Raw genomic sequence first — 144179 nt, 5'->3', positions numbered from 1 at the left:
AGGTCGCTGGCTTGAGCAAGGGGTTACTCAGTCTGCTGAAGGCCCACGGTCAAGGCACATATGAGAAAGCAATCAATGAACAACTAAGGTGTCACAACGAAAAACTAATGATTGATGCTTCTCATCTCTCACTGTTCCTGTCTGTCTGTCCCTATCTATCCCTCTCTCTGATTCTCTCTCTCTCTCTGTCTCTGTAAAAAAAAAAAAAAGAAGAAGAAGAAGAAGAACAGGTGCAGGGGGTGGGGAACATGTCAGCCGACTCCCTGGCGCTGGTAGGACCGGCTCAGAGGCACAACGCTCAGTGAGGAGTTAGTTCTCTGTGACAGGGCTGACGCCGGTCCTCTGGGAGACTGCCTGAGCTCTTGGTCTCTTTTTTTTTTTTTTTTTTTAAGATTTCATTTATTCATTTTAGAGAGAAGAGACAGAGAGAGATAGACAGAGAGAGAGAAAGGGGGAGGAGCAGGAAACATCAACTCCCATATGTACCTTGACTAGGCAAGCCCGGGGTTTTGAACCAGCGACCTCAGCATTCCAAGTTGACGCTTTATCCACTGTGCCACCACAGGTCAGGCCGAGGTCTCGGTCTTGTTCGGCCTCCTCCTCCACCCCTGACAATTCTCTGTGCCGGGACCTTTCTTAAAGAGTCACTGACAAACAAGTCCTCACTTCTGGGTCAGCTTCTGGAGAGCGTCACTTAAAGCAGGTGCATTTGAGCAGAGCCCAGCTGCCTGACGAACCCCATAACAGGAGTTAGGGAATGAGGTTCTGGGCAGAGTGATTAGCAGGATCAAGGGTACAAGACGGGAAAGACTCTGGGACAAAAAGGCCAATGTCCCCCTCTGCGGCTAGCTGTGAGGGTGGCGATGGGGTGGCAACCTTTGTAGGTGCCATTATGTGGGAGAAGACAGAGCTGGCAGGGGGTAGAGCAAAGCTCCAGAGTTTCCTTTGTCTTTGCTTCTGAGATAAGCGTTTGGGAGCTCAGGCTGGACTGGGGTGGGTAGGCGAGCGGAGTCTCTCCAGGTCTCGGTCTGTAGGGCAGCGCCCCGGGGCACGTCTGCTTCTGTTAACACAGAACTGTTTACTGAGCACCTGCTCAGTGTCTGCAGGATTCTGGGGTCTAGACCGAAATAGATGGCGAGACTTGGGCTCTGCAGGAGCTCCCACCCTAGCGGAGGGTCAGTTACAACAGGGAACGGACTGTTAAGAGATCCACCGGCTCTCGGACCCCAGGGTGTGGGATTCAGAGGCGGGGTGGCCAACTACCTGATTTGAAGAAGTTGAAGAAACTTCTCTCTTCCATGAGGAGGTGGTAGCTGTGTTGAATCTCCAGTGGGCATTTTAGGGCCAGAGTAAAGGGGTCGGGTAGATGAGAAGGCATCGGGGATACAGCAAACAGCCCAACACTAAGCAAGAGCACAGCTGTTCAGAGAATGAGTCCAGAGGGACCCCAATATTTCGCGTGTGGGTGACTTGGTGGTGGTGCTCAAAGAGGCACCGGGGTGGACATCTGTCCGTGCTAACGGGTTTGACTTATAGCAGTTAGGATACAGTGAGTCGGTGGATCTGAAATAAGAAGAAGGTTGGGATCAGTTCTTTTCCCTAAGCTGTCCATTGGCAACAATGGGGACAAAGAGGGTCAGCCCCAGTGCCACCAGCACACGCCAAGAACTCTTCCTGCACTCTGTCAGCTGGGCCGGAGACCCTAGACCAGGGCAGTCCACCTTTTCATACCTGCCGCCCACTTCTGTATCTCTGTTAGTAGTAAAATTTTCTAATCGTCCACCAGTTCCACAGTAATGGTGATTTATAAAGTAGGGAAGTAACTTTATAAAATTTATAAAGCAGAGTGACAGCAAGTTAAAGCATATAATAATAATTACTTACCAAGTACTTTATGTCAGATTTTCGCTAAGCTTGGCAGAATAAATCTTTATCAAACAACTTACTATAGTTAAATCTATCTTTTTATTTATACTTTGGTTGCTCCGCTACCGCCCGCCATGACAGCTGGAGCGCCCCCTAGTGGGCGATAGGGACCAGGTTGACGACCACTGCCCTAGACGGTGCCGGTTCTGAGTTGTAAAATGTGCATTCCTGTGTGCTGGCATTTCCAGGCGAGCGTGCCAACAGCGTGTCCCCTGAAGGCATCTGTGAAGTTTATTGGTACGTCTTCTAATTGGGTAAATTGCCCCGTGTGACGGACACGTGGGCTCACGCTGTGCTTTTTTTTTTTTTTTTGCTGCTGCGCCTCTGCTATTTATTTCTTTGGATAACTGTCTGGCAGAATTTATAATTAACATACAATTAAATACAAAAAGCAATCAACCCAGGAAGATGCCTCCTATAATTTGTTGCAATCTCGCCTGGGCCCGGCACGTCCCTTGTGCTGTTTGATAATTCAAGCCTGGTTAGTGCGACATTCAATTACGAGCAGTCTCAATGCTGAAAGAGTACCTGGACCCAACGCGGGATCAAGCCGATTAGGGCCGCCATGTTTCCTGCGCAGCCCACAGAAACGGGGCCTCCGCAGGTGGCGAAGTACACACACCACCCGACCGACAGAGGTCCCGGGCAGTCCCTCCTGGAGCCAGCGTGGCCGGGCACCACTGCAAATGATCAGGGAAGCTTTTGATCTCAGCTCTGTTTTTTTTTGTTTTGTTTTGTTTGTTTGTTTTTTGTTTGCTGTTGAAACATTTGTTTGGGAGAGAAACACTGAATTTCCAGACCAGGTTAATGCAACAAATGCAGTTTCCCGGGCAACACTGATCGTGTGGTGAAAGGCAGCCCAGGAGCCCCGTTTGCTGAAGGTGGTTCTGTGCTGAGCACCTTGTGAAGAGGGGCGCTGAGTCTCCTGGTAATCCCGCCCCTGGCTCCAGAGTCTTCGCCCCAGACTTGAACCCCAATGACTCAGGGAGTTCACTAGAAACTTCTTGTGGTGGATGGGTCAGGAAGAAACGAAGTTTTTTTGTTTTGTTTTGTTGTTGTTTTTTTTCAGATAGAGGCAGAGAGGCCTGACCTTTGGTGGCGCAGTGGATAAAGCGTCGACCTGGAAATGCTGAGGTCGCCGGTTCAAAACCCTGGGCTTGCCTGGTCAAGGCACATATGGGAGTTGATGCTTCCAGCTCCTCCCCCCCTCCTTCCTCTCTGTGTCTCTCTCCTCTTTCTCTATTTCTCTGTCTCTCTCTCTCTCCTCTCTAAAAATGAATAAATAAAATAAAAAATAAATAAATAAATAAAAAGATAGAGGCAGAGAGAGAGAGAGACAGGAACATTGAGCTGCTCCTGTATGTGGCCTGACTGGAAAATCAAACTGGCAACCTCCACGCTCTGTGACGGTGCTTCTAGGAAGAGCTCTCCAGCCAGGGATTAATTTTCATTGATTTTTAGAGAGAGAGACAGAGAGAAGAAGGGAGAGAGAGGGGAGAGGGAAGGGAAGCATTCACTTGTTGTTCCACTTAGTCGTGCATTCTTTGCTTGCTTCCCGAATGTGTCCTGACAGGGGATTGAAGCCGCAACTCTGTCCTTTCAAGATGACACTCTTAACCGACTGAGCTAACTGTCCAGGGCCAGAAAGAGGTCTTCTGTTCTGGTGAATGACATGCAGGGTGAGGAAAGACATATTCACTCTTACAACATAATTTGATGCTTTCTGAACTATACAGAGAAATTACTTGTACACAAACAGAAGAAAGCAAAATTGGTCACGCTCTACCCATCCTGCAGGACCAGCAGGAGACAGATCCTATACTCCTCAGGTCAGAGTTCACTGAGGTACAGAGGGCCCCTCTGTATGACTTCAGGCCCAAGAGGAGTTTAAGCAAAGAATTTCTTGAGGTTCCCATGATGGTCAAGTTTATCAGTGACTCATGGCTGAGAGGAGAATGAGAAGTATACCATTGCACCTCATGTCCTTGCAGAAGAAGGTTGTCAATCAATTCACTGTTCATCAAAACACACATCAATTTTCTCTTTATTGAGCAACTACTGTGTGCCTGGCATGGTAATGGTTGCTGAGGTATACTGGTAGGCAAATTGAGATTTCTGCCTCAGTTACCATCTATAGGGAGATAGTTAATAAGTAATAAACAATGGTAACAGGAAAGGAGTGTTAACAAATAAAAAAATAAAGCAGGTACAGGGGATAAAAATGATATTGGGGATGAGGATAAGGTTCCCAGGGCAGATGGGATAGGTTGACATAGGATGATTAAGGTTGACACTTGAAGAAGTAATTGTGGAGCTGAACAAACCCTCAGTGAAGAGACAAGAAAGCTCCATAGAGAGAGGCTCTGAGAGGGATGCTCCCACCTGCCGGCGTGGTCCGTGAGTGGCAAGGATGCCACGTGGTTCCTGGGCAGTTGGGGGGTGGCTGGACGGGGCAAGCAAGGTCCTGCCACTCCTGCTGATCCCACTGTCAGTAGGCAGTGGGCTCCCTCGTCTGTCCTCCCAATCCCTGCCCGGCGATGCCCGTTCTCCGCAATGTTTACAGGAGCGGAACAGACCCCCGGGAAAGCAAGGGACCGACAGGCTGCTGTACTGTGTGAGCTTCAGGGTTTCCAGGTCAGTAGTGTGTACTTGTCCATCTGTACGCCCTCCGGGATGCTGAGGAAGGAATTCAGTAACGATCACGCCGGCGCACGTCAATAAAGCCATTTTGCGGATGTGCAATGTTTAAAATTTAAGCCATTGAGTCCTATTACTGCAACAAGTCCTTAATGGAGGGAGCGGGGATCAATTATGAGTCAGACCCAGTTTCCCAGCAGGGCCGGGTGCTCTTCCCGATGAAGGCCGCCGTCGTCATCGTGGTGAGGAAGACTGGCATGGTATATACGATGGATATCCTTGCCAAGTGCCACCTCGACGGGCCAGAAGGAAAGAAGTACAGAAATCCGATGAAGGAAAAAGTGAACTCAGAAACACCGCCTTAAGGGCACCTGGGTTTCCACCCTGTCTCCATCACTAACTTGCTACAATTTCAGAGAAGGCGTGTCATTTTGATGCATTTCAGTTTTCTCAGTGCCCAGACGGGGAGAAATAATATCTATCTCAACGGAATTGGGGGAGAAATAAAGGGTGCTAAAAAACACATGAGCATTGCTCCTGTGGTTGGCCCAGGAGCTGAAAAGTGACATTCTCACTGTCCCTTGGGTAGAAATGGGGCCGGAGAGACCCATGACTGGGGGCTTATTTTAAGGGTCTGGAACTGAGAAGTACTCATTATTCTAGGAAGGGTAGGAGGCCAACTGTAGGAGAAATTATACGTTCACACAACAGACACCCTACGTACGCATAAGCATCACCCCAACACGGCTCAGACGACATCGAGCCTGTTGTCAGGAACCAGCGCGGACTTGTCAAGGAGAGCCAGAGGGTTGACGGGGCAGACACAGAGGTCAGGACGTGGAACTCTGCACAATGTCCCTGCTTGTTCCGTAGCCGGTGGGCAAGGATGGCAGAAGTCATGGGGCTGCCTTTTGGTCCCCGAGTGTCTGTGAATAATGCATACGTTCATTTATTCCTTTTCCTAATTTTTCTAATTGTCTCATTTTGTCTTCTTCCATTTATTCAAGAAAAGTCATTGCATGTCTATAATGTGCTGGTGATTTTTCTAGCTACTGGGGATGAAGCAAAGAATGAAGCAGGCATGGTCCCTGCTCTTACCAACCTTATGTGACCTCAAAGGAAGAGATGCTAAGCACACACACACACACACACAAAATTGAAAACTGTTATAATGAATAATGTGAAAATAAAAGGGGAAACTTTAATGGCCGACTCGGAGTGACTTTAGACAGTGTGGCGAGGGAAGCCCTCTCTCCGTCCCTTGTTTTATTTTGCAAATTTTAAAATTGCAGAGACGCTGAAGGAATAGAATGCATGTCAACCCCTCATGTGGATCCACAAACTGCTCACATTTTTGTCACACTGTCTTCTTCTTTGCTGAACCATCTCAGTTTAACTGGCAGACATCATGGCAGTTTATCCCTAAATAGTTTACCACTGAGCTTGTAGGAGCAAAGCACTTCTTCCACGTACCTCGACGACATTTATCTCAACCAGGAAACTGAGCACACCTTCAACAAGATCAGGCAGTTGTAGATTTTGGGTTTTGTAGGCCTTATGCCTTGTGGGTTAAAAACTTTTCAATGGGCCCTGGCTGGTTGGCTCAGCGGTAGAGCGTCGGCCTGGCATGCAGGGGACCTGGGTTCGATTCCCAGCCAGGGCACATAGGAGAAGCACCCATTTGCTTCTCCACATCCCCCCTCCTTCCTCTCTGTCTCTCTCTTCCCCTCCCGCAGCCAAAGCTCCATTGGAGCAAAGATGGCCCCGGGCACTGGGGATGGCTCCTTGGCCTCTGCCCCAGGCGCTAGAGTGGCTCTGGTCGCAGCAGAGCATCGCCCCCTGGTGGGCAGAGCATCGCCCCCTGGTGGGCGTGCCGGGTGGATCCCGGTCGGGCGCATGCAGGAGTCTGTCTGACTGTCTCTCCTGGTTTCCAGCTTCGGAAAAAAAAAAAAAAAAAAAAAAACCCAAAACAAAACAAAACAAAAAACAAAAAGCTTTTCAATGGAGGATATTTTTAGGTCCTTATGTAACAAAAGAAAAGGGAAAGTGCCATACATTTTAAACTGATGGAATTCAAAATGTAGTAATAATTGAGTTCCACTTGATTTTGTACTACACACAGGTCTATTCATAAGAACGATGGAATGTGGGGGCGAGAGAGGGGTAATATGCCACTCAAATGGGATTCTCCTGACCAAATCAGTTGTAAATGTTCATGCGTTACTGCAGATCTGTAGTAAGGTTTTTACATATTTCATCTTTTAAAATGGTTTTTGTAGTTTGGTACAAATGTATTTGAGCACATTCGTCATTTAGAATGTACCGATAGAATTTTATTAGGTTCTTTTCTTTTTCTATTCTAAGATTTTTGTTTATTCATTTTAGAAGAGAGAGAGGGAAGAGAGCGAGAGAGAGAGGGAGAGAGAGAAGGGGGGGAGCAGGAAGCATCAACTCCTATATGGACCTTGACCAGACACGCCCAGGGTTTTGAACCAGCGACCTCAGCGTTCCAGGTCGATGCTCTTTCCACTGCGCCACCACAAGTCAGGCTTATTAGGTTCTTGTCTCCATCTGCCTTTTGACATGCCATTACATCACAGACTAATCACTGTTGATGGAAGGTTAGGGGCAAGCTTCTCAACTGAACATCAAAATAGGTTTTCAATACAAAAGTTTGTTTGTTTGTTTTTTACACTTGCACTGAGGTTTCAAAACCACTGTTGGAACTGTAGTTAGAGCTCAAAAAAGTCTGCCTGTTGCAAATGTGCCTCTTGCCTTAGTTTCTGGTAACGGCGAAAGTTGTAAACTGGGTCAACATTGTGTGTGGTTTAAACAACATTGTCACTGAAATGACTGTCTCTCATCATCCAAGTTTTGCATGTCACTGTCACCTAGAAATTTTGTGTTGAATTTCTTTATACAACATGTTCAAGGTTACCGAAAAGTTGAATTCCTAACTTCATTCAAAGTCATCTATTAATGGTTGAGGGTGGATTCAGAAACGTTTTGACCTTGGCCTGGCACTCAAACAATGATGTTAAAGGTTTAAGCCAATGAACTGCTGTGTGAAAAATTCAGGATATTCAGCTTTTATTGCTACTCCCCCCCCCCCAAAAAAAAAATCACAAAACTGATTATAATTAAGTCCACCAAAGCAAATGAAAAGCCCGCTAAGTTTAATTTTTAGAATGGCCTTCAACCTGGCTTCATTTGATATTTATGCATGATTTGTGTTAGGCACTTTTTTTTTTTGGGCGAGACTATCATAGAATCCATGCTACGTTCTTCTTGAAATTGTTATCTAATATCGTGGAAAGTTATTTTGAGACCATGCCATGTTTCATTAAACTTTTTTATTTCGATAGCATGCACGTATTTTTATAGTTCCCTAGTTTATTCAGTGAGTTATAATTCTTTACTCTCCTTATTAGAGTGAATGCTCGTTTTTCTCCCCCGACGTGACCAACGAGCTCCCCGTCAACCTGCCTTTGCTGTCTTTGAGATGCTTCCTATCACTCTCCGGTTCCTCTTGGACTTTCTTGGTCTGACCACGGAATCAGATATTTCCCAACAAGCCTTGGTCGCTCTCTTTGGAAATGGCGATTGGAAGTCACGATCGAGGTGATAGGCTTCCTCCCAGGGACAGAGCTAACGACCCCAGGCTCTCATGGCGGATGGAGCTAAGGAACTCAGTATGTTTTTCACACACACATGTTGGCATCTATTGTTTCTGCTATTATTTAAAAGCATGACTTCAATACAGAAACCTCCAATCCCAGGACAACACCGCAGGGTTCATTCAGTTCAGCTTCCTCTCCTCTCCTTGCAGTTAGTTCCCTTCTCCGCTGAGGAGGAACCTGTCCGCCATTGTCCTCGCTTCCCGTGTGCATTCGATCAACTCTCTCGTACGTATGTGGCTGATATGACGGCCACTCGCCTTGCCTGGCACAGAGCTCGTCCCTTCCATTCAAGGAGCTTGGCCTTTGGGACGCAGTGACAAAGGCAAGCAGGGTAAAAATCGTCACACGAGCCTGGTAGAAACAATCCCACGGACGAAGGTGTAGTGGGAACTGGCAAACAAGCTCGGAAGGTGTGAAGCTTCCGGTGTCCCCAGAGCTTAGAACAAGGCACCTCACCTGGGCTCCCCGACGAGGTGTCCTGAGGAAGGGGGGTTTCCAGTGAGAGCGTAGGAGACCCCGGCTGGCTCTCAGCAAGCAGGGGGCAGCAGGGCAAGAGGAGTCTAAGGAGAGAAGCAGCCAGCTAGGGTGGAGTCTTTGATCCTACGGAGGTTGAGATCGAATTATTTTTAGAAGGTCCCTGTGGTTATTGGCCAGAAGTAAGCTTGGTAGATCTGTTTGGGAGCAATTGCAGAACTCCAGATAAAAGGTGGAGATAGCTTGGCCCAAACAGATCATGGCCATGCTCAGTGGATATTTGTTGCACGTGTGCATGTGTGCATACATGCTGAGTAGACCCATGACGCCTTCCCCTGTTCACACTACTTCCCTCTAGCGCAGGGGTCCCCAAACTATGGCCCGCGGGCCACATGCAGCCCCCTGAGGCCATTTATCCGGCCCCCGCCGCACTTCCGGAAGGGGCACCTCTTTCATTGGTGGTCAGTGAGAGGAGCACATTGACCATCTCATTAGCCAAAAGCAGGCCCATAGTTCCCATTGAAATACTGGTCAGTTTGTTGTTTTAAATTTACTTGTTTTTTATTTTAAATATTGTATTTGTTCCCGTTTTGTTTTTTTACTTTAAAATAAAATATGTGCAGTGTGCATAGGGATTTGTTCATAGTTTTTTTTTATAGTCCGGCCCTCCAACGGTCTGAGGGACAGTGAACTGGCCCCCTGTGTAAAAAGTTTGGGGACCCCTGCTCTAGCGCATTCCAACACACATCTCATGACGATGTAGGTGTCATTCCTCCATGACGTTTTCATGCCCACCCCACAGGAGCCTGGGCGGTGGAACAAACCCACGGCAGCCCCACTGGCGAGTCCACTTCCCTGCTCTGTGACAACACTCACTACACTGAATGGAAACTGTATTTCTTTGTCCAGCATTGGACTTTGTTCTCCTCAAGGTCGGAGACCACATACCCAGACCCATTCAGGCAGGGATGGGTTTCTTTTGGGGATGAAGGCTTCTTTTGTGCCTCTCATAAGGGCAGAGAGGACATTTCACTCTGTGAGGGAAATGTCACCGCTGCAGTGGAGAGGGCTTTAAAGAGCAATTATCTGGAAGCCTGTTTCTTAGCTTAGGTTCATCCTCTAACTTGTAGTGTGACCTGGGGGGTGGGGGGGATCTCTCGTTTGCTGGACTTCCGTTTTCTCACGTGTACAATAATAATAGATAACTGTTCGCATGTATGGAGCGATTCCTTTGAACCGGGCGATGGGATATTGGAAGGGCATGTTTCGTTAAAACCTCACAATAACTGTTTGAAGTAGATACAGATTTCCCTTCCTATAATAAACGATGAAGTGGAGGCAGAGAAGGATTTAATAACTTGCTCGCTGTCACATAGCCAGTGGCAGTCGAGGTAAATCCAGGCAGTCTACAACCAGAGCCAGAACTGCTAATCCCGTTTCTGTCCACAAGCCGCAGTAACAGCCTCTGAAGACCAAGTTTCTAACCTGGCATTCGGTGACGTACTGATGCTGGCGGTGGGAAGGGAACTCGGGGCAGGAGGTTAGCCAGTTGACCTCGTGTGTATGTGTGTGTGTGTGTGTGTGTGTGTGTGTGTGAACACACATATATATACATACATACATACATGGATAACCACCTTGGTTGTAAACAAAAGGTTTAGAGAATTTAAATAACTGACCAAGTCCACAGAGCAGGGAGACAGAATCCACTCTAGCTCCTTTGACTCCAAAGCTCAGTCCCCCTTATCCCTGGGGGACACACTGGATGCCTGAAACTGTGGAGAGCACTGAACCATATATACACTAGGCTTTTTCCTATACATACATACTTCTAAGAAAGCTTGGTTTATAAATGGGGCATAGTAAGAGATGAACAACTATAACTTACAATAAAATAGAACAATTATAGTTCACTGTAATAAATTTTATGTGAATGTGTTTTCTCTCTCTCTCAAAACATCTTACTGTATTGCATGTACAGGGTGGTCACAGGAGAAGGAGGGATAATTCATGTCTCAGGTGGGGCAAAGTGGGACAGCCCAGGACTTCATCATGCTACTCAGAGTGATGGGCAATTTAACACATATGCAGCCCTGGCTGCTTAGCTCAACTGGTTAAAAGTGTCGCCCCCCAACAACAAGGGTGCGGGTTCGACCCTCAGTCAGGGCACACACGGGAAACAACAAAGAATGCACAAATGAGTAGAAAACAAAAGAAGGCATCCTTTCCCACTCCCTGCTCTCTCCCTTCCTCTCTCTGTCTCTCTAAACATCAGTATAAATGAAGCCCTGGCTGGAGAGCTCGGTTGGTTGGAGCGTCGTCCCAGAGTGTGGAGGTTGCTGGTTGGGTTCCCGGTCAGGGCACAGACAGGAGCAGCTGGATGCTCCTGTCTCTCTCTCTCCCTTCCTCTCTCTGTCTCTCTAAACATCAGTATAGATGAAGCCCTGGCTGGAGAGCTCGGTTGGTTGGAGCGTCGTCCCAGAGTGTGGAGGTTGCTGGTTGGGTTCCCGGTCAGGGCACAGACAGGAGCAGCTCGATGCTCCTGTCTCTCTCTCCCCCTGCCTCTCTCAAATAATCATCATCATCATCATAATAATGCATTGTTTACATCTGGAATTTTCCGCTTACTATTTTGGATCACTGTTGACCGTGTATGGCTGGCCCAGAGAGCAGACCACAGACAGGGAGGGGCCGCGGTGTTTGCTCCACAACATTTGCTGTTTCCCACTGAGAGGTGGAAGGGGCTCTCTCTTCTTTCCTGGGTTCCCGTGGTCTGTTTTCAAACAGTAATTACCACTAATCTCAGGGTTACAAACCAGCTTGGGTTCCCAGGCCAGGCCTTTAAGAGTTCCTGCTTCATTCAGAATGTATTGGATGGTAGTGAACTCCCGAACAGTGAGAGATCAAGAAGCAAGATTGGAAAGGTCGGCGGGGGGGCGTGGGTCGGGCGGGGGGGGGGGGGGAGAGGGCTCCAGTGAGGAAGGAGACAGCAGAGCAACGCCGCCAAGGCCGTCAAGCGAGGGGTTGGGTGGGCTTCACACGATTCCCCGATGCCATCCATCTCCGCTTCCCTGCAGCAGGTAATGGATGCCCGAAGATGTGTCCCCTGGGATGTGTAACTGAGCTAAAGCACCTCGGAGACGCTCCCAGGGCTGCGCACTCAGAAACCAGAACCCGCCCAGGAACCGATGGGCACGGTTTCCTGGCAGGCGGACTCCGCGCCCTCCTCTTCCCTGACGCCGACCACGCCTGCGCGTCTCTGTGGGCTCCTGTGCACTGCGCACCGGACCCCGGACTAAGAGGTTTACTGCCGGGAGGAGGTTGATTAAGCGGAGAGCTTCGTTTGTATGGCGGTGGCATGGTAACACTTGTACGGATGGAAGAAGACCAAAGGACTGACTGCCTGGCGTCTGCCTGTCCATGTCCTTCCGCGAAGGGGACCAGGGTGAGTGCCGGCTGCAGGCAGGGAGGCTTCTGGGGCAGTTCCTTTCATCCTACCCACTGTGGTCCTTTTGAACGAGGGACTTGCCTTCACACGAATTGTCACTTATTTCTGTGGAATTCGTCCTTCCTCCTCGGGAGTCCCTGGAGGGCAGAGACCCTGCAGGTTAGTGTTTTCTCACTGTCCGGACACTGAGGGCACTTGGTGCTTGTGTGTCTGCTGAGCCCGGAGCATCACCTGTGGTCTCCACGAGGCTAGAGACTGGCTACACCTGCACGTCGTCCCTCAGCCCAGTGTCCAACCAGGTGTGGCGAATCCTGTGGGTTCTTAGACACCTGCTGAGTGAATGCACGCACGTGTGACCCTGCTGTCAGTGGGTGGGCTCCCACCACACCTTTTTAGAAGGCAGAAAGGAGGCTATGCAATGTACGCCTACCATGTGCTGAAACTATGTGAAGTGCTTAGTAGGCATCAGTTATCTTACAAGGATTTGTGTGATCATTTTCACACGAGGAAAAAAGAAGCTCAGGGTAGTGAAGTGACTTTTCCAGCTACAGAGCCGGGAGTCAGGTCCACAGGCATCTGGTGCTGACAGGGGTGCTCCTGTTTGGTCCTGTTCTCCTATGGCATCCCCTTTGTGTTCCTAACATGTTTGAAGTCCCTAAAAGTAGATTTGTATGCCCCGGGAAGACATGTAGAAGAGAACAGAGAACCCATTTTAGATCGATCAGAGGGCACAGGAATGTAGCTAAAATATAGCCAAGAAAAGAAAGAATTCACAGACATGAAGGCAAGAGGTCTCAGTTGAAGTTTGCACTTGCTAGAAAGCCAGACAAGGCAATTTAAGAGTCCCTACAGTCGGCTAGAGCATCAATTCAAGGGAAAATGGGTCACCGCTCAATTCGGCTGGGAGCAGGCACAATCTCTTGACCCATGTCATTACTTTCATAGCATAGTCTGTGCAGCGGGGAAGCAAGGAGACACTCATTCATTCATTCATTCATTCAGCATTTCCTGGGCACTCACCGAGTGGGAGATTCTATTGGGAGATGCAGAGATGCCTAAGCCATGGTCTCTCCCTGCAAGACTTTCATGGGAAAATGAAATCGAGACAATGAACAATGAGGAGTTCAGCTTTGGTAGGTGGCATGGCACCCTTGGAGACGCACTGCTAAGCTGGGTCAAATCAGTTATTGAACAACAAAGCAACAAGGTTAGATTCCCCAACCCGGCTAAGCTGATCAACATCATATACAAGAAAAAGCTTGATCTGCTACTCTGCTGTGATATGAAGGATTTTTTTTTTCCCCCAGAAAGATGTGGCCTCTTAACACTCCTGTGCAAGTGCATCTTGTCCTCATGGCACCTCTACACTCAGCTTAGTCCCAGGTCAGGGGACAGAAGAGATGCAAAATACATCTTTGTTATGTAAACGAGCATATGTATGCAGGATTATCAAATGGCATGGGAAAGAACAGCTCTTAGCCTGGCCTGTGCAACAGTTGGGGTTAGTTCACTATGTGTTCCCAGGCACACTGGGTGTCCGGGGCAGTGATGAAAATACAAGCCAGGACTCAAAAACTGTCTATCGGCACCAACCCATCAACATGGAGAGTGGAAGACACGTGGCAAACGGGGCCAGGCGAAGGTGTGCGATGCGAGCAGGTCAGATGGGGATGTCAGAGTGGAAGAAAGGTGGCAGGGAAGCCCAGCCAGCACCTGGGGGAGCCCCCACCCAAGCTCATGTGCTTGTGCAGTCACTCTCCCCGTGAGCCTTGAGATCGGTCTGTGGGGCTGTGATGACACGGTACGCCCAGCCACTGGGGTCTGGACGGGAGGTAAACATGACCGACTCTTCCCAATTTGTTTTGGAGGCCAATGTCCTTCAGGCAGATCTGTTTAAATCCCTAAAGTAAGTAAAGAAATGAGATTAAGTACCTGCTGTCTGGTCACTGCCTACCGGAGAGTTGGGTGGTCTGGCTGTGTCCGGAGGACTAGCAGGACAGTCCCCAACCTGCCTTCAGCCAGTGACCTGCCAGAGGAAACAGCAGCACTGGCACCATGAACGTGGCTTAAACCAGCCACTGACCGTTGCTAAGGAACTTCCGGTGGTGTCCAGGCACCTCCCGGCCCGCCGTCGTGAGGAGGCCGGATGCAAACCGCTTCTCCCTCTTAAAAACCTTATCAGGAGTGGGACTCTCGTCCTCGCAGGAACGATTCCAGACAGTCTCCCAATCTGTGATTTTCTCAGAGAAAAACTCCTCAAGGAAGATAGCCTGTGAGGTCTTCTGCAGGGTCCCAAACATCTGTTCGTCCCCTCTTGTGTCCCTTTATGTCCCAACACCAAGCCTTGGTGCGGCTGTGGTCTCCTTCTGTGGTCAGTCAGACCAGCGCTGCTCTGTCCTCACGGTTCAGCCTGGGAGAAGCAGTTTATTTCTCTGAGTTTCTGCTTCCCTATTGCTGAAATGGAAACAATTATGAGACCCACCAGAGAGGGCCATCGTGAGAGTTAAAAACCAGGACACCTGCACGTGTTTACACGGAGAGGACGTGGGTCACCCCTGGACCGGTGCGTCTCCTCACGTTCTAGTTCCAAGATGTGCACATTTATACGGAATATTACACTGGGATTCTAGGATATGCGTCTCCTTACCACACAGTCATTCCTTCAGATCCAGGTCAGAAGTTCCTTTATTTCAGCGGTTCTTTCCCATGCCGTTTGATAATCGTGCATACATATGCTCGTTTACATAACAAAGATGTATTTTGCATCTCTTCTGTCCCCAGACCTGAGACTAAGCTGAGTGTAGAGGTGCCATGAGGACAAGATGCACTTGACCCTCCCCTCAGGGAGCTGACCATCTGCTTCTCCCTCTGGACTTGACCGAGAACCATGCATCTGTCCCGCCATTGAGCAGCGGTGTCCGAATTGAATCCATCTGAAGACTCATGGGCAATTGCCTTTCCCTGGGGCCCCTGGGGAGTGTGGTTGAAGATCAAAGCCGGCATCTGCCCCAGTTCACTGGTATCAGTGCCTGTCCTGGGGCCCCTTCCTCCGCCTGCGTGCATCTAGGACAGCAGTGTAAGGTGTCAGGGGACAGGAGTCCGGGGACTCGGGAGGTGGGGAGGGAAAGAGAGGCATTCCATCTGCCCTCCTCGGTTCAATAGCTGGGGCGACAAAATAAACTTACAACAGGAACATTGAGGAGAAAACATAAATTTATTCGTTCTTTTTTTTTTTTACTTTTGAAGCTGGAAACAGGGAGAGACAGTCAGACAGACTCCCGCATGCGCCCGACCGGGATCCACCTGGCACGTCCACCAGGGGCGACGCTCTGCTCACCAGGGGACGATGCTCTGCCGTGACCAGAGCCACTCTAGCGCCTGGGGCAGAGGCCAAGGAGCCATCCCCAGCGCCCGGGCCATCCTTGCTCCAATGGATCCTTGGCTGCGGGAGGGGAAGAGAGAGACAGAGAGGAAGGGGGGGTGGAGAAGCAAATGGGCGCCTCTCCTATGTACCCCGGCCGGGAATCGAACCCGGGTCCCCTGCACGCCAGGCCGACGCTCTACCGCTGAGCCAACCGGCCAGGGCCTAAATTTATTCATTCTTAAGATTACATGCATAGAGCCTCCACAGGCGGAAAAAGAGCGATTACTCACAAAAGTGGTGAGATTTGAGAGTGTACACAGCATGCAAATAGGGGCCAGGAGGAGGGCTGGGGGCCACTTAGAAGAAAGACAGTGATCTTCGGGGAAGGCTGAGTGGGCCGTCACAAGAAGAGACGGGAGTGCGAGAGTTTGCGGTTATCTGTCGGGTGGGGTGTCCACATCTAGCCTCACTCCTGTGACCGGTGTCCCTCTTCCCAGCTGATGACTCTCCCAGGAAGAGGACTAAGGACCACTGAGTGCCTTGTGGAGGCTCTGTCTTCAGGGAGGTGACAGGGGTTCAAAGAAGGGGTCCCAGGACATTTGTTGTTTATCAAGTGCCTCTCAAAATAACCAATACACCGAGGCAGCAGATTTGGGGTAGCGTGTCTCAAAAGTCTTACAGGTGCCAAGAAACGTGGCTTTTATAGCCCTGAGCTCAGTAAGGTTGGAGCAGCGTTAGGCGGGCCACCCAGGGAGGAGGCCATGTTTCTGTGCAGCCGGAAAGGGGGGACCAAGACCCGCGGGGGACGGGGAAGGAGGTGCCCATCACGCCATCTCCCTCCAGCTTCCTGTCTGCCGGCCTCGCCTGGCACCCCGTGGGGCTCCCTCACTGGCACCTCACCCTGAGTTGCCCCTGCCTCGTACCAGCTAGCCCATGACCCTGCCTCAGGGCCACCTGAGCCACCCTGTCCCCTTCCGCTCCTGCCCGAGCCGTGGCTGTCACTTGCCTTATCTCGGGCGTCAACCCCTCCTGACAGGCAGCCGTCGCTTCCAATTTGTCGGGCCTTTAAAGCAAAATTGATGTGATCCTTTAAGACAGACCAATTTCATGATATATCTTTCCTCCGGCTCAGTGACTTTTAATTTCCTGTTTTGTTTATGGAGCTGCCACCGTGCCAGTCACGCGGACGAGCGGCCACAATTCTCTGGCTCCGCTTGTCCCCGTGGTGGAGCCTGTCCCCTCCCGCACAAGCTGTGACTCCCTGCTCCCAAACAGCAGGCAGATCTCACCATCTCCTCCTCTGCGGCACCATCCGTGCCCAGCACCGGTGCACCTCCCAGACGCCCTTTGTCAACCCCTCTCAACGTAAGGCCACTCCCAGGACAATGACAGTCACCCTGCTTGGAACGTATCCTCTCTGTCTGTCCTCCAGCATTGCCAGTCCTCCGTCGCCACACTCGTATACGTCTGCAGTCTCCCCAGGGCCTGCTTAGGGCGGCGTTCAAGGCCCTCGGCTGCCTGCTTTTCATCCTCATCTCTCTCTTCCCTTTGCTACCGACCTTGCTTCCTTTCACAGAATGCGCCACCATCCTACGGAGAAGGTTGGTGCAAGAAAATTGTCACACGCTGGGAGAAAGCAACCTTCATTTTAGTGTCAGCTCTGCCAGCCACTGCTAAGTGACCAAGGGCACGCTACTTCCGCTCAGGGAGCCAGGGTGCTTTTTTTTATACAAAGCTCAGGTCGGCAAACCATGGCCCGTGAGCCAGATCTGTGAACAGTTTCATGGAGGGACAGGCATGTCCATTCATTAACTCACTGTCTACGGCCACGTATGCGGGCGACCACAGAGGACGTGAGTAGTAGTCATGCCCAGGACACAGTCTGTCCCACAAAGCCTCCGATATTTATTATCTGGCTCTTTAGAGAAAAAGTGTCCCAACGCCTGATCCGTAGAATAATCTCCGATGTTTCTGTAAGCCCTACCATGTTATGTCTATAAGGAACGAACGATATTTATAATGTGTTTACAACATTTCATACAGACATACACACCAGTGAACAATCAAGCCGTTGAACCCTTTGTGTACAGCATTTGCATGCCAGGAAGCTCAGAGTGCCAGGGACGTGTCGTCTCTTTGGGTCTTCATTTTCTCTCTCTTTTGTAATGATGTGAGCACCTCCCTCTTGGAGTTGTGAGAGTTGAAGGCAGAAAGTACTTAGAGAACAGGCACCAGGCAGTTATTCGATGCATGTTACTTGTCCTTCCCTGAACGGGATGTATTTCTTATTCACGGACCTTGAGATGAGCTCCTGCCACTTGGGCATCAATACCCAATGCCACCCTGGCTTTGTGGTCCATGTGAAGACATCTGATCCCTTTGTGTTCCCCTCCCCTCCTCCCCTTCCATTACCCCGTCTTCCCAGGTGTTGCTCTGGAGGGTGTAGGATGCTAAGCGCCTTGAGACACATCCATAGGACCAGAGCCCATTGTGAAAGGACAGTAGCAACTTAGCCTCTGATCGTTTTCATTGGCTCCCAGTGCAGCTCTGGGGGGTGGGAGAGTGGCTTCCCACTGCACTTCACGAGTCAGTGGTTTGTGTAAGAGAGACTGGCCAACCCCGGGAATCGATGAAGCATCCATGAAAAGGTGCTGCTTAGGTGACGGGCGCTGGGGAGAAATGTAGCATGCTGACCCCAGCTGGTGCACCTCTGGATGTATCCTCATGTGTGTGCTGGGGGCCATGCTTCCCCGAGGCTGCTCACAGCCAATGACTGGGCTCCGTGAGGACACTAGTGCTCTGTGTGGAGTGTGGGATGCCTCCAACGGGCAGCGTGGGCTGGGAGACTCCCCACTGGCCCAGACCGGTGCTAAAGTCTGAGACTCCTCTGACCCAGCCCCCTCCCTTCTCCCTCTCTCTTCACAGGTGTCAAACCTGCATCGCAGTCTGGAGTCGCTCCCTGACCTCTCCTACTTCCCCCCTTTACCCTTCACAAGGGTTCTTACTGGTGAAGCTCTTGGTCCTGCCTTGGTGCTACTTTCTGGGGGACCTGAACTAACACAAGTAGATCAGGAATGAACCAAGAACATAAGTGAAGATGTGCAGACAGGTGACTGCATAGGTCACTGATTGGCTGGCTTAAGAATGCACATCCTCATCGGTATGTGGACGCAGGTAGTCCCTGGTCCAATGTGACGGCCCAGGGACTGAGAATGGCACCGCTGATGGGATAGAAAGAGAAGCCGGACACTTCTCCAGGAGCACTTTAGAAGACGAGCCACAAAATCAGGTGGCTGGCAGTACTCTAAATGTGAAGACTCAAATTGAATTTAACTGTGTTAAGAAATGTGTTAGGATTAAGGAGGATTGGGTTGGGAAAATTGCCTCAGGCCTATTTAAAAATGTTTTCCTCTTGATGAGCAAGAATTCTAATTCTGGAAAAGAGTCTGTTTGCCAAGCCTATTAAAGATTTGTTCCTACCACCTGAACAAATAAAAATAAATGTAGAGGTACCAAGCCAAGGTGTGAGGAGAGGAGGAGGCTTGTGCTGAATTTTTCAATGAGTAAATTGTTGAAAATTCCAAGGGTGTATAAAACTTCTTATAATCGCCAAGGGAACCCATATGGATTGAATCAGTTAGACGCTTTATGGAAATATGCCCATTTCATCATGCCCACGTACGTGGCCATTTCTAGTGCTAAGGACTGGGTACTAAATCCCATGGGGAAGGGTGTCGAAACAGAGGGCCACATTTGAGAAGCAGGCTCTCTGCTTCCTTGAGAGTTTCAAGTGTAAATATTTATCCACCAGCAAACAGTCGTCTGGAATAATCATAGTAACGAGTACATGTGAGGGTCAATATGGTTTTAAGCATCTCACACCCATTCCTTTGCTTGGGTTTAAGACGTTACACAGCTCTCCCCCCTGACTTGCACGGAGGGGACGCCATGGTGAGGAAACATTGCTGGTGGAACAGTTACTAGATCCAGGTTTTCTGATGCTAGGTTCTTGACTGGTGTCTCTGCCATATGTTTCTATACCATATGCAGGCGTATACATGCTGTGTTCACCGCAGAAAGTGTGTTCATTTGAGTCCCTAAGAAATGTCTAAGTAATTTGCATTTAATGATTGCTATTATGATGAATTTAGTCACCCTCTCTCTGTAAAGATGAGGAGGAAAACGCTTTCTGTGCATTTTCTCATTACGGGCACACAGGTCCATTTCCAGGACACGATACCTTGCACTTGGCAATGTCCACTGCAGAATCGGTGCTTCCTATTTAAGCCCCACACCCTCCCTTTGCAAGCAAAATATGTAATTCTTGGAAGAGGATGACCCCCCAAAAACCTGTGCCAGTCTGACCAACGCCCTTGAAGTTGAAGAGGGCTCCTGTCCAGGAGTCCGCTGGGCACCGAGAGCTGCGTGCTCTGCCAGCCGCCAGCGTGGGGCTGGAAGGGGGAACAGCCTCCTTCATGGAACCCAGCGGGGCTGCCGTCTGAATTCCTCGGGGGAGCTGCAGCTCTCCCGCGCCATCCGCTCTCCAAGGCTCTTCTGCGGTACGCAGGCATGTTCTCAATCCCTGCAAGCAGCAGTGGTTCCGGGAAGGGACACAGCCTGAGCGTTGGGGACATGAAAGAATGCCCATCCATCTTTCTGGGGCAACAGTGTACAGATCTGCTGGCCCCTCCCCCTGACAGCTTTTCCAAGCCCTTGTGGGGAGGGACACAGAGAAGAGAATGGGAACCGGCAAGCTATCCCCATCTGCGCGATGAAACCTCATGGAAATGGGACCGCGAAGTCCTTCCCTGTTCTCTGAATCTCCGAGGCTGGTGATGTCTGCTATTCAATCTCCAGAGGAATGTCACATGACCACAGCCGCTACGGAAAGCAAGTCACCGGAGTAAAGGCCCTTAGGTGTGTGACACGGTCTCAAAGAGCCAAAGCGATTTGTGATTGTTAAGAATGTGTGCCCCACTTCCTGTGTGGGACTGCGGAGGTGGGCGCAGGCTGACGGACGACAGCAGCAGCAACAACAGTGACTATAGTGAGGAAGCCGGTTTGTTGAGTACTTCTATTTCTTAGGCGCTGCTCTAAGGACGTGTGTACCTGGCCCACGGTAATTATTGAGTTTTCACAGGGAAACTGGGAGAAAGGAACTAAGAGTGCCTCCACAGAGCTGAAGCTGGTGCAGAGAGAGGTGAGGCTGGCCAAGGTTACGGCCAAGAGTCAGCAAAGCCAGATATCATCGAGGTCACTGGCCTTCAGAACCCTTTTCTCAATCACACCAGACAATGTGAAGGACACCAGGCCCAGGAGAAGCCCTTGCAGTGACCTTATTCTACCCTCTTACACTGAGTTGGTATCATTTCCCCAACGCCCCCTCGCACAGGCAGAATCTTCAGAAGTGAACGCATTTGAACTCTGACCCCTTTCCACAGCTGCGGAGACAGAGGCTCGCAAAGCTTCCCTGGTTCCCAGAGTTCCAGGGAGACCCGCCCCGGCGGGGAATCGAAGCCCAGCTCACGGACCGGGCTGTTGCGCCTCTTTCGTGTGTCCTCCCAAGAACAGGAACGCTCCCCTCTATGAGGACCTGCCCATCACACAGCCTTTGTGAACTAGCCTCATGTTGGAAAGACACTAGCTTTCAGGGAGACCTATGAAATTCCAAAAATACAGCACAACGAAGAGACAGTGACAAGGCAATTGGCATGGCCCTGGCAGACAAGGATGTATGTGGCATTTCACTCTCACCTACATCCTTTCAAGGAAATAAGTCACTCTCTAGGGGTCCCACAGCACAGTTTAAATTGCTAGAAATGCACGTGTTCTCATGTTAAGAGCGCGCCTCTGAGAGAACTCTTTTCGGGATTAATTGGCTCTCCTCTGCATGTTTATAGCCCTGATCATTTTGAATTGAGACCTTTGTATGCTCCATACATATAACTAGGAAGAAACGCTGACAAAACGCTCACAGAATTCTCATCTCTACCAGCTGCCAGGCAACAAGGAGAGTGTCAATAATTTGCCTATCAAGTTATTTCAAAAAGGGTTTGGAAGTTGGGGACAACCATTCTTCTCATTCAAAGAACACACCTTGATGACAGTCTTGAAACTCTAATGACAATAGAAAATACCAAGGTTTATTAAGCATTTTCTTATTACTGGACAATAATCTAAGCAACTTATATGTTTTAATTCTTGGAATTTTTATCGCAACTTTATCAGATAAATATTTTAATTGTACAGATCATACCCATGGTTCTCAAATGGACACTTTTGCCCCCCAGGGGACATTAGACCATGTCCAGACACATCTTTAGTTGTAACAAGTGGAGTTAAGGATTGGCAGGTGATGCCCAAATCAGATAGCTCAGTTGGTTGGAGCGTCATCCTGGAGTGTGGAGGTTGCCAGTTCAATCCCTGGTCTGGGCACACACAGGAACAGCTCGATGTTCCTGTCTCTCCTCTCTCCCTGCCTCTCTCTCTCTCTCTCTCTCTAAAAAAAAAAAAAAGGGGGGGGGGAGGACTGGGAGGTGCTCCTGGCATTTAACACCAAAAGCCCCAGGATGCTGTTAACCATCCCACAAACAGCACAAGAAGTCCTCAAAAACAAAGAATGATTCAGCCCCAAATATCAAGTGTTAAGTTTTGAGAAACCCTATAATGGACTGGAAAAGAAACAGAAACTCTGAGTTATTCCATCAAGATTCTAAAAATTGAATTTATAACCAAAATCTCCCCCCACCTCTCTTACTCCCCCACATAATAAGATAGCAAGGCATTGCAGACAAGTCTTACCTGAAATCCCTGACTCATTCTGTGAAGCAAGTATAATCTTGAGCTCTAACTCATGCAAAGATGTCTCCAAACAGAACATTATAAACTGATCTACTTAATGAATTATGATATGAATACCTTAAAAAAAATAAGGCACATGAAATCCAACAAATAAAGATGAATACAACCTGACCAAATTTGGTTTAGGTCAGAAATTCAAGGATGGTTCAACATTAGGAAATCTGTTAATGCATTGCATTACGTCAATAGATAACAAAAGGAATAGAAGCAGGGGCATATTTGAAATAAAAACACTTTATTTTTCACATTTGAAAAAATGAAATTTAAAAAAATTTTAAGAATATAAGGGAATTCTTTGAATTGACATCTCTTAAAATTTTTAGCAAAGAGTACATATAACGATGCCATGTAGAAACATTTAAATGAATGGGATAAGAACTCTGGATGGCACCACTTATATTTAAAAGTGGAACACTTATCTCATGTAGAAAATAGAAAAATAAACATGAATGATAAAAACTGGAAATGACAGGACTGTATACAAAGAAAATGCAGGTAAAACTACATACTATTGAAATGAACAGAATGGTGCATCTAGGTTGCTGGAAACAGGATTAGCATACAGAAATCACCAACATTGCTATACCCCGCAGTGATTAATCAGAGACTGCAGTGAAAAGAACTCGTCCACTTTAACAACAAATTCTAAGATCCTCTTCAAAAAATGTAACAAAAACTCCAATTCCTTTATAGAGAAAATTGTAAAACATTATTGAATTATATTAAAGAATGATTACTCAGTGAGGAGATATAAAATGTCATGGGTATACAATTCAATATTATTAAAAAATGTCAATTCTCCTTAATTATTCATTATTAATCCAGTACAATGTCAACAGTTTTTTTTTGTTGTTGTTGTTGTTTTTTGTATTTTTCTGAAGCTAGAAACGGGGAGAGACAGTCAGACAGACTCCCCCATGCGCCCGACCGGGATCCACCTGGCACACCCACCAGGGGGCGACGCTCTGCCCACCAGGGGGCGATGCTCTGCCCCTCCAGGGCGTTGCTCTGCCGCGTCCAGAGCCACTCTAGCGCCTGGGGCAGAGGCCAAGGAGCCATCCCCAGCGCCCGGGCCATCTTTGCTCCAATGGAGCCTTGGCTGCGGGAGGGGAAGAGAGAGACAGAGAGGAAGGGGGGGGGGTGGAGAAGCAAATGGGCGTTTCTCCTATGTGCCCTAGCCGGGAATCGAACCCGGGTCCCCCGCACACCAGGCCGACGCTCTACCACTGAGCCAACCGGCCAGGGCCCAATGTCAACAGTTTTTAATGGAAATGATAAAAACCATCACTATTATTTATATGTAGAAATTGTGGACCAAAGACATTGGCAGCAAAGGACTAGATGGGAAGAAGTGCCCTATGAGACCTAAGCTTTACAGAATCACAGTATTTAAAACAGCTGGTATTTCTAGATAAATGAATAGAAAGGAATTAATAGATATTAATTAGATAGATATTAATTAATAGATATTAATTAGATATTATAAATAGAACACAGCCCAATACCTGAGGGTCATGTGATATATGATGCAGAGGGCAATGGTCCTACCAGCAATGGGAGGAAGGCAATTAAATCCCTACCTCACTGCATAAATAAAAATCAACATGGGGGTATTTTTAAAGGGCCAACACTTTAATATTTTTAGAAGAAAATATGGGAGAAAATCTTTAAGACCTTAGGGTAAGAAATACCTATTTAAAAAAAAAATGCAAATCATAACATTTTGCCTATTTTAAAATCAAGACTTTCAGTTTAATGAAGATTAAGAGAAGAAATTGACAACACGTACAACTCGTAAATGACTAGGTTCCTGCTTTCAAGTAAAGCTCTTCCAAACCCATAAGAAAATAATTAAAAAAAAAAAAACTAATGGAGCCTGACTAGGCGATGGCGCAGTGGATAGAGCGTCAGACTGGGATGCAGAGGACTCAGGTTCGAGACCCCAGGTCGCCAGCTTGAGCGCAGGTTCATCTGGTTTGAGCAAAGCTCACCACCTTGGACCAAAGGTCGCTGGCTCGAGCAAGGGGTTACTTGGTCTGCTGTAGCCCCATGGTTAAGGCACATATGAGAAAGCAATCAATGAACAACTAAGCCTTAGTTGTTACTAAGGTGTCGCAACGGAAAGCTAATGATTGATGCTTCTCATCTCTCTCCATTCCTGTCTGTCCCTATCTATCCCTCTCTCTGACTCTCTCTCTGTCTCTGTAAAACAAACAAACAAACAAACAAAAAACTAGTAGGAACATGGGTATAAAATACAAATGGACAACATATAGAAAAAACCCTTAATCATCATTATGCCATCAGATGAACAAGATGTCTAACCTTTCTCTGCAGAGGAAAAATGCAAAAGAAACCACACTAAGAAACCACTTCACATACACACCAGACTGACGGGTATTTACAACATCCTGCTAACTCTCACTGTTGTCATCAAGTGGGGAGTGGGAAGAACCATCCACTGTTTGAAGAATGGTGGGTTCAGGCAGCTGCCTTTGAGCCTTTGTGGTAACATCATCGTGGTAACTTTGCAGATGTGCGTGGAATTGACCCAGCAGGCGTCTACCGAGATATGAACCCTAAAGAAGTTTCCAAATCTGTGCTTCCAGCCTCAGGAAAGACCCCCCCCCCCCCCCCGCTTCCCAGCGCACAGGCTTGGCACAGAAGCAGCAGAGATGTAACTTCAGAAAGACATTCAGGCCTTAGACAGTCCCTATTTCTGTCATGACCTCATGGACCAAAGAGCCAAGGGCACAGGGACACCTTCCCAGGGTCTGGTTTCCTACCACTCTAGCAGAGTGGTTCATGTCGAGCCAGTCGTGAGGGGTTGACCGGAATGACCACCATGAAGTTTTCCATCAACCTGGCTGCAAGGGAGGCACTTAGTATTCCATTTTATTTGCTTTTAGGGAAAGAAAGAAGAGTAATAGCCATTTATGCAAACCTAAGCGTGGACAATAAAATTCCTGCTAGCTATTGCCACGTCCACCGCGTGGAGCTCATCCCTGGTGTCCGGATGAGCTTTTAGCCGGGAACCCTGGGCTCAGCATTCTTCTTCCCCCAGGCAGCTCCTGCCTCCTGGCAGCTGCCTCCTGGTGATGGCCTCTGGGGTGCCAGTTACCACATGATGCATAATTATCCTGACTGTCTTTATCTCCTGGACCCCAGGGTCTTAGCCTGCCCGGCATTGTAAAGCCACTTTGAAAATGTGAATGCCTTCATTCCGGCAGGTCTGAAGTCAAGGCCACTCGTGTGACTCCTGTGTCACCAGCAGGCATGCAGGACAATCTTTAGAAATGGAATCTTGATTTTTTTTTTTTACCCCCAAAGCACCAAACATCTTTCATTCAACCCTGTGGCATACTGAAGTCAGTCATTCCCCTATCAAATTTCTTCTGGGCTTAGTGCTAAAAATACCGAGTCAATCAAAACAGAATAGAACACCCTCCCTCCCTCAACAGCCTAGTTTTGACAGGGAAATGCAGGGACTCTGTCCGCCCGTTATCTGCTGGACTTTCTCCCCCGCTGCACCTCACAGTCTATTACACTAATAAGCTCTATTGTCCGTCCTGTGACTGATGGGAGTTCCACAGCTCAGTGGCCGTTGCAGAAGAAGAACATAATGAGAGGAAACAAGGTGATCTTAATAAAGCATTTCTCGCTCTCCTGGTACATGCAGGATAATGGGCAACTTCTTGTTTATTGATCATAGAAAGAGTCAGATGGGAGCCAGTCTGGAAGAGTGGCTGGGAGGCAGGGTCTGACCACACAGGGCGCTTCCACACGCGCTGTCGCATGGAGACCCACCAGCAGCTCTTTCTGTGGCCCTGTGAGGGCAGGCGGTGGTACCTCCTCTTTCCAAGTGGGAGGCAGGTTCAGCAGCGTGAAAGGGACTTCTCCAAGGTCCGTGAAAAGGCTGAGGCCGGGTGTCAAAGAGCACAGTCTCATTTACACCCTGCATCTCTTAAATGTTCTAAGTCAGGGGTCCCCAAACTTTTTACACAGAGGGCCAGTTCACTGTCCCTCAGACTATTGGAGGGCCGGACTATAAAAAAAACTATGAACAAATCCCTATGCACACTGTACATATCTTATTTTAAAGTAAAAAAATAAAACGGGAACAAATACAATATTTAAAATAAAGAACAAGTAAATTTAAATCAACAAACTGACCAGTATTTCAATGGGAACTATGCTCCTCTCACTGACCACCAATGAAAGAAGTGCTCCTTCTGGAAGTGCGGTGGGGGCCGGATAAATGGCCTCAGGGGGCCGCATGCGGTCCGTGGGCCGTAGTTTGGGGACCCCTGTTCTAAGTCATGGTCTTTTCTGTCTCTGTTGTTCCAACTCCTAAGCTTTCCTCATCGCGACTACATGTCACCTCCTCTGAGAAGCCTTCTGGGACTGTCCCCGCAGACCAGAGTCATTTCAATTTGCACCAAAAGGTCAGCTCTGGAAATGGATGTTTCTTAACTCGTTCACCCTTCCTCTGGGAGAATGTGTCTTTGATTATTCCAATTTGGAACGAATCTCTCTTCTTTGGGAGCCCTACAGTGCTGCTCGCAAAACCCTGCTGAGACTGTTGGTGTGCACTGGAGTTGACCTTGACCTTCCTAGGAAACGTGGTATGGCTTTTTGGGTTGATAGCACAGACTCTGTGTATTTTCAGACCCCATCGGGCTTAAGCAACACAGCAGACTTCAGAGGCCACCCCTGTGGCGGGGTCTCAGTTTCCGAAGGGAAAAGAGCTCTGAGCCACCGTGACGCCACACATGTAGGGAGGGGGCCGGTAAACACTGGCTTCCTCAATGAGGTATTGATGCTGCTTATTTCCAGTGCAAAACACATTTATTTTGCAAACAGTATATAAAACCTCCTAGGTGCCGTTTTCTGTTCTAAAAACTTTACAAATATCGAATCGTTTAGCACTCCTACTATGCATTGTATTATACAGAAAACGGAGGAACGGAGAATGTAAGTAGCTTGCCCGAGGTCACAGCGTAATTTGCCCAAATGTTGGAACTGAGACTCAAACCCAGGCCATCTGACTCCTAACCAATGTGATGAAACCATGGGGCCACAGGGACGGTTGACAAAAATGAGCAGCTCTGTAGAGTTCGCCGAATGATCCACAATACACCTTTATCGATCAGTGGTGATGCTAAGCTCACAAAATGTCTAATGGAGAGGAAAAGAAGGAATAAATATTAATTGCACCTCTACTTTAGACCTGGAAATGAAGATGTTACCTCATGCACCAGCATCCACGAACAGAGAATCTGTGGTCCTCGTGCTCCAGAGGAGGAGACGAGCGTTAGAGACCAGAAGATGGACCAGCGAGTCCCCAAGGCGTCAGCAGCAGAGCCGCGAGGGTCTGAGCCCCGGGTTTGGGGGTTTGGGGTCCAGCCCCTTCCTGAGCGGGTGCTCTCCATAGCGCCCACCGTGGGATGATGCCCAAATCTTCGTCCTCCTCCTGCAGGACAGCCAATCCAGCAGCTGCCGGCTTGCTACTCGGGGCTCTCATTACAAACATCACCCCAGCAATCCGCAGGCCTATTTTCAGCCCAAGAATGTAGTTTTCCACATTTATCGCCTTCTGCCCATTTGCCATGGTTCGTATTCTTGCGCGGGGCTTCGCGATGCTCTGAGGACAATGTTTGACTCCTGCTCATTGTCCCGGCTTTCTCTGCCACTTCTCAGGCTGCTGAGGGACAGGCAGGCGCGGTGGCCAACAAAGGCGCCGTGACGTTTCTCTCCCCTTCGGAAGCGGCTGGAAAGCATTCTCCGCCACTCCCTTTGTGATCCCTCCTCCCGCCCGGCTCCGTTCATAATTAGAGAGGTAACGCCCCTCTTCCGTTTGCTTAGCATAACCAGAGAAGCATCTCTTCATCTTTTCCCCAGGTCTCTTCCTCGCCAGCAAGCATTCTGAGCTGATCAAAAGTAGTTTATTCAAGTGTCAAAAATGTTTCCAGGAGCGCTAACTTGCAGAAATTCAATGTCACGCAGGTACAATATATGTATAATCTATAGATAAGCAGAAGGAGGTTGGCAGGTGCTTTGACAAACACTGGGATTGTTGTCACACGCCCAGTTCCCATATCTATGGACTCATTCAAAGGCCAGTTTCTAGTGACCAGAGGACGGCAAAGAGGGGGGTTTGCTTTTTCTTTCTAATCTGGGACAGAATGACAAGAATGGCAATGTTCTTAGATAAACCACAAAAACAAAGTAAAAAAAAATATGTATTTTTTGTGAAAGACACCCTCATCGACTTGAAAGTTCATTTTCTTACCTTCAAAAAAAAAAAAAAAGTTTTTTACACCTGTCACTTTTCACCTCTTTCTATAAAAATGCTCTGTGGGAGAAACCCTCGAAGGGATAGTCCTATGTCACAAAATGAATCTAAAAGAAATGCATTTCAACAGGGTGTTTTCTTGGGTTCCCTCTGAGGCCGTGAGAAAGGGTGTGTCCCGAGCCCCTCCCCAGCGGCTGGGCCTCCCGCTCCTGGCCTGGTGGGTAGAAGCATAGCCGTGACTTCCTCAACCCCCTTCACCTGGCGTTATCCCGCTGGCGTGTTCGTCTTCACATTCCCCTTTTCTATAAGCTCACCAGTCATGTGAATGAAGGCCCACCCTGCTGATCTCATTGTACCCTGATGACATCTGTGAAGACCCCCGTCTCCAAATCAGGTCACGTGCTGAGGTCCTGAGGGTTAGGGCTTCAACTCTTTTTTTTTTTTTTTTTTTTTTTGTATTTTTCTGCAGTTGGAAACGGGGAGAGACAGTCAGACAGACTCCCGCATGCGCCCGACCAGGATCCACCCGGCACACCCACCAGGGGCGACGCTCTGCCCACCAGGGGGCGATGCTCTGCCCCTCCGGGGCTTCGTTCTGCTGTGACCAGAGCCACTCTAGCGCCTGAGGCAGAGGTCAAGGAGCCATCCCCAGCGCCCGGGCCATCTTTGCTCCAATGGAGCCTTGGCTGCGGGAGGGAAGAGAGAGACAGAGAGGAAGGAGAGGGGGAGGGGTGGAGAAGCAGATGGGCGCCTCTCCTGTGTGCCCTGGCCGGGAATCGAGCCCGGGTTCCCCGCACGCCAGACCGACGCTCTACCGCTGAGCCAACCAGCCAGGGTCAGGGCTTCAACTCTTTATGTGTGGGGTAGTGGGGACGGGGAGGGGAGGGGGAGGACACCATTCAATCCACAGCAACTCCCTGCTGTAACGTGACACACAGGCACCAGTCTGCGAGGCGGCCGAGGGGGCAGCGGAGAGCTACATGGGTCATAGAGTTGGACGGCCTGGGCCCACGTGCTAGCTCTGGCCCTTATCAGCTGGACATCCTGGGCAAGTGACCAACCAGCTACGGGCCTCGTTCCCATCATGTCAGGACCGACCCACCTCACACGACTGTAGTGACAATTCGATGAGACAGTACAAGTAAAGGTCTTAAAGTAGTGTCTGGCACCCAGGAAATATGCATTAAAATTTGCTTTTCTTTCCTATTACTATTGTTGACCAAATGTACCAGTCCTATGCATTTTTCTGTTTACCATGTACAATTGATTTTTTTTTCCCCTAAAATTGTGCTCTACAAAACTTTCCATGTGCCTAGTTGATTTCAAAAACACATTTCCTCTCCACACAGTTTCCGATCTGGAAAAAGCCAATTCCTTAAGAATCCATTTGGAATGATCCTCTCTCTGTGTTCACAGAGCACATCTATATGTATTGGACCCACAACCCATCTCTGTCATGGAGTTATTCCTCACTGATTTCATCTCTACTCACGGTACATACATCTGCAGACCGAACTCCATCTGCTCCCTCTCGCTCTCAGCCCAGTCCCTGACACGCACAGGGGTACACCCACACACAGACACACACGCTTCTTTTATTAACAAGGTTCTTACCTGCTGTTTAGTATTTTTATTATTATTATTATTATTATTATTATTATTATTGAGAGATGGGGAGGCAGAAAGACAGACTCCCACATGTGCTCTGACGGGGATCCGCCTGGCAAGCCCCTTACAGGGGGATGCTCTGCCCATCTTGGGGCAGCTGCTCTGTTACTTGACAACAGAGCTATTTTAGCACCTGAGGCAAGGCCATGGAGCCATCTTCAGTGCCCAAGGCCAATTTGCTGTAACCATTCGAGCCATGGCTGCAGGAAGAGAAGAGAAGAGAGAGAGAGAGAGAGAAGAGGGAGGTGGAAGGGTGGAGAAACAGATGGGTGCTCTTTTGTGTGCCCTGACTGGGAATTGAACCCAGGACCTCCACATACAGAGAGATGCTGTACCACTGAGCCAACCAGCCAGGGCCAGTTTAGTATTTAAGCCTTTGCCCATTCCATTTTCCACATTCTCACAAACTACCACATGGACTCAACCATCTGATGTTCAAAAGTCATTGTTTACACAAAAGGAGGGAGTCAACCAGTGATCGTCAGACATGTATCAGATGCTGGGCAGTGTAAAGAATATGTTTCCCTGAAGTTGTCACTTTCCTAAGGTGTCTCAGCTAGTAAGTTCCAGAGACAGAATGTGACCCCCCCTCCCCTCACCCTCCTGCTGATTTTATAATGTGCAAAGCATTTCCCCACTCTTGTCCAGTCTGGATGAAGTAAACAGCGCTCAGACCTACTGTGTTCAGGGAAACGGTAGCAGACTCTTTGCTTTTGACCTGGTCACCTTTCTTCTGCGGGTCTCACAGCTCCCAGGGGACTGGGTGTGCCTTTGGGGGCGGGTCTGGATCAATAGCCAGGGCCCCGGAATAGGGCCCGTCCGATGGGACACAGGCAAGACTTTTTAAAACTTATTTATAAACAATTTATTTATATGATTTAAAAATATGATTGGCCCAGGGTTAACAATCTGGTTTCGAGGCCGGTTGACAGCGAGAAGGATAGACACGACATGACGCAGCTGCGCTCCGCTTCCAGTTTCACTCACGCGGACTGCCTGGCCCGCACCACAGGGATTACAGGGTGCGACGGCAAAGCGGCTTTTTGAAGAATGAGATGCTGCATATTTCCTTTTCTTTTTTTATTTTTTCCCCAATCCTGCCATCCTGCCAGAGACTGCTCTAAAAATGTCCCGAGTCCTGAAATGGAAAGGGTGGGTTCTCCAAACAGCTCCAAGTGCTACAGAAGCCCCGAGCTTGTCCGTGGCCCATTCCCGCTGCTGGCACAGGCACAGCCGCCTGTACCCAAGTATTTGTCATGGGCCCAGCTGCCCTGGCTGCCGCACAAGACGCTGTGCAAACAACCAGACCAGGGAGCAGCCCGCTCTCCAAGCCCGATTGGCGCGCGCTGGGCACGCGGCCTGAGACTGGGAATCCGGCCACGCCCACCCCCTTTGGCGCCTGCGACCCCACGCAGCTCTCCACGTGCCTTCTCCTCCCTTTGCTGCCGCGTACACCTCGTGGGACCCACAGAACAGGACGTGTTATCTGGCTTTTCCACCAGGGTTCACCATTCCAACCCGGGTCCTTGGAGTTCTCTATCCTGAGTTCTTTCTAATCTAATCTACCCACTGCCTGTGCCACAGACCTTGAACTTTAACTTTTTATACATACACACACACACACACACACACACACACACACACACGCGCGCGCGCGCGCGCGCATTTAAGATGCAAATCTCAAAGTGGCAGGATTGCAAGTTTGAAAGGCATTGAAAAGCCTAAAGACAACGGCCTTATTTTACTCCTGAGAGTAGAGAACAAGGGCAGAGTGGACATTTTGGACATCTCTGACAATCCAGTATGGAGTCACGGTCAGGCATGACATCTATGTCAAGTGCGACGTCAGGTTCGAGGTCACGGGGCATAATGAGCACTCTCTTAGAAAGGGCTTGGGGCCCTGGCCGGTTGGCTCAGCGGTAGAGCGTCGGCCTGGCGTGCAGGGGACCCGGGTTCGATTCCCGGCGTGCAGGGGACCCGGGTTCGATTCCCGGCCAGGGCACATAGGAGAAGCGCCCATTTGCTTCTCCACCCCTCCCGCCTCCTTCCTTTCTGTCTCTCTCTTCCCCTCCCGCAGCCAAGGCTCCATTGGAGCAAAGATGGCCCGGGCGCTGGGAATGGCTCCTTGGCCTCTGCCCCAGGTGCTAGAGTGGCTCTGGTCGTGGCAGAGCGACGCCCCGGAGGGGCAGAGCATCGCCCCCTGGTGGGCAGAGCGTCACCCCTGGTGGGCGTGCCGGGTGGATCCCGGTCGGGCGCATGCGGGAGTCTGTCTGACTGTCTTTCCCTGTTTCCAGCTTCAGAAAAATACAAAAAAAAAGAAAAAAAGAAAGGGCTTGGAATATTCAAAACCACAGATCTGGACACTTGGATAAGGATGACTCCCTCCGGACACTGATCTGAGTGGGTCCTCTGCCCCTGGGTGGGCTATTCGACCGCCCGATGCTCGAGCTTGGCTGTACCCTGGACCGTGCTCGGAAACCTTCCGGACTCACACCCCACCACACATGTCCCTCCACATAACCGCCTGGCTTGGGATCTATGCCACCTCTCCAGGTGCGGATGCCACCAGGGACAGGGACTCCGTGCCAGACGCTGGCTCTGCTTGCTTCTATCGGGGAAGCTCCCCTTCTCTGTGTGTACCTACCCCTCAGGGTGACTCTGTGGGCGTTGCGGACATCTCCCCTATGAAACCTGACGTTGTGGAAAGACACAAAGGTGTGTGTGTGTGACACCTTCCAGGGATGCCCCCTTGCTCACGACAGTGAGAGACCTGAGCTTCTTTGAAGTGTCCAGGGAGCCCTCAGGGCAGCGCTCTGCCCAGGGGGAAGCCTGACCCCACAGGGGCTGAAGCCCAGGCTGCACATTTTTGACGTTTTCCATGAGGCTAGCTTGGGGCTAGAGCCCTCTTTTTTAGCTTTCTTTTTTTTATCTGGTCCACTTCCTCTCGTCACCAGTCTCGCTGCCCTTGAGGAAGCCTGAAGTTTTGCTCGCCCTTCGAAACGGGAAGATGCCCGGGAAGCGATGGGACAGTTGGGGATGCCGAGACATTGGAAAGAGAAGGGAAGGGATCGTGGAGTCAGGATGAGGGTCCCAGGTAAGGAATTGGCTTCCTGCTTCTCAATGCTAGGTAAAACCCCAATTCTCCAATTCAGGGTTAGAGGTGGGTTTTAAGGGTTTAGGGGTACAGGTTTGCAAATGTGCCGTTGGGACAAGCTGTAATTAGATAACCATGGAGCGTAGCAATTTATGGTGAAAAGAGACAGCAAGGATCTTCCTGGGACAGGACCCTTCACCTCTGAAAGAGTTTCGGGGCTCAAGATCGGTTATGTCGTGACCCTCTGGTTCCGTGTGTTCTGGGTGGGGGACGCGCCAGGTCGGACTCTGCTTCCAAGTGTGACTGGACGTCCGAGTTCTGTCTTCTGCACACGCTTTGGCTGCACGACTTTGGGTTTGGGTCTGTGGTCTCTGAAAAGCAACTCAGTATCGTGTGAAACAGGATCGGACCATTTGGAGGTGGTTCTTTGGTGCCCCCTCCACACGGGAAAGAGCAGGTGACCACCTGTAAACGGAGAGAGGCCCTCAGTGAGATCCCTGTCGTGCTCACACCCTGCTCCTGGATCTATGGCCGCCAGTATCGTGAGAAATATGTATTTGTCGTTTAAGTCACCCAACCGATGGTACGTCTTTTGTAGCAGTCTGAGCCGATGAAGATTCCCATTGAGGAGGCCACGCATTCTTGAGGAGGAGAGTAATTTGTATCTATTTTTTGGAATCCCTAAGCTAAATGTGACAAGTAAGTGTACTTTTTAAAATTAAATTCCTAGAAAAAGACAGATTTAGATGATGATGATGATGATGATGATGATGTTCACTGAGCAATATCAATAAATTTTCTGGGTAGAAAGTAGAATGTTGTCACTAAATTTTTAAATTTAGCACAAAATTAAAATGCTGATGATAGGAAATATGTCAAAGCTCTGCTGAGACCCATACACTCAGCTGTTGCTGATGAGGTACATGGTCCAAGGTGCTTTAGAAAGTAACACATATCAGAAAAACATACACAAGCATCCACCTTGAAGTAGCAGTCCCACATCTGAGAATTTAAATGAATAAAATTACCCAAACACCAACAGAACTGTGTATTGTAAAATGTTTATTGCAGCATCATTTATAACAGGCAAGAAAATAATACAGAAACATCCAACAATAACCCAATCATAAGTACATTGTAGCATAATGACCAAATGGAACTGGAAGTACTGATTAAATAGCTATTAAAACACGAAAAGTTTAGTTAACATGATGTGTAACAAGACAAACATATGTGTCCATTATTACTCTTGCTGTGTAAAATTATGCGTGTGTAGCAATGAAAATTGAAAGAGAACAGAGACAAATGAATGCTATATACTGTGCTTGGAAGGTAGAATTTTTCTCATTATGTTTAGAGTTGCATTAATGTTTTTATAATGATGGTTGTGTAAAAAATGGCACTGAAAATGGCTCTCATTTATTAAATGTCTATATTATGCTAAGCACTATACATATTTTGTCTTATTTAATTCTCACCACATCCTATAAGGATGGTAGTGTTATAATCCATTTTACTTGAACTTTAATTTCTTCAAATTGATAGAAATATATACTTTAAAAAGATAAAGTATTATAATTAATTATATTAAGAATAAAAGCAATCTCCTGACCCTTCAACCACTAGTCCTTTTAATATCTTATCAGTATTTTATATAATTCACCTGCATTTTTAAATCACATGATAGTATTACTTTTTATAAATTTCAGCCTTAAATATAACTTATAAGAATTCAGATACTCTTTCAAAATGTGCCTTGGAAAAGAAACATCACATTGGTAAATCCTGAGCAAGACTCATCAAGAAACATAAGACAGAACACAAATTAGCAATACCAACAATAATGAGAAGAATTATACATATTCCACAGATATTAAAATTATAAACAGACAATAATATGATGAATTATATGGTAATGTACTTGAATGTTTAGAGAAAGGAAGCAAATTTATTGAAAAAATACAGTTTACTAAAAACTGATGAATAAGTAGAAAACACTGATAGCATTATATCTATTAAGAAATTGAGTTCTTAATTAGAACCTCCTCACAGAAGAACTCCAGGCCTGGATGTCTTTGCTGGGAGGTTCTAGCTAACCCTTTTGGAAGACCTAATAGCAAGAATTCTCACCTTTCTGGGTTTTCTCTCTCTTTTTTCAAAATGCTTCCCATATGATAATCTCTCTGTTTGTTCCTGAGCTGACCTGAAATATCCCCACGGGAAACATCTACCAAAATTTATTGACAAAATTTTCATAGAAGCGGCCCCAGCCAGTTAGTTCAGTCGGTTAGAGCTTTGTGCTGAAACACGAAGGTTACGGGTTCGATCCTGGTCAGGGCACATATTAAAGGTGGCCAATGAACACACAACTAAGTTGAACAACTGAAAGCTTCTCTCTCTCTGTCTTTCTAAAAGTCAATGAATAAAAAAAGGTTACATTATTTTTCAAAAAAGCTTTATTCATAATAGCTAAAAACTAAGATCAATACAAATGTCAATCAAAAAGAGAATGTAAAAATTGTGCTCTAGTCTTATAATAGGTTCCTACACAACAATGAAAAGATCTATTGAGAAATGTAATAACATAGATGAATTTTAAAGACTGTATACTGAGCCAATGACACCAGATAGAAGACTATATACTGTTTAATACCGTTTATATGGTGTTCAAGAATAAACAACATGGATCTATAAAAATAGAATGCAGGAGACTGCTGACCTTGGGGTGGGGGTGGGGGGTAGCCACCTGGAGACCAGCCTGAGGGACCCTGTGGGACAATTGGAAATGTCTCATTCCTTGGGGGGGGAGGTAGCTTGGAGACCAGCCTGAGGGACCCTATGGGACAATGGAAATGTCTCATTCCTCGGTCTGTGTGCTGGATGCATGGGTGCATTCACATGTGAAACTCATCCACTGCACACTCCCGGGGTCTGCATTTTACTAAATGTACATTGTACATTAATTTAAACAAAACAACATTCCCCCATAAGAATGATAGATTTCTGGGCCCTGACCAGGTAGCTCAGTTGGCTAAAGCACTGTTCTGATACACCACGATCACAGATTCGATCCATGGTCAAGGGGCATATAACAATCAACCAATGAGTGCACAGATAGGTGGAACTACAAATCGATGTTTCTTTCTCTCTCTCTAAAATCAGTTAAAAAAAAAAAAAAGAAAGAATGATAGAGTTCTGGAAGAAGAGCCTCCCAAAAGAGATCACATGCTTGCTTACTCTGGGCCTCTTTTCTCTCTCATCCACCCCTTGCCTTTCCCCCTGTGGCACGGGGCACTCCCCTGACTTCCATATCTGCAGGATGCCAGCTGAGTTTTACCGGGGGGCTCCCTGTCCACAATCTGGAGGGTGGTCCACCAGAAGAGGCCTAAATAGTCTTGTTCCTCATCAACCTCCTCCCAACTCAATTGGTGCATGTGCCAGTAGCCATATCTCTAGCTCCCAACGGGCAGGCTCATTGTGGGCTCAGCTCCACCAGGCGACTCCAGCCCTGTGCCTCACCATCCCCCTAATCTGTGCGAATCTGCAGGGTGTCTTATCAACCCCTGTTGTACCTCTTACCTCTTCTAAATGTGTAACTAATTCCCTGTATCTGTGTCTCACTGTAAGTACATATACCCATTTCTCTTTTTCTATTTAGACCCTCAGATTGATGCAGATAACCACCCTGATATTTTGGTTGGAGATTGGGTGACTTTTTTATTTTTCTAAATTTTCTACATAGTCAATAGAAGGCATTACTCTATGACCAAGGAAGGGATATGTTGTAAATATTAATCTTAATAAGAAATCGCTTCATTTAATACACAGCATCTTCAAAAATGTTGGACAAATTTTTGTTGTAGAAAAATAAAGGAAAGAGAAGAAATCGTATATGTGATCTATTTATTCATGATAAACAGTAATCGGGGAACAGGCTTTCTCAATGGGCAGCCTCAGGGTGGCTTGTAGTTACAACCTGTTTGATGTACACCAGACATTGTTTCATGTGCTTCGCCTGTGCTAAGTCATCTAACACTCACAACCAACGATGAAGTTGTCTTTACTATGCCCATCTCACAGGTGGCGGCACTGAGACACCGCACGGAGCTTTTAAAGACTGTGCCCAAGACACACAGGTAGGTCTCATGGAGCTGGGATTTGAATGCAAATAGTTAAATTTAAATTTTCTCCCCCATACCCTTATAGTGTCCTAGATCTCTAGGTAAAACTTGGGGTGGCAGGAGGAGTTTGGAGGGAGAGGTATGTGTGCGAGACAGAGAGAGAGAGAGAGAGGGAGAGAGAGAGGGAGAGAGAGAGAGAGGCAGAGACACAGAGAATTGGGTCACAGTACTTGGAGAGACACGGAGAGGAGGGATTGGAGAACTGAGGAAGCTTTGGGATCTTTTGTAGGAAGTGTTCCTGCTGTGTAGTTGTTATAGCTTCCTATCTGTGTCTTCACAGGATTTTCCTAAAGACATACCTTGCTTTACAAACCTCTGCCTTTGAGACCTGTGTCTCTCCTGGTGAGTTCTCAGGCGCCACCCGGAAGACCTGCTCCATGCAGGTAGAATGCAGGAAAACTTGCACGTAATTTTTGGTCATCATAAGGGCCTCCAGGGCCATATTTCAAAATTCTTCATGTTATTACTCTCATTGCAATAACGGAGGAGAAATGGAGAGTAAAATGAGTCTGCCAGGGGGCATATTCCTCCCAACGCCATCAACCCAGGAGATCGGCGCACCACGTGTCTCCCCGTGCCGGGTTCACACAGGTGGTCAGAGCTGCCCTCACTGGGCACCTGGGGACACTTTGGAGATACTCACTCCCACCTCCATGTTACATAGAATAATTCTCCTGTTCTTAGGACTCGCAAGAGAGCAAGTCTATTAGCATATAAGAGAGGTTAATCTATAACAGCAGCGTGCATACATTTTCTGGACCTAGATTTATAGCACAAAAAAATACACATTCTTATCTTCCCTGATAATTCATGGATTATTTTAACAAAAATCAGTTGTTGTTTTTAAAAGGAAATGATAAACAAAAGCATTATTAATATGTCCAGTTCAATGTATTTTAATCTTCAATAGGTTTTTCTGAGGAAATTGTTTCCCTTTTTTTTTCCTTTCCAATTCTTTCTTTACACCCCAGGAGCCTTTCTTGCACACTTGCAAAACGCCCGAGTTCACGTACAGAACCATTAGGAGCGCAGGCCTTGGGGCCGCTTGCCAGGTAAGACTCTGCAACGCACTGGCTATTCCGCAGCCAGGAAGGGGCGTCAGGAGCCTCCGTTTCCTCGTATGTGACATGGAGAGACTAATGTGCTCCCTCTCCCAGGGCTACCTGTGGACTGAAGGAGAAAGTACCTATACACGCGTGTCATGCGTGTGCCCGCATACTCCGCACTCTGTAAATATTGTCACCGCCCTCCCTCCATCATCCGATCACTGACGGCACCCTCTGCCTGGACTTCTCTGAAATCCCTCCTCCCCTCTCTTCCCCAAACCCACAGAGTAAGCAAGGTCCCCCAAGTTACGGACACTTAAGCCTCTGATCACTTTCTGAGGTTGATATCACAGTTAAAAAAAAAACCAAAACGTTCCTTTGACATCTTTTTCCTTATCAAGTGATTTTTATTCCATTTTTTTTCCTTCTGATATTTTTATGAAATTGAGGTTTGGGGGGAATTTTTTTATTTATTTATGATACTCCTGATTCATCTAAAGTTTTACAAACATGCAGACGCTATGCCCACCCCCTGCCCTGCTCTCAACAGCTCTTAGCAAACTTAATGGCAGGTGTAAGGTCCATGGAGAGTCTTTGGAAGCTGATTAGTTATCTTGAATACCATCATTCACATGAAAACTTCACTTATTCATTTGTTTTGGATGCAGGCACTCCCACAGGAATTGAAAGATGAAAAATTTGAAAGCGCTGTGGGCAAAATGGCCGGGACACAGGGGTATTTAGAGACTAGAATGTCTGCAATGATACCTTTTTTATTTTGGAACAAAATTTTACCTTTACAGAAAGTGAGAGAAAAAAAAAAAAGCAAACAGTAATTAGAGCTTTGACTTAGATTTCATTTGCTCTTGACAAATTCTAGCACTAAATCAATGCATTCTGACCAAAATGAGCGTCCCTTGGATATTTAAAAACGAGCTGCAGACGCACAGTTCTCTGAATAGGCTTCGGATGAGGCATCCCAAACCCACGAGAGCAGCAGTGATGGTTACAGCAGACCAGGGGCCAGCGGAGGCAGGCAGTGTCTCTTGAAAGTTTGTTCACCTGTGCCACGGGTCATTTGCTGTCCAGAAATGTGATAAGCATGGAAGTCACCAAGAAAAACAAAAGAAAAATATTTTTTCTGAGCAGTCTCATAAACCAGCAACAGAGAATGATCACCCCATGTGCTTCGTGCCTGATATGCAGTCTGCAGGAAGAGGGGGCGTTAGCCCAGGCTGGGGGTGCCCAGCCGGTCTCCCGGCAGGTCGTTTCAGAGGAGAAGCTGAAAGGCTGGCGGAAGAAGGACAAGGGATGGAGGAAGGAAAGACCACAGAGACACATGTCAAAACATTAGCAAAGAAAAGCGTCATACAATAGAGAAAGCTCAGGCTATTCAGTGTTCCCGATGCTCACGTATAAGAGCTCAGAAAGGAAGCTGTCAGGGTGGATTGGAGCCAGATAGTAACGGATTGTGATGGGTCTCTTCAGTCACTGAGATCTTCTCCGGAATACGGTGGGAGGTCTTACGTGATTTTTTCAGACACAAAAATCTTCATATTGATTACTGGTGAGCTGACTGTTTTGTCAAACTCCTGATTGATAATTCTCTCCAATTTCTAATGTTTTCAAATATTTTTTGGATGAAACATAGTTTTAAGATAAACGTATTCCCCCAAATAAATTGTATGGACTCCCTGTAAAATGAGGAAATTGCCATATTTTGTTTTGTATTTTAGACTAACAGTCTTTCCAATGACCATTACTATTTTCTGTTACATGTCATCTTTCAAGAAGAAATGATCTTTGCACTATTCTGTGAATGCCTATATAACATTGTTGTAGGTTCCATTAGAAGCAGAAGTGCCACACTGCCTCATTCCTTGGGGCGTCGTTTGGCCACGCACCTGAGTGTCTGTGACTGGTTATTTAGGGTCAGCACGCACACCAGCTCTGACGCACTGGTTTCGATGGTTATTCCACACTCTAGTGCAGGGGCAGTCAACCTTTTTATACCTACAGCCCACTTTTGTATCTCTGTTAGTAGTAAAATTTTCTAACCGCCTACTGGTTCCACAGTAATGATGATTTATAAAGTAGGGAAGTAACTTTACTTTATAAAATGTATAAAGCAGAGTTACAGCAAGTTAAAACATATAATAATAATTACTTACCAAGTACTTTATGTCAGATTTTTGCTAAGTTTGGCAGAATAAATCTTTATAAGACAACTTACTATAGTTAAATCTATCTTTATATTTATACTTTGGTTGCTCCGCTACCGCCCACCATGAGAGCTGGAACGCCCACTAGTGGGCAGTAGGGACCAGGTTGACTACCACTGCTCTAGTGTATCCTTCTCTTTACATTCTCAAGGTCTTTATTTTTATTCTACTCTAAAATTATTAGGTATTCAATATGTAGGTAGTGTCATTGAATATGTTGCCTATCTTCCTTTTTTTTCCCTAAATTTTACACATACAAGTGAAAACCTGTCTAAGAAATAAAGTCTTAGGTTACATTCCTCATTTCTTCAACTCAACATCTTTTTTCAATTTTTTTTATCTTCCTCTTAGAGAAGATTATAAAATACTGGTTAGATTTTTCTTTTCTTTTTCTTTTATTCAGTGAGAGGAAGGGAGTCAGAGACAAATTCTGCATGCACCTCAACCAGGATCCACCCAGCGTGCCCACTAGGGGGTGATGCTCTGCCCATCTAGTCCATTGCTACATCGCTCAGCAACTGAGCTCTTCTTAGCACCTGAGGTGGAGGTCATGGAGCCATCCTTGGTGCCTGGAGACAACTTGTTTCATTGAGCCATGGCTTCAGGAGAAGAGGAGAAGAGAAAGGGTGGAGGGGGGAGAGGTGGAGAAGCAGATGGGCACCTCCCTTGTGTGCCCTGACCAGGAATCAAACCCGGGATGTCTACTCGCTGGCTCAACACTCTATGACTGAGCCAACAAGCAAGAGATTTATCTTTTGTGTTTTCATTAGATAACAATTTTTATTTCTTTTTGCACTTTTTTGGATATTTTTTAAAGTTCAAGACTTTCTTAAGTTCTGGATATTTCAATATTTATTTTATGGTATTATGTAAATTTTCTAATTTGCAGATGTCTTGCTCTTCAACTTAGGCCACTTTTCTTCTTTTGTGGTTTTGAAGTTTTTTTATTTTATTTTATTGGTTCCGGTGTATTTGTCAGAATACAAAGGAAAAGTCCACCTCCCATTCAGAAATAGAGGCTGGTGGTCCTGTTTGCTTAGCTCAGGAGAGCTGTTCTTAAAAAGCAGAGTGTCTCAGAGCAAAGCAGAGCTGGGACCTCAGGCACGGTTGTTAGAAACACGAGGCTCAGGGTGCGAGCCCTTTAAGAAAACGGAAGTATGAGGAACAGCCATGGAAACCGGCTGCTAGAGAGTGGCTCTTGCTGGCTGGCTGGATTTCGTCGGTGTAGTCATGGAAGAGAGGTGGCTGAAGCTTGCCCACTTTCCACAATGTCCTCCTGCCTGCTCGTGGCTGACAACCCCAGGTGGTCAATGTCCCTCCCGCGGTAGCAGGCCTCCACCTGAGTGCAGGTTCCATCGTGTCTGACAGGGCAGGCCCCGAGGGGACCGCGCGGACACTCTGCTTCGCTGTGCGTATCCCAAGCGTGAACTGTGCGTTGCAATCCCACGGCTTGTGTGTGTGTGTGTGTCTCTCTCTCTCTGTCAACGCATTTTGGGCTAGATTGGAGTGCACAGAAGACAAACATCATGCAATCTAGTAAATTACCGGATTACTGATGTCTAGTGAAGCCTCAGCCTTCTGGAGTGTGTGATATACTGAACCCATCCAGACAGAAGTTCAAACAGTGAATCTCTAACAGTGAAATTTTGGATACCACTTAGAATCATATGAGGAAGGCACTTCCTTCCTAAGGTTTCTCAGGTGACGTCATGTAGACATCTAGGTGTCCTCGACTCTTAGAATAGTTATTGGGTGGGGGCTCCAGACCGTGGAAAACTCACTCACGTGGGCTCAGCGTGAAGTTCCGTTCGAGGGACTTCCCTCCATTTTTTCAGATTATTTGTGATAACAGGTCTTCGTTTCTGAAAAACTAGTATCTGTTTTTGTAGTACGCATCTTATTCAATAAAAACCCATCTTAGGCAAGGTTCTCGCAAAAATATTACTTTGAATTGAACTTAAAAATTCAATTAAATGTTTAAATGAAGTTATAATTAAAATGTAAAATTAAATTACAGTATGAGACTGTTGAGGTCCAGCAGTTAAATGTATAAATATATAAAATCCGCTTTAGAAAATTTACAAGAATGAAATCGCCAACCTTTGTGATTCTGAGTGTTAATTTAACAAGGATCTGATTTTCTTTATTTTGTGACCCATATTCGTGTTATACATTGAGAGGGCCCCGAATGAGAACTCACAGAGAACTGGTAGCGTTTTAACCGAGGCTGAAGGCTGAACGGGGTCGTGCCATTGGAAGCAGGGCCATGAATACAGGAATGAACTGGAATTATATGTAATATAAATTTTGCAGGGAAGCTAGCTCCCATGCGGCTGTCAGATAAAAACGTCAAGCAGCTCATGCCCTAGCGAAAATATGCCAGAAAGAAGAAAAAGGGTGATCGTGAATTTCGCCCCCAACCCGGGGCTTACTGCCTGTGACGGCGGCGAAGTCGGCAGCTGGCAAGCCCACCCCTGCTCTCAGCAGCCCCTCACTCGGGAATAGATTCTGAACTGTCAGAGGCCAGCCGGCCTTGCTCTCCTGACGACAGGAACTAGTTTCTTTATCCTGGGGCCAGCCTGAGTGGAAGGCTGTAGCCTGTGCAAGGGAACGTGGGTCCTGAAATTAGAATGACCCACCCTCCTGGTTCACCCACGGTTGACAGGGTTCCCAGATGCAAAACTAACAGTGTTGGAACTGAGAGTGTCCGGATTGGCCACCAAAATGAGTTGGTCACTCTGCTAAAATACAATCCAGATTTGTGGATCCTTTATTTCCTTCCTTGCCCCTTCCTTCCTTCCTTCCTTCCTTCCTTCCTTCCTTCCTTCCTTCCTTCCTTCCTTCCTTCCTTCCTCCCTCCCTCCCTCCCTCCTCCCTCCCTCCCTCCCTTCCTCCCTTTCTCCCTTCCTCCCTTCCTTCAACTTTTTTCTTATCCATGTTCATGCCGAATGAATTTTCAGAGTACCCCAAGTTCTCTTAGCCATTGCTTAGAATGTCCAATTCAGTTGAAAGAAAACCAGACTTGATTCACTGACTCCATTCCTTGCATTTTGCCAGTTAGCTTTTATTCTTTGAGTGTTTGAAATTCTTTCCCAGTGGTGAGCGATGAGAGAGATTTTAACAACTGGGTGTTTATGAACGTGAACACACAGCCCAGTTCCCCAGGGGACGGGTGATCATGAGCTCATAGGGGACATCGGGGTCCCAGCCACTCAAATGAATCGTTTTCTATAATGATTTTCTGTTGTTCAAACTAAAGAATCTATCCGTGATATACTGAATGGCAGGGAGGGTTAAACCGTAATGTTTTAGAATTGGAAGGATGTTTGAAGATCCACTAGAAGACCGTATTTCCAACGTTTGTGGAAGATCCAACTGGGAAGGGGGGTGAGAATGTAACAGACCAGGTGGGAATCCCAGGCTTCCATTTTCCTTTCACTTAGAATAGACGATTTCATCTGGTAAATACAATAAAGTTCTCCGATAGGTGATACTTCATGGTTTCGGTTTGCTTTTCTCTGATAATTAGTGATACTGAGCACATTTTTGTATACCTGTTGGCCATCTGTATGTCTTCTTTATAGAAATATTTACTCAGGTCATTTGCAAATTTCTTACTGGATTATGTTGTTGTTGTTGTTATTGAGTTGAGTTCCTCCTATACTAGTGAAATAAGCCAGACACAGACGTACAGTACTGCATGATCTCACAGACAGGTGGAGTCTAAAAGAGTCCACCCCATGAAAGCAGAGACTAGAACATGGTTGCCAAGGGCTGAGGCACAGAGAAAATGGGGAGATGTTGGTTGAAGGGTACGAACTCTCAGTTATACGGGATGGGTAAGTTCTGGAAATCAAATGCACAACATGATGATTCTAATTCTAATATAGTTATTTCAAATATTGTATACCTGAAATTTCCTAAGAGAGTAGGTGTTAGTGTTCTCACCATATTCTCTCTCTCTCTCTCTCTCTCTCTCTCTCTCTCTCTCTCTCATACACACACACACACACACACACACACACACACACGGTAGCTCTATGAGGTGATGGATGTGTTCGTTAGCTTTATGTGGTAATTATTGCAAGTGTATGTGTATATCTGAAGAATCATATTCTACACCTTAAATGTATACAATTTTTAGTTGTTAAGTAGATCTCAAGTAAAGTTGTAACAAATTTCTGCACAATGTTTTCTTAAGTTTGGTAATAAAGCATCTGAAGAAGGACAGATAATAAATCGCCCCCACCCCCTCATAGGGCCGAGAGGCCACCCTACACTGTGGGGCTCTGGGCACATGGCTTGCACTCTGTGAGTCTCCCCTCTTCTCCCCCAACCCCATTTCCTTGGTGAGACAGAGAGTGTATAAAAGCTCCCGCTCTGAAAGTCTTACAAGAATGCCGTGTTGCCTGTGAACATGCCCTGGAAAGTGCAAGGACTTAACAATTAGAGGAAGCGCTCTGCACAGACCTCCGTGCATCTGAGGCACCCAGTCCACCCCTCTGTTTCTTCCTGGGACCTGTGCATTTTGCCAGAGCTCATCATACCCCTTGGAGTCCGAGGGGTGGGCGATGTTAGGGCACAAGATTCCCAGCCCCCTTGGAGGAAGGACCGATCGCTTCCTCCTTCATTGATCAAATGTCACCACATTTATCGTGCTGCTGAGAACAGCTCGGGCACTTTTTAACGGTGCGTGTCTCTGAAGCCTCTGACAAGTGGATTTCTGCTTCCTTCTTTCCGCCTCCTCTTACCGGCGGCCTCTGGTTAATCGGCCCCGGGGCTGAGCCAGGGGTCGGAGAGTTAGTTGGACTGCAGCTCTTTGCCCTGTTCCCAGCCCCCCTTCCAAGAACACAGCCTTCTTCTTTGCTGGTCCTCATGGGGGCTGATGGGGGAGAGGAGCAATGAGCTGCTTCTCTTTTCCTCTCAGCCTGTCCTGTGTCCCAGCCAGTGTCTGTCTCCAGCATCGTGCCACTTTGTGCCACCCACGGATTTCGTTACAGGGCCAGAAGGGGGAACTGAACCCGCTGAGAGGTGCCACAGCCCACAGCCTGCTTCCCGCCTCGCGCTGGGCGCTGTCTCTCCCCTGGGTCTGTCTGCCCCCATCACTTTCACCCTGCAGGCTCAGAAACCATTTCTGGGATAGTGGGAGAGGGCTAGTGCTTGAATTCCTGGGAAGGTGCGGAATCGGGGGCTCTGGACCCCTGTGCGTGAACCCCAGCTCTGCCTCCACCTCACTGGGACTGACTGGGACTCAGAATGGAACAGAGAATACTAATGACAACTGTCAAGAATTACGGTGAAGATTGAATTGCTGGAGACCATCTATAAAGCTCTGACGCGAGTCTATTTTATATCAGGGATCAATAAAAGCTGATTCATTCCTCCCGATAACTTACATTGAGGATTTGTGGCCAGTGTCACTGTGGCCAGCCTGTGTCCCCTTGCCTTGGCTATTTTGGTGCATGCCAACCCAGCTTCCAAGCTCAGCACCATCATGTCCTCACCCAAGGGCTCTCCCCGGGGCAGACGGGGAGACAGGGAAGGGACGCCCGCCTACCAGACCGCCCCCTGGGACCCAGGAACGAGGAGTCAGCACATACCTGCTCCCCTCCCCTGCCCTCACTCGGATAACCCTGAAGCGCTTACTTTACACGGGTTCAGAGTTTCTTAACAGATGTCAACCCCAGGTGCCCACACCCTTTGTTGCCTTCCTTTCCTGTCCTGACCCACCTGAGATCACACCGTCCAGGACACACACCTACTGCCATGTAAGTTCTTGACTTCGAAACATCTCCTCTCTACTCTTCCCGTCCCTGGCAAGTGTTCAGACTCCAGCCAGGCCACTGCTTGGTGGGTGTGCACCTGTGGTAGGACTCTGCCTCAGTGAGAAGATTGAAAACAACTTTGAAGTTGTATTAACTGTGAAAGCTACTCAACGTTCCTGTGTCGTTACTAACCTGTATTGATGACCCGTTGGTTACCTGTCTTAGTTACTTCTCCGCAGGGAATTGTGCCCCAAGGATAGTGTAATCCAGGGGGAGCCAGGCTGGCTGACAGTGGAGGAGGACGGGGTAGAGAGAGCCACGCCGGAGATGACGAGGTGGATGGAAGTGGGTGGTCAGGGGGAATGTTCCGGGCACATAGGAGGAGGGTCATTATAAACAGAAGCAGCTGAGAGTCAAGAACCAGACCAGGGCTGGAAGAGGAGGGAAGGTAAGTGGCATGGTTCCAAAAGAGCCCCAAGTGTCCCCAGCTTCCTCCCCTCCCCCTGCACCCCCCAACGTCACACCTTAAGCAGTTTATCAGAGTCGCGCACCCGTGCTGGGCAGCTGCGTGCAGGCTGGCCTCCTGGAGGACAGTCAGGGCCGACGACCCTGTGGGGAGTCAGTCAATAGGACAAGGGCACTCCTCAGTGTGTGAGCCCCCTGCCCTGGGACGCCCCCCGCCTCCCACGGCTGCCCTTCCCGTTCGTCCTGCCGGCTGCACTGGTGACTGAACGCCCTCCCCGACGCAGGCCTCACCGCTGCTTCTGGGCCAGCCCTCCCGTTGTTGGCTGACCTGCAGCAGAAAATAGGTTGCTTAACAAGCAGGCGCAGCCTTCGGGACAATGTGAGCTCTTTCTAGGCCAGCTGTACCTGGTGGGGCGGGAACAATGGCCTCCCCTTCAAAGGGAGTCCGCTGCCCTATTAGGAGTGCCATCCCTCAGATGGCGAATTAACCAGAGACCCGGGGGACCCGCTCAGAGAGCGTGTTCTGAGGGTGAGAGAGACGGGTCGGAGAGCAGTGGGAAATAGCCTTGGATGTCCTGGGAAGAGATGGTCACACAGGATGCTCGTGGAGGAGGACTGTTCAGTATTCACACAGTCCGCAGCATTGTAGTTCCTTACCACGGCGGCTGTTTAACCCACTAGGACGTTTAATCAAGTCCTTTTGAACATTTCTGGTTCTGCAGGCTCCCTTTATCCAAACAGGTCAGCTTCCCGCAGCCCCTGACCGGGCAGCCAGTGCCACAGGATGACAGCCGCGGTGCCCTGGCAGACTCCGCACCTCCCCTGACCCTGCCCCGCTGACCTTCACACCCCCCACTTCCTGACGGCTTCCCGGTCTCGGCACCTTCCAACCGGACGATGGATCAAATCCTCTATTTCTCAAAACGTCACCTGCGAGATATTCAGCACAGATGGGAGCAGAGAAGGTGAGCACCGGAGGAAACAGGCGTGGGTTTGCATCCCAGTCTGGGGCTCTGTACTGGTGCTGTGACCTTGACCTTTCTAAGCCTCAGCTGACTCAGCCCCACCATGAAGATACTAGCCCATCAGTGCTCAGTAAATATTAGCTGATGGTACTGTCATGTTATTCGTTTTTCCTCTTCTATTAATTTTTTCCTTTCCACTGAATTTATTGCAGTGACACTGGTTAACACAATAATACAGTGTTCCGGTGGACAGTTTCACAACACACCCTCTGTCCACGGTACTGGGTGTTCCCCGCCCCAAGTCAGTTCTCCCTCCATCCCAGTCATCCCACCACACCCTCCTCCCCTCCCCCACGCCCTTCCCACCAGCGGTCACCACACTGCTGTCCGTGTCCATGGGTCTTTTTCTCCTGTGTTTTACTTTTTTGTGCAATACCTCTCCCCCCTCACCCAGCCCCCCAACACTCCTCTGTGTAGCTTTTATTCTTGAATTATATGTTAAGTATTTTAAATAGAACAATAGCTATGTAAATATAGAAATATAGATATAAATATTAAATATTATACATACAGATTATTTTGTGTGACAGGGACAGAGAGACAGAGGGAGGGACTGATAGGAACAGGCAGACAAGAGGGGAGAAAGATGAGAAACATCAGTTCTCATGGCGGCACTTTAGTTGTTCATTGATTGTTTTTTTATATGTGCCTTAACCGGGGGGTTACAGCAGACAGAGTGACAACTTGCTCAAGCCAGCGACCTTGGGCTCAAGTTGGTGAGCCTTGCTCAAACCCGATGAGCCTGCGCTCAAGCTGGTGACCTCGGGGTTTCGAACCTGGGGTCCTCCGCATCACAGTCGGATGCTCTATCCACTGCGCCACTGCCGGGTCAGGCTAAATAAAGATTTCATATAGTATTATTGACTGTTATTACTACTGATAACTAATGTTATTCCTACTTTAATGTGTCTGTCATATTTATAACCATATATCTTATATAAGTGCTAAATGCTATTAAGCATGTGTAATTAATCTCACTTTACAGATGAAGAAACTTGGGTTCAGGAAGAGTCGGCCCCCTTCCTATGGTGACAATGCCAGTAGTAACAAGTGGGACAAGCATCACAGCTCTTGGCTCCAAAATCTTTCTTTTACATTCTCTTCTTCTTTCTGTCTTCTCTTTTTAAAACATAGTATTACTCCCCTCTTAGCCACATCCTCTCTTCCTCTTCATGCTAGGTGTTCATAGTTTGGAGACAGCTGCCCTCGCATCTGACATTTATAGACACGCTGGTGAAGAATAGATCGTTTCTGCATTGGATTAAACTGTAGAACACCACAGTGGAAATCAGAGCTTGGGCCTGGAGATTCACTAAATAACGAGCAGTGTCTGAGAATCCAGATCACGGGAGGCAGTCAGAGATTCTGTATCCCTCACCTGCCAAGACAGAAAGCCTCAGCCCCAGGATCCAAGGTGTGCAGCGAGCCTCTGTTCCCCGAGGCCGGGGGCTCCTCCCCAGGCACTGCTGGTATCTGGGGCCAGGTGACGCTGTGCTGTGGGGGCTGCCTTGTACCCTGCAGGGTATTCAGCTGCAGCCCTGGCCCTTCACACTTACCCTGAGTGGTGACAAAGATGCCTCCAGACACAACCAGATGTTCCCTCGGGCAACAAATTGCCCCCAGTTGAGAAAAAGTGATATAATTTCATTGGAAGAAGACCAGGAGGAAATACAAATAGAATTTGGGGTAACAGAATCTTTGGAGGGAGGGACTTGGGGAGCTTGCTTTCTTTATTTTATTTTATTTTTTTTTTAATTTATTTATTTTAGAAAGGAGATAGAGAGGAAGAGGATAGAGAGACAGAGAGAGAGAGAAGGGGGGAGGAGCAGGAAGCATCAACTCCCATAATGTGCCTTGACCAGGCAAGCCCAGGGTTTCGAACCGGTGACCTCAGCATTTCCAGGTCGATGCTTTATCCACTGCGCCACCACAGGTCAGGCCGAGCTTGCTTTCTTGACAAGGCTGCAGAAGCCGGGATTGGAAGGGTGTAGTTGAGTTCTAGTTCCGTCCCCTTCCGACTGCAGCGGATGGATCAACCCACCAGGATGAGTCAGTTCTGTCTCTGGGTCTCAGTATCCTCCATGGGGAGATAGGGAGCTATGGACCGGGTGTTTGTATCCTCCAAGTCCCTATGTTGAAACTCTAAAATGCCATGTCTCAGTGTGATGGTATTTGGAGGTGGGGTCTTGGGGGAAGTAATTATGCCTAGATACAGTCATGAGGGTGGGAGCTCATGACGGAATTTGTGCTTTTATAAGAGCATCAGAGAGCGCTCTCTCTTTCTCCACAAGGGGAGGACACAGTGAGAAGGTGGTCCCCTACAAGCCAGGAAAAGAGCTCTCACCAGAACCGGACCACGCTGGCACCCTGAGCCCTGACTTCCATCCTCCAGACCTTGAGAAAATGACTTCTTGTTGTTTGAGACACACAGTCTGTGGTGTTTTGTTACGGCAGCCGGAGTAGACAGACACACAGAGGTAATCGTATGTTTATGGCTGAGGATTGTGAAGAGAATTATTGGAAGTCTGACAACTCTCACATGGAATATAATCTTCCATTTTTATTGATAGTTACTAGTTTCAAGGAGATGTAGCAATGACCTGCTTGTGAAGTTTGGCAAGCACTGGTCCTGCAAGACCCACTGTGCTGAAGGAGTGATATCATCGTGATTAGCTCGTTACTGACATGCCACAGAAAGCTAGGAGATCCCAGAAACTGGTGAACCTTGATTAGCTCACTTACTCACTGCAGAGAGAGTTCCCAAGTCAGACTCAGAGCTCGCCCTCAGGAGGCTTACACTGGACTGAACGCACAACTGGACTTACAAGATTGAGTCAAAGCAGATACAGGGATCTTAAACAGAATAATAGACAAGTATATAAATATAGATATGAAATATTCAATATTATAAATCTAATATATAGTATGACAAAATATCACATAGTTCTTTTAAATACAGTAATTAATACATGATGATAATGATTTAATTTCATTGTTATAGACACCATTCACTTTGGGGGTAGCCATTTTCCCCACTTTACGTATCAAGGGAGGCGATAAGGGCCCGGGAACATCACATGGGTTCCCCCCTTGACACAAATAAAATAGGTAGACATAAAGTTAAGAGTCCAGGTTTTTGAGCTCCAAGCTAATGTACTTCTTTCTAACATTTAATGGTTACTTTCTTTAAAAAAAAAAAAAAAAAAAACTAAACTAAACGTGACATACAGGAAAACCAGCTATAATTCTATGACCACCGCTCTCGCAGCCGCTTCCCTGCCTGCATCACGCGCCTCCACTCCATAGCTGCTGCGACCCTCAGGGTTTTCAGAGAGAGGCTGGGGCCAGGGAGAGCTGTCAGCCTGTCCGGGGCCCCCCAGTCCGCTCCGGAGGAGGACGCATCCGCCTCTGAGCGCCGGCTCCGCCGCCGCTGCCGCAGGCCTCAACAAGCAGGCTGAGCGCCCGGCCCCCGCAGGGATGGCTCAGGTCCGGCGGGGTTCTTCCTCCTGCGATGCCCCCGCAGGCAGCTGCGATAAAGCACTAGCCCTGAGGACCCGAGCGCCATCCATCCCCTCTACGAGAAGCCCACTCTAGAGAGAGAACTAGCATTTCATACCATGAACAAGCTTTAGAACATGATCAGCGAAGAACTTGCAATTCTTCAAACTGCCTTCTGTAATAGACATTTGTAACCCCCGTTGTTTTCAGGTTGGAGAAACTGTCAAAGGTGAAGAAAGAAAAAAATACTACTCTGGGATCACGGGCTATGTTAGGAATTCTGAGGATTTTGCATATATTCATTTTATTTACTTTTCAGAACAATCCTGTGTGGCAGTCTTATTTATTTATTTTTTGTTTCACAGATGAGAATCGATCAGAGTCTGATCGGTTTTGCAAGTTGCCCAAATTTACACCACTAGTGACGGTGATGTGGAGATAAGAAAGCTGACCGCAGCTCCGGGTCCTCCTGCACAGACGTCCGTGAGGCACGGTCGTCACAGGTTGTCATTCAGTCCTGTTTGTCCCGTGGGCAGACAGCATTCCCATACTGCATGCTCAGAATCCAGGAGATGAAGAGAGATTTCCAAATTCACGCCGCAGAGCTGGTATTCAACAGCACGAATTGGAACACCGCCTCCCACAGCGTTCTGGCACACTCCAGGTGCTGACTGATAACCAAGACAAATTAAGGCCATGCCTTCTTCTATATACTACAATTTCTTTAAAAGCACACAGTTACAGTCCCAAGGCTGTGTTAGGCCAGTGATGACATGCAGACAACTCACCATTGTTATATATGGGCTACTTCATTTCTGTTTCTTAAAGTAAGATGTCATTCTTCAAAGTCACTGGTGAGAAGTCAGCGGTAAGGGAGCTTTATCTCAGTGAAATAATGCTCAGAGTCTCGGAGGTAGAATAAGCAAGCCTTCCAGGGGAGCTCAGGTGGAGGCAAATGTGACAGGTTGTACCGGCTGTCGGATACCGCATGGGATCCCATGGTCCTGCGGGTCAGAGAGTTTCCCTGCCGAGGTCAGGGTCCAATCAAACACGACTCACTTCTCAGAAGCGAAGCTGCTTTGAAGTCCCCAGGCCTCATCCCAGAAGCACCTGGGCTTTGCCTTTCATAATCTTTTCTTATTGTAAACACTGGGTCATACATAGTCCTCCATGTCTGCCTGGGCCATTTTCTCTTAGGAGCTCTTAGGAGGCTGGAGTTTCCAGATTACTTCTTCACTTGAGTATAAGTTCTATTCTTGAGACACCTCTTCCAGAGTTTTCTGAGTTGTCAAATCTTGTGCCATTAACATAAAAACAGCCTTTTTCAAACTAGACATATTGGTTTTGGTCATTGTACAAGAATTTACCATCATAACTATATATTTTTTTCCCCAAAGTGTAATTTGCAGCTTCCAAGTTGAAGCAGATTTGAAATAATAAACCCTTGGATTTTAATTTTGTCCTTGCAATTTATTGTCTGTCTAAACACTGTTATACACTAAGCACTCTAATCCTTAGCTTTCTCATCTCAAAACTTGAAGCTCTGTTCTCTATCTCGAGTGACGGTTCCTGTGATGAAGGGAGATCATTCATTCCCTCATTCCCTCGCTCATCTGTCATCTGCTCAATAAGGATGTCCTGCGTTTACCGAGTACCAAGTACTCCATCCACCGCTGGAAATAACAAAGGTTCTGGGGCTTTCACTTCTATTCCCAAGGGGCACCTCATCTATTGGGAGAGAGTTCGGCGAACAATTAGCAATGGGTGTGATGTCTTTTTTTTTTTTTTTAAACAGTGATTTTTTTATTATTATTTTTTTTAATTTATTTATTCATTTTAGAGAGGAGAGGGAGAGACAGAGAGAGAGAGAGAGGAGAGACAGAGAGAGAGAAGGGGGGAGGAGCTGGAAGCATCAACTCCCATATGTGCCTTGACCAGGCAAGCCCAGGGTTTTGAACCGGTGACCTCAGCATTTCCATGTTGATGCTTTATCCACTACGCCACCACAGGTCAGGCGGTGTGATGTCTTTTAATAGGATGTATGTGCAGAGGCTTTCGGAATGCCACGGGGTGAAGGGAGGGTGTGGCATCTATCGGGGGTTGGGTGTTGACCGCTAGAAAGGGTATAAACGAATCAGGCACCTTTCTTTTTTCCTAAGGAAGAAAAAAGATAAATCAATGATCTAATGAATGAGTAAGAGTTAGCCAAATGGGGAAGGGATTGGCCCAGGGGAACAAGAGAAGTGAGCTCTTTTTGCAGATAAATACTTAGGACAAAGTTTGAAACGCTAATTAAGTACTTCTTATTTTGAAACTCTTTGATTCTAAATAAAACAACGAAAACAGCCAATTTGACCTCAAAACCTGCTTTTAATTGCCTGTAACCGAAGCTATTACTTTTCAGTGTTTACCGCTGAGTCATCACAGCTTCCTCAGACTTAGGGAGCGGTGCTTTGAAGTGCCCAGAAGATGAGACCCTATGGGAACAGGGCTTCCAGAACATGGAGAAAGACTCATTTACACCGCCACAACATAAAGCCAGCCTGCCGCTCATCAAAGTTTCCATTCCTGTGTTCCAGAGTGCTTCATGGGAGGCTTTCCCCACTATGGGGGGTGGGGGGGGAGTAAAATATAATAGAAAAACCAGTTTTGTACGACGTTGTTAAATTGTTAACGCTCTGAAGGGCAGTTAGCGGACTGTCGTGGGTCCGCCCGCGAAGAGGAGAGAAAGGCAGAATTCCAGGCAAGGAAAGGCTGACTCGATCAAGTAATCCGATCTGTCTGTACGTGTGTTTTACACACACCTCCCACGCGTGTCGGAGGGTCGGTGATTGGGATTCGATTCTAGGTAACACGAGCGTGGGTGAAGGATGAACGTGATGCAAACACAAGCTGGGCATTTTGACTGGGTTCTGACTGTGCCCCTGGGCGGGCACGCCCTTGGGCGTCCATCGCTTTGGCCTCCTCTACGACACCTTTGATCACCAAACACAGGGCGACGGATGTGAAGTTCTTGCGGGTGGAATTCGTTCATCCAGAATGAATGTAAGCTAGTGATCAACTTCACCTTAGCAGATACCCCCCTTTCTGTTACGCTTTTCCTTGCTCTGGACCTGCGTTCACAGGGCTGGAAATAGAACAGAAGACACCCGGGGTGTGAGATGCCGCCGTCTCCATCAGCTCCGGCTGCTAAAACGAAACACCGTGGGTTGGGTGGCCTAAGGCCCATCTATTTCTCACAGTTCCGGAGGCCGGGAAGTCGGAGACCACGGCGCTGGCAGGTCTGGTGACCCGAGGGCCCACTTCCTGATCTGCGGGCAGCTGAGCCATTGCTGTGCCCTCATCCAGTGCAGAGAGAGACCTCTCTTACGACCATTCCTTTTTCTTTTTAATTTGACTAAGAAAATTAACTTTAACAGGGGGACATTGATCAATACAAGTTCATAGGTTTCAGGTAAAAGTCTCTATAGCATTTCAACTTTATTATGTTGTATACCCATCACCCAAAGTCAAATCATTTTCATCACCTTATATTTGTCCTTCTTTACACCCTTCCTCCCATCCCCTTCCCCCCTCCCACACATACCCCCCCCCCCATAATCACTCTAATTTTATCTATGTATGTCCATTTCTTTTTTTTTCTTTTTTTTTTTATCTACGTACATTTCTTATAAGGGCACTCACCCCATTCATGAGGTCTCCGCTCTTACGATCTGATTACCCCCGAAGGCCCACCTCCAAATACCATGACATTAAGGGCTCCAACGTCCGATCTTTGGGGAGACACAAATACTCAGTTCAGAGCGTCCGCCATAAATTCATGAGAATTTCCACTGTGGTTCCCTCTGGCAGACCCATCAGTCTCTTCCTTTCTGGGTGGGAACCTGATCTCAGTTTAACCAGGTGGACCTCCCCGCCTAACTCCTTCCTCTCTTCTATAAATTGCCGCGGACCAGCGCAGCTCCAAATAACGGTGCGGAATTAAGGAAACACACTTTGTCAGAACAAAACCAATGGGACCGGGAGGACTCCTCAAACTGCCTGGCAGCATCTGAGTGCCTCACAGCCCCAGTTCGCTTTATTATATAGACCTATGCAAATCAAGGACCCTGATACAAAGTTGCACATCAAAGGCTAAGACAGGAACTCTCCCAAGGTAAAAACAGGATACATTAGTGAAATTTACAAACATCTGAAACAAACAAAGAGTCAGAGGAAGGGCATGTATATTGCTTCCTGCAACCCAAGGAAGGAAGTGGAGTGGGTGCAAACACTCAGCATCAAAGCCAAATATGGAGATGGAGGGGGTAGAACTTAGCCCCCTGCCAAGCCTCGAATCTATAATGGCTTTTTGCCATTAACGGTCCACAACATATCCCCCTTTTCTTTTTAATTTGTGTGCTGAGATTTGCACTTATCTGACAGAGAAAATACAGAACAAACACAAAATTAGTATAGCCAATGCTAACAGATACCCAAAACAAGTATACTAATATATCACAGTGATTAAAGCCTTTAAGCAAACTCTTTAAGCTAATAATACAACTAGAATCTATAAAAGAGTAATATCCTTAAAGTGTTCACCAAGTCCAAGTTGGCACCAACACCATTCCAAATCTCTGCAAATGCAACCCAACCCCAGTTCAGTCCATCAAAAATTGTCACAGGAGCAGGAGTCCAGGAAAAGTCCACTTTCAGGAGAAGTCCTCATGGCACTGGAATTGCCGTCACACTTCCACACTCTGCAGTTAGCGTCAAAGTCCCAATGACCGCTGCTCCCAGCTGGCAATGACCCAGGTAGACTGGAAAAGCCATCTGGAGCACGCATAAAGACGGAGCTTCCATTTTCCTCAAACTGGAAAGATGAACCCAGGGGTCCTATACTGGAGCTTTACAGCCATGGGGTGGTGAGGAGAACCTTGGGATACACTAAGCTGGGTGGCAGAGGTAAATTTGTAAGTTGGCAAAAAAGGGAAAAAGGAGCTCTGAATTAGGAGTAGGTCCTAGCCTAAACTATGAGTGGGGCATTGAGGCAGGAGGAATAAAGGAAAGATTATATATTAACCAAAGCAGCAGAAAACAGGACTATCAATACCCACAACAGAGATCTTCGAGGGAAGAATAAAAAACCTGAATATTCAGGCAAGACCTAGTTAAATGGCCCTTGTGTAAATGAGACCAGTCTATCGGCTACTTGGAAGAAATACCCCAGGCTCATCCACAGTGTCATAGAAGGGGCCGACGGCCCTGGGCACCTTTTAGCCTTCAGTGGCAAATCCCAGTATTCTGGGCAAGGTTAGGTCACAGGTGGCTGGAGCAGGGCTGGAAGAGACTGAACCCTCCCTTAGAGGAGTGAGGGGGAAGCCTACCTTCCAGTGTGTCCCTTCTTCCTCATAGCAAAGGCATGTAAGCCTGGCAGGCTTTGGCTTAAATGACCATCCTTTCCACTATTGAAGCAGGGCCCTGATGAAGTTCCAGTTGGAGCGTTGGAGCCTCTGAGGGCGTATGCCAAGAGCTAGTATTTTACCTGATCTCCTTTGGGCTTTTTTGGCCTCTTGGTACCTTAAAAGCCATGCTCAGAAGATCTCGCTGAAGGGCTTGAGAGTCCCTATCTGCCTATATATCTGGAGCTATTCAGAAAAGAACAAAACAGTGTTATTAGCTGGAATCAAATAAAAATAAAAAAGGGGTAGTAGTTTGCAGGACGAAAATTTTGGCATCTCTTGTACATCAGCATTCAAAATAAACTGTTTGAAGTAAAAAGCGTAACAGGGTAGACCTGCAGGAGCTCCAGGACATGACTCCCCCCCCCTTCTTTTTATATTATTTACAATTGAATCACACTTTACAATATTTTGACTTCAAATATTGCAAGAAATTCTTGACTTTGTTAACTTTCAACAAAAACAGAGCTAATGCACCTTCAAACAACATTCCCACACTTATCAAAACACCCCCTTAATACCTTAAAGAGTACATATCAAAACTGAAAAATCCCAGTGTGATCTTCATTATTCTCCTATAGTAAAAAAAAATCTTTACACTTTTATTATGTAAATCTATGCTGCTTCAAGCCTTTCACTTGCAGCCTGGAGCAGCCTGGCCAAACCAGCAAGTTTTTTGGATCCAAAATGAGCGCGCTTTACTTATTCCCAACAAAATCATATCCATGTAGGGAAATGAAATTATCCCCATTTTGTTTTCAATACTACAGCCAGCACTTCCAAAACTATTATCATCATTACTTTTCATGTAAGGACTTAATTCAGGCCTTATAAACAAACACACTTAGACATTAAATAAAGACTTCACATACAATCACACAAATCAAGAGTGAAACCCGGGCTTTTAGAGATTAAACTATGGCCTGCTTGATCTTAAGTAGGGCTACCTTAATAGGAACGTAATAAGGATATATACTAAACAGAGATCTCTCTCGAAAAATCTCAAGACGGCCGTATGAGATTTCTGTTCAGCAACACCCAAATCAGGCCCTCCTTTCACCTTCTTTTCAGGCAATGGAGCAGGAAAGAAATAAAATGATCTAAAACATTAAAAAAATTAGATAATAATTGAGAAAGGGAAGAGAGCATAGTAAGTCTTATGCAATTGCTCTTGTAAAGTGAGTCTCTCATCTAGAATCATGGTGTCTCACCAGTCATTCAGGGATCCACCGAGGAGCTTCAGCAGACCTAGGAAAAACACACACATATCCTCGGCCCCATAAGAGAACAGGGTCTGGCCCTTGCCAGATTCCTGTGAGCGGGTCCCTCCATCGCACTTCAGGGAAGGCTTTCCTTGCAGGGTTCCAGAGTCTCTCTGCTGCTGAATGACCCTGTACATCAGTATTCAAAAAATTTAAAGTAAAAAGAGCATGACAAAGATTTGCAGGAATTTCCTAATACTTAAGTTGCTATTTGGCTCCTAACTGTGAACACACCTCACAATGCACTATCCAAATCAGTAAGTCTTAAGTATCTACATTCTATTCTATTTAAATTTAAATGAGCGCTCCTTACAAGTTCTAAAAACATTTTATTGGCCCTGGCCGGTTGGCTCAGTGGTAGAGCGTCGGCCTGGCGTGCGGGGGACCCGGGTTCGATTCCCAGCCAGGGCACATAGGAGAAGCGCCCATTTGCTTCTCCACCCCCACCCCCTCCTTCCTCTCTGTCTCTCTCTTCCCCTCCCGCAGCCAAGGCTCCATTGGAGCAAAGATGGCCCGGGTGCTGGGGATGGCTCCTTGGCCTCTGCCCCAGGCGCTAGAGTGGCTCTGGTCTCGGCAGAGCGACGTCCAGGAGGGGCAGAGCATCGCCCCCTGGTGGGCAGAGCATCGCCCCTGGTGGGCGTGCTGGGTGGATCCCAGTCGGGCGCATGCGGGAGTCTGTCTGACTGTCTCTCCCCGTTTCCAGCTTCAGAAAAATACAAACCCCCCCCCCAAAAAAAACAAAAACAAAAACAAAAAAAAACATTTTATTTTTTCTTAATATTAGAGCCAGCATTTCTCATTTTTGCATGCAAAAAAACTTAATTCAGGCCTTAAAAACGACACATTTTGACAACACTAAACAAAGACTAAACAGAAACAAGAATTAAACAAACCAGACAAACCTGAGAGAAACCCGGGATTTCAGAGCACATCCAGATTAGAAAGATGCCTGCCTGATATTAGCCAGGGCATTTTATGACAGAGGGACTGAAGGATGTGACTAAATAAAATCTCCCCGAGAAAATTTGCTCTCGGCAGCTGCTGGGATATTTTCCATAGTCAGATCCAACACAGGTCCCCCGCCTCAATCTCCAGGCAAAGAACAAGAAAGAAACAAAATGATAGTTCAGAAGATCATAGCCAAAACATTAAAGAAAATCAGATTAGGACAGGAAATGTTGTAACTTTCCTAATACCTAAATCTCCTATCCATTCTCAAATTCTACAGTTGCTGTAACCGGTGGCTCAGGTTGACTATGCTGAGATTTTTCTCCTACCTCAACAGCCCCTTCATGAAAGTCCAACTTCCACAGCAAATAATTACCCCCAGAGAGCCAAGCACAAGCAATCACCTTCCAGTCATTTGGGGGAAGAACCTTTGCACTAATAGTATTTAATAAACCAAGTGAAAAAGGGGCAGTAGGCCCATACTGAACACAAGCAAGTTTAAGCTCTTTCAGAGCTCTAAAACGTACAGGTTCATGTTCTCACACTAGTCTCACTGTATCATCCTGTCTTTCTATAACAGGAAAATGGGTAAAGCCATCATTTATTGTTTCCCCTACATTTCGAGCCTGGTCTATAGATTGTTGGAGAGGAGATTTCCCAGATTTTGAGCTATAGACTCTGCAATCAGCCTGATAAGGGAACGGAGGAGCAGAGGGTTGAATGTAGGAAGGAGCTGAGGGCAGTGGAGGCCCCGCGGCTAAGGCAGCCATAGCCATGGATTTTTCATCCCCCCTGTCATCCTCAGACTCCAAGTTGTCCTCATATTCACATCCCTCTGTTTCCGGCTTACCCTGATACTCTTCAGACAATGATTTGTCTTCATACGGAAACATTTTTACAAAAAGTTCCCTTATTTTTTACCCTATCTGTCCCATATTCTTTTACTCCCAACTACACTTTCCCCAAAAACTTTCTTTACTCACTGTGCGCACTTCACTTTGGGGAGTTCCGTCACCTTCCTTCAGTTTTAGTTTCCTCGTACTCATACTCAAGTCTTCTGTTCAGGCACCACTTGCCGCGGACCAGCGCGGCTCCAAATAACGGTGTGGAATTAAGGAAACACACTTTGTCAGAACAAAACCAATGGGACCGGGAGGACTCTTCAAACTGCCTGGCAGCATCTGAGTGCCTCACAGCCCCAGTTCGCTTTATTTTATAGAACTATGCAAATCAAGGACCCTGATACAAAGTTGCACATCAAAGGCTAAGACAGGAACTCTCCCAAGGCAAAAACAGGATACATTAGTGAAATTTACAAACATCTGAAACAAACAAAGAGTCAGAGGAAGGGCATGTATATTGCTTCCTGCAACCCAAGGAAGGAAGTGGAGTGGGTGCAAACACTCAGCATCAAAGCCAAATAAGGAGATGGAGGGGGTAGAACTTAGCCCCCTGCCAAGCCTCGAATCTATAATGGCTTTTTGCCATTAACGGTCCACAACAATAAATGTTAACTTCATCAGCTGTTCATCAATCCCTGACACAATGGCACATTTTTAAAAAAATATAAATTAAGTAAATAAACACATGAGGGAAATTCAAGGTCTTCTTCTGGAAGATGTCTTACCTGTCGTAGGAATTTGCTGAACTTGTTTAAGATCCTGACCTACGCTCACTGAGGTCCATAAAACAGTAATTGGAGAGCCCAGAGGCACTGACGTCGGTCCCCAGAAAGAAAGTGCAATATTGATGGGAGGAGTAAAAGGTTTTATTCTGTTGATTTGGTTTCCTGTTGTTGTTTTTTGGGGAGGAGAGTTGCAAGGTGTGCTGGGTTCTTACGCTCCTGATACCAGAAGGCACCGCCAGGCTGCATTCATTGTCCATTTGGAAGGAGCAGAAGGCTGTGGTTGGGCTCAAGGAAACGGGCAGCGTTTGGAGGCTGCAGAAGCCTGACCTTGGTCTCCAGGGCATCGTGTCCTAAACAGGGTTCCGTGAGGAAGGGAGAACAGTCCCATCTTCCCTGTGACTTTCCAGGAAAGAGGAACCTTGACGGGAGTAATCCCCAGCCCCTCCGCCGGGATCTTCTGCCCCGACGCCACTATGGTGTCCGGAAAGCACCAGAAGGGAGCCCCGAGGGGGAGGTGACAGGACTGGAGGCCTGGAAGCCATTTCACCAATCGATGACAGCGAGACACGGCTGTGACTTTCCCCTGACAGAAACGAGTTCTGCGGGACCGTCCCCAGAAGAAACCAGCGGGGGGGGGGGGGGGGGGGGGGGCTGGTGAGATGCAGGCGCGTCTTCTCATCGAGGCATCCCGCGGAATAATATATATTTTAAAACAGCGACACTCTTACGCAGGACACTCTTGAGGTCGGACAACCCGAAGTCACAAAACAACCGTTAACAAAAGTAACCCGCACTTGCCGTGCGGCCCGCCTTCGAGTCCTGCGACCCCCCCCCCCGTTCCCCACAAACATGCTGAAGATCTCAAAGTGGGGCATGTCTCAGACTCCTATTCTGTTCCCAATTACATATATACTTCACCTATGGACTCACATATATCACACCTATACCTTTCCACCCGCACACGGAAAAATGTACATTTCTTCATCCCAATAAATTCAATGTAAGAGTAAAAATCAATCAATCAAACAATAAGGTTTCATTAATGCTATTGCAACCTAAAAAAATAAAAAAGGAGGAATTATGAGTCATTTCAGTTGGGCACACACTGCCAGATTCCTGCCTGACTTTTCCAAAGCCGAAATAGCCTTATGAATTGTGTCTCTTGAAAAAGAACTCGGCAGGATTGATCAATCTCACTTGACTACAGCATTAAAAATAAAAAATAAATAATAAAAAAAAAATTCTCAGCAAACTGCCAAGTCTGTCTGAAGCCGAGGGCTCAGAGGAACCCATTTCCGAATGAATATCAGCCCTTAGCTACAGGGGTCTTTGCAGCGTCTGCAGGGACTGGCCGTGCCCAGGACAGGAACGCGGCCGGCACCAGGGACAGGGAACTTCAGGGCCAGCGCGGGCGCGCCGCTGAGCTCTGCTGCTCTGCCCCTCGGGGCCGAAGTGTTGCAGCGGGCAGCCAGACAGACTCAAGGTCTGACTGAGATGGGGGTCCCCTGACCTCTGGCAGAAGTGACACGTCAGCCCAGACAGAGGAGGCTGTCCAGCCGCAGCCTTGTCAGACGCTTGGGCAGGTAGACTACACGGGGTTCATGACAACCTCATCTCGGGGTTCATGGCAACCTCATCTCGAGCACGGCACGGTGTCGGTTCTGAATGCCACCACCTCTCTAGCTGGTGTCAAACACGGGGCGGGGTGTCGCTGGTAGGTAAGGGAATTTTAAAACCTCTGTCGCCCAGGATTCCTGAGCACTTACATCAGAACCGTGCTGCGCTGACATTGTTCTTGCTGCTCTCCAACTATGAACTCTTTTCCTACGGTGATTACTGACACTCTGCCTAACGCTATTATTATCCCCACTCGAGATGACGTGCAGGAAGGGTTAGTGATATGCCCAGGACCTCCAGGAGTCCATGAGTGGGAGAACCGAGCTTCACCCTCAAGCAGCCTGTCTCCCAGCCCCACTCTCGGGCTTGTCAGATAACGCCATAATAAGCCCGTGAGAGCCGTAGCGTGGCCCTCTAGTTAGAAATAAGAAAAACGAGTCTCAGGGAGTGCCTGTCATCTGCCCGAAGCATACCCGCTGCTTCAGAGCAAAGCGCTCTTTCCGCGGGAGAGTCTGTCTCTGGTTGGAGTTGTGGGGGCAGCAGCCGCCCGCAGAGCTGCCCAAAACTCATCCCCCGAACGCAAGGTAGGAGTTTGACGTTGGGAGAGAATTCTCCACCACTTCGGGTGGCCTGGCCCCACGTCACTCTGCCACCAGCACCAGCTGGATAATCAATTCAACTAGGTAGAGTGAACAGCCTTTTGGGAAAAGCAGGCACCGTTGAAATAAACATAATGTTTTATGTTTCTGCAGTCAATTATGCTTCTGTGAGCAGGCTTCCGTTGCAAATTTTCCACATCATTTGGTTCTCCGATACCTGGGGAGAGGAGGTGGTTGCCTTTCCAAAGAGCACGGGATTTCGACTGAGATCTGTTTAAATCCCCGTTCAGCCACTTAGCAAGACCGTGATCATAAATGAGCCGCTTAGGCCACGGGCGTCTAAGGCTCTCCTTAGGAAAATCAGGTAACTAGACAGTTCACAGAGCGGCGCGGAGGGCTGTGAGACATGAGGTACTCTCTCTCCCACAACTTCCTCCCCTCACTGAGCACCTGTCAGGCCCTCTCTGCCCCCCCGGGGCCCTCACCCCTCCTGGGTGGGCCACTAGTCTAGACAAATGGACCTCAGGGGGGTGACGTTCCGTAAGCTCAGGGTGTGGACCTCAGTGGCCTGGGACAAGAGATGTAGGGTTCTGAGATCACCAATTTTTACTCCCGAAAAACTAAGCCAACAGAAGCTTTGGATCACATTGTTGGCTTTCAGATTTTGGTTTTATGTGTCCCAGGGACTTCGAGAACATTCCCTGGGAGCCTCCCAGTTAAGACAAGGGAGTAGTAGCTTACACAGGGTCCCACACCCACCTCAGGACATTCTTCAGAAGTGATGGAGTTGTTGCTAAGGGTAAGTCAACGTACCCTGCTTGGCCTGCAACACCGTGTGTTTGTGTATTAAATGTAGCTGATTTTTACAAATAGACAGGTGTGTGTGGTTTTGTGTGTGTGTGTGTGTTTCAAATTCACATCCCCAGTTTTAAAAAAATAAATGACATCACACAAGATGCGACGAGTCATTCAGATCTGCATTTGCTTGCTAGTTGTGTGACCATAACGTTTGTGTAATCTCTATGAATTTTAACTTTCTCATCCATACGTTGGGATAATACTATGTCATAGAATGGTAAGAAGACATAAATGAGATAATCTTTTTAAAAAGGATGCCTCGGCTGATGGCTTTGCTGGATATGTGTTAATTTGTTTCTCTTCAAATTATTTTGGGGAATGAAAATACCCCCAACACTTTCTTCTCGGGGTCTGAAAATACAACCCAGGTATCGAAAGGGTTTTCTTCCAATTCATGAGAAATTATTTTAATTAGTTTTTTATGAAAGAATTGTTTGATTTCAACATTTTTATATTGAAAACATACATATAGCCCTGGCCGGTTAGCTCAGCAGTAGAGCATCAACCTGGCGTGTGAAAGTCGAGGGTTCTATTCCCAGTCAGGGCACACAGGAGAGGCGACCATCTGCCTCCTCCACTCCCTCCCTCTTTTCTCCTCCTGAAGTCATGAATTGATTTGAGTGTATCGGCGCCGGGGAATTGAGGATGCCTCTGCCTCAGGTGCTAAAAATAGCTTGGTGTGAGTATAGCCCCAGATGGGTAGAGCATCAGCCCGAGACAGGGCTTGCCAGGTGGATCTCAGTTGCGGCATGTGCAGGAGTCTGTCTATGTATCTCCCCTCCTCTCATTAAAAAAAAGAAAAAGAACAAAAGAAAACATACATATATACCATAGAATCTAATACACATTAAGGAAAAAAATCTGTATAATCACCTTTGGAAAACACTAATATATAATTAAGGTTCTATATCCCTGTTGTGCATTTCTTCATTATTAAAAACACCATTGAAACTTTTATTCATAAATTTTAAACACATAAAAGTACACTCATGCCACCATTTTTTATCTTAATGTTTATGATTTTCAAAGTCGATAAAATACCTACAGCCTTTCTCTTTAGAGCTGACTCAGGGGACATCTGCTGCACTCACAGAGCCACAAAGGGGGTGCCTGTGAGTTTCCTGAGCCCTGGGGTCTGCCGTCACCTTGCTGCATGATCCCACGGAGTGCGTAGAGAGGTGGCTGACAGCAAAGTCTGAAATTTTTCCCGCCTGCTTGAATCAGGGCAACAATTTTTTTATGTACACAGTAAACCGCTGCTTCTCAACCAAAGGCAGTGAAGAATGAGCATGAATAGCAGATACTCTTTCTAAATAAAATTAGAGGGGATGTGAAACATATTTTGAGGGAGGTGAAGACGCATCCCTTTGGGGAGTCCGTCAGGGTCCTTCCAGGTGAGACTTTTGATTCTAACAGTGCAGTCGGGTGAAGGAGCGCTGGCCCAGTTCCTGACGCTGGGCTCTGCCTCTCCGTCACTGAATGGCCCCCTTGCGCTCCCTGCTCAGGAACTGAAGCCATACTCCACTGGGATAATGGATGTGACACTGTTTAGAATACAAGAAAAGCATAATTTTCAAAATACATGGAATTACAACAGCGTCCTTAACACTTGAATCAAATTTGAGAAGCTGACTCGTTGTGAGGGCAGCTTCTGGACTGAGACATCTTGACGAGAGCCCTAACCCAAACATCCCGTGGCTCTATCGTTGAGCGATTTATCGCATTGCCCGAAGAACTGGTTTTATTCTCTTTAAAATGGGCATAAATTGGATTCTCTCAAATGAGAATCAAATGTGGTCATGCTCACAACACGCTTAGCTCAGTGTCTGGCAAAGAATTTGCCCTTAGTAAATGGTAATGGGAAGAATGAGATGAGGATGATGTCACTGGTTCACTCAAAATGTCAACACTACTGAATAAGTGGGTGTGGAATTCAGTTTTTCAGCTGCTTTAAAAAATCTGGACACCCTAATTTGGGTGTTGGGAAGGAGAGTTCAATTTCTATACACGCAAGCCAGTGGGCATCTTAGTTGACTTTTTATTTAATGCATTGGGTAAGTTATGCTCTTTGGACTGTCAGATGATATATTAACAACTGATAAATTTGTTGAAGAGCATCAGGTCAGTTTGTGTGTTGAGTGAAAGTCTCAGCCAATGATGGATGAAAACCAACAAAATGGAACTGCAAAGTGAGAAGCTCATGCTAACCACACTTTTCTATGTAAAAACCAAAGTGATGACGTCACTGGGCTTTTGCTGGTCTGTGTTCCTGAGGGCTTGTGCGGTGTCAGGAGGAAGAGCGGGATTTCGGTCGTCACAGAGTCCTCCGGGATTCTTCTGTGGCTCTAATAACCCACCTTCCAAGGCAGTTCTGAGACATTAAATAAGATATTGTATTTGAAAGGGATTCCAGATGGAAATTGTTTTTTTTCAACTGAGTGAAGAGAAACATGAGCTCCAGCATATATAGCATGTCATAGCCACACAGCAACTAAGAATGTTTGGCTCCTGATTCCCTGGGGAGTTTTTCTGGGAAAATTTCTATATATATAATATAAAATACATATTAAATTTAATATGAAAGATTAATATATAACCTTATCAAGGCCCTGGCCAGTTGGCTCAGCGGTAGAGCATCGGCCCAGTGTGTGGAAGTCCCAAGTTCGATTCCTGGTCAGGGCACACAGGAGAGGTGCCCATCTGCTTCTCCACCCCTCCCCCTCTCCTTCCTCTCTGTCTCTCTCTTCCCCTCCCATAGCCAAGGCTCCATTGGAGCAAAGTTGGCCTGGGTACTGAGGACGGCTCCATGGCCTTCGCCTCAGGTGCTAGAATGGCTCCAGTTGCATTAGAGCAACACCCCAGATGGGCAAAGCATTGCCTACTGGTCGACATGCCGGGTAGTTCCCTGTGAGGTGCATGCAGGAGTCTGTCTGACTGCCTCCCTGCTTCTAACTTTGGAAAAATACAAAAAAAAACAAAACAAAACAAATACATAACCTTATCGAATTACTGAGTGCCCTAGTAGACTCGGCATAAGGTGCTTCCTATCCCAGTTTAAAGATATTTGCAAGAAGAAGTATCACCTTAATCCCAAATGATGAGAAATATTTAGCCGGGTGGCAGTGTAGAAGAGGGGTATGAGCACACCAGAGAGCAGCATGGGAACCCCTGCGAAGGAGAGAAGCCGGACGTAGGCTGTTTGGTGAGGAAGAGCTGCGGAAGGCGGGACAGGAGAAGTACAGTGCCTTCCCTGGAGGGTAAGCTGGGTTGTTTTCTTCAACTATGGAGAGAAAGTTTCTAATCAACAGGCAGGTCCCTGTGTTATTGATGAGCGTACCATCCGCACTGTGCAATCGTCAGGCACCCAAGCTTGGCCACAGAAAGCCACTGGCAAGATTTTTGAATCAATTTTAAGAATTACTCTCCAGGAACCAAATGCATGGCAACTCTGCGTGACTCAGGGACCTGGATCCCCTCTGCCGAGGGAAGCGCAGGCTTGACCTTGCCTCTCGGACTTGCCCTCACCCTCGGACCTCGGGTCGGGTCTCTGCAGGTCACAGGCATCTCGCAGGCCTTGGGAAGAGCAGCCACCCTGCCCGTCCTCCCTCATTCCTCTCGTCACCATTTCCTGGATGCCCGCATCGCACCTCTGCTCCTGGAAGAAATAGAACAAATGGAGAAAGTGCACTTACGGGAAAGAAGTTAACCACGTCCCAGGGCCAGGGGACGGTGAGGAAGTAACGTGGAAAGAAACAGGACAAACGCCTTTGGGGAAGGGGATCCGTGAATCACAGTCACCAGGCTGAACGTGGGAAACTTCCTGTCCTTGACTTTTCTGTCCTTGGCCCAGCTGCACCAGTACACTTCTGTGTCTGGGTTGAGCTTAAGCCCAAGTTCCAGAATGATTAAGGGTGAGCTGGGAGGGGCAGGGCCAGGGGTCAGGATGTTTTAGGATAAAATATTCTCGGCTCAACCCATGGCAGAGGTTACAGAGGGAGGAGACATTGAACAGACTCAGGGGACCAGTTAACAAGTGATGGCAACTGACCAGATGAGAGATGATAAGAACCTCAGCTCAGCAACTGCAGTGAAATTCGAAGAAGAAAATCACCACGAGGTATTTAAGATGCAAAATCTATATAGTCTGCTAATTTATGATCTAGTATGAAAATAAATATGGATGTACTATATACCTGTCACTTCTTCATTGCTCAGTGTCTTTCTCTCCTACTCGGGCAAGACCTCCCATCACAAGGACGGGACCAGGGGAAAGATGGAATCCAGATTGGCAAACAGAGCATGCCCTCTTGTTGGGGTTCAGTGGGAGGCGTGGGCCCAGGTGCAGCAAGTGGAGATGTCATCGGATTTCTATAGCCACTGAAATGGTGATCTGCTTTTTCTTATGAGAAATATAGGAATGACTTAATCCCAGAGCTACCATTTGCCATGTTTTCCAAATGGAGAGCAGCAGTCAGAGAATGAAGTTGGCCCAGAAAAAATCAGAGTGAAAAAAAAAAAGAGGGGCAGGCACTTGATATTGTTTGACTACTCAGACCCAGCTATGTCAGGAGCTGTCACTGGGGTTACGCAGACCAGCACAGTCACTCCTGTTGAAAGCTTTTTGGAACTATGTTTCTATCACCTACAATCACAGGACTACTGACCTATGCAATGGAGACACTACAGATGACTCTGAAGTGCCCAGCTTGGGCATCTGGGAGAGGGCTGTGTGATCTTTGAAGACTACACGTAGAGGGGGTGTCTGTCTGGAACCTGTAGCAGTGGACGCAGCTGTCATTCATCCCATTGATCAGCCTGCTCGTCTCACTGTGGCACATGCCAGCACCCACACGTGTGTGTTACATCCCATGAGAACACTCTGTGCCCGGCACAGCCATCCGTCCACTAAATCTAATCACATTGCGCTCTCTCTCTCACTCTCGACTCCTTTCATGAGGCAAGTCCAGGGAGTTACGAACAGCCTCACTGACGTGTACATTTCAAACTGACCACCAGATATCATCAGTTAATTAAATACTAGTAGTGACAACTCAGTCACAAAACACTTCATGACTGATCACAACGTCTGACTGTGAGCTGACTCGTGCTGGGGACCCGAGGCCTTCAGCTGCCGGGGTGTAGAGACTGGCAGAAAGGGAAGAGGTGGAGTTGGGACTTGGGGCTAAGCAGGGGCTTAGTGCTGCTGCAGCTGCCGTGACCGGAGATAATTCAAGTGACAATGTGAAGTCCCTAATTCTAAGTGTAATACAAGTTGCTTTTCTCTCCCCAGTGTGTTCTATTGATTGCAGACACTATGTAATTACCTTCTGAGATACACTTTTCCCATCTCAACTCCCTCCACATGTGAAATGAACTGTAACAGACAAATTAGCTTTTCTTTCCTTTCTAGCTTCTAACATTCTTAGATTTCTTTTTTTTTTTTTTTTTCCTGATTGGATGATCCTCTTCTCCTGCTAATAGAGCCGCGTGAATAAGGATTAACGGTGTGTCCGACACAGCCAGATACAAGAATATGCAGTCTGGTGCAATAGCTGCAGGTGCCTTGGAATAGGACGGCACGGCGGAAGGGGCCCCCCGAAACCCTCCCATCTCTAATCCTTGTGCTGCCTGGTGATAACACAGAAGCAGGGGAACCGTCCCTGGTCGTCCACCCCACAGGGTTGTCCACAGTGACAGGGGTTCCCGAGCAGCTCAGCTCTTCTTTCCCGACTTCCTCTCTTTGCTACTTTAAGATTTGATTGTAATACAAAATAGGTGGTATTTTGTAGACATTGTACCTGGTTTCTAAGTCCGCCATACGTCCCACCTCCTCCGTGCCGTTTGTTTCCATCGGAGCATGAGGGCCCCACCTCAGCTTGACCCCCTCGCGTCCTTCTGAAAGCGGCCACAGCAGAGGGGTGCTCGGCCCGCACGTCTTGAATTTCCAAAGTCAACGTCACAAGGTAGACGCAGAACCTGGAATGCTTGGTCTAAAAATGTGCTTGTAGGATAAGCATCATTTGTGGAGCACCTTAAAAATCTTGTTCCAGAGAGAATAATAATACACAAGGAAAAATAAAGCATAAAATTTTTGAGTCTTAGAAAAAGTGTTCGATGCTATGTGTGACCAATGTTCGCGATGCACTTTGGGGCTCTTGTGGTGTCCAGGACTATGTGATAGACCCCCACATCCTCATTTCAGGACTGAGACTCAGCCTAGATGATCGAGGTACCTGACCTCACACTGGTAAGAAGTACCAGAGAGCAAGATTTTTTTTTTTTTTTTTTTTTTTTTTACTTTTAGCTTCCTATCCAAATCTCAGGCTCCTGGTTATAGAAAAGACATCTGCCTATTTCCACATTCTAACTCTCAGTTTATATCTTGATGGAATAGGGGGTGTCGGCTCAGTGAAGGAAGAAAGAGACTAAGAGAGAGCGCCCGAAATAAGGAGAGGGAGAGGGAGGAAAATGCTCTGCTCCTGTGCCCACCTCAGAAATGTTGTTTCAAGGCTCACAAGCATTTGACAGGTGAGTGGTGGGTTTGTAGCACAGACAAATCAATTGGAAACAACATCTTAACTAGAATGCAGGAGAAAAATAGATTTTCCCTGGCTTACTCCATCTGATGCTTTTTTTTTTTTTTTTTTTTTTTTTACATAGATGGAGAGAGGGTCGCTTCAATTCTATTATGATATTGCTTTCTGAATTTTCAATAATAAGTTTCTCCAGCGGCATCTTTGTATCTTACAAAGTTGCAAAGTTTTTCCCTATGATGGCACTCTTAGAAGAGAGTGTATAATGTAATTGCTTTGGTAACATTTCGTAGCAGCATCAAGGAAGACTTTGATGTCCCTGTGGTTTCAAAGCACAAATAATATCAACTGGGTTTTCTGGGCTTTGTTTTTCTGAGCCACATTCGTATTAATCACAAGGTGCTGACAACTTGACAAATATTCCTTTGCATGGTATTCAGCTGATATTTTAAGAGCCCCATAATATATCAAATGAAGGGAAGGGGGAAGTGCTGATAGAAATAAATTCCCTACTGTTGATAGCCAGAGCTTTAGATCTCCAAAAATTGTTCCTAGCTCCAAGGTAGCATTACTTCAAAGAGATGAAAATCATCCAAATGGCGTGGAAAAAAACTTCAGCTCTCTCTGAACGGCATTTCAACCAAGGGAAAAGAAAGGCATCTACATTATTAATCGTGATAGGCGGGGGGTCCCTCAGCAGTGTGTGAGTTTTCACAATGTGTTTGTTATTTCTTTTTGGACACAGTGCTCTGGGAAGCCCAGTTAGGTGAGGATCCTAAACTCAAAGCAGATGGCCCTCGAACTGATCGTACAGCTTTTCTTTCATAATGAATCTCAGGAATCCTATAGGGTCTCTCCTAAGGACTGTTCATACATATGAAAAGACAGATGTTTTTTTTTCCGCTACCGCTCACCAGTTCTTCGGCTGAATCCAGGAAGAGCCATTAGCGATGACTTTATTTTTAAGCAGCTGAGTTATGTGGGACTTTAGTCTCGACTAATCAATGTCAAAATACCTTTTAAGTGGAAATCGCTTTTCCTCTGGGATGGAGGGTGGAGGGCCCTGTGTTTAGGAGACCGAAGAGTTAAGTCCCCTTCCATATGTATTTTTTTATCGCTGTCCAAGACTTGGGAAGTCGACCAGGCTTCCCTTTGCAATGCTTTGTCAATGATGCAAGACGTTCACGACCCACATTCTCCATCTCATAAGCAGTGATGAGGACTCCGCACCCAGAGAAGGAGTGAGTCCTGCACTTGCGGCGGACTGTGGTTTCCAACGCTGCTCCAGGGGACAGGAACTGAGGTTCAGTCCAGAGTCTCTCACTCCCTGGCTTCCGAGTCCATCTTGATCGATATCAAAAGGCATCTGGGACAAGGCAGAATGTCACAAACTTGAGGTTGGTGGAGCCCGTGAGTCACCTGAAGAGTCCTTTAAAATGTGTTCGCCAATCTGCCAGCGACTGTAATCAGAATATCTGAGAATAGGGCTTAGAAGCTGTAGTTAAAAAAAAACCTCCCAAGTAATTTCTCATCTCCTCACATCTAAGAGAAAAAAAATAGTACTCATTTTGTCACAGCTGTTTATATTGTACTGCTCTAACTGACCCATAACCTCAGCTTTGGAAAACCTTCAGCTTGGACACTCTGAATAGTAGCCATTGTACTATTAATCACATATTTTGTGAGTGTGTGTATTAATACATATATTAATAATGTATGTCTATATGTGTATAATGGTCTTTATCAATTTTTTATCAATCCATCCATTCACAGAGACTTAATTTTTAATATTCTTTCACTGAATGTATGTCTTTAACATAGACCAGTAATAAAGCACACAGTAGACACAATTACAGAATCACACTTTAATAGGTTATTAAGAATTTACTGCTAATAATTATGAATGTCAGCTTTCTGGAAAATAGTCATCACAACATTTACAATGTTGGGGGAGCAGAAACAACTCAAATACCAGATAATTAAATGCTAAGTACAACCTGTGTCTTTCCCGCGGTAAAAGGCTATTTTCCTCATTGACAGTGATGCCTGTAAGATTTATTTTCTAATGATGAAAATACTTGCAGCCCTGGCCAACTAGCTCAGTGGATAGAGTGCCGGGCTGGCGTATGGACGTCCCAGGTTTGATTCCTGGTCGAGGCACACAGGAGAAGCGACCGTCTTCTGCTGCTGTCCACTTCCCTCCCCGCCTTCGCTCCCCTTCCCCTCCCACAGCCAGGGGCTCTATTGTTTCAATCAAGCGTCAGTCAGCCCCAGGCACTGAGGATAGCTCGGTTGGTCCATCGTGAACATTGGCCTCAGACAGGCTTGCCAGGTGGATCCAAGTAGGGGCACATGCAGGAGCCTGTCTATCTCCCCTCGTCTCACTTAAAAAATATATATTTGCATTATACAGTTAATTTAAAAATTCAGAGGGTAAGTGTAAATATGTATTATAATTGAATGGGTGCTTTTTTTTCTTCCTTAATTGTTTTCATTCTACCTCCTATCTTTTTTACAACAGACTATTTTCATGCAACACTTTCTATGCAGTTCGTCCTTTTTAACTATGAAAAAAAGAAGTTGTGTTTCTTGAAGTGGAAGGAAGGGTGCTGAGCTTCACAAGGAAATAATCCTGAGGCCCGGATCAGCTGAAGGTGGGAAGCCCCTGAGGGAGGAAGTGCCCAGGTCAACGCTTCCCTGAACATGAGTAAGGTACTCTGGGGACCTGGAACACGCATTGTGATGTCCGCCAGGGAGACAGGAAGTAAGTCCAAGATCTTTAATGATTTGTCATTATTTGTCCACACTAGGAATTCTAATAGGAAGCCTTCATCCAGATGAGATCCTCAAGTCCTCACCCCTCAGTAGAAGGTAAGTGTTAAATAAACCCCACACTGAAGGGGACTGCCTATCTTGACCTTGGCCAGGAAAAGGAAATATTTCTTTCTTTCTAAGAATTCACCATCTGTCTTTGACCATGGGTGTTGGTCAGATATTTAACTGTCTGTGTCAGGTAAAACCTCCATCTCTTCATTCAAAGGGTCTATCATTGATGTCCCCCAGATGGCCAACTTAAACTCCACAGCTCAGCGAAGCAGTGCTGATGGTCTCCAAGAAGATACACGTCCAAAGATCAAAGAACACGGACACTCCAGTGCTCTCTCTCTTTCTCTCTCTCTCTCTCTCACCATAAAAATAACTTAAAAGAATAAATAACTTAAAAGAATGCATACAATCACCATAAATACAAAGCACCACAAGAAACGGTAGGAATGACCAGCAGGATGACCAGACCTGCAAGCAGTTCAGGTTTAGAATGACAAAATTAAGAATTTCAAAACATATTTCATTAAATGAGAAATAAAGCAGGTGTCTGAAACAACAGTAAGGAACATGGAACTACTATAAACATGACAAACTAGACCTTAAAAGCATTTAAATAGAGCTTTCAGGAATCAAACCTAAAAGAGTTCAGTTGATTAAAATGTGTAGACAAAATAGACACACTAAGCAAAAGCATTAATTAGTAAGAGTTAAATAAAGAGCTAATAAACTGGAAGACAATATGTAAAAAAAATCCAGTATTCAACAAAGAAAAGAAAGATACGAAAAAGAGATATATGTATGTAGATACAGAATAGCCTAGTCAGCATCAGAAGCTGATCATAGAAACCAATCTTCAGTAAGGCAATGACTGGAAACATTCAAGAATTGTTGAAAATGTACATTTTAGATGCCAAAGCCCAATAAACTCAAACAAGATAAAGATAAATTCACTCTCAGAGACACCCTGATGAGACTCTAGAACACTAACTAGAGTGAGACGACATTAAATATCACCTTGGGAAACTGACAAGTGTAATAACTGACTTCTTAGCAGCAACATTGAAGGTCATCAGTCGATGCACATGACTATGGACACTTGAACACTCAAGGAATTAAACATCCAACTTAAAAAGAGATTGGCAAATATAAATGCATTAAATGTAAAAGCTTTTTTTTAATATTAAATTTATTGGGGTGACACTAGTCAATAAGATTATATAGGTTTTAAAAACTCATTTTTATGATCTGTATGTTGCATTGTGTGCTCATCACATAAAATCAAATATATTTTTGAGTAAAATAGAAAGACTGAAAAGACAAATCAGAACTGAAAGAGGGTACTTGTAACATAGGTGGCATAAAGGATTGAGACACAGAATATATGAATACTCTGTGAAATCAATAAGAAATAGGGAAAACCACTATAGCTAATACAGAAATCACAAAAGTATATTTCTCATAACAGTAAACAGTCATGAGCCAACACACAAAATATGGTCATTCTCATTGGCAATCATAGACATTCAAAGCAATGCCCAAATGAGCTATCTTCTCATGTTTATGATGATAAAACTTAAGATGTCTGCATTGCCAAGTCTTGGCAAAAACATAGCTCAGTATGAACTCTGAGATAGTTTGCGGGAAAACAAGTTGGCACAATTGCATTGAAAATGAGTTTAACATAGATTAGTGCACTCCTAAAGAATGAATTGCTTAATTTTCATGCTTTTGTACTTTACATACAGTAAGTGAATCCATACACAATGCGTCGCTTTACGATTTATTTTTTTCTTGACATTGTTATTGAGATTCATCCCTGTGGTTGTCACAACCATGGTTTATTTTCATTGCTATCACGTTCCATTGCATGGTTCTACCAAAATCCACGGACATTTGAATTATTTCCAAATCTTTGCCATTTTGAACAACACTGCTTGAATACTTTTTTTTTTTTTATCAATGTATCCTCGTGTGCGTGTTCAAGAGCTTCCTTAAGACTGAGGCCTTAGGAGTGGAATCACTGACTTGTACGAGACGCCTACGAGTAACGCTGCTGGGTGAAGTCAAACCGTGCATGCCTCTTGTCCTGTTCTAAGTGCCATTCATATCGCAACAAAAATAAATTCACGTTGTAGTGAGGAAAGCCAGTGGTGCTCGAAGACATGTGTTAAAAGAAAGAGTGAATGAACAAGAAAAGACAGGAGAGCGATGAGAATTGTGACAAGGGAAGGACTGGATCTTGAGCTGCGGTGAGCTGGCCAACAACTGTGTCTCTGAGGAAGGACCCATCAAGCTGGAACTTGGAGGATCCAAGGAAAGAGAACCGCGAGGACAGCAGAGGAAGAACATCCCAAGAACAGGGAAATGTTGGCGGGAAGGTCATGAAGAAAAGAACTCGAAGTATTTAAGAAAAAGAAAGGGGGTGAGAGAAGAGGTTACGGACAAGCGAGTTAGAAGAAAGTCACCCCGGACCATGGAGAGTTTTGAGGGCCGTTGTAAGGATTTTAGTTGATTAAAAGTCAAGCTGGAAGCCAATGATAAGAGTCCAAGGAGGGAAATTATGTGGATTGATATAATTTTTTAAAAATCGGTTCTCTTCACTCATTGTCAGAGGTTGAAGGAGCAAAGAGAGTGTGAGAACAGGGAGAGCAGCAAAGGGGTACCCAGGCCGGACAGAGCGCTGCTGCCTGGAGGGCGGGGCGCAGGAGGAGGCAGGGGGCGGTGCCATGGAGGTAGGATGCAAAGCGGTACCCAGGCCAGACAGAGCGCTGCTGCCTCGAGGGCGGGGCACAGGAGGAGGCAGGGGGCGGTGCCATGGAGGTAGGATGCAAAGGAGTACTCAGGCCGGACAGAGCCCTGCTGCCTTGAGGGCGGGGCACAGGAGGAGGCAGGGGGCGGTGCCATGGAGGTAGGATGCAAAGGAGTACTCAGGCCGGACAGAGCCCTGCTGCCTTGAGGGCGGGGCACAGGAGGAGGCAGGGGGCGGTGCCATGGAGGTAGGATGCAAAGGGGTACCCAGGCCAGACAGAGCGCTGCTGCCTCGAGGGCGGGGCACAGGAGGAGGCAGGGGGCGGTGCCATGGAGGTAGGATGCAAAGGGGTACCCAGGCCGGACAGAGCGCTGCTGCCTGGAGGGCGGGGCGCAGGAGGAGGCAGGGGGCGGTGCCATGGAGGTAGGATGCAAGGGGTCAGCTGACAGACCGAACAGGGGGAAGGAGATGTGGAGGGAGAAGGAGAAGCAGGGATGTATTCCGGATTGGAGATTAAGTGTGGGTAGAGTGGTGCCAACCAAGAGTGGGAGAAGTCAGGGACAGGTGTCGGGAGGGATACTCTCTAGTTGTGTTTCCGACTCCTAACGTTTGAAGGGCCCACAAGGACCACCTCTCTCGTTGGATGATGGTCAAGAACGTCAGCCTGTGAGGCCTTACACACTACAGGCTTTGAAGTCAGGTGGACACACATTTGAGGAAGGTTTTTGTTACTTATGTGCAGTATAACTTTGGGCACAACACTCTTCCCTTCGGGGACTTTTTTTTTTTTTTTTTTTTTTTTGCCTGTTTGTTTTTCTTATCCTTCTTATCATGAGGATTAGAAGTGATGGTGTATTAGACATTCTTGGTGCATTGTGCGGGTACTGAAATGACCATGAGGTCTGTCCCCTCACGACGTTTACCAGGCAAGAGCCGCAGCGCAGAGAAGAAACAGAGCCTGTTGGAAGTCAAGCGATAGGGAGGAGACATAAAGGAAACGCCTCCTCTTGTTGCCTCCAACCCTGATGAAGGCGTCACAGCCCTCCTGGGTGTGCCTCTGCACGGAGGCAGGGCCACGAGCACCGGTGACACGTCTTTTCTGAACGGAGTCTCATGCCATCAGAGTTGAGCATCCTTGCACCCACGCGATGCCTGTTGGGGAGGGAACAGAACCAAGTTCAATCGCTAAAAACAAAAGTAAGGTACGGAGGTCAAGCACAGTGACCTCCAGCAGGTCCAGTCCGACAGCTTAGGGCCACTTGTACTGTCAGGATCCGCCCGGATGCAGCAGAGCCCCGTGCGCGCCCTCCTCCTTGGTAAATTGCCAGGGAGATGAATCTCCTGCTCCTCACATGGGTCAGGAGCAGAAGAAAAATAGGCTTTGTTTGCTTCTATCCTCAACCGCAAGTGAAGGCCAAGTTAAAGGTACACACTCACAAAAGAAAGGGGGGGGGGGTTAATGTGCAGTTAAAACAAAAATGGAGGCTTTCATGGAATGAGTTTTTAAAGCATTTAAAAATTAATTTTTCAACATAGCTCTGCTATTAAATGGCATACGGCTTCCGATGGGGAAGCTCTCTGTGCCGCATTTCTGTCTGTCTGTCTGTCTGTCTGTCTCTCTCCCTCCCTCCCTTCTCCTCTCCCTTCATTCTTCCATCCTTTCTTTCTACCCCTTTTCAGCCCTCTCTCTCTTCCTTCCATCCTCCTCTCTCCCCTCCCCCCACTCACCCTGTCATTGCTCCACTGTTCTAACAGTGCATTTCATAAAGCAAGGTGAATGGCCACTCTTTGAAATTTTGTTTTACTGTGTTCCTTTATGGCACTTCAGACATCAAGTTTTCCTTTTAACACGTAGACACGCAAAATCAGTATTCCAGGAAACAGGTACTATCATAATAAAGCACAGCTTCGATACCATGCGCCGGAGGGATGGCAGATGTTCGTCTGGGCTCAGGGTCCGGTGTATCCTGCCCTAGCCCTACCGCCTGGGAAGAGCCACACTGAGTCTGTGTGTAAAGGGGCCAAAGAAAGCCCTGGGACTCAGCACAAATGATCCCAGCGCTGTTTCCTTCTTCATAGCCGTCCACGACTGTTAGATGACCCTGAACTCAAATTATTACAATTCTATGTTTTTAAAAATACAGTTTAAATAAATTTATTTAGCCATTTAGAGCTTACGTGCTTTACACGCCCCACAAACTACACCCAACATCCGCTAACCACAGGTAAGCAGATCTTGTCGCTAGTCCCCAAGCGCTGCTTCCTTTAGTCATGCTTGACTGCGTGCGACCCTGTCCACAGACACACACACATGCACACACACGCACACACATGCACGCACGCAATATTAACTCTGGGGAAGATTGGAATTACAAGAAAGCGCGTGGCTTCATCAAGATCCCCGGCCTCACGATCTGGTGAGCAGTGGTTGGTGGCTGTCAGACTCTCCCCATCACGATGGCTCTCAGGAGCTGATATATGTTGAGCACTTTTGTGCAATATCTGACTTTGGTCACTCATTTTTGTCCTTTGGTGTGATCAAAAAGGACACTTGTGAAATCCAAGGTGCTGTGCTCTCTTTGACGCTTCAAGGTGACCTCCAGATCCAGTGATCTAGCTGGTACATCTTCATAGGCAGTAATGACCACTTACCAACCAGACAGACAGGGGAGCGGCGTCCTGGTCTCTCTTTGACGCCTCAAGGTGACCTCCAGATCCAGTGATCTAGCTGGTACATCTTCATAGGCAGTAATGACCACTTACCAACCAGACAGACAGGGGAGCGGCGTCCTGGTCTCTCTTTGACGCCTCAAGGTGACCTCCAGATCCAGTGATCTAGCTGGTACATCTTCATAGGCAGTGATGACCACTTACCAACCAGACAGACAGGGGAGCGGCATCCTGGTCTCTGTTTGGATGGTAGGAAGTGTCTGCTGGAGAAACATATCTGAGAAACACAATTCAAACGTGTCTTCTCTGCAGGGCTTCTCGGAACTTTGGTTTGCCGCTTTAATGAGTATTGTGAGAAGAATAAGCAGCATTAAACACATATTTCCCAGGAAATATGTTTTATTTTTCACGAGACACCACTTCACACTGCATCAAGGTGTTCCGTATCTCTGCTGCTCACTGTCTGTGTCATTTCCCTTCAAATGACTCGATCTCTCTGGCCTTCCACGTCCTCACCTGGGGAGCAGGAAGACTGCTCCTGGCCAGGCAGGTCAGCTCCCTTTACTGGAGGATGCAGGCAGCAGGGGTGTCCGCGGAGAGCACCGGGAGAGGAGGCAGCCTCAGCTCTCATCAGCGGCTGAGGGCGCAGAGCCAGGGAGGATCTGGGAGCAGAACTGGGCGTGGCCTGTGCTCACCCCCCAGCATCGGTTTCTGATCAGCAACGAGAGAGGCGCGGACATGAGAAGAAGTCTTTAGAAACGTGATCGTGTATAGAGCACTGTGATTGTGCTGGGGCAGCCCAGCGCGCGGTCAGAGGACTCCTCTCGTTCGGCTGTATTTTGCAAAAACAAGCTAGAGGAGAAGTGAAACCGCTCTGGTCTGCCCCGCGGATCACGGGAGAGGCTCTGCTATCCGCGCTGGGAGATGGTAACTATTAGGTAACTATAAGATGCGTTTCCCTTTCAATATTTGAGAACTCTTTCCTTTTAAAAGCTTTCCTTGGCCCTGGCCAGTTGGCTCAGTGGTAGAGCATTGGCCTGGCGTGCGGAAGTCCCGGGTTCGATTCCCGGCCAGGGCACACAGGAGAAGCACCCATCTGCTTCTCCACCCCTCCCCCTCTCCTTCTTCTCTGTCTCTCTCTTCCCCTCCCACAGCGAGGCTCCATTGGAGCAGAGATGGCCCGGGCGCTGGGGATGGCTCCTTGGCCTCTGCCCCAGGCGCTGGAGTGGCTCTGGTTGCAACAGAGCGACGCCCCGGAGGGGCAGAGCATCGCCCCCTGGTGGGCAGAGCGTTGCCCCCTGGTGGGTGTGCCGGGTGGATCCCGGTCGGGCGCATGCAGGAGTCTGTCTGACTGTCTCTCCCTGTTTCCAGCTTCAGAAAAATAAAAAAATAAAAAAATAAATAAAAAATAAATAAAAGCTTTCCTAAGCTTTAGCTTGCTTGGATATGATGATCGTGCCATCGTCGCAACACGATACCTTCCAAACCTTGCGGACAAGCTCACCGCGCATGGACTTGGGACAGAAGCAGAGCCCAAGGTCAGACGGGGACACGTGAGTGGACCAGCCACTTGTCTTCTCACTCTTTCTTTCCGTTTTATTCGACGGTCCTCATTGGAGGACACCTCCCAGAAGGGGACGCCCTCACCTGTCTGCAGCATTCAGTAACCATCAGTTTAGCTCACTCTACTCTGGTGACATCCGCTTAACAAATCTTGCCACTGGTCAGGCCCATTGTTGCTTTTGTTTTGTTTTCAGTCATAGAGAACGTGTGCACTCAAGGGGCACTAATGAAATTCTACCTGAAGGGCTGGCAAAGGCTTGGAACAGGGCCTGAGGTGGGTCCAGGGAGAATTATGGAAGAAATAATCATTACCATGATGCAGTGAGGAGAAAAGACATGGTTTTCAGGAAAAAAAAAAGTAACAGAGCAAGTCCTGATACTTAAAAGTAGACCAGGGCCCCAGAGAATATACAATTAGGGGATGAGTCCCATAGAAAATCCTTTCCTGGAAGGAGAACTTCAGGAAAGTAGGCTGGAGTCTAAGAAGTATTGACAGAGAAAAGTTTGCTCAGGGGTCAGGTGGCATCTGGCCCACAGGGTGGTCTCTGCCCTCATTGGCATCTGCATCCACCTCTTGCTGAGACATACTTCACACCTAGCATCGGGCAGCTTCCCCTGTACTGCCATTCAGAAAATAACACCAGGTTATCTGTCTCTAGCTCCTCATTTTATTTATTTATGTAAGGGCTGTTATTGCTAATCTAATGAGTTTTTGGCTATATAAAACAAAAGTCTGAGAAATAATGGTCCTTGGTATGAGCGTAATATAGGCTGCTCAGTATTTTTCTCCAAAGAGGTGTGCCCAGTTACACAAGATAAGTTGTAAAGACACTGCAGATTCAGTGTCCTTTAATAAGCCTGGCACCCATTAACCCACAGCAGAGGTACGCAAGCAATGGCACGGGGAAAGCAAAATGCCAAAGGAGGGAGATGCAAATTTACCCCAAATAAACCTGCTGCTGTCAGAAGCTCAGCCTGTCAAGAGAGGTGGCAAGGCTTGATTGTGTGCACATAATAAAAAGAGTTCCAGGCAAATATTTTCCATACATGTCAAGTATTTCTGTGTAAGTGCTCAGGAAAAGTACAGGGAAAATAGGTTTTAAGCTGGTATGAAGTTTTATTTTCTGATTCTTCATCCATTAACTTATGCACCCATGCATTTAGGCATCTGTCCACCCCTCCACCCATCCATACATCCATCCACTCATCCATACATGTATTTATCCATCCATCCATCCATCTATCCATGCATCCATCCATCTATTCATCCATCCATCCATCCATCCATCCATCCATCCATCCATCTATCCATCCATTTATCTATCCATCTACCCATGCATCCATCCATCTATCCATCCATGCATCCATCCATCCATCTATCCATCCATCCATCTATCCATGCATCCATCCATCTATCCATCTACCCATGCATCCATCCATCTATCCATCCATGCATCTATCCATCCATCTACCCATGCATCCATCCATCTATTCATCCATCTATCCATCCATCCATCTACCCATGCATCCATCCATCTATCCATCCATGCATCCATCCATCCATCCATCCATCCATCCATCCATCCATCCATCCATTCATCCATCCATCCACCCATGCACCCATCCATCTATCCACCCATCAATTCATCCAAACACTGTGATCATGTCTCCTCCAAGTTATCCATTTCACCATTACCATAGGCATTCTCTTCCTTTGCTTCTACATGTTCAATAATGTAGGAGTGGAGAGTGACAAAAATATACTTATAATTTTTAAATAGTTAAACTTAATTTCTGTTTTGATGCCTTATTTTTTTCTTTCCCAGCAAGAAAATAAATTAACCTTAATAAGTTTGGGATAAACCCAAGCATTTCAGAATTTTCTCAGTCAAGTTATAGGTTTTTGCCCACCCTTGGTCATTACTCTGGGTTAACTTCAACTTCAAACTTCAGGGCAATGAACCATGCCAATCATTTCAGTGCCGGATTTATAATCTGTGTTCATCAACACTCATCTACTCTGCTATCTGCTTACTGTGTACATGCCCCTCCAGGTCCCCAGTCACTGGTCCATAGTGGTCATTTTTAAGAACCTCTCTTCTGTCTGAGCCCTGCTTCTCTCCCTGCTCCCTCTGTCCTGCCTCCGAGACTGTATAAAATTCAGGGCGACAAAAGTAGCTCTTCGTCGTTGAATGTTCTTCAGTCTATTGGCGCAGTCTATTCCGAGTCTTCCAGTGGATAGGAAACCCCAGGATTTCTTGGACGTAAAACCTTGAATTACAAACACTCATAGACACAGACAACAGTTCAGAGATTACAAGAGGGAAGGTGGGGTGGGAGAAGCAGGAGGAGATAAAGGGGAAAAATGATGATAAAAGGAGATGACTTGGGGAACGTGAACGCACAGTACAGTGTCCAGATGATGTAGTATAGAACTGTACACCTGAAATCTATGTAATTTTATTAACCAGGGTCACCCTAATAGATTCAATAAAAAATTAAAAATAAATAAATAGAAATACTTTCTCATTCAAAATAAATAAAGAAAATAAAATAAACATTTAAGTCATAAGTTTCAAAAGACGATGTGGAAAATCCGAAACTGAGTACTGATGTGTATGTTTGTGTGCGTGTCTCCTCCTATGACAGTCCCCTTGGTCGAGGCACGGATGCCCAGGACTGCAGTGCCTACCACAGGGGGGAGGCAGAGCCTGAGTGACCACCTCGACTTCTCATCCGACTGCCTGCCCTCCACAGAGCGCCCCCGAAACCTTTCCCCAGCTCCTGCAGCCCCAGCGCTCTGCGTGCATTGTGCTCCACTTTGCCCTGGCACACTCCGATCTAGAGACCTGCTGGGTGCCCCAACATTCCGGGAGTTTCCACTAAGCCCTATCTTGATTGCAAACACCTTGGTCTACACGGAAAACTCCTATTCATTCTTTCAAAACCAACTCCAAGGCGTCTTCATTTGAAAGCTTCCTTGGTGATTCTGAACTAAATTGAACACTTCCTTATCATTAAACTCTCTGTTTGGAACTTACTACAATCTGTTGCTTTTTTTCTCCTGCTGACTCCCTTTTCTCCAGACTCTCAGTATCTTAAGATCTAGGACGACGTTCTATGATATGTATCTGCTCATCTCCAGTGTCGAACGCGGCACATTTGTATGTAAGAGGAAAAATGAAGGGAGGGAAGAAAGAAGAGTCTCTGAGATAGAATGCAGAATTGAAGAGGAATATAAGAGTTTTAGATTCTATCCAGGTGAGTAAAGTACAGATAAGTGATAAAAAACTAACACTTGCCTCGTGCTTACGTTGTACTAGTCACTGTGCCACGTACTTAAGATTATCTCCTTAAACCGTGCAATTGCATGCCCCACGTCACAAGTGAGGACTCCAAACCACAGAAAAGTTAAACCATGTTCTTTGTCCAATAGATGGTGGAGCCAAGCGAGGGTCCCAATGGGCTTGGCGCTAGAGCCCACATTATCCCTGTCTGGGATGCTTTGGTGAAAAGCAGCTACAGCTGAGGCTTCAGGAAGACCCCTCAGCACCTGCCTTCGATGCTGTCCGAGTGGCCTTCTCCGCTGACCTGTGTGTGCTCTCCACAGGGTCCTCTCGGATGCTCACCTGCCCTGGACCGCGCTGGCTTCCCCCAATCACAGTCGGCGCCCTGATGATGTGACATGTCCTTCCCACAGTCCTTAAAACATAAGCTCTGGGCCCTGGCCTGTTGGCTCAGCGGTAGAGCGTCGGCCTGGCATGCGGGGGACCTGGGTTTGATTCCCGGCCAGGGCACATAGGAGAAGCGACCATTTGCTTCTCCACCCCCCTCCCTCCTTCCTCTCTGTCTCTCTCTTCCCCTCCCGCAGCCAAGGCTCCATTGGAGCAAAGATGGCCCGGGCGCTGGGGATGGCTCCTTGGCCTCTGCCCCAGGCGCTAGAGTGGCTCTGGTTGCGGCAGAGCGATGCCCCGGAGGGGCAGAGCATCACCCCCTGGTAGGCAGAGCATAGCCCCTGGTGGGCGTGCCAGGTGGATCCCAGTCGGGCGCATGCGGGAGTCTGTCTGACTGTGTCTCCCCGTTTCCAGCTTCAGAAAAATACAAAAACAAACAAACAAAAACAAAAAAAAACATAAGCTCTGGCGTCAGAAGCCCTGTTGGGAATCACAGCTCTGCCACTCTTTATCTCCTGTGACGTATTTTAGCTCCTGAGACCTATTTATTCTCCAAATGTAGGTTGTTTTTGAAGAAGAGAAGAGATAACCTATGAAGTGTACTTATAAACGGTAGGTTTTATTTCCATCCTTCACAGGGACGCCGGCAGTGGTGACTGTCCTGAGCCTCGCGCTCATGTATTTCACGTCCTTTCGGTCTGAAACCTCTGGCGTGGCTCCTCTAATTGATGGGTTGGTTAAACGACCGGGAATACTGCGAGAAGCCCAACAAGAACCAGGGATGCCATAGTGACTCAGACAGAAAGGGAAGTGCTTGGAAGACACACAGCAGGTGTTTGGAAACACCAGGCTTCCCGATACTGAATTCCACAGTTACTCCTCCCTTCCTCTCCTGTGACAGGCAGGACTGAGGAAACGTGAGTCTTGTATCTACAGGGAGGTGGGATTTTTAATTTTTTATTTCTTTCCAAGTTTGTAGTCTGGGTGAGGAAAGACCAGAGCTTGCCTGTGCTGATTCAGGCAGGTCAGAGAGGAGGCGCTCGGAGCCCCTGGGTGTTTGCTCTAATCTACACTCTTTCTTAGAAAAATGATCTCTTGGTAACTTTTGGAGTTTAGGATTGTGTCAGGAGCCAGAAGTCTCTTGAGTTAATTTCTGCTGCAAATAACCACAAATGTGGCGAGTGAATAGTTCACCTGAATATGTGGGATATGGAATTACTTTCTAAATATGAGAATAGTGTCACCAGATACTTGGATAAAATTTTCTGTGTTTCAGTCGTTTATTTAGTGTAAGAATCAGATCAACTTAGAAAAGAACCCTAACGTGCAGGGTTAGCTATCGGGCAATGAACTGACTGATGAAAGTTTGAACAGGTACAGAGAGAAGCCACAGTTCTAAGGTGTCTGGGTGCTCTGCAGGTTATCTGGAATGATTGGGTCTTAGATAAACCACACAGCCATTGACAAACCATATGACCCAAAGATCTCACTTAACCAACCTGAGCCTGTTATCTCGTCAACAGCGCAAGAGCTTCAAACTAAGTAAGCCCAAGGTTGCCCCAGACCTGAACTTTTAGAAACACAACCAGTCCAATGGCCTTCCCTATCCTTTTCTCTATCTTTTTTTTTAAAAAAATAAAGTCTAAGAATTTATTGCAAGTACGTTAGACTGTCTACTACTTTATAAAGCCACATGTCTAAAAATGTATCCCTGAGCAAAATAAAGTGCTGAACCATAATCCTAAATATAAAATACAACCAGCCTAAACTAGTAGGTTCAATAAGATCATCCTGGTGCTAAATCACACTAAAATTAAAATAATAAGTTTTTATGATAAACTATAACATCTAAGCTAAAATTATGCTCAAAGTTACTCTACATTCTAATAGCAAAATTTAAAATGGAAAAGGTACACCCTGAAATAAATTGTATAACATGGATTTTCTGAAATAATGAATATCCCCAGAATTTGTTTCCTTTATGATGCCCTGAGGACCCGTAGCCGATTTCCCAGGTGATTATACATCACTTTAAATACTGAAAACCCAGTTGAAGCACTCCAAAGGACAAAAAAACAACACACTGTTTTTCAGAAATGGGGTAAGGTTGCTTATGTTCTGGTTACCTCAATAGATTTTATTCAATACATTTCCAACACAGCAGGAAAGAGAGAGGCCTTTAGTGTAGTCATGTGAATAGCAGATGTATCTTTATTTTCTGGGAAATGACAGTTCTTTCTTGAGCATTTCCGGTCAGTTTCCGCAGAGTTCAAAGCAGCTTTGACTACCGTCCGCATTCTCCTCGACATCTGGTGAACCAGTCTTTCCAGACTTTCTGCGCTGCCACTTGCCCTGAGTGAGAACACGGTGAACTAGTAGGAATTCACCCAGCTGACAGGAGCACAGGGGAAGAGATGCCCGAGACATCCTCCTATCTCCCGAAGGGTTCCTGCATTTTCTAATGAGAAATAACCTCGGACACTTGGGCTGTTTCCAGATGGATGAGTGGATTAAAAAGCTATGGTACATCTATACAATGGAATACTATGGGGCCATGAAAAAGAAGGAAATATTACCTTTTGCAACAATATGGAGGGAACTGGAAACTATTATGTTGAGTGAAATAAGCCAGGCAGAGAAAGAAAAATATCATATGACCTCATTCATTTGAGGAATCCAAGGAACAATGAGAACTGAGGAATGGAATTGAGACAGAAGAGGGATCAAAGGGACCAGAGGAAAAAAGGACAGAGGGAAAGAGGATGATAGGATGGGATAAACCTGAGGGGAAGGGGGGAGGGCGCTCTCGGGAGGGGGGAAGGGAGACGTTGAGGGGAATGGGGGGGATGCATTCTGGGTGACCCTAGAATCTATGTAAACAATTAAATAAACAAACAAACAAACAGAGTTCGGGGCCAGGAATGAGAAAAAAAAGAGAGAAATAACCTCGGGAGGGATGCTGACGTGTGTGTGTGTGTGTGTGTGTGGTGGGTCCTGTCACTCTGAGACTCTTGGCCTCTCTCCTTTTGAAATGCAGTGTTATCAACCTTCCCTTGTCACCAGGTTTCGCATTCTGCCCTCAGACCTTCTTCTCGGAGCTGCAAGTCTGTGCATTTTCACCAACCTCTCCTTCTTCCTCCCCTCCCCCTGCCCCTAGCAACCAGGGTTCTACCCTCTGTTACCATGGATAGGAGTTGTCTTGCCCTGTCGGACTTATTTCACTCGGCAACATGTCCCCTGGGTCCATCCGTGTGGTCACAAATGGCAAGATTTTCTTCTTCCTCGTGGCTTAATATTTTATATTATATATTATTAATACGATGATAATTATATATTATTTATATATAATATGTAATATATATTATATATTAAGCCGTGTGTGTGTGTATGTGTGTGTGTGTGTGTGTGTGTGTGTGTGTGTGTGTGTGTGTGTAATATTTCTTTACCCATTCCTCTACTGATGGAAACTGGGGTCGTTTCCGTATCTTGACTCTGGTGAATAATGTTGCAGTTAATTGCTCGAGGGAGCCAATTACGTATCCGATACCTTGTTTTCATCTACTTTGGTCACAGGCCCAGAAGTGCAGCTGCTGGATCACATTGTAGTTCTCGTCTGGATTTGCCAGGAACCGCCACACTGTTCTCCACAGTGGCTGCACCAGTCTGCACCCCCACCAGCCGTGCAAGGGCTCCCTTTGCTCCACAGCCTCACCGACACTTGTCATCTCTTGTCTTTTTGATGACAGCCATGCTGACAGGTGTGAGGTGGGATCTCACTGTGGGTTTGATTTGCATTTTCCTGATGATTGGAGATGTTGAACACTTTTTCCTATTTCTACTGGCCATCTGTATGTCTCCTTTGGAATAATATCTATTTAGTTCTTCTGCCCATTTATTAATTGCATTATTTGTTTTTCTTGTTATTGACTTGCATGAATTTTTACAAATATATTTCAGGTATGAGTATATGTGGTTTGCAAATATTTTTTTCCCACGACATAGGTTGCTTTTTTGTGTGTGCTGATTGTCTTCTGTGCAGCAGGTTTTTAGTTGGATGTCGCCCCACTTGTTTACTTTTGCTTCTGTTGCCTTTGCTTTTGTTGCTTTTCGCTTTTCTTACCAGCAACAGCGGAGTGGAGGGGAGGGAGAACTCGGCTTCCTCAGAACCCTGCAAACCGCTGAGCTGGCTGGGTTGACTTGGGCAACTCAAGTAACCCTTTGAGTGTGTCTGTTTGTCTATACAACACGGACACCGTGGCTCAGGAGAACAGCTCTGATTAATTTGGGAAGATTGCATGGAACATCCTGGAAAAGTTTGAAGATGCTAATGTTTCAAGAAATATGTGCTGAAAATAAACAGAGACAAGATACATGTCAATAGTTCAAAATGTGTGTGTGCAGGGGGAAAGATGCAAGGAAAAGATGAGAGGGAAGGGAAGGCGGAGAGGAAGAGGAAGAGAAGAAGAGGAAAGGGAAGAGAAGGGAAAGAAGAAAGAAGAGGAGGAAAGGGAAGAGAAGGGAAAGAAGGATAAGTAGGAGGGAGGAAGAGAGGGGAGAAAGTCCTGGGCACATTCTCTTGGAGGTCCACACCCCGCCGATAGGGGCTGGCTTCGCTCTAACCCCTGAATCGTGTCTCCTGTGACCCTCCAGCACTGCCATCCTCACACCACTGTGCCCTCGGCGTGCACATCTCCTTCCCTGCAGCCCCACACCCACACCGGCAGGGCGGCGCTCCACAAGGCTGGAACCCGGTCTCTGTAATTACAATGTAGTCCAAAGGTGTGGAGGGGAACTGACCCTCTGCAAGGTAGGTCAAGAAGCATGAGTTGGCATTCTTTCCTGCTATTTAGTAGCTTGGATCCCTGAGAAGACTTAGTCTGCATGTTCTTTTTTCTTATTTAAAGCTATAAAGATGGCCTAACTTGCAGGTTAGTTGGGAGGACCAGAGAACATAATGAATGATGGAGTAAGGATATGTAACCTATAAGGTGCTACCCGACTGAGAGAGTAAGTGACGGTTTGATCTGTGCCCCCTGGCACAGAGCTGCAGGGACAGAGGGTGCTGGCTGCAGACTGAGGCTGTCTTTGATCTACACCCCGTTCCCAATGCCAGAGACATAGGGCCACTCGGGCAATGGCACCAATGCAGTCGTAGGGGATGTCGATCCTACGTGCTCCTTCTCCCAGAGTGAGAGTCCGTGATCGCCCACCAAAGACACCGCCTCCCTATGGTCCCCGGGCCCGGCTTACACCCAGAGAGCTTTAGGGCATGCCGACGCCAAGGCCGCAGCCAGCAGGCCTGTTTCTGGACCAGCTGTTTTTTACGGACCTCCTCTTAGGATCTGAGTTTCTGTTTTGTCCCCCACAATCTTTGATTTAGTCATAGGATTCCTACCTTGTTCATTGTTGTCTGGGCACTGTTATCAAAACTGTCACCCCAGGTGGGGATTTCAGACACCAAGAATAAATGTCACTGTGGCACCAAGCACAGGAGCAGCAGAGGTGATGTCCTTTCTTAGTCTAGCAGGGGTTTCAAAACTAGTTTAAAGAATAAGGTCAGAATGTATAATCATTCACCCATTCTTCCATTCGACAAGTTGCTTGACTGTTACTCTGCCCCAGGCATACTGTGAGGGACTTACCGCTCAGGCTCCGCCAAAGAAAAGGAAACTGGAGAGTGATCCTGGGCCCCGTGGAGCTTCGGGTCCACGGGCGGAGGGGGGAGGGGCAGGCAGAGAACGGTAGGGAAGAGTCAAATCAAAAGAGGCAGGAAGAGAAATGAAAGTGACAGCAACCTCCAAGGTCCTAATCAATGGCATCCCCCTCACGTTCTCTGCTGGGTCTCTCCGAGTCTGCCTCCGCCGCACGTGTTCACAGGCTCCTGTCACGGTCCGTTTGTGTGGCCGTCGCTCCCAAGTGTTAACCTCCAACATGGACTGACTTCCTTTCTGACCACTCTAGTCACCGCAGCTGCACAGTTGTTATTTTGCCCCTTTTGACTTACAAGAAAACAGTGTCCTTTTGAGTTTTTTCTTCTATCATCGCTCTCTGTGTAGTCTGGCGCATCTTTCAGGGGCCTTCTGGGTAGCAGTCTGCAGGACGCGGAGCTGAAGTTCCAGACGCCTGTTCTCCGCTTGTTGGGAAACACAAGACGGAAACATTTGTCACCTACCTCCCACTTCCGAAGGTGATTGACAAGGGCCGGGAGGTTCTCAGATAGAGGACTAATTCATGTCAAAGTGAGTCTTTGGGTTTTTACTGATAACGGCTGCTTAAAGAGAATGATTTACTTTCTTACCGAAGAAATTGCAGCCAGGTAGGGCAGACGGCGAGGGCGGCCGCGGGGGTGGGGTGGGGGGTGGGGGTGGGGGGTGGGGGTGGGAGGGGGGGCTGTGAACAGCAACCTGACTACTTGCTCCAAGGAAGCGTTAGGACCCCAACGCAGAGCTCGCGAGCGCCGTGCTTTGGCGGCTGCAGCCTCTCTCCCTGCTGACGGACACCGGAATCCGAAAGATGAATGTTGGCCTCCCGGCTGTGTATCTTTGAAAGATGTTTCCTTCTAAGAGTGAAGGAATTATTCAAAAATGGAAACCGAACTCTCCTCTCCCAAGTGTTTACATAAATCAATATATATCAAATGGCACGCGATTATGCAAAGGAGTGTGTCTTGTTCCTGAAATCTATAGCATAGATGATACATATGTACAAGCGTGAGTTCACGTAGCCTTTTTTGTTTTATAAACCCAGGAGGTGTAAATATTTATATCCAATGAGAGGAAAGGATAGGATAGTTTCAATGTGAGAGATAGGTACACAGGAAAACAAAAAAGGGTAACCAAGGGAATTGTTGGTCTTCATCAGACCAGGAGTATGAACCACTCCTGCACTCAGAGTATCCAGACAGGAGCAGAGACGTCCCACATCGATGCAAAACCCACACTGGTCATTCCTTTTACTTCACTGAGGTGTTCCTAAATACCTCTTACAACTATCTCCTTGTTTACAACCTCGTCACCAATTCCTGCATTCAGGGATGTATCCATTCTTCCTGAGACTGGTGAAAATGAACTTAGAAATTTAACAAATGTGTAGAGATTTTCCCCCCAAATTTTAAGAATCGTAGCATTGTTTGGGTCCCTACTGACACAGGACTGACATCATTTAATTGTGTCAAATACAGATATTTTTCAAAGGACACCATTTACTCTCATCAACAGTTTGTAAAACAACCAATAGATTTAACGTTGGAAAAACATTTTAAAGGGCGATTTCTAAATGTGTGGTGTGGTGTTTGTTTTTTTTTTCAGTAGAATACATTGAATTTTATGAAACCAAGTGAATTCTGCCTGATCTTGAGTGTTACCATCTCTCGTTCTCACATGGCCTTCTAGTGGGTCTTCCCAGCTCTGTTTTCCTCACTCTGAGCTCTCTTACTACGTTCAGCAGAAATCATCTTCCTCACTTATGCAAAGGACTCACTTGCTGAAGCCCCCTTACGGCTTGCCGTTATACTCGGATTAAAGTTTGCGCTTTTCCTAAGGAGGACCACCCCTCTTGGTTCTTGGGTCCGTGTTCCGGTAGCTTGACTTCAGTGGTTCCCCGGCGCCCACTGTGAGTGGTCCCGCCATACCAGGTGGGCTGGGTCTGGCCCCCCAAACAGGCAGGCTTCCTATACCCATCTGTTTTTGCAAAGGTTGTTTCCTCCATCTCTTCTCACTTGAAACCCTCCACCAGCCTTCACACCTCAACTCTAAAGGGATGCTATTAATAATTATCACAAGACAACAGGTGCGAACCAGCTCTGCCCCTGGGACACTGGGGTGCTTAGCATCTCAGACTTCCCCGAGAACTACGTACATGCGTAGCAGTCGCACGTGCTAGGGACATGGCTGGTGAGTGAATATATGTTGATTTATTAATAACTGAATGAATAAATAACCACATCTCTCTATTTACCTTTGCATGTGTGGACACTAATACGTCCTCCAGTATTAATCAAAACTTTTTTTATAAGTTATAGGTGACAAAATAAACAGAAGAAAAAGAATGCATCCTGCAAACCCACAGGGGTTTTCTTCAAGTGTGGTTAGACAAAGGAGATAAGTGTGATCCAGTTCTCTCTCTTTCTCTCTCTCCCTCTGTTTCTGTCTCTGTCTCTCTACTTCTCTTCATTTTCAGCCTTACTTTTATCTTCTGGGCCTAATTCTTAACCCAAATCTTTCCATGTGACAGCAAGATTGGTGCCCTCGTCCTCGGAAGCCCCGGGCTTCCTTGATTATTATAGCTTACGATCCCAGAGAACGAGAGAGGATTTTTATGATGACTTTCAGCTACAGTTTGAAGGAAGGCTTTGAGCGGTTTGACTTATTCTTAAAACAGTAATAAAAACTACTATTTACACCACACTTATTTTGTGTTCAGAAGTGCCCTGAGGTTGAAGGGCTGGGTGGAAAATGTAAAGAGATTTAGTAAAGAAAAAAAAAAAAAACTTATAGACACAGACAACAGTGTGGGGACTGCAGGAGGAAAGGGGGTGGGGGGAGGTGGGGGAGGGGAGGGGGGATGGACGGTGAGGGAGGGAGACTTGACTGGGGGTGGTGAGCACACAATGCAGAACACAGACGATGTGTTGTAGAATCGTGCACCTGTAAACAGTGCAGTCTTATTAACCAATGTCACCCTAATAAATTCAATAAAAAATTTCAAAAGAGATCAGAATTGCCCTATGACCTTGGGGTATAGCTCATTGGATTATCACGGTCACTGTACATGCAAGCACTGTTGCATCTGAAGCTCACAGAATTAACGGGTTTCTCTCAGAGAAGGACTAGAATGATTTCCAAAGGAAGATACACTAAGAAGGAAAAAAATATATATAGTTCCACTCTATCCCACTGAATTGCCAAAAGGGTAGTTTAATCCAAGTATTCTGGAATGTGCTGATTACACGGGAAATGCAGAAATTCCTTTCTGATGGACGCCGGCAGGAGCCCGCGCACCAAGCTCACGTTCTCCGCCCTCCGTCTGGGGGCTCGTCTGCTTCCCCTTGCACCCTCACGAGGAGAGCGCCGAGGTCCAGGGCTCCGGCCCCGGGTCGGGCAGCAGGTGCTCGTGTCGGGCTCCACCTGCCGGCTGTGGAAGCTCCATCAAGATAGTTATTCTCCCGAACCTCGGTCCTCTCATCCGTATAATGCAGATACTTATAAGGTTACTGTAAAATTAAGTTAGGTAACTTATACAGAGAACCTATCACAGTGCCAACTTTTAAGTCAGGGGTCCCCAGACTTTTTACACAGGGGGCCAGTTCACTGTCCCTCAGACCGTTGGAGGGCCGGACTATAAAAAAAACTATGAACAAATCCCTATGCACACTGCACATATCTTATTTTAAAGTAAAAAAACAAAACGGGAACAAATACAATATTTAAAATAAAGAACAAGTAAATTTAAATCAACAAACTGACCAGTATTTCAATGGGAACTATGCTCCTCTCACTGACCACCAATGAAAGAAGTGCTCCTTCTGGAAGTGCGGTGGGGGCCGGATAAATGGCCTCAGGGGGTCGCATGCGGCCCGTGGGCTGTAGTTTAGGGACCCCTGTTTTAAGTGATAGTTAAGAAAAAAAAGATAGCTGTTGTCAGGACCAGCTCCATGATGGCGAGACCTGTGGTCCTCAGAAGAGCCACTCACTTGGTTTACTGCCCTTGATGTCACCTTCTTGGAATTCTCAGTGATTTTATCTTTGAACTTACGTTGGGTAAGTGAGGTCCAGTGGGCCCATAGGGCACGCCTGTGTGCAGGGGACATGAGTGCCATATGTCTGCACGCTATTCCGCGCGGTCCCATTCCCACTGAGCCGTGCAAATCTCCGCCCGTACAGGACACCCGTGGGCTCACTTGCACGGGAGTTCAATGAGACTCAAAGGCAACAGAAGGCTACTCTGCTATGTCTTTGATTAAGTAGAGGTACTGACAGCTCAGAACCCCACTTCTGTTTGAACCAGAACTTGCTTCGAGCGCAGAAACAAGGCAAGGCCTTTCAAAGAAACACAGGAGACCCAGGAGCCGTCTCAGATCCTTTCCTGCTCAGGATATTTCCTGCGCTAGCCAACCCTACACCCTGAAAATGAGGCCGCAGAAGGGAAGGAGAAGGTAGGGCAGCCCTTCCATGCTCATCAGTCAGCGGCAGGGGCAGAGTGCTGCCTCAGTGTCCGCAGATGAAGAAGGGGAAGGAAACAGCGGAGCTAGCTGCCTGAATCATCCATCCCCACGGCTGTGCTAGGAATGCGGCGCAGACAGACAGGAGGCCCGGCGCAGGCAGGGGGTCCGGCGCAGACAGACAGGAGGCCCGGCGCAGGCAGACAGGGGGCCCGGCGCAGACAGACAGGAGGCCGGCGCAGACAGGAGGCCCGGCGCAGACAGACAGGGGGCCCGGCGCAGGCAGACAGGGGGCCCGGCGCAGACAGACAGGAGGCCGGCGCAGACAGGAGGCCCGGCGCAGACAGACAGGGGGTCCGGCGCAGACAGACAGGAGGCCCGGCGCAGACAGGAGGCCCGGCGCAGACAGACAGGAGGCCCGGCGCAGATAGACAGGGGGTCCGGCGCAGACAGACAGGGGGCCCGGCGCAGACAGACAGGGGGCCCGGCGCAGACAGACAGGGGGCCCGGCGCAGACAGACAGGGGGCCCGGCGCAGACAGCATAGACAGGAGGCCCGGCGCAGACAGACAGGGGGCCCGGCGCAGACAGACAGGGGGCCCGGCGCAGACAGACAGGAGGCCCGGCGCAGACAGACAGGGGGCCCGGCGCAGACAGACAGGAGGCCCGGCGCAGACAGACAGGGGGCCCGGCGCAGACAGACAGGGGGCCCGGCGCAGACAGACAGGAGGCCCGGCGCAGACAGCATAGACAGGGGGCCCGGCGCAGACAGACAGGAGGCCCGGCGCAGACAGCATAGACAGGAGGCCCGGCGCAGACAGACAGGGGGCCCGGCGCAGACAGACAGGGGGCCCGGCGCAGACAGACAGGAGGCCCGGCGCAGACAGACAGGGGGCCCGGCGCAGACAGACAGGAGGCCCGGCGCAGACAGACAGGGGGCCCGGCGCAGGCAGACAGGGGGCCCGGCGCAGACAGACAGGGGGCCCGGCGCGGTCAGGAGGCCCGGTGCAGGCAGACAGGGGGCCCGGCGCAGACAGACAGGAGGCCCGGCGCAGAGAGCATAGACAGGGGGCCCGGCGCAGGCAGACAGGGGGCCCGGCGCAGGCAGACAGGGGGCCCGGCGCAGAGAGCATAGACAGGGGGCCCGGCGCAGGCAGACAGGAGGCCCGGCGCAGAGAGCATAGACAGGGGGCCCGGCGCAGGCAGACAGGAGGCCCGGCGCAGGCAGACAGGGGGCCCGGCGCAGGCAGACAGGGGGCCCGGCGCAGAGAGCATAGACAGGAGGCCCGGCGCAGACAGACAGGGGGCCCGGCGCAGACAGACAGGAGGCCCGGCGCAGACAGCATAGACAGGAGGCCCGGCGCAGACAGACAGGGGGCCCGGCGCAGACAGACAGGGGGCCCGGCGCAGACAGACAGGAGGCCCGGCGCAGACAGACAGGGGGCCCGGCGCAGACAGGGGGCCCGGCGCAGACAGACAGGAGGCCCGGCGCAGACAGGGGGCCCGGCGCAGACAGACAGGGGGTCCGGCGCAGACAGACAGGAGGCCCGGCGCAGACAGGAGGCCCGGCGCAGACAGACAGGAGGCCCGGCGCAGACAGGGGGTCCGGCGCAGACAGACAGGGGGCCCGGCGCAGACAGACAGGGGGCCCGGCGCAGACAGACAGGGGGCCCGGCGCAGACAGACAGGGGGCCCGGCGCAGACAGCATAGACAGGAGGCCCGGCGCAGACAGACAGGGGGCCCGGCGCAGACAGACAGGGGGCCCGGCGCAGACAGACAGGAGGCCCGGCGCAGACAGACAGGGGGCCCGGCGCAGACAGCATAGACAGGGGGCCCGGCGCAGGCAGACAGGGGGCCCGGCGCAGACAGACAGGGGGCCCGGCGCAGACAGACAGGGGGCCCGGCGCAGACAGACAGGGGGCCCGGCGCAGACAGCATAGACAGGGGGCCCGGCGCAGGCAGACAGGGGGCCCGGCGCAGACAGACAGGGGGCCCGGCGCAGACAGACAGGGGGCCCGGCGCAGACAGACAGGGGGCCCGGCGCAGACAGACAGGAGGCCCGGCGCAGACAGACAGGGGGCCCGGCGCAGACAGCATAGACAGGGGGCCCGGCGCAGACAGACAGGAGGCCCGGCGCAGACAGCATAGACAGGAGGCCCGGCGCAGACAGACAGGGGGCCCGGCGCAGACAGACAGGGGGCCCGGCGCAGACAGACAGGAGGCCCGGCGCAGACAGACAGGGGGCCCGGCGCAGACAGACAGGAGGCCCGGCGCAGACAGACAGGGGGCCCGGCGCAGGCAGACAGGGGGCCCGGCGCAGACAGACAGGGGGCCCGGCGCAGTCAGGAGGCCCGGCGCAGACAGACAGGAGGCCCGGCGCAGACAGACAGGGGGCCCGGCGCAGACAGACAGGAGGCCCGGCGCAGACAGACAGGGGGCCCGGCGCAGACAGACAGGAGGCCCGGCGCAGACAGACAGGGGGCCCGGCGCAGACAGACAGGAGGCCCGGCGCAGACAGACAGGAGGCCCGGCGCAGACAGACAGGAGGCCCGGCGCAGTCAGGAGGCCCGGCGCAGACAGACAGGGGGCCCGGCGCAGACAGACAGGAGGCCCGGCGCAGACAGACAGGAGGCCCGGCGCAGTCAGGAGGCCCGGCGCAGACAGACAGGGGGCCCGGCGCAGACAGACAGGAGGCCCGGCGCAGACAGGGGGCCCGGCGCAGACAGACAGGGGGCCCGGCGCAGAGAGCATAGACAGGAGGCCCGGCGCAGACAGACAGGAGGCCCGGCGCAGACAGACAGGAGGCCCGGGGCAGACAGACAGGAGGCCCGGCGCAGACAGACAGGAGGCCCGGCGCAGGCAGACAGGGGGCCCGGCGCAGAGAGCATAGACAGGGGGCCCGGCGCAGACAGACAGGAGGCCCGGCGCAGGCAGACAGGGGGCCCGGCGCAGGCAGACAGGGGGCCCGGCGCAGAGAGCATAGACAGGGGGCCCGGCGCAGACAGACAGGAGGCCCGGCGCAGACAGACAGGGGGCCCGGCGCAGACAGACAGGGGGCCCGGCGCAGAGAGCATAGACAGGGGGCCCGGCGCAGAGAGCATAGACAGGGGGCCCGGCGCAGACAGACAGGGGGCCCGGCGCAGGCAGACAGGGGGCCCGGCGCGGTCAGGAGGCCCGGCGCAGACAGACAGGAGGCCGGCGCAGACAGACAGGAGGCCCGGCGCGGTCAGGAGGCCCGGCGCAGACAGACAGGGGGGCCGGCGCAGGCAGACAGGAGGCCCGGCGCAGACACGCGATTCAGAGAGTGCAGATGGCGCGATGTCGGCTCTTATCCTTACATTCAGAACTGGCGTGGCCCAAGCCGAAGACAAATGGGAAAATTTGTGGCAGTTATTTAAATTTTTAATCTTCCTTTACTAAGAATGGCATTATAGGGCAAATAAAAACACCATGGTAAGTTGGGAAAGAGACCATGGGGGAAAATAAAAAGCTTCCACTTTTGTGTCTCTCAAGGCACTGGTTTTCTGAAAACCATCGAAAAAGGGGCTCACCTTCGCTTTCTGCGCTGGCCCTGCAGATGATGGCGTGAGTCCTGACTGTGTTATTATTTCACCTTGAGAAGGAACCCAGGGCTGCCTAAAGGCCACTGCCTCCAGAAAGATTGCCTGGATTACCTGGTCCAAGTCAATTTCATTCTCTCTCTCTCTCTCTCTCTCTCTCTCTCTCGTTTCTGCAGCCCTTTGATTAGGCACCTGTTTCGGCTCTGTCCCCAGTGTGACCGTATGGACACCTGTCGCATCAACCACACCGTGAGCTCCGGGCTTGGGACTCCTGTTCTGTGTCTCCAGTGGCCCCAGAGCTCTCAGCTTAGCTGTCTGTGCAGACCAGTCATCAGCTGAGGTTTGCTGAACAGAATCATTGGGCTGTCCGAGAAAGTCTCAACCTCATGGAAGTTTCTCTTCCGGGGCTCACCCTGGAGATTGCACTTTGATCAAATTCAATCCAATGCCCCGGAGACCTCAGGACAGTGCCTTTCCTATAAGAGTTTTCTTATGCAGATGTCACTAACTGCTGTGGGCCTATGGGGCTGGGCCTCCCGTCCCAAGGCGGCACATGGGTGATTCCCCTCCCCCTGCGGTTTTCCTCTGGGCTCTCACTTCCCAGAGCCAAGCGTTTGGTCTGAGTGGCCCAGCCGGCAGCAGAAGGCTGTTTCTTACTCTCTGAGCGGAGAGAGCAGAGCCAGCTACTCAGAATAGCTGGCGTGCTCTTGGGGCTGGGTCTCTAACCTGTGCCCTGATGCAGGGGTCCTTGGAGTCAGGTCTTGGATGAACAGAAAAACCTGGTGATGGTGAGAGGGCCCATTGTACCAGGAGTAAAATCCAAACTCCACACCATGACCCGAGGCCACTGTGGCTCAGCCCTTGGCCTCCTGCGTCATGGACCCAGGCTATGCCCATGCCCTGATCTGATGAACATCTAAAGCTTCTGGCACACGTGTCTTCACCGCCTGCCTCGCTTGGGTGGCCCCTGTGCTCTGGGAGACCGAATTTCCCATAACCACGCCTAACAACTTCCCCAACGCAGCCTACTCACCCCTCGAGTGAACTCCTCCTTGAGGTTCTTCTTAAGCAGAAAACATGATCATTCATTTGAGATGAATATATATATATATATATATATAAACTTATATCTAGATATATATGTTTTAAGGCATGAAAACCAAACAGAACCAAAAGAAAACATAGATGTGTGGTCTTATGGTAAGGAACGTCTTCTCTAAGTATGATATCTAAGGTAGAAATTGTAAAGTAAGAAGTCGTAGATTTGAGCATAGCAAAATTTAAATTTGCATATTAAAGCATTACATACACAATTAAAAAGCAGGGGAACACTTACGATAATTTCCCTTGACACATGAAAAGAACAAATATCCTCAGTTTATAAAGTCCTCTAACAATTCACTCTAAGAAATAACCCCGCAGAACAACATGAAACAGCAATTCACAAAAGAGAGAACTCTATAAATGTCAAAGAAAGATTATGTAAAGAGTTGTATTCTTAGAAAGCATAAAAATGCAAATGTGATCTACTAGTATCACTTTGGCAAAGATTTTTGAATGATGTCATCTTTGCTATACTCAGCTATTGTTCAGCAAATACTCATTCCCCCCTGCTTCCCCACTGATGTTGGCTTTGCCATGTGATTCTCTTTGGTGTCCCAATGGGTTATCGTCCCTTACCCACTCTTTGACCCGGGGCTGGACCACAGGACTTGATCCAATCAGTGGGATATTAACAATTATTATTTATTCAATGGCATAAGGTGTTTAGAGATGCACACCTGACTTTCCACAGCTCTGGCACACCTGCCTTTCACTATAAGAACATGCCTTGGGCATCTGCTGGTTCAGGAAGAGGCGAGATGGTAGACTGGTCTGAACATGACTCATATCTTGGAACCCAGCTGAACTTAGTCCAGCTCAGAGTGGCCAGACTCCAACCAGCACATAGACATGTGAACAAGACTTCCACTGATCACTGTCAAGTGTGCCACTGCGTTGAGGGTGCTGGGTCACACAGGATCACTGTAGTTAAAGCTAAGCAAAACAATGTTTGGGAATATGAAAATGTAGAAAAAATTTTTTGGTCATTTCAGTAGGAGAATGGGGAAACATGAGGATGGCAGAGAGGAAGATAGAGGCAGACTAAGAAAAGGAGGAATGGATAAATAAAGAGAAAATCAAGGGGAATTATTTTTTTGTTTTTGTTTTTATTTTTTTGTGACAGAGACAGAGAGAGGAACAGATACGGACCGGGACCAACAAGTAGGAAGGTAGAGAGATTAGATCAGGGGTCTCAAACTCGTGGCCCGCGGGCCGCATGCGGCCCGCCGAACAATTTTGTGCGGCCCGCAGACTAATCCACGAAGTTCAAAATATTTTGGATAAAATTAAGTAAGCCTAGGGGCCTACTTGTATTTTTCATTTCTCTAGCATCCTAGCTAGATATTCGCTTAGTTAACAGCAGTTGTGATGCGAACTACAGTTTCTGGTCATTTTGTGACACTGAGTAAACTGCATGTACGATTGTGCTTGTTGTACTGATTTTTTTTTGTTTTCAACTGCAGTGAGAAAAGTGTTGCGTAACAGTTGCCTTTTGTAGACCTAGTGCGGCCCGCCGAACAGAAAGGCTGTGATCTTGCTCTGCGGCCCACATGCTGAGTTGAGTTTGAGACCCCTGGATTAGATGCATCAGTTCTTAATTGCAGCACCTTAGTTGTTCATTGATTGCTTTCTCATATGTGCCTTGACTGGGGGCTACAGCAGACCGAGTAACCCCGTGCTCAAGCCAGCGACCTTGGGCTTCAAGCCAGCAACTTGGCCTCAAGTCAGCGACCAGGGGATCACGTCTGTGATCCCACACTCAAGCCAGACACCTCAGGGTTTCAAACCTGGGTCCCCTGAATCTCAGTCTGATGCTCTATCCACGGCATTACCAAGTGGTCAGGATGGGAATTGCTTTTTTATTGAATCATTATGCCTAAGGGAATTGGAGTTAGCATATGTAATAGAAGCAATATCAAAAGCAAATAATTGAGCAAAAGAATAAAGCAGAAACCTGAGCCATGTCACGACACAATTATCAGGTTGACAGGGATAATACGGGTAGAGACAATCACTTGTATCAATCAAGCATTTTTTTCCCAGTGAAAACAGTATTCTCATTTTACAGCTGAGGAAGCCAAGACTCAGACGTTTTCTGGCTGGCCCAAGATCACAAGGCAGTCCTGAGATTGGAGAAACGGTCGTCTCTAACGTCCGAGGGAGGTCACCCCTCCATTACACCTGCCCCCGGTCAGCCCGGCTGACGTTGAGTGCCTTTGCCTGACTCATGGGCACGATTTCCCGAGAGGACACAACGTGCAACTCCTCCTCTAAGCAGGGGCAATGAAGCTCATTAATGATCGCATCTATACTAATTATGAGCAGCGACAGCTTCGAAGACCTGACTTTAGGCTCTTCTCAGATCTTGTCAATTCCCATTACGGGGACACTGCCCGGGATATTTCTCCTGAAAGGTTCATAATTGCTCATTTTCAAAGGGTGCAATTAGAGGGCCTTGTATCAAAGGATGCTAAGTGCTTGCTGTGCGCCTTCAGAGGTAGCGAGGGCATCGACGAGGAGAGCCAGAGAACCGAGCGGCGTTCAGAGACCAGACGGACGGGGAGGACGCTGCCCACGAGCAGAAAGGAAAGGAACCGGCCTGTCCTTGGGAAGTGGCACGTGGAAAAGACACGTCTGGATTCCGATCGCCGCTCTGCAGCCATTTGTTTTAGGATGTAAGAACCCTAGGAAAGTTTTAAGTCAAAACGGCAATGGTAGTGTCCACAGGGCAATCTGCCCTCACTGGACGGGCCGGAGGGGAGGGCGAGAGGGAATGATGGTGGGGGTCAGCAGTCTGGGTTTAAATTTGGCCACCAACCAGCTCTGGGAGCTTCGGTCACTCTTTTCCTCCCTTGCTCTCTTTTGATGCCTTCCTTCCTTCTTTCCCTCCTCCCCTCCCTCTACTCCTTTGTTGAGCTTTATAGGAGTCTCTTTTTTATGTCATTGAAAGGTGAGCATTTGGAGTAGGGGACAAATAACAGAAACTGAAACCCCTCTGTAGTAGCCTAAGTGTCACAGTGCTTAATTTTGATCATTTGAGTGAAAAGCCAAGAAGGGAGAGCGCCTGTCACGGGGAGGGAACAGCCTCCGAGCCCTGTCCCTGTGGGTCCGGTTTTCTTGGCTCTGTTCATACTCTGCTCACACTTGCACTTCCCGCCATGGCTTGCTGGTGGGAATGTCGTGATTACAATGTCTCTGCGGGACACAGACTCCCCCTGTTCCATTTCCCCACTGAGGAAAAGCTATTTGTGTGTTTCTAAATATTTGAGCCTCTTAACCCCAGAATCTTATTCTGAGGGTCTCTTTTCCGGTGCCACCTGTGGAGGTGACAATTACTATGTCTGCCAGCATTCTAATAGAAAAAGGATGACATGCTCCCATTGGGAAGTCTGAGGAGAAATTAAGAAAGGGGCTCATTACAATAGTGTGGTGAGTGTTTAAAGGAGGTGATACGGGATGGATCAGTTCTGGGTGCTGGTAACCGTGGGGTGCCATTGTCACCAGTGGGTGTCTGAAGGGACAAAGGAAGCGTGTGGTGCCAGCTTCCACTAGCTTCCAAAGAGATAACTGCAGGAAGAGCACAGTGTGACAAGTAAATTGGTGCAGCCACTGTGGAAACAGGATGGAGAGTCCTCAACAAATTAAGAGTAGAACAATTGTTAGACCCGGCCATTCCATTTCTGGGCATTTATACAAAGGAAACAAGAGCACGAAGTCAAAAAATACATATGCATCCCTATGTTTATTGCTGCATTATTTAACATGGGCAAGAAATGGCAGCAACCTAGATGTCCCTGATAGATGAACAGATCAAGATGATGCAGTACATATACACAGTGGAATATTTCTTGGCAATACAGAAAAATCAAGTCTTGCCATTCGAGACAACATGGATGGGCCAAGAGGGTCGTGTGATAACTGAAAGAAGTCAGATACGGGAAGGCAATACCTTATGATCTCACTTATATGTGGATTGTGAGAAACAAAACAAAACAAATGAGTCAGTAAAGCAAATCAGAAGCTCACTCATAGATACAGAAAACAAAACTAACTGATGGCTTTCAGAGACGTGGGAGGGGACGGAGTCAACGGTGAAGGGAGTAAGAGGTACCCGCTTCCAGTTACGAAGGAAGTCAGAAGGATGCAACGTACAGCAAATGTCAATAATATTGTTATAACATCGCATGGTGCAGAGGGTTACCAGACTTACCATGGTGATCACATAAAAAGGTGCATAAATGTCGAATCACTATGTTGTACCCGTAGAACTAATATAATAGTGCATGTCCGCTATGCTTTCAAACAACACTGCTAGGTCTTTGGTGGAGGGCAGCCCAGCTCCAGAGGAGTCAGGACAACAGGACACCGGCTGGACTCTCTTGGTGCTGCTCTTCCTGCCTCACACTGCTGTCCTCTCCTCCCCAGCAAATGCCCGGACACAGTGGCAAGTTTGAGGTGTGGCTGCCCAGAGAGACAGCCCACGTCCCACAGCCCTGAGCTGCACAGAGCGTGAGACAGGCAGGCCTGCGCCTGCGCCTGCGCCCCGCCCTGCCCGGTGCTCACTCCATTCGCAGAACGTGGATAGAAAAGGTAGGGAGGCGGGTTGCCTGTGCAAGGGACCAGGGAGGGGACCTGGGGCTGCAAACACGTGATATGAAGAACACAGAAGGAAATGCTTTTCAAGTTTGAGAAAAACAGACACAGACACAGGAATAGACGCCTTTGAGCCATCGGAAATTAGAAGCGGCAGTGAAGGTGTCCTGAGCCCCACCACAGTCCCAGTACGCAGTGGGACCAGACAGACAGAATGAGCCAGAATCCTGGTCCCTCAGAGCTGTGCCCAAGAGAGTGATGAACGAACTCCAGGCGGGCTAAGCGACCAGCCTCGGAGAGACGGACGGGAGCTCTGAAGATGACAGAACCGGGCTCACATTTTCTGGCAGGACACGGGCACCAGAGTTAGCTGCCTCACAAGAACTTTGAAATAGAGGAAATACATCACCTTCTGAGAACTTAGCAGATGGGATTTTCTGTCTGTGGCCTGTGAGAAAATAAAACAAACAAACAAACGAAAAGCTAGACTGGAAATGTGAGTAGTAAAGGCAGAGAAGACAACATCAGCCATCAGCCATGGACCAAGGGTTTGTGTGTGTCTGTCAGGAAGCTTGCTATTTCACGCTCATGGTGTCGTTTTAATCTTCACAACAAGCCGCACATCACAGTTATGAGTCCTGTAATAGGTAGGATCTTCTGAATCCAACAGAGGTTCAGTCACTTGCCCAAACTCTCATGTCAAGTTAAGGGGCAGAAAAGCAAGTCTAATGCCGGCCTCTCTGGATTCGAAGCATTGTTCAGAGAGACAGAGCCAGAGAATGACCACTGCTTCGTAAAATTTAAAACTCCAGGGTACATGATTTGATTAAAATGATGATAATCTGCCCCATCTTGTCTTTACTCCCTGTTCTGTACGCCAAGTGCTTGAACTTGGCAGAGGTTGATAGCATTTTCAAGAAGTTAGCTATCGGGAATCGATAGTGGAGTGAGTTGAATAGTGTTTCTCAACACATCTGTCCCCTACAACGATGGAATGGGACCCTGTTTGGAATCAAGGTCTTTGAAGATGCGAATAAGATAAGGGTCTCCAGGTGAAATTATCTGGGATGAGGGTGAGCCCTAAATCTAATAACAGGTGTCCCTATAAAAGACACAAAAGGGGAGGACAGAGAAATAGACACAGAGAAGGCCACGTGAAGACAGAGGACGAGGATGTAATTGTGCTGCCAAGGCCAAGGACTGCCAGGAGCCACCAGCAGCTGGTAGAGGCCGAGAGGGTTGTCTGCTGGAGCCTTCAGAGGACATGTGGCCTTGTTGACACCTTGACTTCAAGCTCTAGCCCGCAGAACTGCGAGAGAAAAAGAATGTCCGTTGTTTTAAGGCACTCTGTTTGTGACCCTTTGTTGTGGCAGCCCTGGGAAACCGATCCTAGAACCTCAGGGGAACCAGATGGCTGATCTTCTCCATGGAAAGCGAAGGAAGAGAACCTTCCTCTTGCTCCTGAGGCTTATTCCTCTGCTACTCACCTACTGTGTGACTTCTGGACAGGTATTGCAGAACCTACAATTCAGCAGGTGTCCAGTAAATATTTATAGAACACACAGGCGACGAAGATTTTTGCATTAGTGACTCTAAGGGTTAGCTTCTAGCTGTGGAGCCCCTAACACTGTCTAAATACTGTCTTTGGAGCACCGCCTGTATTTTCCCTCGATTTGAGAATGTCGCAAGGAAGGCATCAGCGCCCCCATCTCCGTCCTGAGAAGACCAAGTCTCCTGGAGGAAAAAATGAGCTGCCACCTCGTACTTAACCGCAGGTCAGACACAAAACCAGTGGGCCATTCCAAAGCCGGCCTCCTCGCGTCCACGTTACAGCGGGTCCCCTCGGGTCATGGAAAGAAATTGCTGCAAGGTGGGAGGGTGTTCGGTCCCGAGGTTGAAAGCCGAATTCTACAACGTTTGGGTTTTAGCAAGGAAAAGAGTCTCTGGTCTCCAAGCAATCCTCTGACATTGTTGTCACCTCTTTTTCTGACCTTAAGGACAGACTTGGGTAATCAGAACCAAGACATCAGAGGAGCTGGCCGTCTCAGCAGCCCTGGGGTCCCTATTCCCTACTCTTGGAGCTGGTTGGGCATGAGAAAAATACTTTGACAGCAGACCTCAGAGCTCTGAGATTTTTTTCAATTCGATGAGACTCCCTCAGGGGCTGCTTAAAGGATCGAAGAGCAGGATAGTTGTAAAGAAGTTTGACAAGCCCTCAGTTTTAGTTAGAATAAATATTAAATAAGCTAACATTTAAAAATGTCTCCACATACTGCCTAGAATCAAGTATGCACTTGCTATTTAATTGTCAATTTTCCAAAGCTCTTTAAGGCAGGTTTGTATAGTAGAGGTGTCTCATATTTGAGAACGTTTCAACACATTTATAATATTGACTAAAGATATTACATAAGGCCTTGAGTTATGTAATGCTGAGAATTAAATGAGATGATGTTTGAACATTCCCAACACTGCTTGACACAAAAGAAAACCTTAAATAAATAATAGTCATTTTTTTTATTTTAAGAGATGGGCAGTATAATATCAGGTAAAGAAAAGTCACAGAAAGCCTGACCAGTTGCTGGCGCAGTGGATAGAGCGTCGAACTGGGATGCGAAGGACCCAGGTTCAAGACTCCGAGGTCGCCAGTTTGAGCATGGACTTATCTGGTTTGAGCAGGGCTCACCAGCTTGGACCCAAGGTCACAGGCTTGAGCAAGGGGTTACTCAGTCTGCTGAAGGCCCGTGGTCAAGGCACATATGAGAGAGCAATCAATGAACAACTAAGATGTCTCAATGAAAAACTGATGATTGATGCTTCTCACCTCTCTCCGTTCCTGTCTGTCTGTCCCTATCTATCCTTCTCTCTGACTCTCTCTGTCTCTGAAAAAAAAAGTCACAGAAAATAGTCTTTTTAAAAATCTTGCATTTGAAGAATTTTCATGGCAAGGAAATGATGCTCAAACTGTAATGCTAATTGGAAAAAACAGCATGTCAGAGATTTAGATAATTGTGAAAATTGTGCAATACTAATTTTACCAAAAGAAGCTTGAATCAGACATTTAATAATGAAAATTCATTATGTGTAGACATATCTCTGTTTATAGCTCTATAGTCACATATATAATCTACAGTTGGATCTTTATGTGACAGATAGAAGTATTTACATACAGATGTGCTGAATTCAAAAATATTAAATGCTTATAATGACTGCAAGGTAATTTACATTGAAAATACTTCTGTATAGTGCGATGATTGTATGTCAAGTTTAACGTTTGTGGGTAAATTTTAATTTAAATCCAGGCTGTTACTGAGCATTTAAAGGCTGCATATTAAGAACTGTTGCCATTGGAATGGTAACACAACACTGAAAATATTGATAACATCTACTCCAAAGGATGTTAATTAGCATAAAGGTTGGTAGAAATTAATATTTTTGGTGAAGGAGGTAATGTTTGAAGTAATTAGAAATATCATATGGGATCTGCCCCTCATCAATATGGCAAACCCAGTTATCAAATGTTATCTGTACAACATTTGAGGTCAGAGTCCCTCTGGTTCCAAATCTGCATGTCACATAGGGCTACCACCTAACACAACCACAAGTTCAATGGAACCTATTTCTGAATATCTCTGTTTCCATTTTCCACGACAGGTGACAGTCTTACTGCCCTGGGTAAGTAGGAATAGAAGAAGGACTCCATGAGCTACAGAAAAAGTGAAAAAAAAAATTTTTTTCATTTCTGTGCAAATACTTGTCTTATATCTGAGACAATTTTGTAGAACCCTTGCTTTAATGCAACAAACTCACCTGGGTGAAATAAAAAATGTAACATATAGACTTTTCTAAACTCTGGGGGAAGAATGTGGTCAGTATATACCCACCAAATATTTATCAATGAACATATGTCATATGAAATGAAAATATAGATAACATTACTTTATCAAGCATTATCATGTGCTATACATTGATCACTTATTATGTACCGTATTTTTTTGCTCCATAGGATGCACTTTTTTCCCCAAAAAAGTGGAGGGGAAAATGACCATGCATCTTATGGAGCAAAAAATACAGTATTTTATTAAATATTTTAACACACCATTTGGTTCAGAATATTTTTTTCTTATTTTCCTCCTTAAAACCCTAGGTGTGTCTTATGGTCAGGTGCATCTTATGGAGCAAAAAATACGGTACTTGCCTATGTTTCAAAATTTGTTGGTCACCCCATGTGTCCTACACACTCATAGTCACTCAGCACACACTTTACACACACTCATAAAAGCTGAAAGGAAATATATCGAAATGGTAATAGAAATTACCTCTTCTTACTGCTAATTTTCTTCTGAGTCCTTTTTTATTTTATGACTTTCCTTCAATTGATAAAACAAAAAAATTGATAATAAAAATGCAATAAATGTTATAAAAGTCTCCATTTACACTTTACTGTTGCAGATTTGTTCAAAGGAAACAGATGGCTGCTGGCCCTGTAACATTCTGTCTTCTATAATTAGAGCCAACAGCTCTGGTGTGATCCATTGCATGAGATGGATCCCAGTTTTTACACTCAGATAGACATAATTACAGAGCATTAATCTAACCCGTAGGCGTTGGGGTGGGTGCGATCAGCCCGATCCCTTACACCGTGATGTACACTGAACGCATTCAGTGCACTTAGGCTGTGTACAGAGCAGTCGGGAAGACAGACACATCCTTGCTCTCATGGAGATTTCAGTGGAGTTGAATATCTCAATTACAATGACTGGGCAGAGCTGGTTTCTCTTCCTAGACAGAAGTTCCACGAAGGCAGAGAGCTATCTGCTTTGTTCACAGCTGACCTCATAGGTCTTCCCTCAGTTGTGTCGTGCAGCAGGTGCAAAATAAATATTAGTCAAATTGAAATTGATAGGATTTACTAGTGTAATTCAAACCAGTGCAAGTCAGTCCTCCAGAATCTTTGAGTGCCTGGTGCTAGGCATCTGGCTAAGGTCGGCACAAGAAGCCTGAGGCTCTAACTCTCGTGTTTCCCCTGGAGAGGCAGGGCACACAGTGTGATAAGTGAAGTGACAAAGTTGCATACAAAACACATGATTAGCTCAGCACAGGGAAAGGTTGATGACTCCAAGGTGAGCAGTCATGAGAGACATAATCTAGAAAGTTATTCCAGACCCTGGTTAGTGAGGAAGAGGAGTCATATGGATAAAAGGGGGAGACATTTCAAGCAAGAAGAAGTACCATATGTAACTGAACTGGAGGTGAAAACAATAGGACAAATCTCAATGAGTGGCCATTAGACAGGTTAGATCAGTAGAAGGTTTACAAGCCACGCCAAGGAGCTAGATTTTTGTCAAACTGCAGGCAATGGGGGGCCATGGAAGATTTATGAGCAGAGGAATGACTGATGAGATATATTTGCGATAAACCTTTTGGGCATCTTTGTGTTCCCCGTGGAGAAGGAGATAATGGGTGAGCAGAAGGTTGGTAGGAAGGGTGCTAAGTCTGTGGGAATAGGACCAAATAAGCCAAGGTCATGGGGAGAAAAGGAGTGGGTAGGATTAATGAATATTTCTAAAGCCACAGTGAAATACTTTGGTGGCATCATTCTCTCACTCAACAAATATTAGTTGAGTGACAGAATAATTTAAAATACAGGAAGTTCAACACTTATGTCAGGTTATTGGAGACACTATTTTAGAGAATGTCCTGTCAAAGTAATGTTTTTGAAAGACGCTGTGTGAAGTGCATTTTTATATCATGATGCTGAATCACAACCCATCTATTGCATAATAATAACATCAATAATAATTACATTTTACAATCTTCATAACCATAAAACTCACTCAATCATCTTGAGGCTCTATGACTAAGAAAGATAGGTTATAATTATCTCCATTTTAAAGATAACATGAAGAAGATGATGTTTAGATAGAGTAAAAACTTTCATGATGTCAAATATTACATAAATGATGATATTTATGTGCATAATTACTTTTGTTAGGGTCATTCCACCAGGCTAAACTGTAAAAAAACAAACAAACAAAAAACAATGATAAGTTGTACCTATAAGAGAATTGTAGCCTAATCTAATCATAATTAGATGTCAAATAGCAAAGTGAGGAGTTCCAAGAATATTTAAAAAAATTCACATATATAATGGATTACAAATAACAGCTGATATCAACCCAAGAAGACCTAGAAATAACACAACTGAAAATTGGAGGTACACAACACCAAGCCTAGACTCAACCAGCTCTACAAACAACACACCCAAGCACACAGACATAATGAGAAGACAGAGAAGTGCAATCCAAATGAAACCACAAGAGAAACCTGCAGGAAATGAACTAAGTGATATGGAAATAACCAAACTTCCAGATGTAGAGTTTAAAATAATGATTGTTAGGATGCTTAGGGATCTTAGAACAACAATGGATGGTCATTATGAACACCTAAATAAAGAAATAGTAAGTATAAAAAAGGACAATGAAATATTAAAAAAGAATCAGTCAGAGATGACAAATAATATATAAGAAATGAAGACCACAATGGAAGAAATTAAAAACAGGATGGATAGGCCCTGGCCGGTTGGCTCAGCGGTAGAGCGTCGACCTGGCGTGCGGGGGACCTGGGTTTGATTCCCGGCCAGGGCACATAGGAGAAGCGCCCATTTGCTTCTCCACCCCCACCCCCTCCCTCCTCTCTGTCTCTCTCTTCCCCTCCCGCAGCCAAGGCTCCATTGGAGCAAGGATGTCCTGGGCGCTGGGGATGGCTCCTTGGCCTCTGCCCCAGGCTCTAGAGTGGCTCCGGTTGCGGCAGAGTGACACCCTGGAGGGGCAGAGCATCGCCCCCTGGTGGGCAGATCATCGCCCCTGGTGGGCGTGCCGGGTGGATCCCGGTCGGGCCGCATGCGGGAGTCTGTCTGACTGTCTCTCCTCGTTTCCAGCTTCAGAAAAATACAAAAAAAAAAAAAAAAAAAGCCAGGATGGATAAAGCTGATGATCAAATCAGTAAGTTGGAGGACAAGTTGAATGAAGGCATGGAAGCAGAGCAGAAAAAAGAAAAGAGACTCAAAAATTCTGAGGAAACTCTAAGAGAGCTCTGTGACAACATGAAAAGAAATAATATCTGCATCATATGGGTTCCTGAAGAAGAAGAGAAAGAACAAGGGATAGAAACTTTATTTAATCAAATCATAGCTGAAAAACTTCCCTAAATTGATGCAGGGAAGGGTCTCACAAGTTCAAGAAGCACAGAAATCTCCATTAAAGAGAAGCCCAAAGAAATCTACACCAAGACACATCATAATTAAAATACCAAAGCTAAGTGATATAGAGAAAATATTAAAAGCTGCTAGAGAAAAAAAGGCTATCACCTACAAAGGAGCCCCCATAAGGATGACTTTCGACTTCTCAACAGAAACACTTGAGGCCAGAAGGGAATGGCAAGAAATATTCAAAGTAATGCAGAAAAAGAGCCTACAAACAGGACTACTTTATCCAGCAAAGCTATCATTTAAAATTGAAGGAGAAATAAAAAGCTTCCCAGATAAAAAAAAAAAAAAAAAAAACTCAAGGAATTCATTACAACCAGACCAATGCTGCAGGAAATGTTAAGGAGCCTGTTGTAAACAGATCAAAGTGGGAAAAGAATATAGCAAAAGAGGAATACAGCTTTAAAGAATAAAATGGCAATAAACAGCTACATATCAATAATAACCTTAAATGTAAATGGATTAAATGATCCAATCAAAAGACATAAGATAGCTGCATGGATAAGAAAACAGGACCCGTACATACGCTGTCTACAAGAGACACACCATAAAACAAAAAATGCACATAGACTGAAGGTAAAAGGATGGAAAAAAATATTTCATGCAAATGGAAATGAAAAGAAAGCTGGGGTAGCAATATTTATATTAGACAAAATGGACTTTAAAACAAAGTCTATAGTAAGAGATAAAGAAGGCCACTACATAATGATAAAGGGAACAATCCAACAGGAAGATATAACCATTATAAATATCTACACACCTAATATAGGAGCACCTAAATATATAAAGCAGACTTTGATGAATATAAAGGGTGAGATCAACAGCAATACTATAATAGTAGGGAATTTCAGTACCCCACTCATATCACTACATAGATCCTCAAGAAAGAAAATTAACAAAGAAACATCAAACTTAAAGGACACACTAGATCAACTGGATTTAATACATATCTTTAGAACCTTTCACCCTAAAGCAGCAGAATATACATTCTTTTCAAGTGCTCATGGTACATTCTCTAGGATAGACCACATGTTAGAGCACAAAAGCAGTCTCAACAAATTTAAGAAGATTGAAATCATAGTAAGCATTTTCTCTGATCACAATGGCATGAAACTAGAAATCAACCACAACAGAAAACTCAAAAATTCTCAAACACATGAAAACTAAATAGCAGGTTGTTAAATAACGAATGGGTTAACAATGAGATCAAAGGAGAAATTAAAAAATTCTTAGAAGGCCCTGGCCGGTTGGCTCAGTGGTAGAGCGTCAGCCTGGCATGCAGGAGTCCTGGGTTCGATTCCTGGCCAGGGCACACAGGAGAAGTGCCCATCTGCTTCTCCACCCCTCCCCCTCTCCTTCCTCTCTGTCTCTCTCTTCCCCTCTCACAGCCAAGGCTCCATTGGATCAAAGTTTGCCCAGGCACTGAGGATGGCTCTGTGGCCTCTGCCTCAGGCACTAGAATGGCTCTGGTTGCAACAGAGCGATGCCCCAGATGGGCAGAGCATCGCTCCCTGGTGGGCGTACAGGATGGATCCCAGTCAGGCACATGCAGGAGTCTGATGACTGTCTCCCTGTTTCCAACTTCAGAAAAATACAAAAAAAAATTCCTAGAAATGAATGATAATGAGCATACAACAACTCAAAATTTATGGGACACAGCAAAAGCAGTACTGAGAGAGAAGTTCATAGCACTACAGGCATACCTTAAGAAGCTAGAAAAAGCTCAAATAAACAATTTAACCCCTAATTTAAAAGAACTAGTAAAAGAACAGCAAGTAAAGCCCAGAGGTAATAGAAGGAAGGAAATAATAAAGATCAGAGTGAAAATAAATGACATAGTGGCTAAAGAAACAATACAGAGGATCAATGAAACCATGAGCTTGATCTTTGAAAAAGTCAACAAGATTGAAGAACCTTTAACTAGGCTCACCAAGAAAAAAAGAGAGAGGACTCAGATACATAAAATTAGAAATGGGAGTAGAGAAATAACAACTAACACAACAAAAATACAAAATATTGTAAGAAAATACTATGAAGAACTGTATGCCAAAAAAGTAGATAACCTAGATGAAATGGACAAATTCCTTGAAACACACAATCTTCCAAGATTCAATCTGGAAGGATCAGAAAACCTAAACAGACTGATCACAACAAATGAGATCAAAACAGTTATCAAAAAAACTCCCAACAAAGAAAAGTCCTGGGCCTGATGGCTTCACAGGTGAATTCTACCAAATATTCAAAGAAGAACTAACTCCTATTCTTATCAAGCTATTTCAAAAAATTCAAGAGGAAGAAAGACTTCCAAGCTCCTTTTATGAGGCAAGCATAATTCTGATTCTAAGACCAGGCAAAGACAACACAAAGAAAGAAAATTATAGGCCAATATCCCTGATGAATATAGATGCTAAAATCCTCAACAAAATATTAGCAAACAAGATCCAGCAATATATGAAAAAAATCATACACCATAATCAAGTGGGATTTATTCTGGGGAGGCAAGGCTGGTACAATATTTGCAAATCAATCAATGTGATTCATCACATAAACAAAAGGAAGGAGAAAAACCACAGGATAATTTCAATAGATGCAGAAAAAGCATTTGATAAAATCCAGCACCCATTCATGATCAAAACTCTCAGCAAAGTGGGAATACAGGGAACATACCTCAACATGATAAAGACCATCTATGACAAACCCACAGCCAACATCATACTCAATGGGCAAAAATGAAAAGCAATCCCCTTAAGATCAGGAACAAGGCAGGGATGCCCCTTTCACCACTCTTATTCAACATAGTTCTGGAAGTCCTAGCCACAGCAATCAGACAAGAAGAAGAAATAAAAGGCATCCAAATTGGAAAAGAAGAAGTAAAACTATCATTATCTGCAGATGATATGATATTGTATATAGAAATTCTAAAGTCTCAGTCAAAAAACTACTGGACCTGATAAATGAATTCAGCAATGTGGCAGGATATAAAATTAATACTCAGAAATCAGAGGCATTTTTATACACCAACAATGAACTGTCAGAAAGAGAAATTAAGGAAACAATCTCCTTCACTAATGCAACCAAAAAAATAAAGTACCTAGGAGTAAATTTAACCAAGGAGACTAAAGACTTATACTTGGAAAATTATAAAGCATTGATAAAAGAAATCAAGGAAGATACAAACTAGTGGAAGCATATACCATGCTCATGGTTAGGAAGAATAAACATCATTAAAATGTTTATATTACCCAAAGCAATTTATAAATTCAATGCAATACCAATTAAAATACCAATGACATACTTCAAAGATATAGAACACATATTCCAAAAATTTATATGGAACCAAAAAAGAACATGAATAGCCTCAGCAATCTTGAAAAGGAAGAATAAAGCAGGAGGTATCACACTTCCCAAGTTATACTACAAGGCCATTGTACTCAAAACAGCCTGGTACTGGCATAAGAACAGGCACATAGATCAATGGAACAGAACAGAGAACCCAGAAATAAACGCACAACTTTATGGACAACTGATATTTGACAAAGGAGGTAAGAGCATACAGTGAAGTAAAGATAGCCTCTTTAACAAATAGTGTTGGGAAAATTGGACAGCTACCTGCAAAAAAATGAAACTAGACCACCAACTTACACCATTCACAAAAATAAACTCAAAATGGATAAAAGACTTAAAGGTAAGCCGTGAAACCATAAGCATCTTAGAAGAAAATATAGGCAGTAAGCTCTCTGACATCTCTTGCAGCACTATATTTGCCAATTTATCTCCATGGGCAAGTGAAATAAAAGACAGGATAAACAAATGGGATTATATCAAACTAAAAAGCTTTTGCACAGCTAAAGACAATAAGAACAGAATAAAAAGACAAACTACACATAGGGAGAACATATTCGACAATACATCTGATAAGGGGTTAATAACCAAAATTTATAAAGAACTTGTAAAACTCAACACCAGGAAGACAAACAATCCAATCAAAAATGGGCAAAATAAATGAATGGAGTCTTCTCCAAAGAGGATATACAGATGGCCAGTAAGCATATGAAAAAAAATGCTCAACATCACTAAATCATTAGAGAAATGCAAATTAAAACCACAATGAGATGTCACCTCACACCAGTTAGAAGGGCGCTCATCAACAAAACAACACAGAATAAGTGCTGGTGAGGATGTGGAGAAAAGGGAACCCTCCTACACTGCTGGTGGGAATGCAGATTGGTGCAGCCACTGTGGAAAACAGTATGGAGATTCCTCAAAAAATTAAAAATCAAACTGCCTTTTGACCCAGCTATCCCACTTTTAGGAATATACCCTAAGAACACCATGGCACTGTTCCAAAAGGAGAAATGCACCCCCATGTTTATGGCAGCATTGTTCACAATAGCGAAGATATGGAAACAGCCCAAGTGTCCATCAGTGGACGAGTGGATTAAAAAGCTTTGGTACATATATACTATGGAATACTACTCAGCCATAAGAAATAATGACATCGGATCATTTACAACAACATGGATAGACCTTGATAACATTATTCTGAGTGAAATAAGTGAATCAGAAAAAACTAAGAACTATATGATTCCATACATAGATGGGACATAAAAATGAGACTCAGGGACATGGACAAGAGTGTGGGGGTTGGGGGGGGGGAGGAGAGCGAGGCAGTGGGGGGGAGGGGTGCAAAGAAAACCAGATAGAAGGTGACGGAAGACAATTTGACTTTGGGTGAGGGGTATGCAACATAATCAAATGTCAAAATAACCTGGAGATGTTTTCTCTGAACATATGTACCCTGATTTATCAATGTCACCCCATTAAAATTAATAAAAAAATTTACATAAAACATAACTATTGCTCCCATCAATTTGATCTAAAGGAAATTTATTTTTCAATTGCAAAGCATGATAAATAAATCATTCTATAACCAGAATGTTCTCTGCCTATGAATTTACTTCCATTAACTTGACAAGATCAATTATCTCTCTTTCAGGATAGGAGTAATGAATCTTTACAGAAATGTTTAAAAAATAATTATTGGCGTTTTGTTCTTGAAAACAACCCCTGTTCTTGGACATGTCTTCAAAAGGTAAAATTGTAGTAGGTTCTAGCTCAGGGGTTCCCAAACTACGGCCCATGGGCCGCATGTGGCCCCCTGAGGCCATTTATCCGGCCCCCACTGCACTTCCAGAAGGGGCACCTCTTTCATTGGTGCTCAGTGAGAGGAGCATAGTTCCCATTGAAATACTGGTCAGTTTGTTGATTTAAATTTACTTGTTCTTTATTTTAAATATTATATTTGTTCCCATTTTGTTTTGTTTTTTTACTTTAAAATAAGATATGTGCAGTGTGCATAGGGATTTGTTCATAGTTTTTTTTATAGTCCGGCCCTCCAACGGTCTGAGGGACAGTGAACTGGCCCCCTGTGTAAAAAAGTTTGGGGACCCCTGTTCTAGCTGGTGGTTGAAAACAGACCACGAAAGATAAAATAACTCAAAGGCCTATTGATTTTTCTCTGATTGACACATCGATGGACAAACTTGAAAATGAAAACATTCCTTTCATCCTAACTATCCTACTTTTATCAAACACACTTTCAAATGTCATCCGTTATCCTTCCTTCACTCAATGGCCATGATAACCCTTTGGAAGCAAATATTAGAGTTTTAGAAGTTTGTTGTGTTTTTTTTTTTTCTTCCCAAATAAAAGTCCCCCAATGGCTCCCTTCCACTTGAAGTTGGGTTCAAAGTCATGGCCCCGGCCCACACGGCTCTGAGCACTGTCTCTTCCTGCCTCGGAAGCTCACCCACTACTCACATTCCCTTCCACACCTCACCTCGGCCGCCCACTTCTTCATTTTTTCCTGAACACTCCACATTCTCTTGGTATCTTTGTACTTTGTACAGCCAGAATCCAGAGTTTGAGTATCTGGAATCTACAGAACTGTCTACACATGGCTTTGTAAGGAGGAGGGAAGAGGAAACACTGATGTAAGGTCATCTTTCTAGCTTGTCTTTCTTCACTTCAAAACGTTCAGCTAACCTCTGTATGGAAAACTGGAAGCAGCAGTGAAGAATCAGGGCTGTTTAGGAAGTGATAGCAATTATGTCGTGATAATGAGTAAGTGCGATTTAATTGTGATTTGCTCGTTCACATCAGCTTCCCCCCCCCCCAACCTAAACTGGAGAAGGACTGACCTAGGGGAATATTGGGGCCCAGGACATGTGGTCTACCCCATACTATTCAATACTATTCAGGCAGCACAGCCCTGGGAGAAATAAAGACCAATTCAGGATGTCAACCACTTGACCACAAAAGACCAAAACTGGGTATGAGGCCAAGGGGAGACCGATGATCTGTCAGGTCAAGAACACCAAAAGATACTTACTTCCAAGACCGAAAGCTACATAAACTATACGTTATTCACAGAGATGAGAGGTAAACGAAGCTCAGCATAGATGTCAACATGAGGACCAAGTAACCAAAGAGCCTAATAACAAATGAATTTAAAAGAAGAGATCAAAAGAGCCAAAGGTCGTAGGAAGCTGGAGGAGAAGCAGATGTCCGCAATGTACATAGCAAGCAGCAGCTATACCAAGATACATAAATAACTCCCACAAATCGATAAGGTAGACAAATAGCCCATAGAAAATTGAACATGAAATTTTCAGAAGGAGGGATACAAAAGATCAATAAATATATGAAAAGCTATCTCAGCCTAGTGAAATTCAAATTAATACAACAATAAGGTACAATTCCTTACCCCTTGGTTTGACAAAAACAGAAAGATGAATGATAAGCCGTTTTTAGCCAGAGGTTGGGAAACAGAACTCCCTTAAATTCTTGTGGGAATGCCAGAGGGCGGAGCTCACGCAGAGGGCAGGCTGGCGGTAGACAGGAAATGGCCTAATGTCCACTGGTAAGGGAACGGCTAATAGTTGTGGACATTGCACAGAACACAGGGTGACCTCTAAAATAACGTTTAGGTTTCAGAGACACATTGGTAAGTGAGAAAAAACAGTGTGACACTACAGGTAACAGAAATCCTGATCCCAAACCGCTGCAGGCAAACAACACAACCTACAGAAAGGCTTTGAAACCGGGTGAGAAAGATTACCAGCTTCCCTGTGCCCGCAGGGTAGCTGGTAATTACCTGCACGGAGGGGAGGGGCCTGAGGCCAGGGCTTAACGGGGAATCTCCTTTCTTCTGGAGCTTTTGAATGAAACTCACCTGGACTGGACCTGTTGCAAAACACCGGAAAAGTGTAGAAAATAAAGAAAGAAATGTGAAAACAAACCTTTGGGGGTGAGGTGCCAACCAGCACTGACTCCCGCCCCCAGTTCTTGAAGACATCACATGGAGCTTCAAACAGCCACTTGCCTTAAGGTTAACTTGATTGATTTTAAAACAATCTTAGGAAATGAGATTAGAGGCCTGACAAAGAACAACAACTAAAAAAAAAAAAAATCAAACAGTATTTGCAAATAACCTGTGATTGTAAACCTGTGGTTTACAATAAAGGAGAATTTTCTAGAAAACTTAAAAAAAAGAATGAAGCCATCTGGACAGTTTAAGCTGTTGTATCCTGCATGCCTAAATTATTTGTAATAAAGATAGTAATCTTTTTATCTCTATATCCCGGAGGCCAAGTACTGAAAAATATAAGAAGTGCAGAAGCGAGATGTTAGAACCTCAATGCTAAGACTTGAGTTTACCTCGTTCATATTAACAATTTCATAAATGAATAAACAGCACTCTAGAGTAGAAACTAAGGAGGTTTGGTTCCAGGTGACAGCAAGCAGTTCTGGTTCACTAGAGTGAAGAGATGGTGTCCTGCCGGTGACCGAGGCCAGGCAGGTCCACATAGGATTCCGGCAGACGGTAGAGGAACCGCGGAATCCGAAAAGCAGTGGGCCACTTTGTTTGATAAAGTCTCACAACGGCGGACAAGCACACAGGCAGGGAAAACCACCTCTCTCTCAGGCAAACAAACAGCAAAATGGCCCCTCACAGTGGCTGGCGGGCAGGCAATCCGCACACCTGCAATCCCCATCTCTCTTGAGCACAAGCACCCATAGCCTTATATAGGCCATGCACACGAGCCTCTGACCCGTGCTCACACACTAATCAAGCAGAGTGCTTGCAACTGGTTCACCAGCGAGCAAGCCTCACCTAGCTGCCCCACAAGTGGAGAAAAGCGTCCCACAGAAGAGCAGGACTAACTGAGAAACCAGGCTCAGAACTAGGGTTTGGAGAAGGAGCCAGGTAACTGAGCTACGAAAGTAGACGTCACTTATTCAACGCTAACTTTAGGAAGCTATGAAAGAAAACAGCCCACTTTATTGAATACTTGGAATATTCTCAATGCTCTATTACGCATTGAGAATACTAATAAGTGTATTAGTTAACTTATTTATTTTCTTCCAATAATAATTACTAGGATGCCCATTTTATAGATCAAGACACCATCAGTAAACCAGACGTAGAACTGGGAGTCAAGCCAACCAGCGACAGGTCAGGAGCCGCCTCCTTAATTATCACGACATTCTGCCTCTGCTGTGTGATCCGCAAAGCTTGTGTGGCATTGTGGCTGGGGAAATGGCAACTCAGTGACCGCATAGCCTACCCTCTCTCTGGTTCTGTCCAGTAAACCGGACAAAGTGACACATGTGACTTGCAGAGCTCACCCTTCAGAACTCCCTGCAGGGTCTCTCATGGTCTCTCTTCCTGGAGAACGTCCATGTCCTGGATGACGCTGGCAGCTACAAGGTAACACCAAAACCTCCACCAGCGTGGGTTCCTGGCTGACTGGGCGGAGCAGCACCGGCCTCCCCCACCCCGTTCTCCTTAGTACGGTTCTCTCCCAATGGAGCGTTGAGATTTCAAGATCCATCTAGTAGAACAACTAGCATTGCCACAACTCGAGCGTATCAGACATGTGAAGTGTCCTAGAAATGTACAAACGAGAGATGGGATGTCTGAGAAAATCTCCCCAGGGCAGGTGACATCTCGAATTAAAGTGGAAAAACAACTTCAAAACTTCTTGAAAACCTCTCCCAATGTTAGCCGAATTTTAGGAAGAACCTGGGTTTGAAGTCAAAGGGCTTTGAGAAGTCAAAATCTGAAATGCTCGAATGTCCCAGGCTGTTCGGGACACCCCCCCCCATGGGAAAGGCCAAGTCCAGACATTAAATGACGCCTTGTTTCTTCTGCCCTGATCGGAGGGGTTACCTTCAATGTGCTTTCCTGGGCGCCTCTTCTTGCTCCAGGTCCCATGCTTTGGCCAATGGGAAGACACCCAAGGAAGAGTTAGCCCTTTCTCTCTCAAAGACTTTCCAATCTAAGGACGGAAGAGTGGACTTGGTCTCAACGCGGCGGACGGGTGATGGCATGAGGTGCTTTCCAGTGTTCCTCTGGCATTTTCTGATGAGTTGAAATATAACAGATAACAGACGAGAGCCAAAGACCATTTTCAGTGTCTGTATACCAGTTAGCAGAGCGATTTGGGGCAGAGAGTCTCGATCCACCGTGTCACTATTTCCCCTGAAATTTCTAACTGGTCTGTCTAGAATCGATTGACTCTATTTGTATCGTTGCCACTATACGCTAAATGCATTGACATGTATCATACAACGTAAGCCTCAAGATACGTTTCAGAAAGTGGCATTGTTATAAGCCTTTAAAAGGGGGTTCATGTGCCTCAGAGTAAAGCTGCTTGCATGGGTCTACCCAGGCAAGAAGACTCAGAATGGAGGCTGCAGCACTGCCTCCTACCTCCCCCTGCCAGAAGGGTGCCCGCCTCCATAGCTGTCATCTCACTCCCTGCCCTATTTCCTTCCCTAAACTCTAACTTATTTTAAATCCTCTTCAAGGAGTTGTTTCCCTTCTGGGTGGCTCTTACTTGAGATGGAAGTCTCAAGATGCGTGCTCACCTCACCCTGCTTCAGCAGACCTGGGAGGGAAGGGGGGAGGGAGAGTGGAAATAAAATAGCTCAGCAGATGTTTCCGGATGAATGTTATTTTTTTTTAAAGTGCAAGTTGCTAATGTGGAGGTTTATTTTGGGGCCTGCCAGTGTCAGCAGATGTTTGAGAAGACAAGTACCTGCTCAGACAATTATACACAGAAACCGGTGGCAGGTTTGCATAAAGAGTGGATCTTTAAAAAAAGATAGTGGAATAGGATTTCTTAAAGAGATTCAGCATGCTTCTCCTCAGTTGGTTCACGGGGACCGACTTGGACCTTATGATTATTTCTGAGCCTCTGTACTTACAAAACTGGGGCCACGCAAAAGGGGGAGTAGGAACAGACAGCCCTGAGTCGGGAACACATGCCTAGAAATTCAAACACTCGGGCGCCGAACCTCCAATTCCTTGCCGCTATGTTGTTTTGGACATAAATATTTACACTTCATTTCTCATTAAACTTCTGCTTCTTAAAATATTAAACCCAACCTTCTGATTGCTGGATAACGAATGTCAAAATAACCCATCACGGTTTTCAGGAAACTGGAGGCGTGCAATTGTCACTCTGGGTGTTCTCACAGTGGAGGCAGACAGAGCGTGCCCTGGCCTTCCCATCAGTGACCCCGCACTGCACGTCTGCCGATGGATAAGAGCTCACGTACCGAAATTCGGAGAGGAGGAGGACACAGCCCCCGCTTCTCAGTGGCTTACATCTCGTGGATATCATGTCACCAAGGTGATGAATCCCAAAGATCTCACCAAAAAAAATTTCCTTCTGAATGGCAAGACATGGCAAGAATGGACATTGGGTCAGCCTGCACAAGGAAGGTGTACCCGGGAAACTGGTCCTCTGAAAACCATAGGATGGTAATGGGAGGTTCATACAGGTTCTGATGTGATCTTCTCCACGATCAGTCGGTGTCTTGGGCAGTGAGCTGCTTTCTTTGGGACTTGGGGGCCAGAGGAGCTTGCACTCCAATGGGCAGCCATGCTGGGTGTCCTGCTGTGACAGCCACCAGTTTACTGTTACACCTGACATCCCCGAATCGGTTCACCGTATCTGCTGGCAATTTTCCGGCCAGCACCCTCGCCCTATATCCTCAATGTCAAGTCTTTCTAAGTGGAGTGATCATATTACTCTTGGCTTAAAACACCGTGGCGTCCCCCTTTGCTGCCAGGCTGCTTTCTTCCCAAGCACCGGCATCTGGCTCTTCCCGGTGTCTCCAGCCTCACTCCCAGCGACCTCCCCCGGTGGCACCCGCCCTCACAGAGGGTGCCGGGTGTGCCCTCTGTCTGTCTGCAAAGCTTTTGTTCCCGGGTTTGGCTTCCGAGCAATGAACTGTTCAGTGTCGAAGACTGCGTGCTCTGGCGCCTGCCGCTTCGGCAGGGCTTTCCTCACCTATGTTTCATCTTTCCAGTGCACGAGGCACTTATCTCTGTGATGCTTGTTATCTCGCGGCATCCCCACTGCAGACTTGCATGGCTGTCCCCCAAACTACCTCCCACTTCTGCAAGGGGAAGAGTACCACAGCGCCCCCTAGTGTCTCCCCCAGCAAGTACCGTGGCGCACAGTGGGGGTTCACCGCACGTCTTTTGTAGCCTTTTGTATTACTGCGCCTCTCAGAGTGGCAGAGTTCACCCTGGCTGGACACCGGGAGGAGAGAATTGGGTCACAGGAGCGGGGGTGGGGGGGGTGGGGGGGTGGGGGGGGTGGGGGGGGTGGGGGGGGTGGGGGGGTGGGGGGGGTGGGGGGGGGTGGGGGGGTGGCTCAGGCGGAACAGGCCCCAGGGACTCACGTTGTCAAAACTGGACTTCTCTGGACTCTGGTTCTGCTTTTCCCCGAGAACTGGCTTTATATGCTCACAATTCAAATGGGTTTTCGTTAAGTAGCTGCTGCATGATGTTCTGGGCTTGCATCATTGATATTAGGAACTAAAAGAAAAGAGAAACTAAAATAAAAGAGAGAACATCTCTCTTCAGTGGCCACACCTACGTCCCAGGAAGGATGCCGGTTGGCCAAGGTTTGGTCCCATGGTCACTCCTGGGGCTCTCGCTGAGGTTAGGAGAGAGTACTGGGTTTGGGGGCAGATCTGGGTGAGTGACATGCTCACCGCCAATGGCTGTCGGGTCCTGGGATTGTCAGGCACACGGAAACCACACCAAGTGGGGCAGGGGCAAGGAAAGGAAGGTCGTGAGGTGGGGACAAAGGAAGCAGAGGACGACTCTGGAACGGACGAATACAACTACCGCCGGCTCTAACCACCGCTGTAGCTGGCCTCAGCAGCTACGGCGAGTGCTCGCGAGATGCTCACTTACCGAATACGTTTATAAAAATATAGATTCTGGTTTCTTTCCTTCTTCCCACCCATGACTTGTCTAATTATGTGGAAAGAGTCGGTCTCCGTGTGCTTCATGATCGCAATTTCATTTCTTTCTTCAAGACCCAGACCCTCTTCAAGCTTACGATACACTGCGGTTAGTTCCCAACATAACATTTTCATTTATATTAAGAGATTTTTCAATCCAACAGCCCAGTCGGTCTACTTTTAGACTCCTGCCCACAAGCACAGGCATCAGTCTGTTTCTTACAAGATGTTGTTTGCTGTGATAATGTCACCTTCATCAGAGGTTCCTCTCTTTAACTCCTTGTTATTAAAATTGTGTGTAGGGAACTCAAGAAAGATAAGACCATGGGCTGAAGGTATCAGCCAACGTGGTATGGTAGAAAGGCAACTTGTTTGAAAAAGTTATACATGACTCCAAGTATGTCTCCGCTACCAACTCACTTTGGACAGGTTGCTCTGCCTCTCTGAGTCATTGTCTGTCGAAGAGATTAGACTGGATGATGTAGTTAGTGTCCTTTAGCATTAATTCTCTATACGCCTATGTAAGAGTCTTATGCCAAGGACAAGATTGGAGCAACCATGGCTTCACCCAAGCCCCTGGGACCTAGAACATGACACGCACACCATTCATCAAGACTGAGCCGGCCCTCCGTCCAGTGGGGAGCTCACAGTTTAGCTTTGTCTTTGGGTGAGACCAAATTATCTGACATCAGCCCATTTTCTAACAGGATGTTTTACTCTGTTTCCTTCAACCACGTGATGCCTTTCCCAAAGAGCCCACGTGTTATTTTCCAAGAACTTTGTTTCCTCTTAGACTTCGGTAGCTTGACTTCGTCGGTTTCTTCTTCTTCCAGAAAAGCTCTCTCCTCCTCTTCTGCTTGTCTCCATCCTCCTTGCAGGGGCAGGAGAGCGTACGTGCTCTGAGGCTTACCCGTTTCCCAGCTTGCCCCCCCTGGCGGGACTCTTCTCACCCCTTTCCACTCAGTGGTTACAGCTCTTTGCTCGCACCTTTAAACAAGAGTGACCATGTGCCACCTATGCCACCGTTATGTAAGGGGATCTAGCTCACTGTTCCCACAAGCTGTGCAGTTGAGCGAGATGGATTTCGCAGCAGGACAAGCCCTTGACTTCTTGGCTCCGGTCCTGCTTCTTCCTGAGAATTGGCTTCATTTGTCCACAAACCCCTTCATCTCCACGGTCATCAAAGTCCTTATCAGTAAAAATAATAATCACTGGGGTGTTAGGAAGACAAAATAGAATCATCTACAGGAAGCCACTGAGTGCTGTGCTTTGAACACGGAGCAGGTTCGCTTCACTAACATTAAGTGAACACGCACAAGAGCTGTTGAATGTCTTTCTTTGACTGCGCTTTGAGTAAAATTTCAATTCCTCTGTAGGCCTTGCAAAGCTGGATTTGATCTGGTCCCTGCCATTTCTACCGAGTAGCGTATCAGTAGTTCATCGCTTTTCATTATTGAGTATAATCCCATTGCAAGGATATGACACAGGTTTTTGGACATTTAATTTGTTTCCAGTTTTTAACTAAAACTGTTATGGGTATTTGGGTATAAGTGCTATAGAGCTATATAATTTCATTTCTTTCTTTTTTTTTTTTTTCCAAAGTGAGAATTGGGGAGGCAGACAGACTACCGCATGCGTCCAACCAGGATCCACCAGGGCATGTCCACCAGGGGGCGATGCTCTGCCCATCTGGGGCGTCGCTTTTTTGTGGCTGGAGTAATTCTAGTGCCTGAGGCGGAGACCATAGAACTGTCCTCAGTGCCTGGGCCCACTTTGCTCCAATGGGGCCTTGGCTTCAGGAGAGGAAGAGAGAGAGAAAGAAAGGTGAGGGGGAGAGGTGGAGAAGCAGATGGATGCTTCTCCTGTGTGCCCTGGGAATCGAACCCAGGACTTCCACACGCTGGGCCGATGCTCTACTGCTGAGCCAACTGGTCAGGGCCAATTTCATTTCTTTTTCTTTTTTTTTTTAGTTTGTACTTTGTATTTTTATTTTTATTATTTTTTTAATCTTATTTTTATTCATTTTAATGCAGTGACATTGATAAATCAGGGTACATATGTTCCAAGAAAACATCTCCAGATTATTTTGACCTTTGATTATGCTGCATACCCCTCACCCAAAGTCAAATCGTCCTCCGTCACCTTCTATCTGGTTTCCTTTGTGCCCCTACCCTTCCCCCCACCCCCTCCCTCTCCTTCCTCGCCCCCTCCCTACCCTCCACCCCACTCCCTGTTACCATCACATTCTTTTTTTTTTTTTATAAATTTTTTCTTTATTTTTTATTTATTCATTTTAGAGAGGAGAGGGAGAGACAGAGAGAGAGGAGAGACAGAAAGAAAGAAGGGGGGAGGAGCTGGAAGCATCAACTCCCATATGTGCCTTGACCAGGCAAGCCCAGGGTTTCGAACCGGCGACTTCAGCATTTCCAGGTCGACACTTTATCCACTGCACCACCACAGGTCAGGCACCATCACATTCTTGTCCATGTCTATGAGTCTCATTTTTATGTCCCATCTATGCATGGGTTCATATAGTTCTTAGTTTTTTTATGATTTACTTATTTCACTCCATATAATGTTATCAAGGTCTATCCATGTTATTGTAAATGATCCGATGTCATCATTTCTTATGGCTGAGTAGTATTCCATAGTATATATGTACCAAAGCTTTTTAATCCACTCGTCCTCTGACGGACACTTGGGCTGTTTCCGGATCTTCGCTATTGTAAACAATGCTGCTATAAACATGGGGGTGCATTTCTCCTTCTGGAACCGTTCTATGGTGTCCTTGGGGTATATTCCTAAAAATGGGATGGCTGGGTCAAAAGGCAGTTCGATTTTCAATTTTTTGAGGAATCTCCATACTGTTTTACACAGAGGCTGCACCAGTCTGCATTCCCACCAGCAGTACAATTTCATTTCTTTTGGCTAAATTTCTACTAGTGGAATGCCTTGGATCAAATGATAGTAAAAGTTTACCTATTTAAGAAACTGCAAAACCGGTTGTCCCATATTGTATTCCTACCAGCCGTACATGAGAGTTTCAATTGCTCCATATTCTTCTCAACAATTGGGATCATCAATCTATTTAATTTTAAAAATTTTGATAGGTGTCAAGTAGCATCTCATAGTGGTTTTAATTTGCATTTACCTAGGGACCAATAATGAGGATATTTTTATATATGTTTATGGGCTCTTCATATGTCTTCTTTGGTAATGTGTCTATGGAAATATTTTGCCTGTGTGTATGTGTGTGTGTGTGTGTTTAAATTTGGCTGTTTGTTTTCATGTGATCATTAGGAGTTATTTGTATATTTAAGATGCAGGTTATTTATCAAATATACACTTTACAAATAGTTTCTCTGCCTTTGGCTCTTCTTATTCCTTTAAAAATAATCTTTTAAAGAGCAGAGATTTTACTTTGATCATTTCAATTTATCAAATTGTTTTTTAAAAACTTAGACTTTCAACACAGTATCTAAGATGGCTTATTCCAGCATTTCTTTTAGAAAATTTATAATTCTATGTTCTATGAATTATAAGGCATCAGGTGCAGAATATAAATTCAGAATAGTATTATTCCATGGCTGCTATGCTAATTATTGGCTTTGTGTATAGATTTCTAGGTTGAGAGGTTTATTTATTTGCTGGTGTTTTTAGTCCTTGAAAGACATTTTTCAACTACATTTTCACATGTATTGTTTTCAATGAGAAATTTGCTATTATTTTTAACTTTGTTGCTTTATATGCAGTGTTTTTTTTTTCCTCTGTCTACATTTAAATTATTTCACTTTATCACTGGTTTTAAGAAATTTAATTATGTGCCTTGCTATGGTTTTCTTTGTGATTCTTGTGTTTGGGTTTCATTACACTTATTGAACCCATGGGTTTACAGTTTTCATCAAAATGTGGGGCTATTATTCTCTCTCTCTCTCTCTCTCTCTTTCTCTCTCTCTCTCTCTCTCTCTCTCACACACACACACACACACACACCCCTTCCTTTTGGAGACTCCAATATTACACACATTACTCCAGTAAGAGTTTTCACAATTCACTGAAGCTTTGCTAGTTTTTTTATTTTTCCGTTTTTGCTTCATTTTTTATAGCATCTTGTTGCCGTGTTTTCAATTGAACTACTCTTTTAAATGCTTTTATTCATATGAACTCTATGTTCACCTTCGGTATCTTGTTTTCATCTCTGGGAATTGATTTGGGTCTTTTCTATATCTTCCCCCACATCTTTGCTCTTCAGACATGAGGAAACAGGTATAACGACTGCTTCAGTGTTTGTTTTTTACAGAGACAGAGAGAGAGTCAGAGAGAGGGATAGATAGGGACAGACAGACAGGAACGGAGAGAGATGAGAAGCATCAATCATCAGATTTTCGTTGCGATACCTTAGTTGTTCATTGATTGCTTTCTCATATGTGCCTTGACAGTGGGGCTACAGCAGACCAAATGGCCCCTTGCTCTAGCCAGCGACCTTGGGTCCAAGCTGGTGAGCTTTGCTCAAGACAGATGAGCCCGCATTCAAGCTGGCGACTTTGGGGGTCTCGAACCTGGATCCTCCACATCCCACTCCGACGCTCTATCTACTGCACCACCGCCTGGTCAGGCTGCTTCAGTGTTTTTATTGGCTAACTGTGATATCAGTGTCTGCTCCGAGTCGGTTTCAGAGGATTGATTCACCTTCCCATTGTAAGCCACGCTCCTTTGCGGGCCTGCTACTTTATTATGAGGATGCCAGACGCTGAGATTTTCACCTTGGTAGGAAGAGGATATTTTTCTGTTCCTATAAATATTCTTGCCTTCTTCTGGGAGGCAGTTAAGAATTACTGGGAAACAGCGTAATGCTTTGGGTCTGGTGTTATTTAGGACCAGGGCGGTGTTCAGTGCAAGGTGATTATTCTTTGTTAAGGATGCAAAACTCTCTGTGCGCTCGGGTCCGTGCCCTGTGACTCTCAGGTGTTCCAGTATGGCCACTAGGAACAGACTTGATTCCCCACGCTGTGTGAGTGCTGCTCTGCTCTCCTGGGGGACCCTTTCCCTGGTTTCCGGTGGCTTCCGCACATGCCCGTGCTAACCAGTACTCAGTGGAGTATTCCAGGGGAAATCTGTGCAAACCTTCCAAGTCACCTTTCTGTGCGGTTCTTGCCTCTGGTGAGAACTTTGCGTCTGGTGAATTCTTAGGTCTTTGGTCCCCTTGGATTCTTAGCTCTGTCTCCCGACTCATGAGGTCCGCCAGGGCTCTAGCATGATGCCCCCCCCCCCCCGGCCGCCACCCACACCAGGTCCCAGAAATTCCCTCAACCGTATATATAAGTTAGGGATTACTTCATGTATTTTCTATCTTTCAGAACCCATCTCCTTTGTTGATTGTTTTTCAAAGTCTTGCAAACAGTTGTTTTATATATATTTTTCCACTCTTTGGCTGTTTCAAGTGGCACCAACTTCTTTCCATTTAAAACCATATTCACTGAGCTGCCCTTTCTTTCTCTCCTGTGTACATAGCAATCCTATTCACACCTTAAGCCCTTTAAATTTGCTGACCCTTGTTTTTGTCCCTGCTTGTAATATTTTCGCCAAGATCTCTGCAAGTTGATGACTTCTCATTATCCACATATTAGCTCTAACGCCAACTGCATTCGGAAACCTTTGCCCCTGCTAACTAAGTAGAGCACCCCCAACACTAAGTTCATTGTCATGTTTTATTTTCTTTATAGCTCTACTGTCCATCTACATTCATTCAATTGACTTGATTACACTAAGTATATGTGAAAGAAAGACCATGCCAAATAGTCAAAGAATAACTAAAAGTAGGTTTAAAGTATGTATAAGATTAGACGATTCGGAAGAGACTTACAAGGTAACACTTATTTCACATAACAACAGGATCCAGGGTCAGGTCGTCACTTATTTCACATAACAACAGGATCCAGGGTCAGGTCGTTCTAAGCTCAGGTAATGCGGCGGCTCCACATGGGCAGGACTCTTGTCTCATTCTGCCTTCCTGTTTGTCACCCACAGTGTGCTGGGCTGTCATCTCAGCCCAGTTGCCCTCACTTTTCCGAGATGTCTGCCACCGTGCCCAGCAGCGTGTGAGACACAGTGTTCAGAGCTTCTAAAGTCATGGTATTTTCCCCCATCTTCCTAAAGGTAGAGAAAACTTCCAGAATCTTTCCACAGACTCTCTTCACAACTCAATACTCACATGTTGGTACCATCCTGAAGTTAACGGATGACAGTGGGAATGGGGGTGGAAATCGCCAACGTCAGCTTATACTGATCAAGGTGCGCCTTTACCCTGTTAGCCCATCCTCAGCCCTGGGCGGCGGGGAGGGTTCTTCCCCGACTCTGCCCAGCGCTTCGCTGTCCGCGGTTGTCAGGAATGGAGTTCTATTCGAAATGAAGATGGGAAGGAAGTGGGTAGGTAGGCTGCCACTGATGACTTTATTAGGATGAGAGTGGGTAATTCTAACATTTAAATAAACTTATTTTAGTTCACCTAGATAATCTCTCAGCTGCTTTAAATGTTTTCCAGAATATGAGAGGCCAGCTGGCTGACGTCACCTGAGCCACGCAAAAGCTCTGTAGCTCGCTCAGTCCTGGGCTTTGCTTTCTGTAACATCCCCAGGTCTTGGCCTTCCTTCGGGTGGCTTGCCCATCATGCGCATTGTCAACTAAAAAGTACTGTTTCCACACACTTCCAACAGCTGACAATGAGATTTCTGAAGTAGAGACATATTTTATTTCTTCTATTTAAAAATGAAAATTTAATCACAGTACATTTCTTGTCATGATACACTCAGTCAAAACTATTTACAGCTGACTCCATTGACAGTGAATCCACAACTTGTACCAAATATTTTGATCAAAGGGATGGTATTATGCTTAATTTATCCTCTGCACAACCCTGTGCTCACAATTAAAATGATGTGATTTTACTCCAGGGATAAAACGTAGAGCTCACCTAGTTACTCCTGGTGTTGAAGGTATTGAATCTGAGAAAACTGATTTTGTCAAAGTCATTTGTAGTAGTGTGTTGGCATTCATTCATATAAGGTTATGAGAAATTACTATGGGCCTTTGCTCCTAATTTCCTCGTCCGTGATGTCAAATCGGTAACTTGATATTGGTAATCATGGAAGTATTTACACAATGGAAATTGGCACAATGCTACAAATTAGGGCCTTCTCTTTTCTGAAATGTTTTAAAACATGTACCAGCACATCACATAGTTAGAAAGATACAAAGAAAGATCTAGAATTTAAAATATTAAGAATTTTGAAGTCATATACTAGACAACTCAATACTATCATATTAATGCCTTTTTTATTGTCATTAACACTTTCTGACTCAGAGTCTAGTCATTTCTTTTTCACTAAATCATAATGGCTCCTATAACTTACTTGTATCTATCCTTTTCCCCAAGTAGTTGAATTTAATTTGTCTCTAAATAAAAGTGGGTTGGACAATCTTTTAGTAAGGATTTTGGAGATAAACAAGAGAAAGACTCAAGTGTAATCAGACAAGAAATGATGGCAAGGATATATACTCCCTGGAAGAATCAAGGAAGCATGGAGAACAAGACTGGAAGAATAGGCAGGACCCAGAAGGACCTGGCAGCAGGAACCCGAGTCAAGGTCAAGCCCACAGGACAGTCTGGTTATAACATTGCCATGGGTGTCGCTACCTTAACTGCTGTGGAACTTTCTATTTATTTTATGAACCACAGAAAATAGTGTTTGCATAGTCTATATACCTCTTTGCACCAATGGCTTAATGGTTAAACTCTGATAAAACTATCTGACTATTGGAGTCCAACTTCTGCTGCCGGTGGTGTGCGAGAAGAATCTCGCTTTGCCTCAACTTCCATGGTAAGGGGTGAGAAATCACCTCCCACCAAAACAGTTCCCAGTGGCAAACTCAGCCCACCATAGAAATGGGAGTTGGCTGCCCACTGGCAAAAGTAAAAAAAGAAAATGTTCCCTGCCATATTTATTGTTAAAAACTGAAAATAAGACACGGTAGTCTGACTGTCTGGTGATGTGAGGACGGGACAGGCCCAGAGCAGGGCCTATGATGACCTGGTAGCCAGAAGCCCTTGAAGATGGCCTGGCTTTGGTGAATTTATCGTGATTGTAGGATGTAGCTCTATGCACCTAAGGAGCCAGGCCCAGAAAGTGAGATTTCTCAAATTTATGTGGAGAGAGAAATTGCTCAGCTGTAAGATTAAAATAGGTTTCTGAATAGTGATAAATGGCTTAGCTAGCTGCTAGGACCCTGGAAGGAGAAAAATGGAAAGTCAGAGAAAGGAAGTTCTGAGGAGACACGTGCCAATGGACAGGGGAGTGGGAGCAAAGGGCATGGGTGTCTGTGTCTCATGTTAATGCCCACCAGCAGATAGCCACATCACCACCACTGAATAACCAGGCAAATATGGCAATTCGCCTGGCCCCTGTGTCCTCAGCCACCCCGTGCTTGGACCAAGGCCCACATTTGGCATCACCATGGTGACTGGGATGCAGGCCATGCATTGAACCCAGTAGCGTGGAGTCTTACCAAAGTTAATACAGTCTCTTTAGTGGCTCTATGGCCAGATGTAGAGTAGTAGAGAGAGACTGCAAATCCTCAACATGGTTCTTTCACCTGAGTCCAGCCCACCAAATTGGTAACTTGGTCATGTTGGGGCCAGTGATTGGTGGGGCTAAAATTTGTCTTTACAGAAGCAGTAAATAGATATAAATGTGCTGTTCCTACTCCAATATCTCTTCCAGAAGCAATTTCCAAGGGTGTAGAGAGTGCCTGCGTAATCAACATGGGATCCTGCATTACATGGGCTCAGGCCAAGGCTGTATAATTCTGTTGAAAAGAAAGTGCAACCATAGAGACACATAAAAGGGTCTGCTGACCCTACCACATACTCCATCATAGAGAAGCAGCAGACTGACCACATGTCGGGAAGGTTTATGAAAGGCTCAGCTAATGCATCATTTGAGGACAATTCCTTGCATGTTGGGGTGATTCCCTTCAGGGTATGTACCTGCTTGGAACCAGTGATTGATGTTTGATCCTTTGTTCTCAATACATGGAATTCCCAGGTCCAGGAATCATGAGTGAAAGTAGGACCAGCCCCTTTCATGACTTGCAATGACCGACTTGCCAGCTACCGTGCTTCCTGTCACAGCCAGAGATCACGAACATGCAGGGTGCGCCCACACATGCAGCTTGGGCTGCCATCTGTCCACTTCATTGCAGTGGACAATCAGAACTGAGGGCTGTCACAGTGGTTAAAATAACTGACCCGACGCTCATGGAGAAGTAAGGCTGCTGCCATATAATGGCGTCAGGGAGATGCAGAGTTATAGTCCGGTGCAGAGTGGTAGTCTGGTGCTTCTGTGCCTGTGACGATAGGGACTCATCAGTTACAGTTAAATGTGCCCAAGTAAGGGAAGGTCTGATAGGGATGATGGTCCAGACCTCTCCAGCATGCAAGTGTCTTAGAGCCTCGGAAGTGCTCCTGGCTGATGAGGGAGACACCATACGTTGGAAGATGGAGAAGGGAGATGATGAATCCCAGTCATAGCCTCGGGAGCACCTGTAATGGTGTGCTGTCCTAGCTGGTCTCACTGACCCTCGGGACACTTTAAAGAGATAATAACATTTTTAGAGGTTATTTCTGGCCACACCTTGAAGAGTCAGGGACCAAATGGACTTTATGTGGGCATGATCAGAGCTGAGCTTTCAAGGTGGCAGACACCTACGTGCTCTGAATCCCATTTCTTTTCCACTCCCGCAGCCCTGGTGGACGGCTCCATGCCTGCTGACCATGGCCCACCTCAAGTAAATGTTTCAGCATCTGTTGATTTCTGTTCTGCAGCTCTTTCTGATGCCATCTCAGCCCATCAGCCCACATGCTGGGAAGACCAGAAGTACCAGTAGATGTTGCTCCCCTGGGGTCCCTCAACCACGGGGCAGAGAGTGGACAGGTACACGTTGCAGGCTTCCGTGCTTGCAGAGGCAGTGCTGAGGGGGCTCCAGGTGGCCCGCAGTGCAACCGGAGCCCGGTTCTGACTGCAGTAACCAGTTCGACATGCTCACTCCAGTTACTTCTCCCTTTCAGTGTCTCTCTCTCAGCACGCCCTCACGCCTAAATCCTGGAATGACTTCTCGAAGATATAGTCTGCACCCAAACCCTTGTTTTAGGTCCTGTTTTGAAGGGAACCCAAAGTCAGGGAGTAGGGTGGTTGAGAGAGGCGTCCCCCCATGGCTTGGTGAGCAGGAAGCACGACCACCTCCTGGTCCCGGGATCCACAACCTCAGATTCACGGGGTCCCACCGGGAGAGGATCCTTCTACAATCAGGTATGGCCTCTATGTAGTTGACATGATTTTTAAATAATACCATTTCTGTAAATCACTTCACCCAGGGCTTGGTACAAAATGAATAATGCATGCTATTGTCAGAGTTGTCTACTGCCATTCTCATTGTGATTGTCACTTCACTTATTTCCCCACTGTTCATTCGGCTCAGCCTAAATATTACTGTTTCCTGCTATTGTTGTGACTTAGTTTACTTCTCTCTTATTTCAGAGATCGTTTGAGAAGAACTCACAATGGTCATCAGCCTAAAATACCTAACTTGCAAGCTTATTTTGAAATTGGCACATATAAGTGAGTCACACAGGGTCTAACATGTGGTGTAGTCCCATATACGCTTATTTTCCCTTCCATTACTACTGTCTATTATCGTTACTGTGACCAATGTGATTAGCATTACTGCTTCCGTGGAACCTTAGAACCATAATTGTAAGGACAAGGATTCCACTTGGCTTGAAATTATGACCCAACTAATTTTGAGAGTTTTGTTTTCATTAACTTTAGTTTCTCAATAATTCATTTGCTCCAAATGTAAGGAAGCTGATCTAACAGACAAATAGAAGATGTCATTTGATACGTAAGCATTCTTCTATGACAGCTACCAATAAGAAGCACTTGCTCAGATCTATCAGATCTATAGCTGGGACTCATCTATAACATAATGTAACATGCAAAGAAGCATCACCGATTGAGCCAACTCAGTACCACCTGCTCTCCTGGCTACTAGCTCACGACTGCCCAGACCACCCCTCGGACACCCCTTCATTCACAGGTGAGGCACTTACAACACCAACGCACTGGATCAATGGCACAAGGTCGTGTATTTTGTAGGTGACAGAAAGGAGTGTCTGTCTTGATTTAAACTAAGAGGCAATATTTACTATATGTTTGATTCTTAAACTAAAGGAGGCATGCACAGGCCTCAGAAAAAGAAAGGCATTCAGACTCTGAACTCTGATCAGGAACAGGAACATTGAAGGTGACATTCAGACCCGGAGGCATGTCAGAATTTTACTGTCTGTCCTGCGTCCTAGTTACTTCTTGCTTTCAGAATAGCCTATTTTGGTCCCAAAGCCATCAGCAAACTTGAAATAACTGAGCCATGTAACAAGAACTTTTTAAAAATACCTTTTTTTAAAAAAAAAAAAAAAGAAGAAGAAAAGAAATAGCTTCAGAGATAGGTACCCTCCCCACGCCTGAACAAACTGCAAAACTCTCGCCTCCAAAAGGGTGAATTCCTCCAGGGCCCCCCCCCCCCCCGGAACCTGAGGCTGCTGGTGGCCGTGGGGGCGGGGTGGGGAGGTGGGAAAGGGTCCTTTCTCTTCCTGCTTCTGCTCTGTCTTTTGCGGGGACACGTCCTGTAGTGTGTGTCAAATAAACTCACCAAGGGTTTTTATTTTTGCTGTTTGTTTCTCGCTTGGCCATGGTAGCTCCTTTACACTCAGATGCACACATGAATAAAAAGTCCATTTTCAGCTCCATTTTGGAGAAAATTTTTTTAAAAAGCATGACGTCCTGCAAAAGGCTTTCAAAGCTGCAAACACGCATTGAATTCTTGCTCCGCGTCCATGGGCTGCGTGACGTCCAGCCCGCTCCCTGACCTCTTTGCGCCTTGACTCTGGCCAAGGTGAAAGGGGGAGAAATGCATTTTGCAGGGTTATCATGAGAATTTAATAAAAAAGAAAAAAAAAACCCCCGTGGCATTATAGACGCTCGGTGTGATGTTCAATGAATATTGATTTCTCTCATTTATTCCCTGCCTTCTCTCATTTTGGCCCTCACTTGATGAGACTTATTTGAAAAACTATAACGGACTCAAAGGCAGAACACTGAGCCCCCAGCCAAGCCTCTGGCTTTATTGAGCCGAGCTCGTCGAGCAGGACGAGGTGGCGCGGAGCCCCCAAGAGCAGGAAGGACAAGCATTTGCTCCGCACCGGCTCATGTCCCAGTTGCCCGGGGAGCAAGGACTCATTGGGCCATCCGGCTTCACAGCAAATAGTGCAGGTCCGGCCTCCCACACTCTCTCAGACACTCAATGTCCTCGTGACCTTGGGCCAGAAGTGTGACCTCACCGAGGTTCAGGCGCTTATTTACCATATCTTCCGCTCCATAAGACGCACTTTTTCCCCCCAAAAAAAGTGGAGGGGAAAATGCCTGTGCATCTTATGGAGCAAAAAATACAGTATTTTATTAAATATTTTAACACACCATTTGGTTCAGAATATTCTTTTTTCTTATTTTCCTTCTTTTAAACCCCTAAGTGCGTCTTGTGGAGCGAAAAATGCGGTGTACATAAACCCCTGTCATAAGGCAATGGTAAGCACTAAACCGCATAGAATTAATAGATCGGCCTATTTGTATGCATTATATATGGTGGTGGTGGTGGTGGTGGTTTTTAATTTATTTTCTTTAAGGGAAATTTCCGTCTAAATGTCCGTGTATCTGTGCACATTTGCGAGTTGATAAATTTACTGGATTCTGGAAGCATGTATTCAAGAAGTAGTTCTGGAGCGACGGCTGCGTGCCGGGCACCTCAGGGAGCTTAGAGAAGTGCCTGCCGCAGCCTCGGTCCTTCGGGGGCTCAGGGGACTAAAGCTCAGTCGGGGCAGAGGCGCCAATCATCGCAAGACGCTGGTCGGCCCTGAAGAAGACGGCAGTGTGTCCGCGCAGTGAGAACGCCTGACTTCGCAGAGGAACTAACAAAGGGCCACGTGCTCCACGCCCTTCTCTCCGGTGCCCGGGAGCACACGGCGCGGTGTCTAAGGAGCTGCGGCGGATGAGCTCATCCGTCAGGACTCTCATGGATGCAGGCGGTTCCAGTTCGTATGTTTCCCAGTAAGCCCATCACACAGGGTCGATTACGGATGTTTTCATCTTCTTGGTTCCCCTCGGCTCAGCAACACCCTTCTTCTAGGAAGCGCGTCTGCTCTGCCCGGGGACCCTTCTGCCAGCGGCCCCTTGTCCTGGGAGGAGGCCGGGTCCGCAGGCCGAGGGAGCCGTTCGCTGTCCTTTGCCATCATTTGGAAAGAGAAATCAGGAGGAAGAACTGAATCCTTGGCGGAGAGAGATTTCCTCTAAGGAAACCGAGAAAGGTGGTTTTCAAAAGTAGAACAACCAGAGGTCAGTTTTGTCATGTCCTGAACCACGCGGGAGGGTGCCCCGGCGTCCCTTCTACCGGCAGCGGAGCAGAGAGCGCTCCGGGCAGGGAGCCGGAGCCGAGCCCAGCCTCACCTCTCACTGGCGAGGTGCTCCTGAGCCCGTCGGAACTGCTCTGCGTCTCCGGCTCCTTGTTTGTAAGACAGGGATAATTATGAGATAAGGAGTGCTCAGAAAACTCTCCACAGAGTCGCTGACCAATAAAGGACATTTAGTAAATAGCACCCCTTAATGAGAATGATAATGATGATGATGATGTTGATGGTGCTAAGTAATAATTTAAAACAACAACAACAACAACAAAAAGCACTGTGCTGCTCATGTTAAATAAAGCCTGTGATGAAACCACCTTCCTCGCCGGCTGCACTGGCGTGTGATTATAAACTGGGGTAGTGATGGACACGCGAGAGAATGGCCGAAGAGGAAAGCAGAGAGCGAGGCTTCAATACTTTCATTAGGAGCCGGGGTCACCGTAGCAGGTAAGTGTCCCCACGGACCTCAGGAAGAGCGTGTGGAATTGGGAAGAATGGCAGAAAACTGTGGGACTCCAAAAGCCGGCTTGTGTCTCCCCGGGAGCCCGTGAGAAGACGCTGTCCGCCTCTGCCTTAGGCAGGCGCGTCCCAGGATGGGCTGTCGGCCAAGGGTGGCTCACGGAAGGCTTCCGTTGAATTAGACGGGGGATCTGGACCAGCAACTCTCCTCGGGTATAATACGAAACTTGCAGAGGTGCGCCTTTCCATATGCGTCCGTGTGCAAAACTAAGTGGGATTAAACTGGAACAGAGTGCTATTAGGATGAAGCCTGCAGGTAAAACGCATTGCTGAGCTCGCTGAGCGACAGGAGAGGCGTGAAGTACAGCGTGCTAGGGCTATGAGGTCAGAGGCAGAGCGTGGTGAATAGTGGGCATTGGGCAGTGCCAGGATCCCCCCTGGCGGGTGTGGGGAGCTGAGTGACGCAGAGCAGGGTGCTTGCCCAGCAGCAGCCTAGTGCCAGCGAGCGGGTACGTGAACTGAGCAAGGGTCAGTGACCTGGATTGGATGGATAAATCCTGGTGCTTGGGAGGAAACTGAGACCAGACCTGAGAAACAGACGTGTGCCCAGACATCTCACTCCAGGTCCCTGCCCCTAACCAAACCGCTCGAGTGACTGCCGCTCAGCTGCAGGAACCTAAAGCTTTGCATGTCATCATTTACACTGAGTGGTTTAAAACACACACACTCAGGCGATCCTCCAAGCAACCCAAACATTTACAACGATGCTGTAACAAAAATTAAAAAAAACACTTAGAAATTAAATTTACAAAGTGTTCTTGTGGAATGCCTCCCAAACAGTATCAGGAGGAAATAAGTGGTAATAGAAAGATAATTTATAATATACATTTTTAATGTAAAAATTGAAGAAATCTGAAATTGAAATAAGCTTCCAAAATTAGAAGTTATGATATAACAAAACAGAGGAACAAAAGAAATGAAAACTCTGGGCCCAGATTAATGACTAGGAAATGCACCGTTACAAACATTGTTACTCTGAAAAAACTGGAAATTAAGACAACTCGCTGATTAAATTAATCAAAGAAAAAGAATTAAAAAAATCAAGATTGAAAAAATCTGGAATTACAGATGCAGCATTTACAAGTATCCCAGATTATTAGGGATACATTTCTACTACTAAATTTGAAAATGTAGGCAAAATAGACAAATATGTAATACACATATATATATGCATACATATGTACACATATGTACATATGTATACATGTAGTACGTGTACAGATATTAAAATTTCCAAAACTATCTAAAGATGTAAAAGGAAACTTCAGTGAGCCCATTGTTTATAAACATGAAAAAATAATAAAATAATGGACTTGATTCTATTGTCTTAAAATCAATAGTTAATATTTCTTCAAAGAAAATGTCTGACCCCAATGTTTTTACCTAATCCTAAGCAAATGTTAAGAAACATGCATATAGTATTTTATAAAAATATCTGTCATGACCAAGTTATATTCCAACAATTAGTTCAACATTTATTATAGTAACTCATTATACAAACATATTAAAAGAGAAAAATATGGCCATATCAATAAATTCAGTTAAAAGTATTCATTTTATAAGCATATTACATGGAAACTAAATAAATAATGGCCAATTTATAAATGTATATTATTAAATATTAGTATTAAATTGACAAATACAAACTATATTATGTGCACTATTCTAAGAAAGTTATATATATGCATTTATTTATATATTTATTTTTTGACAGAGAATCAGAGAGTGGGACAGAGGGGCAGACAGACAGGAAGGGAGAGATGAGAGGCATCAATTCTTCATTGTAGCACCTTAGTTCACTGATTGCTGTCTCATATGTGCCTTGACCCAGGGGAAGGGGGCTACAGCAGAGTGAGTGACCCCTTGCTCGAGCCAGTGACCTTGGGTTCAAGCTAGAGACCATGGGGTCAAGTCTATGATCCGACACTTAAGCCAGCAACCTCATGTTCAAGCTAACCTGTGCTCATGCTGGTGAGCCCATGCTTAAGCTGGCGACCTTGGGGTTTCAAACCTGGGTCCTCCACATCCCTGTCCGACTCTCTACCCACTGCACCACTGCCTGGTCAGGCTGTGCATGTATTTATTTAAATCTCACATAAGTTTTTAAAATGTGAAGCTTATATCTAAATAAATAAGAAAACTGTCCAAAACAAAGAACAAATTTGCAATGTTTATAAACAGAAGTTTTCCAGGTAAGATAATAGAGGTCAAAAACATATATTAAAAGATCTTTAATTTTATAATTCACCAAACAAATATAAATTAAAAGCACATAGAAAATGTCATTTCACATTTACCAAATTGGCTAAACATAGGAAGTCTCTCATTAAGAAGTACTGATGAGAGTGTGGGCCAGCAGGAGGTCTGACACAAATCTGACTGTGAATAGCCTTTCCGTAGCCACCGTGGTACACTGTCGGGCATCGGCTTGCCAATGTAAACTTGCATTTGCACCACAAGCTACAAGCCAGCAGCTTAATTCGTGGGCATCTATCCCAGAGAACATCTGCAACCTAGACGACATTCACAGCAAGCCTCACACTGCTGCCGATGCTGATACGGATATCAGACTGATACGAATACTGACATGAATACTAGCAGCTAACGTAGTGGTTCTCAAATCTTACATCGCAGCTACCTGGAGGACCTGTTCAAACACAGCCGGGGAGGAGGTCTCCAGAGTATCTGATTAAGCAGCTCTCCGGTAGGCTGAAGAATCCGCATCTCTAACCAGTTCCCGGGGGGAATCCGCATCTCTAACCAGTTCCCCGGGAATCCGCATCTCTAACCAGTTCCCCGGGGAATCCGCATCTCTAACCAGTTCCCGGGGAATCCGCATCTCTAACCAGTTCCCCAGGGAATCCGCATCTGTAACCAGTTCCCAGGGGAATCTGCATCTGTAACCAGTTCCCAGGGGAATCTGCATCTGTAACCAGTTCCCAGGGGAATGAATCTGCATCTGTAACCAGTTCCCAGGGAATCCGCATCTCTAACCAGTTCCCGGGGGATCTGCATCTCTAACCAGTTCCCAGGGGAATCTGCATCTCTAACCAGTTCCCCGGGGGAATCTGCATCTCTAACCAGTTCCCGGGGAATCTGCATCTCTAACCAGTTCCCAGGGGAATCTGCATCTCTAACCAGTTCCCCGGGGAATCTGCATCTGTAACCAGTTCCCCGGGGATTCGCATCTCTAACCAGTTCCCGGGGGGATCCGCATCTCTAACCAGTTCCCTGCCGCGGTCCCCGTCCACTGGCGTGCTGAGAAACTGCGCGCGCGCCCCGTGCCGCGGTCCCCGTCCACTGGCGTGCTGAGAAGCCGCGCGCGCGCCCCGTGCCACGGTCCCCGGCCACTGGCGAGCCGAGAAACTGCACGCGCGCGCCCCGAGCCCCGGTCCGGGAGGGGCGCCAAGGCTATCTTTCCTAGTCAGGAGAGGGGAATCTGCATCTCTAACCAGTTCCCAGGGGAATCTGCATCTCTAACCAGTTCCCAGGGAATCTGCATCTCTAACCAGTTCCCAGGGGAATCCGCATCTGTAACCAGTTCCCCGGGGAATCCGCATCTGTAACCAGTTCCCGGGGGAATCTGCATCTCTAACCAGTTCCCCGGGGAATCCGCATCTATAACCAGTTCCCGGGGGAATCCGCATCTCTAACCAGTTCCCAGGGAATCTGCATCTCTAACCAGTTCCCAGGGAATCCGCATCTCTAACCAGTTCCCGGGGGGGGGGGGGGATCCGCATCTCTAACCAGTTCCCAGGGGAATCTGCATCTCTAACCAGTTCCCGGGGAATCTACATCTCTAACCAGTTCCCCGGAAATCTGCATCTCTAACCAGTTCCCCGGAAATCTGCATCTCTAACCAGTTCCCAGGGAATCTGCATCTCTAACCAGTTCCCCGGGGAATCCGCATCTCTAACCAGTTCACCGGGGATCTGCTGCCACCCATCCAGAAAGCACCCTCTGAACACCATTGAAAATGACTCGTGCTTGCTCTGCACTGGTAATTGTTCTAAATGCTTCACACTTCTTTACACCACAGCCTCTCTCAGGGATCCTCTGAACTAGATAACCCCCTTGATCTCCTTTTTACAGATGGGGAAACCGAGGCACAAAAAGTCAGTTGAGCTGCTCAAGGCCATACACACCCAGTTGGTGGTGGATCTGGGGAACTTAGGGTGACTGGCCTGGGTCCCCACGATGAACCCAAAGCCCCAGGGCGCTCTCTGGATGGACTAGTGCGAAAAAGCATTTCAGGTGAAGAGGGTGCCAGGTGACTGCTGGGCAGCGGGGGCCACTGTGCCATGCGTGGGAACGAGAAGCAAGTCCAAGTGACTCTAAGATTGGGCTCCCACGGGGCAGGCATACAGCCTGGCGGTGGTCATGAGGAGGCGGCCCCGGTGACAGTGCTCAGACTTTGTTTTCCAGGTGACACTGTACCTTGTCCTGAGACTGCAGCCACAGGAGGAGTGAGGCCCCGAGAGACAGGATTCGATTTGTGCTTCTTAAATACAGGGACTGGGGAGCGGCGTGGAGGGAGGCAGGCTGGGAGGGGAGAGAAGAGTTGGGAAGCTATTTGCCGTGATCCTGATGCCAAGTGGTGGCAGCCCGCGTCAGGTGGGTAGGAACAGAGCAGGCGCCCTGGGTGGGAGAGGCACCCAGGGACAGAATCAGCGGGACCCGGTGGCTGCCTGGGGTCAGGGGAGAAGAAAGGGGTTAAGGCTCGTTCACAGCTTCCTGACTTTGTCAACTTGGTGACGGTGGTGCCATGTTCTGGTGGGTGGGGGTTATGTGGGAAGCACACTTTGTTCGGGGCTGAGTCTGAAGTCCCTGCTAGAAGAAGCCTGGGCAACTTTTCTCTCTTCAAAACAAGGACAGCTTGCAACAGCTTCCAACTCAGGGAGTCTCCCGTCACCCCCCACACACACACCCCCATTGCGAAGCCCTGTGCAGTCTTCAGCATTTGTCCTCTCGGAGTCTCCCCACAGTCCCACCATCACAATACTGTTAAGAGACGTGCATACTGGGGGCAGCACACGAATCCATTTAACACTTACCGAGAGTCACTTTCCAGGGGGACTCCCGTGGAGACACAAACCTGCCTGCGGTCATGGCGCTCACGTTCTAGAGCGGTGTTTCCCAACGTAGGGCCCACACCCCACAGGGGGGCAATTCGATAGTTAAGGGGCAATTTGAAAATGGACTCGACAGGACTTTAACTCTTTCGCCCCGGGCCATTTAAATGCAATGCTAGATATCGGTGCCAAATTTAACAAAAAAATGCAATTCTTAAATAATTGCGGTAAATAATTATTAAGTATAATTTCGTTTGACGAGACCAAATTATCAACTGGGTGATTTGTGTTGTCAAGTAAACTTCATCCTGGGTTCACTGAGGAGCGTGCCGTCTGCCGCGGGGAACCCCAGACATTTTAAAAACTCGCTAAACAGTGCAGTTATTCTCACCTAATTGGCCCATCGCAACTTCTGTAGTGTTTCACATCATTCAGTTGGTGTTAATTTGAAATAAGTGTCAGTCAAAACTGTTGTAAAAGCTCGTTGATTTAATATATATATATATATATATATATTGTATAGATATAATTAGTATTTGATTTTATTTTTATCAATATTAAACTCTTTATTAAGTACTTCTTGCATTGGGTCTAGAAAGCAATAATATTTTATAAATATTATTGGGGCTATAATAGTGCATGCACGACAATTTAAATTTTAGAAGCATAACTTTCCAGAAAATTTTGTCAAGTGGAAAAAATATAGCTACCTTTTGATTGCAGTGGTAGTGTAGTAAATGTGTTATATACATTTAAATAAATATGAATTTTTAGTATACGTTTACTCTATGTCACATTGAATATATTTTAACACATATTTTAATATTAGTTTTTAATTGATCTTATTTTTATTATAGCCCATAGTAAAATGAGTGGTGCAAGCAAGAAAAAAACTCATCAATATTTGGAGGAATATTTAAAATTTGGGTTCATACCCGCTGTTCATGATGAGCAGATTCCTTTTTGTCTTTTATGCCAGCAATGCTTGACCAACAAATCAATGAAACGAGGTCGTCTTGAGGCGCATTTGAAGGCGAAACATAGTGCTCATATTAATTCAGATTTGAGTTACTTTAAAATTTTAAAGAAATATTTTGAAAAAAGAACATTAAAGTCTCTATTTACTGCTCATACTTCAACTAATAATCGTGTTCTTGAGGCTAGTTATCAAATTTCTTTATTCATCGATAAAACTGGAGAAAATTACACTATAGGAGAGAATTTAATAAAACCGTCAATATCAGCATTTCTTAAAACGATTCTTGAAAAGGATGACAAAGATGTAAAAGCTATGCCACTCAGTAACAATTCTGTTAGCAGAAGAATAGACGAAATGAGTGAAGATATTGAAAAACAACTTATTGAAAAGCTGAAAACAAGAAAATTCTCCTTGCAAATGGATGAATCAACTTTGAGAGACAGTGAGGCAGTATTGATAACTTATGTAAGATATATTGATAAAGGACATTTTGCTGAAGAAATGTTGTTCTGTAAAAGATTAGAAAGCACCACTACCTCCAAAGATATATATAATAAGCTAAAAAAAACTACTTAGATGTCAATGATATACCAATAAAAAATATAACATCTTGTGCTGCAGATGGTGCTCCCAATATGATGGGCAAGAAAAATGGCTGCTTAAAATTGATGAAATATGCGAATCCAGAAATGATTCTTGTGCATTGTGTTATTCATAGGGAAAACTTGTTAGCTAAAAACATCTCACCTGTTTTGAATGAAGTATTACATACAGTAATAAAGTGTGTAATGCTATTAAAGCTAGTGCCAAATGTGAGCGTCTTTTCAAGCTATTTTCTGAAGAACAAAATGAAGACCATGTGAGACTTTTACTTCATACTGAAGTCAGATGGCTATCTAAAGGAAACTGTTTGAAAAGATTTATGGAACTGTTTGATACTCTTAGTGATTTTTTAAGCGACAAACCTGAAATGAAGTATCTGTTAACAATAGATGGTAATGCATTTGTGA

The sequence above is a fragment of the Saccopteryx leptura genome, chromosome 5 (assembly GCF_036850995.1).
Source record: "Saccopteryx leptura isolate mSacLep1 chromosome 5, mSacLep1_pri_phased_curated, whole genome shotgun sequence".
Taxonomy (NCBI): domain Eukaryota; kingdom Metazoa; phylum Chordata; class Mammalia; order Chiroptera; family Emballonuridae; genus Saccopteryx; species Saccopteryx leptura.
The sequence above is the reverse complement of the archived record's forward strand: the minus strand, read 5'-3'. Positions refer to the sequence as shown.